Source organism: Lagenorhynchus albirostris, chromosome 19, assembly GCF_949774975.1.
Source record: "Lagenorhynchus albirostris chromosome 19, mLagAlb1.1, whole genome shotgun sequence".
Lineage (NCBI taxonomy): Eukaryota > Metazoa > Chordata > Mammalia > Artiodactyla > Delphinidae > Lagenorhynchus > Lagenorhynchus albirostris.
The window spans coordinates 33,834,334-33,951,805 of NC_083113.1; the positions used below are offsets into that span (position 1 = coordinate 33,834,334).

General features: G+C 42.8%; 2 protein-coding genes, 1 long non-coding RNA gene and 1 other non-coding gene across 8 annotated transcripts; 2 read left to right on the plus strand and 2 right to left on the minus strand.

Moving 5' to 3' along the window:
• Positions 1–37,474: 37,474 nt before the first annotated feature.
• CCDC113 (coiled-coil domain containing 113) lies at positions 37,475–72,614 on the plus strand. 3 transcript variants are annotated; one of them, XM_060131661.1, is made up of 12 exons: positions 37,520–37,659; positions 39,909–39,965; positions 40,042–40,168; positions 41,151–41,312; positions 43,907–44,062; positions 45,035–45,115; positions 47,493–47,648; positions 52,093–52,200; positions 66,310–66,465; positions 67,791–67,907; positions 70,644–70,794; positions 72,300–72,614. In XM_060131661.1, the coding sequence occupies exons 3-11, from the start codon at positions 40,076–40,078 to the stop codon at positions 70,770–70,772; spliced, it is 1,158 nt and encodes a 385-aa protein (XP_059987644.1). In that variant the 5' UTR covers positions 37,520–37,659; positions 39,909–39,965; positions 40,042–40,075; the 3' UTR covers positions 70,773–70,794; positions 72,300–72,614. The 3 variants fall into 3 exon arrangements, with proteins under 3 accessions (XP_059987641.1, XP_059987644.1, XP_059987643.1); XM_060131660.1 differs by having other exon boundaries at positions 37,567–37,659; positions 39,883–39,965; XM_060131658.1 differs by lacking the exon at positions 39,909–39,965 and having other exon boundaries at positions 37,475–37,659.
• PRSS54 (serine protease 54) lies at positions 68,120–80,449 on the minus strand. Its single transcript, XM_060131662.1, is given in 6 exon segments — positions 68,120–68,865; positions 72,233–72,364; positions 72,957–73,215; positions 77,829–78,000; positions 80,361–80,409; positions 80,411–80,449. Coding segments are annotated over 6 exon segments (1,194 nt in total). The 5' UTR covers positions 80,447–80,449; the 3' UTR covers positions 68,120–68,319.
• LOC132510003 (uncharacterized) lies at positions 76,169–97,841 on the plus strand. 3 transcript variants are annotated; one of them, XR_009537207.1, is made up of 7 exons: positions 76,169–76,278; positions 77,211–77,893; positions 79,280–79,344; positions 81,438–82,297; positions 82,393–82,660; positions 82,761–82,886; positions 97,453–97,841. It is a non-coding gene; the product is annotated as an uncharacterized LOC132510003 (long non-coding RNA). The 3 variants fall into 3 exon arrangements; XR_009537206.1 differs by having other exon boundaries at positions 81,438–81,824; positions 81,908–82,297; positions 82,393–82,886; XR_009537205.1 differs by having other exon boundaries at positions 82,393–82,886.
• An 18,991-nt stretch (positions 97,842–116,832) lies between these two features.
• On the minus strand, positions 116,833–116,934 carry LOC132510571 (U6 spliceosomal RNA). Its single transcript, XR_009537370.1, has one exon. It is a non-coding gene; the product is annotated as a U6 spliceosomal RNA (small nuclear RNA).
• Positions 116,935–117,472: the final 538 nt, after the last annotated feature.

Consider the following 117,472-nt stretch of genomic DNA (forward strand, 5'->3'; position numbering starts at 1 on the left):
CTCAGCCCAGGTTGCTCTGACTCCAATCCTTTTTCATATTCTGTTTTCCAGGTGAGACCCTGTTTCCTCCCTTTTGATATAGTTAAGGGCACAGACTGTGGAGTCAGATCCATCCCAGGTCTGAATCCCAGCCCTGCTACTTACAAGCTGTGTGACCTTGGGTCAATAACTTAATCTCTCTGTGTTGTAGATTTTACAGCATAAAAATAGTAGTGGCACCTACTTCACAGGGCTATGGGGAAAATTAGACAAGGTAAGCCATGTAATACACTTAGAACAGTGTCTAGCAGATACTACATGCTCAATATTATTATTATCAGGCCAGGGCCTTCCTCCTATCACTTTTCTGTCCTTGAGATCACCACATGCCCATCTTTCAGTTCTTTTCTACCCTCCAAGCTTGGCCAGGGCCACCTCCACCCCCTCCACTCCCATCTTCCTATGCCTGACTCCTTTTGCCTCTTCAAGTCTCACCTTTAAGTTCACTTTAAATGTTAGAGTTGATACCGCTCTATCCCAGCACCCATCCACATTCTTCAGAAAACTGCATATTTTCTAATTATTTGTTTCCTAGGTTTTTGTCTGTTTCCTCTACTGTAGAAACAGCGTGAGAACAAAAACTGAGTCTGGTTGCTCACCACTGTCTCACTCAGCATCTGCCACAGCTCAAGGCTTTCAGTGGATACAGTGTTACCCTACAGAGCATGTATTAATTACAAAGGGCAACCTGGAGGTCATCACGCTAATCATGAATCAAACTTAGTAAGGAACTAACTGACCCTCTGATGTGATGCATCAAGAAGGGACACAACATTTGCCCCCAGATTTTAACTTTAATCAGACAAATCCAAACTGGGGAGCATTCTGCAAAACAACTAGCCTGGACTCTTCAAAAAGATGTGTCACAAGAGAAAACAAAACAAAAAACCAAAACTCTGGAGTAGTGCTCTTGATTAAAGAGCCTGAGAGATATAACTAAATGAAGTGTATCATTCTGGATTCGATCCTGAATGAAAAAGGTAGGAAGGAAAGGAAAGAGAGACGGAGGGAGGAAGGGAAGGAGAAAGAATACAGCTAAAAGGACACTACGTATTGGGACTACTGAGGAAATTTGAATATAGGATGTATATTACATAAAAGTATTGTATCAATGTTAAATTTTATGAGTGTGAGGATTATGTTGTGGTTAGGCAGGAGACTCTCTTGATCTTAGGAGTTATATGCCAAGTATTTAGGGATGAAGTATCATAATATCTGCAACTTACTCTCAAATGGTTCCCCAGAAAAACAGGGGTTCCTGAAAGCACAAGCATGCAAGGAAGAGGGGAGAGATTAGAGAGAAATGTTGACAGTTGGAGAATGTGATTGGACTACATGAGCTCGCAATTTTTTGGTACTTTGAAAATTTTCAAAATAAAAACTGGAAAAAAAAAAATAAAGCATTTATGGAATAAGTGGGCTTTGGAATTTAATTCCCAAACCTGCAAACCTCCCTAAATCTCTGTTGCATGAGAAGACACAAACATTCTCAAATTATTAATGCAGCCTTAGGATTTCTTTCTGACAAGTCCCTGTGAACTAGTCTAGACTGGAGGTTTTCAATTCTGAGCCCTGGATGAGCTTCCTAGGTTCAAGGAAACCTTGACACTGTGCAAATTTGTGGGTCAGTGTGTGTGTGTGTGTGTGTGTGTGTGTGTGTGTGTGTGTGTGTGTGTGTGTGTGTGTGTGTGTGTGTGTGTATGCATATGGGTGTGTGTGCATTCTGTCCTTAGCATCCATCAGATTCTCAAAGGAGCCCATGGCCGAAAAAGGGTTCCAAACTACTGGTCTAACTACTAGGTCCAGTCCCAGCTGGGGTTCCACTCCTTACCTCCACCCTCACCCACCTCTGACCCCACCTACCCTCCCTGCACCTTTCTCTCATCCCTCACCACCTAACCCACACCCATCTCACGTAACCTGCTCCCACACCTGCCGGGATGCCTGAGGATTTGCCCACACACTCTGGTGAAAAATGCCGTTGGATTTGGCTGACACTTGGCTAACTCAGCCCTGAAACCTGCAGTCAGTCCTCCCACGGCCAAATGGAGTATGCTTTTGTGGTTTCTTGGTAGGTAGGTTAGGCACTCCATGGACTTGGTAGATACCCACCTCCTCTCCTTCTTGCCAGTTTGCCATTCAGTGTGCTTGGTGTGAATTAAGATGGGCGATTGGAGATGGTACCAATGCAGCTTTCACTGAAGGAGTAAGATTCACTTGGATATGGAGAAGGACAGGCCAGTGGCTCGGCAGGGATGGCAGACAGGGTAGGGACATTCAGTGAACCAGAATCAACCTCCTCTAATTACTCTGTGTGTGTGGGTTTCAGGATGAGCATAATTCAGGGTTACACAAGGGAGAATGAAAGAGGGCATCTTGAGCCAACTGGCTCAAGAATTTAATGCCAGCTCCTCCTATGCCCCCAAATTCTATCCAAATACTAAAAAATAACCCCCAACCCCCCTCCAAAATTAAAAAACCCTCACAAGAACACCTTCTATCTTTCCAAGGCCTATTTCCAAAACATTTGAGAGGTTTACAGGCTTTTATGCTATATTGCTGATTCTTAGAACCTAGCCCAAGAAAATGATGACAATTATGATCAAAGAATTATTAATGGTAGTGACAATTTGTGTGTTCAATATCATTGAATCCTGCAAAAACCCTGAGGCTAAAAACCATTGAATTTACCCCTTAACTGGGTGGATTGTATAGTATGTGAATTATATCTCAAGAAAGCTGTTTAAAACTCCAGTGAGGTTGGAGCTATTGTAAGGATCTCCTTTTTGCAGTTGTGGAAACCAAGACTCCAATGACGCGGATAACTGAAGCAGAGCCTGGATTTGAACTCTGGTCTTTCTGACCACCAAGTCCATTTCTGATTCAGTATATCCCCCCAAAGACCTAAAGATGTTCATCATGAAAATCACCGTCTTTAAAATCATGAAAATGTAAAACAACCTAAATATCCCCAATTGGGGGACCAGTTAAATAAATCGTGTATCCCTACAGTGAAATATTAGGCATCATTAGAAATTATGATTATCAGGAATTTTTAGTGATGAGAAAAATTTTATTATATGAGGTTTCTTAATAGGTTTTTAAAAAATTACACAAGTAATTGTGGTAAGCAGAATAATGCCGCAGTCTCCACCTCGTTCCCCAGAGATCTCTACTTTCTAACCTCTGTGACCTGTGAATATATCACTTTACATGGAAAAAGAGGCTTTGCAGATGCAATTAAGTTAAGGATTTTGAGTTGGGGAGATTATCCAGGATTAGCCAAGTGGGCTTAATGTAATCACAAGGGTCCTGATAAAGGAAAGAGAGGCAGGAGAGCCAATGAAGTAGATGTGAAGACGGAAGCAGAGGTCAGCGTGATGCAATTGCTGGCTCTACAGGTGGAAGGGGGCCGTGAGCCAAGAATTGTAGTCAGCCTCCAGAAACTGGAAAAGGCAAGGACACATTCTCACCTAGCAACTCCAGAAGGAATGCAGCCCTGCCCACACCTTGATTTTAGTCCAATGACACCCATTTCGAACTTCTGACCTCTTGAACTATAAGATAATAAACCTGTGTTGTTTTAAGCCACCAAGTTTGTGGTAATTTGTTATAACAGCAACAAGAAACTCATACAGTAGAATATAGTTACTAAACATTCTTCAAGAAACTCAGTCAGTGAGGTTAAAAGTGAAGAGTGTTCTTCTTTCCCTTCGACATTCCCACAGTTTGGTGTGTATCCTTCCAGGCCTTTTCCTCTGCAATAAGAACATATAATACAATAACATACAATACAATGTATGTTCTTTTGCTTTGCTTTGCTTTGTACCAAAGTGTATATACATACTTAGTAGATAAGTTCTCAGGCTTGTAACAAATGTATAGAAAAAGAACTGCAAGGAGATACAAGTGCCTTTGAGTCTGGGAATCACTTGATTTTTCTTTTGTAGCCAGAAAAAAAAACCAATGTTTACATGCTGTTTACTATCTTGGCCCTTCTCCCAACAACCTATGAGTTAGTGGGGGCTTTTCGCCAGTTGGGAGGTTGTAGAGGGTTGGGGAGTAAGGTCTTAAATCCTCTCTGTAATCAGAGGAATCCACAGGGAATGCTGGACTCTCATTTCTGTGTGTCTTTGAGGCTCCAGACAGGTGAATAAAGTGTGTTCATTAGGGCCGCACTGGCGGCACTCCACCTGGTTCCATTCCCACAACTTGCTTAGGGATAACACACTTTGATTCTTTTTTTCTTAATCATCCTTAAAGTGTGACCCACTCCACCCTCCACCCAGCAGGTGTCCCCACAGAGGGGCAGGAGCAGATGTGGCACAGCCTGCCCAGACTAGAAACAGAAATTTTCTGCTGGTGCTCCAGTGGGGTCCTTCTTTATTCAGCCTTTTTTTTTAAAATTATTTTATTTTATTTTATTTATTTTTTATTTTTGGCTGCGTTGGGTCTTCGTTGGTGCATGCAGGCTTTCTCTAGTTGCGGCGAGCAGGGGCTACTCTTCGTTGCAGCACACAGGCCTCTCACTGCGGTGGCTTCTCTTGTTGCGGAGCACGGGCTCTAGGCGCACGGGCCTCAGTAGTTGTGGCACACGGACTCAGTAGTTGTGGCTCGTGGGCTCCACAGCGCAGGCTCAGTAGTTGTGGCGCACAGGCTTAGTTGCTCCGCGGCATGTGGGATCTTCCTGGACCAAGGCTCGAACCTGTGTACCCTGCATTGGCAGGCGGACTCTTAACCACTGCACCACCGGGGAAGTCCTATTCAGCCTTGTTTGACTGCAAAAGGGGGCACACTTTTCACCCCTGTCCCCCATCACCCATCCTTTCTGAGAAGCTTAGTGAACTCAAACTCTCCTATTATTCACAGGGAAAGAGATAAACTCATTCAGACTAAAATGTCAATAACATCTCTCTAAAGGGGATTTGCATTTGAAGGAGGGTCTGGACTCAGAAGTCCTGCAGAGTGGATTCTTCATCACGCAGTTGTGAGTGGTAGGTGGAGGGGTTATTTTGAAGGGCAGGCAGTACCTCCCTGAGAGCTGCACCCACCCTGAGAGAATGAGGTGGGCATTTGGAGGGGCATGGGCTGAACTCTACAGTAACAGGCACCACAGCCCCTGGCAAGGCCACTGTACTTCGCAAACATTTATCCTCTTCCGGGCAGACCAATTGCTCTTCCAAATTGTCCACAATCACCATCAACTCCCACCTCCCATCCATCACCAAGTCCAGCTGGTTTTCTGTCCAGCTGGCAGCTCACTTCCACCTTCCTGTCTTGATGCCTATAGAGTTGGCCCTGACTTAAGCCTGAATCATTTCCTCCTTGGCTTTTCTGCAGGTTCTTTTCTGCAGCCATTTCTGGGCTGTCAGACTCACCACGTACTAACCCAGGGGTCCTTAACCTGGCTGGGTCAGTGGCTAGAACTCATTGGGTTCATAACCTTGGGTGAAAGAAAATTACATCTTTATTCATTAACCTCTAAATAAAATTGAGCATTTCCTTCCATTATGGATGTAGTAAATAAATAAATTTAAAAAATGAAAACAAACAAAGCCCACTAGTATTAGTGCCCCCTGCGAGTATGTCACTAGTAGAAATCCCAGATATTTGCTTGTCACTTTACAGTTGGTGTTATTATTTATTTTTTTAAGATTTTTTTGTTTTTTTGATATGGACCATTTTTTTTAAAGTCTTTACTGAATTTGTTACAATAGTGCTTCTGTTTTATGTTTTGGTTTTATGGCCCCGAGGCATGTGGGATCTTAGCTCCCTGACCAGGGATCGAACCTGCACTCCCTGCATTGGCAGGTGAAGTCTTAACCACTGGACCGCCAGGGAAGTCCCTGGTGTTTTGTTTTGTTTTGTTTTCAGATTCTCATGTTTTATTGCCATATCTTCATAAACATTTAAAAGGGAAAAATATCATCACTGCAGTCTTGACAAGTAAGATTTAATCCTTAACTAGATTGTAATGGATCCTCTCAGAATTGAAGAAAATGGTTGATAGAAGCATAAGGTGGCATTTGGTGCTGGTCATTCAGTTCATGAGGCTGTAGACTGGAGCATGTGGTCAAGTGTGAAAGCTTGGCAGCTGGATCTTTCTGCTTGGTCCATTTCCCAGCCAGGTTAAACCCTTGTTCAAACTTACTAGCTGTGTTTCTGATTATAAATTGCTTAATCTCACTTTACCTCAATATATTCCTGACATATGATAAATATTCAATTAATGTTAGTTCTTATTGTTAGTGATCCAGAAGAATTTCAGCACAAACCCAAATATTAAGATGTTGTTTTAGGGCTTCCCTGGTGGCGCAGTGGTTGGGAGTCCGCCTGCCGATGCAGGGGACGCGGGTTCGTGTCCCGGTCCGGGAGGATCCCACGTGCCGCGGAGCGGCTGGGCCCGTGAGCCATGGCCGCTGAGCCTGCGCGTCCGGAGCCTGTGCTCCACAACGGGAGAGGACACAACAGTGAGAGGCCCGCGTACCACAAAAAAAAAAAAAAAAAAAAAAAAGAGATGTTGTTTTAGATCTGCTTCTTTGGGTCACTTCTGATGAGCTTTCTAGTTAGTTAGGCTCGTGATAGATGATGGTTGACCAGCAAAGATCCAACTGATTCATAAGATAGTTCCAAACCTTGTCTGTAGATTTTCCTGGAGGTCTCAGTTTTCGTCAGAACTTTGGAGATCATCTCAATACATCAGAAGGATGCCAATGCGCAAAAGGAAAAATGTTCCGTACTATACTAAAAGCCATTGCTGTCCAGAAGGACCAGCTGCTCTGATTGCCGGAGGCAAAACGAAAACAGTGGGACTGTCCCTCCTCCGGAGGATACAGTGGGACTGTCCCTCCTCCGGACCCTAAGGCATCTGTTTAGAAGGCTGTGAGGCTGACATCTGATACTTTTTATTTCCCCCAACAGATACTAGGGGATATACCCTGAGGAATAACAAAAAAACCATACAAAATAACAACAAAGAACCAACTAAACTAAAAGATGTTGCACTTGCAAGCTCTTTTTGTTTTAGGAAGTGCATCATTTCTGGATGCTTGCAGAAGACTTCCTGTTTGACTGGAAGATGACATGGAAAGCCCAAGTGCCAGCGACGGGCCAGCCCTATGACTGCAGGGGCCTGCCAGCTCCACTGCTCACTAGAGCACAAAGTACAACAGAATTTCCTGTGGATGATCTGCCAGCCCCAGAAAGCACAATCTAAGCCCAAGAAGAAAATGAAAACTCCACAACCCTAAGTGGGGACCAATCCCTTTACTGCGAAAATGGAGGAGGAGACATAGACCACAGTGAGAGAGATGGTTGGGAGAAGATAGCCCTGGTGGCAAGCACAGTAGACACTGGTGGCATTGCTGGACTCCCCCTAATTAGTGCAAGAATCATGTCATTCTGTTGACCCCGTAATCCTTACACCCTTTTCTAATTTTGCCATTTGCCCAGTAATGCCCTTTAGAGCAAAAGGATCCCTTCCAGAACCACAAGTGGCATTTAGTTGTCATGTTTCATTTTTTTAAATTGAGATAGAATTGACATATATTAGTTTCAGGTGTACAACATAATGATTCCATACATGTATATGTTGTGAAGTGATCACCACACTGAGTCGTGGTAACATCCATCGCCACACAGAGTTAGCTGTGGCTCTTTACTCTCTGTTTAGAACAGTTCCTCAGTTTCTTCTAGAAAATTATAGGCCAGTACTTTTGTAGCCTGATCCTCAGTTTGAGGTTATCTCATATCTCTTCATGATTTGATTCAGATTATATATCCTTGGCAGAAATAATTCCATGTTCTCATAGCGTCCTGTCAGGTGACATACAATTTCTATCATCCTGTTACCCAAAGTTTTGATATTAACTTCAATCACTTGATTATCAAGGTAGTGTCTACCAGATTTCTCCACTGTAAAGTCACTCTTTTAACCTTTTTAAGGAATATATATTTTACGGAGAAGTGTTCTGAAAACTGTGTACTTATCCCGGTTTTCATCAAATTCTCTATTTATTTCTTTATGTTGGTATGAACTCATAGATTACTATTTTATTCAATGAGTTATAATCAATTCTTGTCATTAGTTATTTTGATGTTCAAACTGTCCCTTATGTGGCTAGCGGGAACTCCTTCAAGCTGGCTCCTGTATCCTCTCAATGTTCCATCATCCTTCGAGCACTTTCTTATTTTTTGGCACAAAAAAAATGTTCCTAGTTCGTCTTGTACTTTCGCTTCCCCAGTCCTGGAATCAACCATTTCTCCAAAGTGTCCTGATTCCTCTTAGTGGAGAAGAGTATTTAGAAACCAAGATCTGAACACAAGATATGCTCACTCTTTCTTATTTCTTATTGCTGTTCCCAAGCCTTCTCCAGTCGGCTGAGCTAGAGAATATGTATATATGTACGTACAGACACACACACACACACACACACACACACTTTATTTTCCTTCTATATTTATTTCTCTATCTGTGTTTATTGGAAACCGTGAGTTCACTGCATATCTCCAATTCCAATCTAACACCATAGAATTCATTCTAGTTTTCTCCCTCTCTGTATTTGGAACCCTCTAACACCATAGAATTCATTCTAGTTTTCTCCCTCTCTGTATTTGGAACCCTCTAACACCATAGAATTCATTCTAGGTTTCTCCCTCTCTGTATTTGGAACCCTCTAACACCATAGAATTCATTCTAGTTTTCTCCCTCTCTGTATTTGGAACCCTCTAACACCATAGAATTCATTCTAGTTTTCTCCCTCTCTGTATTTGGAACCCTCTAACACCATAGAATTCATTCTAGGTTTCTCCCTCTCTGTATTTGGAACCCTCTAACACCATAGAATTCATTCTAGTTTTCTCCCTCTCTGTATTTGGAACCCTCTAACACCATAGAATTCATTCTAGTTTTCTCCCTCTCTGTATTTGGAACCCTCTAACACCATAGAATTCATTCTAGTTTTCTCCCTCTCTGTATTTGGAACCCTCTAACACCATAGAATTCATTCTAGTTTTCTCCCTCTCTGTATTTGGAACCCTCTAACACCATAGAATTCATTCTAGTTTTCTCCCTCTCTGTATTTGGAACCCTCTAACACCATAGAATTCATTCTAGTTTTCTCCCTCTCTGTATTTGGAACCCTCTAACACCATAGAATTCATTCTAGGTTTCTCCCTCTCTGTATTTGGAACCCTCTTTTCTGACAGTGGAAATCTGGCACACGCAGGCTCTTTTAGGTGGTGGAGGGAGTGGTCAGAAAGGCCTCTCTGAGGAAGTGACCTTTTAAGCTGAGACTTGAAGCAAGTGAGGGCATAAGCCATGCAGATTCTGGGAGAAGAGTGTTCTAGACAGAACCTGCAGTCCTTGAATTGGCCCCAGCAGAGGCATGCAGGTGTGTCTGAGGAACAGCAGGAGTCCCGTGGCTGAGCCAGTAGGCAGATGGCGTCAGCCAGGTAAGAGGGGCTAGTTCAGATGGCACCTTGCATTGTAAAGACTTCGGTTTTTATAGTGACCGAGATAGGAAGCCACTGGAGCATTTCGAATACAGGAGGGTAATCGTTTTAAAAGGGTTGCTCTGACTGCAAGTATGGAAGCCGGGAGACCAGAGGGAGAGACTTACAGTAAACCAGTGGGTGAGCACCCCGGCTAGGAAGGTGGTGAGAAAGGGTCAGATTCCAAAATCATTTTTCAGGGAGAGCCGATGGAATCTGCAATAAATTAGATGTAGCGGGTGGAGTGTGAGAGATCCGTGGTGGCACACAGTGCTACATAAGTGTTTGTTAATAAATGAATAAATTAAAAAAATAGAATACTTATAAAAAAATAAAAATAAATAAAAAATAAAAAAGAATACTTATGTCGTGCACGACATGGGGCATATAATACACTAATCATGATCACTGTTTATCAGTTGATGAATGGAGGTGAAACCTTTCCCAGCAGCCTCCTTATCCCAACTCTGGCCCTGTCCTAGCCTCCTGCAATGTTACCCCTTGAGCAGAGCTACCCCTTTTCAATCCATCCCTCCCCCATCCTTCCCAGTGAGTCAAAGCTCCCACTTCCTCTGTCTCTGCCCTGTCTCTGCAGGATGTGGGTGACCATCTGATAAGCTAATTCACAATAAGGTATTGACTTCTTGCAAGATGCCTACTCGTCCCAGAAGCATTCACATTTTTGAAAAGGCAGCAACTTATTTACTTAGCTCTGGGAAAGTGGTGGAATCTCTGATGGTGTGGCAGTGTGTTGAAGGAGGTCATTTTGTTCTGGCCAGTAGTCAAAAGACAGCTTACAGAAGTCTGGGACCTCCTGGAAGCGGTCCAGCCGAGGGCCAGGCTGCATTCCTCCCCTCCCTTGCCTCACACAACCTGGGTATTTACATGATCCACACTTGGCCAGAAGAGCATGCATTCTAGATGCTTTCCCCAAGATGGGCAGGGCTTGGTTTAGCTGCCCTGCCCCTCTGGGGGCCCCCATCTGTGGGGTGGCTCAGCAGGGCAGTCTTCACTCATCCATCAGGCTCAACTCACCAAGAGAGACTTAAACCTTGAGGCCACTGGACTGAGGACCTTGACTGTGTGCAAAATTCATTTCTGTGCAAGACTGGTTTAAGACGCAAAGCCACAAAAGTACAATGAGATACCGTTTCACACCCACTGGTGAAACTGTGGGTAATCAGGAGTTAAATCCATTACACCTGTAACCTGCCTTCACTAATCAAGGTAGTTTTAACTGTTGCTACAAAATACCTTGCATGTCCTTCAAGTTGCACATAGCCTAAACAACAGGAATCTTGCCAGAGCTTGTTTCCCAGGAACTTGGAGTCAGCTATGTCTAATTAGAGCTGAGCAGGTTAAGACTGGATAGGACCACTGACCCTCCAACTGGGCATGCGCGAGTGTCCGCTTGGTGACCTTTTGATATGAGAGGGCCGAAAACTCCACCCTCAGGTCACGTTAAATGCCTCCATTTTTTCTTTTTCTTTTCCATTATGGTTTATTACAGGATATCGAATATAGTTCCCTGTGCTATACAATAGGATCTTGTTGTTTATCCATCCTATATATAATAGCTTGCATCTGCTAATCCCAAACTCCGGATCCAATCCTCTTCCACCCCCTCTAAGCGCCTCCATTTTTGAACATGCATCCCGTGAAGAGGCATGTAACTCAGATATGCCTGAGCAGCATACCGATTACCTCACTTTTTCCCTACCTCCTTTCCCCATTCCTAAGACCAACCTACTTCCTAATCCTATAAATATCCCAAGCCCCTCGCCTTCGAGGAGGCAGATTTGAGACTTGTTCTCCCATCTCCTCACTTGGCTGCCTCTTAAATAAACCCTTTCTTTGCTGCAAAACTCGGCGTCTCAGTGTTTTGCACGTCAGGCAAATGAACTTGGTTAGGTAATATTAGGATGGCTTTAAATGAACTTGGTTAGGTAATACTAGGATGGCTTTAATCAAAAAGACGGATAATAACAAGTGTTGACAAGGATATGGAGAAATCAGAACCTCCTACCCTGCTGATGGGAATGTAAAATGGTGCAGCCACTTTAGAAAACAGCTTGGCAGCTCCTAAAAAGTCAGATATAAAGTTACCATATGCTCCAGAAATTCCACTTCCAGGCATATACCCAAGAGAAACTGGAACATATGTCCACACAAAACTTGTAACTAATGTTTATAGCAGCATTTTTCATAAGATCCAAAAAGTGGAAACAACTCATATGTTCATCAACTGATTAAAATGTGATATGTCTACCCAAGGAAATGCAATTTGGCAATAAAAAGGAATGAAGTTCTGATACATGGTACAACATGGATGGACCTTGAAAATATTATGCTAAATGAAAGAAACCAGACACAAAAGATTCACATGTTGTATGATTCCATTTATAGAAAATGTCCAGAACAGGCAAATACATAGAGATAGAATGTAGGTTACTGTTTGCCAGGAGCTGGGAGGTAATAGAGAGTGACTGCTAATGGGAATAGGGTTTCCTTTTGGGGTGATGAAAATGTTTTAAAACTTAGTTCACAACTCTGTGAACAAACCAAAAAACATGGAATTGTACACTTTAAATGAGTGTATGGTAAGTGAGTTAGATCTCAGTAAAGCAGTTATATATTTTTTAAAAGTAAGTAAGAAAGGAAGAAGAGGGAATTCCTTGGTGGACCAGTGGTTAGGACTCCACGCTTTCACTGCTGGAGCCTGGGTTCGATGCCTGTTTGGGGAACTAAGATCCCACATGCCATGCAGAGCAGCCCAAAAAAAATAAAAGCAGCATATTAAATCAAAGTATAGGATGATACGTTTTAAAAAAAAGAAAGGAAGGGGAGAGAGAGAGAGAGAAAGGAAGGAGCAGGGCCATATTGAATAGGAGACCTTGCCAGGTATAGCAGCTCATTGGAAATACCCAGGTCCCTGGGGACTGATCTCACCTTCCTAGAATGTGGGTAGAGGGAAGGAAGATGAGAAGATGAGAGATTCCAAGGGGACCACAGAAACCATGGCCACTTTCCCTTAGGGAAATACTGTGCAGAATTTTCTTGGGGAACCAGAGTAAAGAATAGGGATATTAAGAAAAATTATCCCAAACTTGGAAATAAAGCAAAAGGAGGAATGCATCTCCTTTCAGCTTATGCTGGAGCGTTGTCTAACAGACCACCTCTGAATTATTATTTCATTATCTGGGGGATGTACCTTTGTTCGACTTAAACTTTCCTATTGCTTGGGTCCCAGATTCTGTAAAGTTGTGTGTTAGCTTGTAGAACTTTGCTTGGTATAGATGCAAATGATTTTTGTCTGGTAGAAAAGATAACCCCAAAGGTTACAGTTTTATTGCCCTGCAGAATAGTAATTAGTGTTGTCTCTAAAGAAGCAAACTCATTTAGGCATGTCTTTTCTGATGGACTATATAATCCCTTTTCCTCTAATTCTCCTTTGCACCATCTTTCACTGTCCTGCTGCTTCCCTCATTAACAAATTAAATATATCTTGGGTGCATTCTCATTTGTATGAGAGTCATGTTTTTTTTTAAATTTAATTTATTTTTTTTATACAGCAGGTTCTTATTAGTCATCAATTTTATACACATCAGTGTATACATGTCAGTCCGAATCACCCAATTCATCACACCACCATCTCCACCACCCCGTGGCTTTCCCCCTTTGGTGTCTATATGTTTGTTCTCTACATTTGTGTCTCAACTTCTGCCCTACATACTGGTTCATCTGTACCATTTTTCTAGGTTCCACGTACATGTGTTAATATATGATATTTGTTTTTCTCTTTCTGACTTACTTCACTCTGTATGACAGTCTCTAGATCCATCCACGTCTCAACAAATGACCCAATTTCGTTCCTTTTTATGGCTGAGTAATATTCCATTGTATATATGTACCACATCTTCTTTATCCATTCGTCTGTAGATGGGCATTTAGGATGCTTTCATGACCTGGCTATTGTAAATAGTGCTGCAATGAACATTGGGGTGCATGTGTTAAAAAAACACATCCTTATTGGAGTATAATTGCTTTACAATGGTGTGTTAGTTTCTGCTTTATAACAAAGGGAATCAGTTATATATATACATATGTTCCCATATCTCTTCCCTCGTGTCTCCCTCCCTCACACCCTCCCTATCCCACCCCTCTAGGTGGTCACAACGCACCGAGCTGATCTCCCTGTGCTATGCGGCCGCTTCCCACTAGCTATCTGTTTTATGTTTGGTAGTGTATATATGTCCATGCCACTCTCTCACTTTGTCCCAGCTTACTCTTCCCCTTCCCCATATCCTCAAGTCCATGCTCTACTAGGTCTGTGTCTTTATTCTCATTGTACGCCTAGGTTCTTCATGACTTTTTTTTTTCCCCTAGATTCCATATATATGTGTTAGCATACGGTATTTGTTTTGTTTTTTTTTTTTGACTTACTTCACTCTGTATGATAGACTCTAGGTCCATCCACCTCACTACAAATAACTCAATTTCATTTCTTTTAATGGCTGAGTAATATTCCATCGTATATATGTGCCACATCTTCTTTATCCATTCATCTGCTGATGGACACTTAGGTTGCTTCCATGTCCTGGCTATTGTAAATAGAGCTGCAATAAACATTTTGGTACATGACTCTTTTTGAATTATGGTTTTCTCAGGGTATATGCCCAGTAGTGGGATTGCTGGATCGTATGGTAGGCCTATTTGTAGTTTTTAAGGAACCTCCATACTGTTCTCCATAGTGGCTGTATCAATTTACATTCCCACCAACAGTGCAAGAGTGTTCCCTTTTCTCCACACCCTCTCCAGCATTTATTGTTTCTAGATTTTTTGATGATGGACATTCTGACCGGTGTGAGATGATATCTCATTGTAGTTTTGATTTGCATTTCTCTAATGATTAATGATGTTGAGCATTCTTTCATGTGTTTGTTGGCAGTCTGTATATCTTCTTTGGAGAAATGTCTATTTCGGTCTTCTGCCCATTTTTGGATTGGGTTGTTTGTTTTTTTGTTATTGAGCTGCATGAGCTGCTTGTAAATTTTGGAGATTAATCCTTTGTCAGTTGCTTCATTTGCAAATATTTTCTCCCATTCTGAGGGCTGTCTTTTCATCTTGTTTATGGTTTCCTTTGCTGTGCAAAAGCTTTTAAGTTTCATTAGGTCCCATTTGTTTATTTATGTTTTTAATTCCATTTCTCTATGAGGTGGGTCAAAAAGGATCTTGCTGTGATTTATGTCAGAGTGTTCTGCCTATGTCTAAGAGTTTGATAGTGTGTGGCCTTACATTTAGGTCTTTAATCCATTTTGAGTTTATTTTTGTGTATGGTGTTAGGGAGTGTTCTAATTTCATACTTTTACATGTACCTGTCCAGTTTTCCCAGCACCACTTATTGAAGAGGCTGTCTTTTCTCCCCTGTATATTCTTGCCTTCTTTATCAAAGATAAGGTGACCATATGTGCGTGGGTTTATCTCTGGGCTTTCTATCCTGTTCCATTGATCTATATTTCTGTTTTTGTGCCAGTACCATACTGTCTTGATTACTGTAGCTTTGTAGTATAGTCTGAAGTCAGGGAGTCTGATTCCTCCAGCTCCATTATTCGTTCTCAAGATGCCTTTGGTATTTGGGGTCTTTTGTGTTTCCATACAAATTGTGAAATTTTTTGTTCTAGTTCTGTCAAAAATGCCAGTGGTAGTTTGATAGGGATTGCATTGAATCTGTAGATTGCTTTGGGTAGTAGAGTCATTTTCACAATGTTGATTCTTCCAATCCTAGAACATGGTATATCTCTCCATCTATTTGTATAATCTTTAATTTCTTTCATCAGTGTCTTATAATTTTCTGCATACAGGTCTTTTGTCTCCTTAGGTAGGTTTATTCCTAGATATTTTATGCTTTTTGTTCCAATGGTAAATGGGAGTGTTTTCTTAATTTCACTTTCAGATTTTTCATCACTAGTGTATAAGAATGCCAGAGATTTCTGTGCATTAATTTTGCATCCTGCTACTTTACCAAATTCATTGATTAGCTCTAGTAGTTTTCTGGTAGCATCTTTAGGATTCTCTATGTATAGTATCATGTCATCTGCAAACAGTGACAGCTTTACTTCTTTTTATCCGATTTGGATTCCTTTTATTTCTTTTTCTTCTCTGATTGCTGTGGCTAAAACTTCCAAAACTATGTTGAATAAGAGTGGTGAGAGTGGGCAACCTTGTCTTGTTCCTGATCTTAGTGGGAATGGTTTCAGTTTTTCACCATTGAGGATGATGTTGGCTGTGGGTTTGTCATATATGGCCTTTATTATGTTGAGGAAAGTTCCCTCTATGCCTACTTTCTGCAGAGTTTTTATCATAAATGGGTGTTGAATTTTGTCAAAAGCTTTCTCTTCATCTATTGAGATGATCATATGGTTTTTCTCCTTCAGTTTTTTAATATGGTGTATCACGTTGATTGATTTGCGTATATTGAAGAATCCTTGCATTCCTGGAATAAACCCCACTTGATCATGGTGTATGATCCTTTTAATGTGCTGTTGGATTCTGTTTGCTAGTATTTTGTTGAGGATTTTTGCATCTATGTTCATCAGTGATATTGGCCTGTAGTTTTCTTTCTTTGTGACATCTTTGTCTGGTTTTGGTATCACGGTGATGGTGGCCTCGTAGAATGAGGCCTCTGCTATATTTTGGAAGAGTTTAAGAAGGATAGGTGTTAGCTCTTCTCTAAATGTTTGTTAGAACAAACAATGTTTGATAGAATTCGCCTGTGAAGCCATCTCGTCCTGGACTTTTGTTTGTTGGAAGATTTTTAATCACCGTTTCAATTTCAGGGCTTGTGATTGGTCTGTTCATATTTTCTATTTCTTCCTGGTTCAGTCTCAGCAGGTTGTGCATTTCTAAGAATTTGTCCATTTCTTCCAGGTTGTCCATTTTATTGGCATAGAGTTGCTTGTAGTAATCTCTCATGATCCTTTGTATTTCTGTAGTGTCAGTTGTTACTTCTCCTTTTTCAATTCTAATTCTATTGATTTGAGTCTTCTCCCTTTTTTCTTGATGAGTGTGGCTAATGGTTTATCAATTTTGTTTATCGTCTCAAAGAACCAGCTTTTAGTTTTATTGATCTTTGCTATCATTTCCTTCATTTCTTTTTCATTTATTTCTGATCTGATCTTTATGATTTCTTTCCTTCTGCCAACTGGGTTTTGTTTGTTCTTCTTTCTCTAGTTCCTTTAGGTGTAGATTAGGTTAGATTGTTTATTTGAGATTTTTCTTGTTTCTTGAGGTAGGCTCGTATAGCTATAAACTTCCCTCTTAGAACTGCTTTTGCTGCATCCCATAGGTTTTGGATCATCGTGTTTTCATTGTCATTTGTGTCTAGGTATTTTTTGATTTCCTCTTTGATTTCTTCAGTGATCTCTTGGTTATTTAGTAACGTATTGTTTAGCCTCCATGTGTTTGTGTTTTTTAAGTTTTTTCCTCCGGTAAGTGACTTCTAATCTCATAGCATTGTGGTCAGAAAAGATGCTTGATATGATTTCAATTTTCTTAAATTTACTGAGGCTTGATTTGTGACCCAAGATGTGATCTATTCTGGAGAATGTTCTGTGCGCACTTGAGAAGAAAGTGTAATCTGTTGGTTTTGGATGGAATGTCCTATAAATATCGATTAAATCTATCTGGTCTAGTGTCATTTAAAGCTTCTGTTTCCTTATTTATTTTCATTATGGGTGATCTGTCCATTGGTGTAAGTGAGGTGTTAAAGTCCCCCACTATTATTGTGTTACTGTTGATTTCCTCTTTTAGAGCTGTTAGCAGTTGCCTTATGAATTGAGGTTCACCTATGTTGGGCGCATATATATTTATAATTGTTACATCTTCTTCTTGGATTGATCCCTTGATCATTATGTAGTGTCCTTCCTTGTCTCTTGTAACATTCTTTATTTTACAGTCCATTTTATCTGATATGAGTATTGTTACTCCAGCTTTCGTTTTTTTTTTTTTTTTTTTTTTTTGCGGTACGCGGGCCTCTCACTGCTGTGGCCTCTCCCGTTGCAGAGCACAGGCTCTGGACGTGCAGGCTCCATGGCCATGGCTCACGGGCCTAGCTGCTCCACGGCATGTGGGATCCTCCCAGACCGGGGCACGAACCCGTGTCCCCTGCATTGGCAGGCGGACTCTCAACCACTGCGCTACCAGGGAAGCCCTCTGTGCTTCCTGGACTTGGGTGGCTATTTCCTTTCCCAAGCTAGGGAAGTTTTCGACTATAATCTCTTCAAATATTTTCTTGGGTCCTTTCTCTCTCTCTTCTCCTTCTGGGACCTTAGGCTGTCTTCATTTCTTTTCATTCTTTTTTCTTTATTCTGTTCTGCAGCAGTGAATTCCACCCGTCTGTCTTCCAGGTCACTTATCCATTCTTCTGCCTCAGTTATTCTGCTATTTATTCCTTCTAGTGTAGTTTTCATTTCAGTTATTGTATTACTCATCTCTGTTTGTCTGTTCTTTAATTCTTCTAGGTCTTTGTTAAACATTTCTTGCATCTTCTCGATCTTTGCCTCCATTGTTTTTCCGAGGTCCTGGATCATCTTCTCTATCATTATTCTGAATTCTTTTTCTGGAAGGTTGCCTATCTATCTCCACTTCATTTAGTTGTTTTCCTGGGGTTTTATCTTGTTCCTTCATCTGGTACATAGCCCTCTGCCTTTTCATCTTGTCTATCTTTCTGTGAATGTGGTTTTTGTTCCACAGGCTGCAGGATTGTAGTTCTTCTTGCTTCTGCTGTCTGCCCTCTGGTGGATGAGGCTATCTCAGAGGCTTGTGTAAGTTTCCTGATGGGAGGGACGGGTGGTGGGTAGAGCTGACTGTTGCTCTGGTGGGCAGAACTCAGTAAAACTTTAATCTGCTTGACTGCTGATGGGTGGGGCTGGGTTCCCTCCCTGTTGGTTGTTTGGCCTGAGGCAACCCAACACTGGAGCCTACCTGGGCTCTTTGGTGGGGCTAATGACAGACTCTGGGAGGGCTCATGCCAAGGAGTACTTCCCAGAACTTCTGCTGCCAGTGTTCTTGTCCCCACGGTGAGCCACAGCCACCCCCTGCCTCTGCAGGAGACCCTCCAGCACTAGCAGGTAGGTCTGGTTCAGTCTCCCCTGGGGTCACTGCTCCTTCCCCTGGGTCCCGATGCGCACACTACTTTGTGTGTGCCCTCCAAGAGTGGAGTCTCTGTTTCCCCCAGTTCTGTCGAAGTCCTGTAATCAAATCCACTAGGCTTCAAAGTCTGATTCTCAGGAATTCCTCCTTCCGTTGCCAGAACCCCAGGTTGGGAAGCCTGACGTGGGGCTCAGAACCTTCACTCCAGTGGGTGACTTCTGTGGTATAAGTGTTCTCCAGTCTGTGAGTCACCCCCCCAGCAGTTATGGGATTTGATTTTACTGTGATTGCGCCCCTCGTACCGTCTCATTGTGGCTTCTCCTTTGTCTTTGGATGTGGGGTATCTTTTTTGGTGAGTTCCAGTGTCTTCCTGTTGATTGTCCAGCAGCTAGTTGAGATTCTGGTGTTCTCGCGAGAGGGAATGAGAGCACGTCCTTCTACTCTGCCATCTTGGTTCCCGTCCCAGTCATATTTTTAATGTTTTTAAAGTTGTACTTTAACAGGGAACAGAGGTCATTTGCTGTATTTCAAAAATGTTATGGACAAGTGATCACCTTAATCAGTATAAACAATCAGAACTTGAACAGTAAGGAGTAGCTCTCCAGATGCAAGAGAGTGATTGCAAAGGACTCTGGGGCTTAAAGCAAGAAGAGATATTACAATGTTATATGAAAAAGAGGGGTTTGCCCAAAATGTTATACATACATGTATATATACGTGTATGTGTGTATAGATATACACACATTCTACCCAGAGGTAGAGAGAGAAAAAAGACTGGAAGGCTATAAGAGTAATCACCAAAATTATATTATCATTGATTATCTGGAGGGAGCCTAAAGGGAAAATTTAAATTTTCTTTCCTGTGCTTTTTTGTATTTTTCAACTTTTAACCAGAAATATGCATTACATTTGAAAGTTCCTCAAAGTTATTTAAGAGAAAACCAGCAGATGCACTTGATAAAAAATCTGAGAGTAAATTAAGAGAAATTCACACCCTATTTGGCACACAGGGGAATGGCATGGGGGGAATATACGTCCTCTCCTAGAAAATCATAAATACCTAGTTTTACCAGAAGCAAAGGAAGCAAAAACAGCTACCTGGGTCACTTGTTGCTAACAGAACCTCAGATCAGTTTTCAACTGAGGGTGATTTTGCCACAGAGAACATTAGGCAAAGCCTGGAGACATTTTTATTTGTCACAACTGGGTTGGGGGGTGGTGGAGAAATGCTACTGGCATCTAGTGGGTGGAGGCCAAGGATGCTGTGACACATCCTCCAATGCACAGACCAGCCCACAACAAAGAATTCTCTGGTCACAATGTGAATTGTGCCGAAGTTGAGAAATCCTGGTTTTTAACAAAAAGCCAGGGGAGGAAAAAACAGGATCTCAAGTGTCCACACTATGGTTATGATTATGTACATAGAGTCAAGGATATAGTTAAAACTATGTACACCCCATCCCCCCTGACCAGACCCTCTGCCTGACCTGGGGGCACTCCTCTGGGGACTCGTCCCTCCACCTGGGGGATAAGGAGTGATGAAAAGGTGTTTTTCCTTCCTTTGCTCTCCTCTGAAATAAAGTTCCTGTCCCTACCATGGAACATTACACGGCTAACATAATGAAAAATGTTGAACTACATAAACTGACCTTGAAAGACGCCCAGAATATATTAAGTGAAAACAGCAAATTGCCCAACAACGTGTATAGCATGATCCATTTTTGTAAAAGTAAACTATACAAAGAGATATTAACATTTGCTATGTGCACAATGAGGTGTTATTGCAGCAATTTATATTAGGGAAAAGTTGGAAACGTTTCAGTTAAAATAATAGATTGAGGACATGTATTTGCCCACTCCCAAAACCCTACCAAAATCAGAGTATCTAACCGAAAGATATCAACCCAAAAAAGAACAGGTGAGAGGACAGTAGCAGATGAAAGGGGCTACATTTTGAGGAGGTGGAGAGCAGGTGAGTTAAAGCGGAAAGTACCTGCAGAAGGGGGTGCCAACAAGCAGCCAGGCTACCTGCTAGCCTTACAGCCTCTTTGTGTGAAGAGGAAGTAGCGCTAGATACTTGACTTCCATCTGGAGGGAAATTAACAGAATATGCTCTTTCCTACCCCCACCCCCCTTTACTGCCATCTCCTGGAAAATGATCTTAATAGACAAAGTGGCAATGTTTACAAGGTGAATGGCACCCCTAAGGTGTGGTTCCACTGTGTGCTGCCCAGCTTGCAAATCTGTACATGGGGGCCCCCCCATGAGAAGCAGGAAGATTTACGGACTAAATCCAAAAATGCCAGGAATTGAGTCAGAACAATGTGTCAGAGGTGGAGAGGGATTACCAACAGAAGCATGGCTCGGAACCGCGTATGAGAAGCAGTGAGACCACAGTGGCACATTGTATTTTCCAAAGATGGTCACAGCGGTATCTCTCATTCCACATGGATTCCGCAATGTGACCAAGGTCTGTCCCCTCGCCTTGAATTGGGACAGGCTTGTAACAGCAGAATGCGTGGAAGTGATGCTGTGTAATTTCCGAAGCTGGAACTCTGGTGCTGGAATCCTAAGCCCCCATGTAAGCACTGTGACTGTCCTGAGACCACCATGCTGTGAGGAAGCTCAAAGTAGCCTCCAAACCCCATGGAGTGGACCTGGGACTAAGGAGAGAGAGAAGGAAAAACAGACAGAGACAGAGACAGAGAGAGACAGAGAGAGAGAGATGCCTGGCCCCCTGCTATTCGAGCCTCAATCACCTTCTGGTTGTAACCTCGTGAGAGATCTCAAGCCAGAAGGCCTTTCCCAAATTCTTTAGTCACAGAAACTATGACAGAGGTTAAAATACCTATTGTTTTGATTAGTTTTGGGTGACTTTTTACTTAGCAATTGTAACTGGAATAATAACCACCTAGGGCCCCTTTCAGTTCTGATACAGCCAGGCATCCTACCCCTTCCCATCCTTGACAGAAGTTCGTTCTACAGAAAAATGGAACCAGGGAGGCTCCAGACCTACGGACACCAGACACAGCGGAAGGTAGGCAGAATCACTATACTACAAACAGGAATGTAATAGGAAAGTCCAGATGCTGACTAGGAAGAACCCTGGTCCCTCCTTCCACTTGGCTCTAATGATGCTGCTAGCAGGGCACATATCCTCATCACAGTGGGAAACTGGAGTGTTATCTCTGGAGAAACCCAAGAAAATCAACCTGCAGATATTACAGGCCAAGCTAAGTCTCTATGTAGCAGCAAGAGTGAAATTTTTTAAACAAATGTTGTATCTCACTTATAATTAATATCCTCAGAGAGACAATAAGGTATTGCATCCATGAAACATGAATAAGATTCTATTAAATTGAGAAGAAGGAGTGTCTTGGTTGGATTTCCCTAGAAGCAGAATCTGAGACAATGATTCCAATGCAAGTGATTTTTGGCAGGTAATCCCAGAAAAACTGGTTGAGGAGTTGGGAAGTGAGACAGGAGGAGAAAGGAAGACAATAAAAGGTGTGTTATTCCAGCCAGTTACTACTGTGGGCATCTATCTTGCTGGGGACCTATTGGAGATGGTGTAGAACATCCCTCAGAAATAACCCAACAAGTGCATAAGAACACACTGCTTCCGAGGGAAGCAATCTTCATTACTTCTAACTTGTCCTGCACTCAGGCTGAGGATGCTACTTGGAAGAAAAAACAGCCCTTGGGCAGGCGTCATAGATATTTGCAGCAAACAGCTTTGGGCAGCATATAGGGTTGAATGCCAAGGGCTATGGCAGCAGTGTCTGCTACAAGAAGCAATCAGAAAACAAGAAAGAGTTCTTGAAAATTAAAAGCATGAGAGCAGGACTTCCCTGGTGGTGCAGTGGTTAAGAATCCTCCTGCCAGTGCAGGGGACAGGGGTTCGAACCCTGGTCCGGGAAGATCCCACATGCCGGGGGGCAACTAAGCCCATGCGCTACAACTACTGAGCCTGCACTCTAGAGCCCGTGAGCCACAACTACTGAGCCGGTGTGCCACAACTACTGAAGCCTGTGTACCTAGAGCCTGTGCTCCAGGCTCAATGAGAAACCCCACGCACCGCAACGAAGAGTAGCCCCCGCTCGCTGCAACTAGAGAAAGCCCACGTGCAGCAACAAAGACACAATGCAGCCATAAATAAATAAATAAATTTTAAAAACGAAAACATAAGAGCAGAAATAAAACATTTGATGGAAGGTTGAGAAGGAAAAAGCTGAAGGTAGCCTGACTTAATCGATCTGGGGTACAGGTTGGGCTTCAGGATTATTTAAATCTCCCTGGGTGATTTTAAAGCTCCCTGAGTACAGTTAGCATTGAGAACCACAGCTCGGCAGGAAAAAAATACTTCCACAGTCACAATAATGTAAACAGAGAATATGATTTAACCAGAAAGTTGTCATGTAACTATATAAGAAGGAAAAAAGAGAGGAGGCAAGTAAGTGGGTGGCAAGAAATTTGCATCTACTACAAGAGGAAGGCAGCAGATCATGCCTCAGGTTGATAAATCAAGAAATAGCACATAAGCATCTTATTCAGAAATATGGAGGTAAATATCAGAAGAAACAGCTGAAAGAGTAGTAAGTCATTTTCTTGAAGGAGCAGGACTCTGGAGGGATGGGTGTGTGTATATATGCATGTGAGGGAGTGGGGTGGGGGAATGCATCACTGACTCTTGCTATAAACATCATAATATTATTTAATTTTTAATATCATGAATGTACATGAATTTGATCAAAATTTTAAAAAATAATTTTTATAAAGGGACGAAAGAAAAAATTGGGAGCAACCCAAGTATCCATCAACAAGAAAAGGCTAAATGAATTGTGATATACCATTTAACGGAGTACAATGCTATGCTTAGAACAAGATAGCTGTGTAGGTCCTGACATGGCTGGATCTTCAAGACACAGCATGGCTGTGACGGGCAAAGAATAAGTATGATATGCCAGCATTTATGTAAACCACATGCACACAAAATAGAGCTATATATTTCCCATAGGAATAGAAATATGTACATAAAAGCACAAAGAGAAAAGTGGGGAAGAATACACTTGGGAGAGGTAACAGGCATAACACATGGGTCATGGCGAGAGTGGACTCAGATGGGGGGTAAAAGTCAAGGCAGATTTTGTTCTGTGTCTTTTTTTTTCCCCCAAAGAAGGTAAGATTTTGTATTACTTTTAAAATTAAATTAAATCTTAAAAGTTGAATATACACCGAGAGACTGAGAAGACAAGCCACAGATTGGGAGAAAATATTTACAAACGACACATCTGATAAAGCACTGTTATCCAAAATCTGCAAAGAACTCTTAAAACTCAACAATAAGAAAACAAACAATGCAATGGAAAAATGGGCCAAAGACCTTAACAGGAATCTCACCAAAGGAGACATACAGATGACAAGCAAACATATGAAAAACTGCTCCACATCATATGTCATCAGGGAAATGCAAATTAAAACAACACTTAGATACCATTACACACCTATTGGAGTGGCCCAAATCGGGAACACTGACAACACCAAATGCTGGAGAAAATGTGGGGCAATAGGAAACTCTCATTCATTGCTGATGGGATTGCAGACTGATCCAGCCACTTTGGAATACAGTTTGGTGGTTTCTTACAAAACTGAACATACTCTTACCGTATGATCCAGCAATCACACACCAAAACCCGCACGCAGATGTTTCTAGCAGCTTTATCCATAATTAACAAAACTTGGAAGCAACCAAGATGTCCTTCAGTGGGTGAATGGAGAAATAAACTGTGGTACATCTAGACAATGGAATATCATTCAGTGTTAAAAAGAAGTGAGCGATCAAGCCATGAAAAGATACGTAGGAACTACAAATGTAGGTTACTAAGTGAAAGAAACCAATCTGAAAAAGCTGCATACGATAGGATTCCACCTATAAGACATTCTGGAAGAGGCAAAACTATGGAGACAGGAAAAGGAGTGGTTGCCGGGGGTTGGAGGTGGAGAGATGGGTGAATAAGCAGAGCACAGAGGACTTTTAGGGCTGTGAAAATGCTCTGTATGATACTATCATGATGGATACATGTCATTGTACATTTTGTCCAAACTCATAGAACGTACAACACCAAAAGTAAACCAAACGTAAACTACAGACTTTGAGTGATTATGATGCGTCAGTGTAGGTTCGTCCATTGTAACAAATGTACCATCAGGTAGGGGATGTTGGTAGGGGGTGAGGATATGCACATGTAAGGGCCGGGGGCGTGTGGGAAATCTCTATACCTTCCCCTCAATTTTGCTGTGAACCTAAAACTGCTCCAAAAAATAAAGTCCTAATGATATAAAATAGATAAACAATAAGGTCCTACTATCTAGCACACGGAACTATATTCAATATCTTGTAATAGACTATAATGGAAAAGAATATGAAAAAGAATATATATGTATAACTGAATCATTTTGCTCTACAGCAGCAACTAACACAGCATTGTAAAATTTTTAAAAAATCCTAATGAATAAAATTGAATATGCCTTATATAGCATCTTGGATGTTCTATACCAAGCTATTAATAGTGGTTTCCTTTGGGGTGTGGATGAAGGTGGAGGGCAGGGAGGGAGAGAAAACTTTCTCCTTTTCCTCCATGTTATTCAGCATTAATAGTTTGACTGTGATAGTCTGAAAGGCTTTTGAGTAGAACGGGGTTCTGGGGTCCTGGTAGTTCTGGCTGGCGTGTGTCTCTGGCTTTGGACCCAGGAGGAGGGTGAGGGTTCGGCTTGGCAAGGGCGGGGCCCAGCTCCTGGGATGTCTGGTAGAACCAGCTGTGACATCAGACGGGGATGTTGACAGAGTGACTCACTTTTCAGGAGGAGTGGAGATGACTCCCTCCTCTCCTTCCCTGTGAGCTTCCCCCAGGGCTAGAGCCTACAGAGCTCCCTGTTTCAGCCATCCTAAAGGAGGAGTCCTTTCCAAATCAATAGAAACAAGGGACCATTTCAATCTGGGCCTTTGCACAAAGCTCTTTTGGAGCCAGCCTGGGGAGGGTGGGTAGGGGTTGTCCAAGGTTCATTGATTAGAGCAAAGGATGAAGAGTCCAAGATTCATTGATTAGAGCAAAGGTTCATTGATTAGAGCAAAGGATGGGGGGGAGCTGGGAAAGAGCCTTAGAATGGGGATCTGGGGACACCTTGGGGCTGTGAGAGGTGAGTTTGGGATAGTGAAAGGTTTTTGTCATCCATTGAGCTTCATTAGTGACTTTTAATTTAAAAGAGCTTTTAAGTACGGTCATTTTCTTATTTGGCCTTCAGGACCACCTGTGAGGTAGAAGGAACTGACGGAAATATGCCCATTTTCCAGATGAGGAGACTGAGGCCTGGAGAGATTAGACCACTTATCTGAGGGGCAGGTTAATAGCTGAGTGCAGTGTCCTCTCAGCCTGGCCCATAGCTTCTCTTTGCCTTTTTATCTGCCACTGTGTCCCTCCTTGAGAAGGAAACAGAAAGACATCTCTGTCCCCAAGACAATGGTCCACCTCCTTGGAATCCAATGATGCCAGGCTGGCAGGAGCAGAGGGACCATCAGACAATGCTGGTCTCTGAGCAGGTTGTTGCTCATGAATCCACCCAACGTTGACGGGGTACTTGCTCCTGGCCCAGCACTGTGCTGAGTGCTTCACATACATGATCTCATGTCAGTCTCACAACAAGCCTATAATGTAGGAGACATTATTATCACCAGGCTGGCCATGTGGGCAATCTGGGTAACGTTGTGTTACAATTCTTCATTTTGTTTTTAACACATCCTCGATTCCTGTTTGCCTCTGTTCATGGAACGCGTGTTTGTTGAGCACTTGGTCTGTGCTGGTCTCTCATAGACACGAGCATACAACAGTGGACCGAAGAGATGGTATCCCTGCCCTCAAGAAGCTTATGGTCTCCTGTGGTGGGAGTGGCACAGAGAGACCATAAAAGGATGTTATCACTTTGATGCTCATAGCATCCTGGCCACAAGGTAGGGGAGGGGACGAATGGTACAGGAGGTTACCTCTGAGGTCATGCAGAGAGTAGCTGGCAGAGGACTAAGATCCTCTGTGGCCAAAATGGAAACAAATAGAACCACAAGCGAGAAGGAAGGAGGCTGCTGTGGGTACCCCAGAAGTCCTGAGGTGTCACAACACACAGAGTGGAGAACTCCAGACGTCAGCCATCCCTTCCCATCCCTTCCCATCCCATCCCACAGCCAACAGTTCTACTAGCAACGCTTGGGGGAGGCAGGCAATGTCTCTTCACTTCAAGTGAGGCTCAGAGAAACTGAGTAAATGGTTCAGGTCACACAGCTAGTGGGAGATATAAGAGGGAGGGGGGTGGTTGGCTTTGGACTCCAAATTCAGTTCCCCTCCTCATCCCATTGCTCAGTGGAACTCAGAAGATGGAGGGTGAAACCAAGACTAAGAGGGTCCTGACTTACAGATTGACACCCTCAACGTGGCCTGAGGCTGTGAGGTTTACAAAGCATTATGACACACATCTTTGTTACACTGTCTGTCCCTTCTTTTATGGTTGATTAGGACAGACTTCATGTGTGCATCAGCAGAACACAGGTGACACTTTCAACTGGGTCACTGAGGAGAGTGTAATCAAACTTCTTTATAAAGGTGAAGTGAGGATGTAAGGAAACCAACAAGACCTAGTGCCGGACCTGCATCGGCAGGGAGCCATCATCTCCCCTAGCTTGAGGGGCAAGGAGAGGGAGTGATTACTGGACCCAGGAGGAATGGTGCTCCTGGTGGTCCTATGAAGAAGGCACCCCGGCAGGAGCTGGGACCTTCAGTGGAGACACACAGACAGCCCATGCTGATCTGGAAGGGAAGGAGCTGGAAAATACACACCCCGACTGTACCCTCTCCATGCCCTCCAGTCTCCTGCCTGTGCTTTCAATTTGCTGAGCCCAACCCAAACCCAGAAGGCAGGGGAGCCTGATTCTACAGGCTACATGGGTCAGCCCCCCGAGGCACAGAGCGGGATGGAAAGGGTGGGGAGTAGCTATGGAGGGGCAAATAGAAAAGATCTAGCACAGCATGTGATGCAAACGGATCAATAGCCATCAGCCTGACTACCTTAGATGGAGCTACTGGGTAAAGGCTCTCTCTCTCTCTGCTGGGATGGCTCAGCTGGTAGGAACCTGATGCCACTGATCATCTTGCTGCACATAAGAAGAGTGAAGCTTCAGAGTAAAGCCAACATAGAGAAAAAGTGAGGCCAGAAGAGATGGAGGGGGTTGGTATCCTGATGGCATAATTGTGTCCCTGGATCCAGCCATGGCTGAAGGTTGAGGAAACACCGTCAGAGCCAATGGATTTTGTTTAGTGTAACCTGGTAGGAGCTGGGATTCTGTCACTTGCATCAGAAAGGGTCCAGACTGATGCACAGCTGCCTGCAGGTGTCCAGGGATGAAGACAGGTCAGAGTGGAGATCTTCCAGTCCTGGGCCATGAGGGATAGTTTGTGAGCACCAATCCTTGAGGGCAGGGAGTATAAAAATGGGAAGGTGTCTCTAAAGGCAGAAGCCTCTGTGTGAAGTCATGACAACCACCAACATCATGTGTAATAATACTCTCATCTGCCAGCTGCATCTCCCTGTGCTTGACATACATCAAATGGTGCTACCCTCTCCAAAATCTTCTGGGGGTGGTACATGCCCATTTTACAGATGAGGAAACCGAGGCATAGAGCTATCAAGTGACTTGCAGAGCCAGCATTTGAAATCAGGTAGTCTGGCTCTTTTTTCTTTTTTCTTTTTTTTTTGGCTGTGCTGGTGCGGCATCTGGGATCTTAGTTCCCTGATCAGATCTCGAACCCATGCCCCCTGCATTGGGAGCACAGAGTCCTAACCACTGGTCCAGTCTGGCTCTTCTGGCTCTTCTTAACCACCTTCCCCCCTCCACTTTCCTAAAACTTCCTCAAATAAAACTGAGTAAAATCAAGATACAAACAGATATTAGCAGAGCTGCTCTGAGGGTGGGGGTCAAGGTCAGGGTTCAGAGAAGCCAGAGCTGAGCTCTCTGAGATTCATCATCGCACTGTGGAATTCCCTTTTCCTTCTCATTTGAGCACCACAGTAGAGGGCTATGAGGGAGTGCGCTGGGGAGCAGATTTGGACCCATATTCAGGAAGGACCTCAAATGTAGACTTTTGGTGTAACCGTCTTATGTGGAGTACAATTATATTTGTATCATATCTTTTTTTGAAAAACTATTGATTTGTTAAATGTAAACAAACACATACTACAATATGTGCAAGCCCCTATCCCCCACTTCTTGGGCATTTCCCCTCCTCCCCCTTTTCCTTGTTCTTCTCCTTCCTCCTTTTAAAAACTGAAGGATAAATTCTGTTCTAAAGGAAACTAGGGCTGTTTGGAGAAATGGCTAATTCTAGATTTGGGTAAGGGAAATGTAGATGAACATCTAGTTTGCCAGAAACTAGATGCACACACAGAAGCAAACACACACAGAAAATGGCGGGGACACGTCAAAAGGGTGAAGGAACCAGCTTGAAGGGGCTCCCACTGGCCAAATTTGGGATAATTTGAGCATTAAATTAAATAATGATAGTTAGGGATTACAAATCATAGAATAAACTAAGAATTCATGAGTCCGTACAGATATAAACAAAGTAGAATCTCGACTAATAAATGTAAAAGGAATCCTGAAATTAGAAAAATCACCTTTTGACAGCTGTCCCCATAATAATTTATTCAAGCAAGAATCACCAGTGATGGTGGGTGAGAGTATGATGAGAAACAGAATATTTACAGACTTAAAGTATCTCTCCACATGATACTTATAAAGGGCAAAGAGAAAACCAGTAACCTTACAGCAGAGAAACCTGGCAGGCACCACCTTAACCAAGTGATCAAAGTTAAAATCACATGATATCAAACGCCTCCGGACACGTTGCACTGAGAATGACATATCATTTCTGTGGTTTTCCTGCCCAAGATATAGAACCTGAATCTAATCATGGGGAAACAGCAGACAAGCCCAAATTGAGGAGCACAGTTCAAAACAACTGGCCTTGACTCTTTACAAATGTCAAGGTCCCAAACACAAACACGAAGGAACTGTTTCAGATCAAAGGAAACTGAAGGCACATGACCACTAAATGCAGTGCTGGACCAGAAGAATTCATGTATTTATTTTACTAAAAAAGACATTAGTGGGGCTTTCCTGGTGGCGCAGTGGTTAAGAATCTGCCTGCCAATGCAGGGGACACGGGTTCGAGCCCTGGTCCGGGAAGATCCCACATGCCGCAGAGCAACTAAGCCCGTGTGCCACAACTACTGAGGCTGCGCTCTAGGGCCCATGAGCCACAATTACTGAGCCTGAGTGCTACAACTACTGAAGCCCATGCAACGTAGAGCCCGTGCTCTGCAACAAGAGAAGCCACTGCAATGAGAAGCCCTCGCACTGCATCAAAGAGTAGCCCCTGCTCGCTGCAACTAAAGAAAGCCCAGGCACAGCAATGAAAGCCCACACACAGCAACACAGCCAAAAATAAATAAATAAATAAATAAATAAAACATTAGTGAGAAAATTGACAAGATTTAAATAAGATCTATATATTATATAACAATATGAAATCAATGTTAATGTCTTGATTAACATTATCTTATAAGATAATGTCCTTGCTTTTAGGAAACACACACTGAAATATTTAGGGATGAAGGGGCACATCAGGTCTGCAACCACTCTCAAATGTTTCAAGAAAAAGAAATGTTTGGGCAAGGAAAATATAGATGAACATCTACTTTGTCATATATATATATGTATATATATATATATATATGGAGAGAGAGAGGGAGAATGGTAAAGAAAATGTAGTAAAAAGTTAATATTTGGGTAATGTGGAAACTCTGGGTAAAAGTTGTATAATTTTTTATTATATATTGCAACTGAAATTATTTCAAAATTAAAAATTAAAAATAGTGCAGTGTTAAAAATATACCTCATAGAGTGGGATTCTTAATGTGATCCCCAAATGGGTAACATGATTTGAGGCTAGTGTCTGGGATAACATAGGCAAATTCATCAAAAATTTTATTAAATAAAATAATTGTTGGTTTGTTAAATCTGAAGGTTATAATTTATTTTCAGGCCATTAATAATCATAAATAAAGAAGTACATGATCAAAAAAATTGAGATGTAGTATACATGCAGTTAAGTACAATTTTACGTTTTATATATACATGTAAATTTTGCACGTTCTACTACCACCGATGCTCACCCATTATTTAATCCTCTCAGGACCCTGGCCAGGTGGGCATCATTACCTTCAGTTTACAGAGAAGGAAACTGAGGAAGGTCACACACTAGCAAGGGGCAGGATCCAGATTCAAAGCACTGTCTTTTGAATTCCAAAGCCAGTGTTTTTAAGCACTCTGATACAGAAATTATTGATGCTATTGTCATCAACAAACATCAATTGAGTACCAGCTACTTTAGCTCCCCACGCCTCAGTTTCCTCATCTGTAAAATGGGATCATAGTAACACGTTTATCGAGTTAAGACACGTCAAGTGCTCAGAACAATTCCTACACACAGTAAATGCTCATGTGTGAATTGTTATTATTACCTACTGTGCATTAAGGCACTGAGATCACCATGAGATCTAAGATGTTATTCTCCACTCCGGGCTACTCTCCACAAAGATAAACAGCCACTGCAGGCAACTCACGTTGAGGACCAACCTGTGGATCTCTGGTCCAGAGAACCAGACAGACGGATGCCTTGGAGGGAGCAGGCCCGGCCAGCAGGACACTGAGATAGGCCTCCCAACATCGCTACTTGGTCTGGGAGAAGCAACTGCCTTTATTTGGCAGTAGTCCTCGTGGTGACTCCCCAGGCAAGTTAGCATATGTCTAACAGAACCCCCCAACCCACAAGAGGTCTCATCTGTCACCATCAGTACAAGGTCTGGGTGAATGAGACTTGTCCTTTTGCCTGGAGATCTCCCCACTGGCCCTGGAGGTCCCTGTCAGGATCAGTCAGGATCCAATCAGAAAAAGAGAAACCTCTCCAAGCATCTGAAGAGGGCCTGATTGCAGAGAATTAGATACACATGTGGTAGAAGAGTGGGGAAGCCAAAGAGCCACTGAGAAAGTTACTGCCACCCCTCAGCTGGAGGGGCAAGGGGGCAGATGATGTCACTGGAGCCCGGGGCCAGGGTCACCTGCAGAAGCTGTAACCATGACTGGCCTGTCCTCTGGGAGCTGTGGAAAAGATGCGGCCACAACCAGAGGTGTTGCCCAAGGCAGAGAGAGAGGAGAACCCCATCCTCCCACCCCCATGCCCTCCTCCGATGCCACAAGCTTCTTCCTTTCACCTGCCCCCTGGGCTCCAGCCAGTGCCCTCCAGCTGACCCAGGAGCCTGGGGGGTGCAGCCTGAAAGGCTCATTGCCACCCCCTACCCCCCACACACACACATGGATGAAGAAGGGGAAGGAATAGATCTCAGGGCACAGGGGCTAAGAGTAGCCTGTGGCCTTTCCACCTTGGCATTCCAATAGCTCATCCAGTGCCTGGCACAGACCCAGGCTTCATAAACGTGTGTGAACAAATGACTGACCGCTGGGGCAGGAAGGCACAGTGCCCTATGTCACTGATTGTTTTAAAAAGTGAACACCTGGTATAATCACTCTGGAAAACTGGTAATATTCACTAATGTTGAACACACGACGACCTAGCAATTGCACTCCTAAGCGTGTACCTAACGTAAAGATGTACATATGTTCACCAGAAGACATTTACTAGAATGTTTGTAGTGGTGCTTATTACAATAGCCTCAGACTGGAAACTCCCCAAAAGCTCATCAACAGTGAAATGGATAAACACAATGGAATACTGTACAGCCACAGTAACGAGTGATCTATAACTACCCACATCAACGTGGATGACTCTTGTCAACAGGATGGCAAGGGAAGGAAGCCAGACACAAAGGAGTATGTGCTGCATGATTCCATTTGTATAAATAGAAAAACAAGCAATACTAATGTCTGCTTCAGAAGTCAGAGTCGTGGTCGCCCTTGGTGGTGATGGTGACAGTAAAGGAGTATTTGGGAGGGGGCTTCTGGGTAATGTTCTGTTTCTTCAGCCACGTGCTGGTTACATGAGTGTGCTCAGTCTTTGAAATTTTGTTAAGCTATACATTTATGATTTGTACACATTTTTCTATGTTATTCTTTAATTATGTTTACCTTAAAAAAAAAGAATACCCTAAGAGAGGGCCTGTTTACTTATCCCACTTCCTGCATCCCTCATCTCAGTCCAGAGAGCTTCCCTGGCAACTGGATGCAGGAGGATGCTGGGCCTGGGTTCACAGCCAAAGATGAGAAAGAAATAAGCCCCAAGGCCTGGGGTCTTTTTGGGTGCCAAGCCATGAGCTAAGCTCTTACAGGAGTGGTCTCACGGCCACCTCAGTTGCGCACGTGCGTGCACACACACACCTCTAGGGGGTAGCACTATGGTTATGAGGAACAAGGCTCAGTGAGCTGACCGGCTCCAAGCCATACAACTAGTAACTGGTTGGGGCAAGATTGGAACTCAGGTTGTGTTGGCCCCAGAGCCCAGGATCTTAACCCCTTTGCTCCTCTATGATCCAGAGGAAGCAGGACACACAAGTGATGTTGACTATGGCTCCTAGCCCTTAACTACACCTCTGATTCTGATTTTCTGGAGGAAAACCAGAAGGTGGATGTTAGTAATAATCTTCCCTGCTTTCTTCTAAAGGGCTGAAGCATAGATGACCATCTTTCAATTCCCCAAATGTGCTCGCTCTCCTCTTTGGGCCTTTGCACAAGCTTTCGATTCTCCCAAAACTACTCTGCTTTTGGTCTTCACTTAGGGGCTAAAGTTGTGCTTGAGTTTGGACTTACGAGTCTGACTCACCTGGATTTGAATCCTACTCAGTCTTCAAATCTCAGATTAAGCCTCCCTTGTTCCAGGAAGCCTTCCATGACCCCTTGCAACCTGGGCACCTTGTACTTCCCTGTTATAGCACTCCCCCACTGGACTGTAATTGTTTACATCAGACTGGCAGCTCCACACGAGCAGACACACCAGCCTTGCTGCTTGCTGCTGCATCCCCAGGGCCAAGCTCACAGTCAGCGCTTGACAAATACTTGTTGAAAGAATGGAGAAAGTGCTCTGGCAGTCATCGGATGATGGTCCACCTTGAAGGGCTGGTCCCTTTCCCATAATGTGCAAATATCACTTGCCTGTGAGCCTGAGTTCCTTTGTTTGCTTTTTGAGCCGCTTTCTTTTTGGGGAAGAAGAGGCCAGACACTTTTCATTTATGGTTGAAGCTTATACTTTGGGTGGATCTGATCATGTGATTCTTAAGTCAAAATGCAGAGTGCTACAAAAATGCCAGGCAGGGGGCAGCATCCACATGGAGATACTGGAGGCTGTCAGAAGAAGTGGTCCCAGAAAAATGGAGGGTGAGGGTGGCCTCTGGACTTTAAGCTGCTCTGAGACCCTTTTTGTTTGTAGCTGTCTGGATTAGCAGAGACACATTCTCCTTGCTTCCCAGAGAAGAAATGCCTCCCTCTGAAGCAGGGTTTCCCAACCTCACCACTATTGATATTTTGATATAAATATTTGTTGTGGGAAATTGTCCTGTGCCTTGAAGGGTGTTTAACAGTGTAGTGGGTTGAAAAGCATCCCTGAAAATTCAGGTCCATCTGGAACCTCAGAACGTGACCTTGTTTGAAATAAGGATCTTTGTAGATGTAAATAGTTAACTATCTTGAGATGAAACTATCTTCGATTTAGGGTTGACCCTGAATCTAATGACTAGTGTCCTTATAGAAAGAGGAGAGGTCACACAAAACCCAGGGAAGAAGGCCATGTGAAGATGGAGAAGGAGATTGGCGTGATAGAGCTACATGGCAAGGAATGCCAAGGATTGCTGGGAGCCATCAGAAGTTGGAAGGATTCTTCCCTAGAGCCTTTGGAGGGAGTGTAGCCTTGCCAACACCTTGATTTTTGACTTCTAGCTTCCAAAATTGTGAGACAACAAATTTCTGTTGTCTTAAGCCATTTGTTTGTGGTGTTTTGTTATGGCAGCCTTGGGAAACTAATATTGCATACAAGCACTGTCTCTGGCTTCTATCCTCTAGAAGTCAAGAGTACCCTGCTCAGTTATAACAAACAAAAATGTCTCCAGACATTGCAGAATGTCGCCTGGTTGAGGGAACAAAATAGTCCCCTCTCTACCCCTTGTTGAGAACCACTGTTCTAATGGGGCAAAAATGATGAGAGGACCGAGCAAAGTGGGATGAACCTGGGTTTAAATTTCAGCCCCACCCAGAAGAGCTACGTGACCTTGGGAAAGTTGCTAAACATGTCTGAACCTCAGTCTCCGCATGAGTAAAATGGCGGTTAGAAAGGTACTTGGGGGACTTCCTTGGCGGTCCAGTGGCTAGTTTTCATTTTTTTCATTTTTCAAAGCATTCTCTTGTTGCTTTATAATTGTGATAGCTGCTTTATTTAATTTCCCTTCTCTCAGGAATTCCCTGGTGGTCCAGTGTTTAGGGCTCCTTGCTTCCACTGCAGGGGGCACGGGGTCACGCTGAGGCAATGAGGGAATATGTCGAACGTGCTTAGCACAGCGTCCAGCCCTTAGCGAACGCTCAATAAACAGTGACTGAAAGAGTAATTGTTGTGTTTTTATTAAGCAATACTAATATTACCTAATGGGTAATAAATATATTAAGAAATAACAATGGCAATGATCATTATCATTATTATTTACCATTTGCAAGCTGAGTCAGTTTTTCTCATCAAAATCTACTATGGACTGATGAGAAACCCAGGCAGTGGCTCTTAAAGATGGAGGAGGTGCTGGGTTTCCCAACTTGGCATCCTAGTTTCCAAACTCCTTCTTTCTCTTGCTCTACCCCACTTGAGCCCGAGAGGAAGCTTGCAAGATGCACAGGGCAGTCACTTAAGATGTGTCATCCTCATTTCACAGAGGTAGAAATTGAGGGGCAAAAGCATTGAGTGACTTATCCAAGTCAAGAGGCCAGTAGCCAAGTCAGGGCTGGAACTCTGGGCCACTAAAACACTCTGCTCCTTGCTCTCCCACCTCTAAGGCACCCTTTCCCCCACTTCTTTTAGATACCTGGCACTACCTCCCTGGGCCTATCCAATTTTATGACTTGGTAGTTCCAACAGAACCCAGCTCATGGTGGGTAGGACTGGATACATAGTCAAGTATTCTGTCTCTACCAGGGTCTAGTAACAGGCCAGAAGCTGTTTCTTAGAAGGTGTGAAAATTCCTGCCGTGGATTGCATGGTCGGTCTTGTTCCAAAATCTCAGGTCCTGCACAGTTATTCTCCCACTGGATCTTGCTTTAAGCTTCACGCTTTTCCCACCACTAATAGCTCCAACACCGTAAGGCCTGCTGTATCACATAGCCCAACTGACAGGGCTGTTGGCCCCATAGCCAGACCTGCTGCAGAGCCCTTTCTTGCTCTGAGCCCTCTTGGGGCCAGCACCCATTTGTACCACGTGGTATATGAGCATATTAAGCATTGCTCCCTAAGCCCATCCCAAGAGGCCTACCAGCAGAGAGAAGGTGGTGGCAGGACTCAGTCTCTCTGCTATCCTCCCTAGTAAGTCCACTCTGGCCCTAAAACTGTGCGTCCTAAGCAGCAAAATGAAAGTCCTTCTTTGGACTTCAGTGACTATGTGTTGATGCTAACACATATCTCTTGTGGGGTGGTGGGGGTCAGGGAGTGGCTGACCCTCATTCTAAGCATTTTAACACAGCTTGCTTTCTAATCACATCCAGGCCCACCCTCCCTCAAAGAAGTCTGCCCATCCTGCCCTCTGTCCTCTTCCATCCTGTTGGGAGCAGACAGACTGCAACCCTGCTGCCTGGCAGATCCTTGTCTGGAGGCACATGGGTGTAGGAGTCAACAACATGGACTTGAGTTCAGCTGGAGGGTGACTCCATTCCTGGGTGGCCACTCATCTAAGCTACTATATTCCTCAGTTTCCTGATCTGTAAGAGGAAGACAACGGTACCGATTTCATAAGACTGTTTTGAGAATTAAATGAGTTAATGACTATAAAACGGTGTGAGGCACAACGCTTGCCACCATCATTACTCCAGGTTGCAACAGCTGGTTTAGGGGCTATCTCCTCATTTAACTAGAAGCCCCTTGAGGGTCAGAATGGTCTGCTCCATACATTACCCCAGGATACTCAGGACATAATACATTATCACTACTTAGAAATGTCTCTTGAATTTATACCCATTTAATAATCAGCCAAGTTTTTTCCTTCCAGGAATGCAGGTTATTAGTATCCGAGAGAAACTACAGTGAATATGTATGAGGTGCCAGGTGGCGAACAGAGTAGAGGCCTCACAGTGAGGTGCAAGAAGCAGGACACTCCGACAAATCAAATGAACTTTCTGGGTCTTAGTTTCCCAGTTTGGAAAAAGAGAAGAATAGATACTATTACAAGGTTGCTGCAAGGATTTTCATAAACCATGCTTAACACGGTGCCAAGGGCATAGTAAGTGCTGAGCAAACAGTAGCTGTTATTATCATCATTTTAAGAATTATTGTTGAAAAAGTGAACAGTGAATGCACTTACGTGTCTAGCCAAGGCCGGTAACCTCGCGCTGGTCAGCGCGGCGCTGGGCGGGAGCGCTGGGCGGGGCCTCCGAAGCCCCGCCCCTCCACGCACGCGTCGGGTCGCCGTGGCAACGCACTGCTAGGTCGCAGCCAGAGTGACGCGTAGCCGCTCGCTCCACGGCGCTCTCGGCCACACTCGGCATTAACAAGGGGCTTTGACGAGGGTGGCTTCGGCAGTGATGACGGACGAGGACTCTCAGACTACTGCCAGCGAGGCGCAAGCCCAGGATGAGAGCGAGCTGCCTGTTACCCAGCTGTGTGGGCTGGTGGAAGAGCTCAGGTACCAGCCTGTCGGCTTCTGGGGGCGGTCCCTCCTCAGCGTGTGGGCCCGGAGCGTGGTCCAGCACCGAATGCTCCTAGCCCGCATTGAACATTGAGGAAACTGAGACCCCCAAAGTGGGGAAGGCGCTTACCTTTGCTCTTTATTCCCGTGTTTCCACTGCCATGGCGCTAACAAGCCACTGATGGAGCCAAAAAAAGAAGGTGGTGCGAAGCCCAGAGGGTAATTGGTGAAGCCAGAGCTTCAGCCTGGTGGGTCTGTCTGGTGCCACACTGTGTGCTTAGCCGCTCCTCTACTGTGCGGCGGCAGCTTGGACCAGGTGACCTCTAAGCCCCTTTCCAATGCTAAGATTCTATGTTAAAATTAATGTGGCAGCAGATAGAAAGGAGGCTATTGAGATGTTTTTAGTATGAAACAACTTATATCTGAACCTGAGTATAAGCATGGAGGTGGACAGCAAAGAAGGACTAGCTCAATATTCTGTATTTTTAGCAGTCTGTTTTAGTATCTACTATAGCAAGTAAATTGGATGTCAAGATTCCATGATGTAGTTGAGGTTAATTGTACAACTTACTGGTCTCACACAGAATATCCTGGCCTGGCAGCTGAATAGGTGTTACTTCAATATATTTATAAATAGTTTAGGTCAGAATTGAGGTCTTATTGCTAAAATAGCTACAATCTTTTGAGTGCTTATTATGTGCCAAGTATTTTGCATATATTACCTTATAGAATGGCCCATAACCCTAGAAAGTTGGTGAGGAAACAGACACAAAAGTTAAGTCACTTTCCTGCAGTCACACAACTAGTCAGTGGTAGTGCTAAGATTAAGACTCGGGTGTAACTCCCCAGCCTACATTGGGAACATGACATATGCTGAAAAAGAAAGATGCTTTGATATATTGGGCTTTTCTGTTGATCCTTTCCCACTAATCTTAAAATTCAGCCAAACAGAGTTTTCAGCTCAATAAACAGATATTCAGCTCAATAATGTATGCAAATATCAGAGCTGTTCTCTCTCATATATACATTTACATACATATGTGTGTATTATACACACTCATATTAGAGCATACATGTTTGTTACATAAATTAAAAGGGTCATAATCTTGGCATATACAGAATAAGCTAGGTTTATTATCTCTAGTTGTTTAAAAACCATCTATTCAAAGCTTTTCCACCATTTATAATAGACTTCTAGTGGATGCTTCATCCATTGCGTGCTGGAAATGAAAGAGGCAAGAAATATAAACTAAAGGAAAAACCTCTGAAGATTGTGGATGTGTGTAATTTCAAGAATTCAGTAGTAATTCAGAAGGAAACTCACAAATGGGTTAGAAGATACTTGAAGAAGAAACTTGTAGCAATTTAAAATATATAGGCATGTCTCACTTTATTGCATTTTGCTTTACTGCACTTTGCAGATATTGTGTTTTTTACAAAATGAAGGTTTGTGGCATCCCTGCATTGAGCAAGTCTATTGATGCCGCTTTTTCCAACAGCATTTGCTCACTTCGTGTCTCTGTCACATTTTGGTAATTCTTGCAATATTTCAAACTTTTCCATTATTATTATATTTGCTATGGTGATTTGTGATCAGTGATTTTTGATGTTACTATTGCAAAACGATTATGACTCACTGAAGGCTCAGATGATGGTTAGCATTTTTTTAGCAATAAAGTTCTCAAAGTAAGGTATATATATATTTTTAGACATAATGCTATTGCACACTTAGTAGACTACAGTATAATATAAACATAACTTTATATGCACTGGAAAGCCAAAAAATTTATATGACTCACTTTATTGCAATATGTGCTTTGTTGAGGTGGTCTGGAACTGAACCTGGAATATCCCTAAAGTATGCCTGTAATCCCAGTGCTCTGAATTTTGTGGCTCATTAGATGTATTTTAAAAATATATAGAGGGCTTCCCTGGTGGCGCAGTGGTTGAGAGTCCGCCTGCCGATGCAGGGGACACGGGTTCGTGCCCCTGTCCGGGAGGATCCCGCGTGCCGCGGAGCGGCTGGGCCCGTGAGCCATGGCCGCTGGGCCTGCGCGTCCGGAGCCTGTGCTCTGCGGCGGGAGAGGCCACAACGGTGAGAGGACCGCGTACCGGGAAAAAAAAAAAAAAAAAAATATATAGAATACTTAAATTGCATTTACTGTGTGCCAGACACTGACCCAAAGTCTTTGCATTTCTTATCACAACCCTCGATGATAGGTGCTGTTATTATTCCCATTTTACAGATGAGGAAAGTGAGGCACCAAGAGGTTAAATATCTTGCAAAAGGTCATACAAAGCTAGTAAGTGTTAAATACTAGTTATCTGGGGTTTAAACTCCTATTGGTGGAACTTACTTAGGCACCTTCTGTCTTGCAGCCACGGAAACTCTGCTCTCAAAACTGAGACAGAGATGTTTGAAAAATATTACAATAAATTGGAGCCCAGGGACCAGCGACCTTCACAATTATCAGAAATTAGAATGTCAGGAGCAGAAATTGCACAGGTACACAAGAGAGATCTAAGAATTCTTTTATTCTGTTTGTCCCTTTAGATGCAAGTGGTGTTTGTTGTCCATTTTTGGTGTTCCCTCTTGGCCAAGTGGCATATGACTTTCTCACTGTTCTACTTTTGATTCTTCCTTCCCCTTCAAGGTTTCTCTTTCAAATGAGTATGAAGGGAATCAGGTTCAACTCACAGTGGATTGACCCTCACAGAATATCTTAGTTAATTTGAAATAACTCCCTTCATTCTGGGGACCCAAACGTGTACAAGGCCTGGCCAGCCACATACAGGAGTGAAGATGGGCCTGGTGTGGGCACTGGAGAGTTCCTCCCTCATCTAAAAGGGCCAGCCAGACAACCTGGTATTGCCAGAGCCGCTGATTTTTCAAGAGAAGCTGGAAATCTGGATTATTTTGGTAGAAACCTCTGATTTTCAAATGTGGGTAATTAATTTCTTTTTAATTTAAAACTGTGTATAGGTCTATTTTTTTGAGGGCCAAACAATGTCATCTTCAGGTCCACACATTCCCTGGGCCACCTGCTTTTGCGCTTTGGCTTCAATGCCTAGGAAATCCAAAATTCTTGTCTTTTTGGTTTTTGCTGAACACCGTGGCCCCCGATGCAGTTTCTCTTCTGTGTTCAGTTTGGGCAGCACTGAGCTCCAGGTTTTCTCTGACACTGACTTGAGTGCTAGTCTATAGCAGGTTCATGGTTTTCCCACCCTCAAGACACTTTCCCTTATTTATTTTCAGTTCATTGTCAAGCATAGGCCTTTGAAGTATTTGGCACGGTGCCTTAGGTTGACTTGTGAAATGAACATCACCTCAGGCCTAATATCCAGAATCCTTTCACATTGAATTGGTTCTCTCTGGATGTCATTCAGAGCGATTTCTAGCAGGCCTGAGTGGTCGTTTCGATGCCCACCTTAGGCTGCTTTATTGCCAATTCCTATTTGACAATGGCTTTGTTTTTCTTGTGTTACAGTTACGAGGCAGGCGTAGATCCAAATCCCGCGTAAGTCTGGAACGTGTAACAGGCCTCAGCGTGGACCAAAAATTGAAGCTTGTGCAAAAAGAGCTGGACGACACAAAGAGTGAAATAAGGCACATAAGGGCAAATGCCGAGAGGGACCTGCAGCATCACGAGGTATACCTTCCTATAGGCTGTCCTCCCTGGGCTCCCCGTTTCCGCCTCAGCAAGAAGTACCTATAGTATGTTCATACAACTGTTGGTGCTTTGAGAGAAACACAAGTAGGGTAAGATAAATTGAGGACCTACCTTTAAGGAACTTACCACCTGCTTGAGGAGATATCAAATTTTAAACTCTTTAAGATGAAAAATTTCAAAATACACAAATGTAGAGAAGCTAGCACAGCGAACCCTTATGTATTCAACACCCACACGTAACAGTCATAAATGCATGGCCACTCTTGTTCCCTCCGTATCCCTACCAACTTCCCCCTCGTAATAGGCCACTGGGCTATTATGAAGTGAATCTTAAACATATATTTATCTGTAAATATTTCAATATATGTCTCTAAGATATGGATTCTTTTTAAAAAAAACCCATAACCATAATTACCATAAATGCCCTTAAAATTTATAATAATTTCTTAATAATAAAATGGGCTGGAGGTTTAAGTCAGTGAGTTGGGTGAAAAATCCCTTGTCACCCTCCATATGCAGCATCCATGACCATGGTTCATGTCTTGTTGGAGGCCACTGCAATCAGTTTTCCTCCAGAGAAGAAACATCGCTGTTAACTTCATTGCCCATGGGATGAAGTTGTTGGCTTACATTTGGTAGCCATGTTGTATGAAAAATAGATATTTCTGTTCTATTTCTAACTTTTTCCATTTCTAAATGGAGGCACGCACAGAATCACACTCATTTCCTTGAAAGAGATGGATCAGTGGACTCATGTCTCCATTGATAGAATCATCTGTACTGCATAAACCTATCCTTCTTTCCCTCTCTCCCTCTCTCCCTCCCTCCTGCCCTTTCCCCTCTCTTCTTCTTTCTCTTTCCAAACATGCATCGTTGAATTCTAACATGTTAAAGGAGGTCAGGATGTGGTAGCTTTGTCTTGCCATGCTAGACTGTGTGATTAAACATCACGATGTGGGCTAGAGTGGTCAAAGAAGACTGTGTTGAGGAGGTGGGGCTGGACATAGGACTTGGCATGGCCTTGAAGAATGGTGGCATTTGTTTAAGGAATAGGAAGACAAGGGCACCCTAGGTAAGGTGAATGACATGAACAAGGAAGTGGAGGTAGGAATGAACATGGCAAGTTAGGACCTTGAGGAGGCTGGTGTGATTAGAGAAGAGGGTGCTTTGGGGGCTATGGTAGGAAATCAGGTCGAGTAGGGCTGTGAGACCTTGAAAGCCAAGCAGAGGGGCTTCTCTCTGATGTCTTAGAAATCAGGACCCCAGTGAGGATAACTGAGCAGAAGAGCGATGCATAGGAAGTAGCATTTAATGTGGATGGATGTTCTGGCCTGTGAAGATGATGGGAAGGGAGGAGGCTGGGGCCAGACGCCAGCCGGAGAAGGAAGATGCTTTTGCTTCTTGGTGCCCAGTGAAAAAGCCTGAACAAAGATGATTTGCTCTGCAGCTACTCATTTCATTCTTTAAAATAATGTGTGTGTGTTTGTGTTTTCTTATTTAAAGACAATCTCTGTTGTAGCAAAATTTAAACATACAGGTAAGCTAAAAGAGGAACATTTGAAAACATCCACAGTCTTACCACCTAAGACTTGTATTTGGCTCTTGTATTTTCCTCCTAGAATTTATATTATTTTCTATGTGTGTATGAATTTCTTTATAAAAAGGTATCATATTATTTTATAAACCATACTTTTCACTTAATAATATCTTTCCATATCAATACATAGATTCATTTATAGCATCTTTTTTAAAATTACAGAGTGCTTCTTTGCCTCCCCACTAATCCATCTTTCCAGATATGACTGTGGTTAATGTTTTGGCATATAGCCTTCCAGATATTTTATATATATATGATATTATATTAACGTTATAATTTTTAATGGATAAATAATGTTTCAGATATGGAAATACATATTTCTGGAGATACTCAAGGCCCTGTTTTTTTTGTTTTTTGTTTTTTTAAATCTACCCTCATCACCTCTTTTTTTTTTTTTTTAATTTATTTATGTTTGGCTGCGTTGGGTCTTCGTTGCTGCTCGTGGGCTTTCTCTAGTTGCGGTGAGCGGGAGCTACTCTTCGTTGTGGTGCGCGGGCTTCTCATTGCGGTGGCTTCTCCTGTTGCGGAGCATGGGCTCTAGGTGTGCGGGCTTCAGTAGTTGTGGCACAAGGGCTCAGTAGTTGTTGCTCGCGGGCTCTAGAGCCCAGGCTCAGTAGTTGTGGCACATGGGCTCATTTGCTCCACGGCATGTGGGATCTTCCCGAGCCAGGGCTCGAACCCATGTCCCCTGCATTGTCAGGCAGATCCTTAACCACTGCACCAGCAGGGAAGTCCCAAGGCCCTGTTTTTGTTTGTTCTTCCCCTTTATATCGAGACTATAACTTTTTTGAGGCATGCTTTTAAATAATAATATTCGTATTGTCCAATTTGTATCTTAAGGATATATTTCTAAGACTAAGAAGAAACGTTATGCATTGGGACACAAATAGGTCACCCAATACGTGTAGGTTTCCTTAGACGGCTATATCCTTGAGAAATTTTGTAAACTGTTCTCTCTTTGTGCTGGCTCCCCCAGGCTATCGTTGAGGAAGCTGAAATTCGGTGGACCGAAGTTCAGAGAGAAGTGCATGAGTTTGAAAAAGATATTCTAAAGACCATATCCAAGAAGAAAGGGAGTATTTTGGCCACTCAGAAAGTGATGAAGTACATTGAGGACATGAACCGCCGGAGGGTGAGTGGGCAGGAGGTTAGAGCTTAGAAGGGGAAATAGATTCATAGAACGATGACACAGAAGTGGCCCACGTGAGGCAGCCCCACTCCATTTGGTCCACTGTAAACGCTGCCCACATATGCAGATTTTTTGTGTCCCTCACAGCATGTGTGTCTTAAAATGCAAGTTTATCAAGTCTAAAATCAGTCAGGCAGGATGAATATTCATAGTATCTCAGACCGTATGTAAGTCCCCTACATAGGAACCTTCAAGTTACGAACTGTCAAAGATGTGAACGTGCGTTATAAACCTACAGTACAGTACTATACAGCTGATTGTGTTGGTTGGGTACCTAGGCTAACTTTGTTGGACATACAAGCAGATTGGACTTACGACCACGCTCTCGGAATGGAACTCGTTCGTATGTAGGCGACTTACTGTATTTTGCTGTTTGTTTCAAGATCTGATGTTATCTTGAGAAAGGTGTGAGTCTATCTAGTCAGGTGACTACATGGCATGCGACAAGTAAATCTTAATTTCTTTGAGTTCCATTATTGTAAGAATGAGACATAAAATGCTCCTTCTTTTCCAAAGGTTTTGTAGCATATCAAACTTTGGATCCTGGAGATAGGTAGAGTCACTAACTGTAACATGCTATATGTAATAAAAATTATGTAAATTACCAAGAGAATAATAAACCAAAGAATCATAAATCATTTTGTCAGTAAAGGCCCCTATACCTAAAGATATACCCAAGTTATCTTGAATTTAAAATCAATAGAAAATTTGTATGGAGCAGACCCAGTTTCCTCTGCTTTTTGGTCATGAGTAAAATACCATAGCAACACCAGCTTGAGTAGCCATAAAAGACTTAAAAAAAGGTGACTGAATGTTAGGGCTCAAGGATTAGTTTTGCAGCCCCAGACCTGCCAACTTTTCAAGCCAACAGGGAAGAAGAAGAGCAATGGATTAAAATTTGCTTTTATTTTTCAGGATAATATGAAGGATAAATTATGTTTGAAAAATGCCTCTCTCAAAGTCCAGAGGAAAAAGATGCTTTTACAATTGAGGCAGGTATGTGGCTTTGTCTTTCTTTTTTTTAAGGTTACTGTGGTGGGTAGAACAACGTCTTCCCAAAGATGTCCACGTCCTAATTCCTGGAGTCTGTGAGTATGTTACCTTACGTGGCATAAAGATGGTGCAGGTGTGATTAAGTCAAGGATCTTGAGATGGGGAGTTTATTGTAGATTATCTGAGTGGGTCCAATGTAATCACAAGGGTCCTGATGAGAGGGAGGCAGGAGAATGAGAGTCAGAGAAGATTTGGTAATGGAAGCAGAGGTCAGAGTGATGCACTTTTAAGACAGAGGAAGGGATTGTGAACAAAGGATGCAGGCTACCTGCAGAAGCTGGAAAGGGCAAGGAAACAGATTCTCCTCTTGAGCCTCCAGAAGAAATGCAGCCCTGCCAACACCTTGATTTTAGTCCAAAGAACCATTTCAGACTTCTGACCTCATGAGCTATAAGATAATACATTTATGTTGTTTTAAACCCTTGAATTTGTGGTCATTTGTTACAGCAGCAACAGGAAACTAATACAGTTTCTGTGCTGGCAAATCTGTAGATGGAGTTGGCTTGAATTTAAAAGACCCTCATGACATACTTATTGACCCTTTTGGGGAATGTGGCCGGGTGGCACAGTTAGTAGTATGCCTTGGTAAGTCTTTGAACAGCTGACCTTAAAGACTCCTGATTAAAGGCGGTAAGGCAGACATGGCACAGGGCCTCTAGAAAGTGGTTACATAGCTCCATCCTCTTTTAGCTCAATATTTTTGTTATTAATTCATTATATGGGTGCTGATGGCATGTGCATCAGAGGTGGCCACTGTCAGTGACACAGAGTTGGGCAGGAGAATTAAGATGTCTGGGAGTTACTGCTTGATTGACTTGGGATCCCAAAGGCTCAACAGGCTGGGACAACTTTAACACACGAGGTGACTAAGGACAAACGTAAGGTCCTCCACTTTGATCCTCCCAAATATCTGCACAGGTGCTGGGTGGCTTAGTCATGGAGAAGCTGATAAAGTCCGCTCAGCTGGGGGCGGTGTGCAGCCTAGGCTGCACTCCACAGTGCCCTCCAGAAAAGAGTGGTCTCACTGCACTCTGTTCTGAGTAGCCCACCTGGAGCACTGTGTCTCAGGGAGAGTGCCACACGTGAAAGAATCTGTAAACTAGAGTCCACGTAGGAGAGGGAATGGAGAGCAAGGGGAGAGAAAACACGTCAAAGGACCTGCAACTGATGGGGCCAAGGAGGAGGAGCCCACAAGAGCCATGGCTGCTGTCTCTGAGTGCTCTGGCCGCTGCGGGGGAAGAGAACATACTGCTTGGGAGGGCCCCCAGGGTGGAGCTGGGTTGGGGTGAAAGTGTCAGCCAAGGAGAGTTGAGTTCAGCGTAAGAAAGAACGTGGCCCCAGCTGAGCTGCCTCCTGATACTGAGTTCCTAGTTCTCTGGACTTCATGCAAGCTCAGGCATCCTGAAGCATGAGAGGGGAAGCAGATGGATGACCTTTAACCTGAAAGCCATTGCTACACAGAGATGACACTGATGTGGTCCTGCCCTCGCAGGCTCGCAGGCTAGCAGGGAGTGGTGATGGTGAGAAAAGGCATGGATGCATAACTGCCATACAGGGGAAGCAGTGGCAGGGACCAGGAGCCGCAGCCTCAGGAGGCTGCGTGGAGGGAGGGGTTGTCCTCTGGTGTGGAAGATGGGCTGCGAGCATTTGAGCTAGAGGGTGGGTCAGTTGGGGCTTAAGGAAATTGTTCTGTTGTTTCGGGGGAAAGGGAAGAAGATGCCTTCTAGGAGGTAGTACAGCATGAGTAGCACATGAGGATGGGGAACAGACCTGAGTTTGGCTCTTGTGTACCACAAATGTAAGATGGCACAGACCTGGTGGGGCAGGTAAGGTGGAACCAGGGCTGGGGAGTGAACCCAGTGCACTGATACACCCCCCATGCAGAAATGTCATGGGATCAAAGGAAGGACGTTTATGGGCTGCTTGTCCTGGGTTTTCCAGGTTAAAAACAACTTTTAAATGGCCTTTCTTCCTACACAGCCCTGTTTAGGCACCACTTCCTGGGGAAAGCCTCCCTGACCCAGCCTTCCATTCTCTTCTGGGCTGGCTGAGGGGCTTCTGTTTGCCCTCTGCCCCTGTGTGTCCCACTACACCACGCTATGACCTGTCTGTGAACTGTCATTGAGTATGGGAGTATCATATTTACTCAGATCTCTATCCCTGGACCTAACACCATGCCTGGCACCAAGCAGATCCCCAATCCAAGTTTGTTGAATGACTGAATGATGACTGACTTCCAAAAGCTCACTAGGAATTGCAAGGTGTGAGCCATACATTCAGAAGTCACAACCTCACATCGTTTCCTCTCTCTGAGCTGTAGAAGGAAGAGGTGGGAGAGGCCCTCCACGATGTTGACTTTCAGCAGCTGAAGATCGAGAATGCTCAGTTTTTAAAGACAATTGAAGCAAGGAATCAAGAACTGATCCAGCTGAAGCTGGTATCCAGAAACACCCTGCGGATCCTTAACGCGTACAAAGTAAGGTCCGCGCTGGTCCTCGGGGCTTCCTGTGCCTACCTTTCCAGCCACAGAGAGGTACTAGGGCACCACTGTGGTTTCACTGAGAGCCTAGGCGTCCTTCATTCCCCTGTTGCTCTCTGATTTCTCCCGACGAAGCCATGTCTCCTAAAATACTCCGGATGTCCCCACAATCCTGGCTGCGCATTAGAACCATCCAAGGAGCCTTTTGTTTATTTAAAGGTTAGACAGACTCTCTAGTCCAACCCTGACCAATTGAATTAGGGGGTGAGGGCCATGCATCTTTTTTTTTTTCCTTAACTCCCAGATGATTTTTATGCACAGTGAGTTTTGATAACCACCCATATTTAGGGCCCTGTTTAATTTAGTGTGTGAAAGCACTTCCTTGCTTAAAACCCTGCAAAGGAAATCATCTTAGCTATAAAGCAGAAATCTACTAAATAATTCCTCATCCACACAGAACCCTTTTTGTAGAGAAAGAGGCACTATTGATAATTAAGCAGAAACTGTGGGTATGAGCATGGCCTGTCCTCGGCAGACCAGGCTGCCTGGGGACCGTGCTGGCAGCTGTCTGATGCAATAGCTAACTGTGGGCCCGTGTATCCTGCCCACTGGTCTGGGAGCTAAGGATGGTTTTTACAGAAGAACATTTGCAACTGATTTGATAGAGGACACTCCCTTTGAAACCCAATTAAGCAAAATTGATTTCTCCCTGAGAAATTTCATTCTCCTCAATAGTAGACCTGCATTCCAAAATATTATACTTGATTATTTTATTTTGAATTTTATCAATAAAACATTTGTGGAAATTTGTTTTCTCTCTTGTTAGTGTAGGTAATTACACAACATGCTCAATTTTGCCCCTTGGCCTGCAAAGCCTAAAATATTTACTATCTGGCCTTTTACAGAGCAAGGTTGCTGACCCCTGGCCTAGTGTCTAGGTGGCAAGAGCGGCCACGGGCTTAGGTAGCTCATAGGTAAGCTTCATTTGGCCCACACAGTGTCATTTAAAAATGTGAATTCGAATGTGTTTAGACTAGGTTTATGTTTGTCCAGCATTTTCCTTTTACAAATGAAAAACCGAAGGCCGAAAGAGGCAGAGTAGTTGCTGGATTCAAGCAACATGTTTGTGACAGAGCTTGGACTCCTAGTCCAGTGCGTGTCCCACCTCACCCAACTGCCTTCCCCTGGCATAACGTGTGTACACAAGGCCGTGCTCACATTCTGAAATTCATGTGTCCAACTGGAGAGCCTCGAGGTACGTGGTATGTACCTCGAGGTACATTGGACCTTGATCTTATTCTGAGAAATCAACTGAGTGGCACAGGGCCAGTCTGGTCTTGTGGGGGAAAGCTAGGGCTTTGGAGTGGAGCTACTGGTTTATAAAATGCAACAGCTAGGTCCAGGGCTCGCGCTGCTTAGGACATCTAAATGCACAGTGCCTGTTGATTGTGACACCCAAGCAGCGGCAACACAGGCCACGGTGGGCAGAATGGGAGCCATTCCGGTCAGAATCCCAGGGGCCAGCATGCCTGTAGGCCTGTTTAGAATAATAGCAAGCAGATGGTGGAGCTGGGACGAGATGCCTGCTGGAGTCCTAAGGTGACACAGCGAGGGGCTGAGAGAGAAGCAGGCTCACTTTTCCGTGTCTCAGTTCTCAGGCCTCCTGGGGGAAACGGGGCCCAACAACTGTGGGTTGTAGAGTCCGGCCTCACCTGGGTTTGAATGGGGACTCTACTGGGGACTATGGGCCGATGCGTCGCCTCTCAGAAGCAAGTTTTTGTGACTTACCACCAGGACAGACCTCTGGCTGGTCTGTGATGTGTCCCTGGCGCTGAGGACAGGGCCTGGCCAAAGCAGGTGCTCAGCATGTATTGTCAAAAACTGCTAAAAATTCAGGTGTATGTTTAGGGGATGGAAGGGTGGCAGGAGGGATCACTTTCATATAAATGTCAAACGCCCAAGTATAAGACCTCATTAAAAATATATAGAATAATTTTCCTCTATTGCCAAATGTACTGAGTACTTACGGTATGCCAGGCACACGGCTAAGTGCTGAGGGTACAGCTGTGAAGGAGACAGACATGGTCTCTTCTCTTCTATGAGTTTTATGAGTGGGTCTCAGTCAACCCTTTTTCTCTGCTATGCCTTCAAGCCCTGCCTGATGGAGGCTGATAGAATATAAGCACGTGACTACAGCCTTGAGGTGTCGCTCTTAACTGACTGTAAACTAGTGATCCGTGTATAAACTAGTGATGCCTTGTGTTAGATAGAATTCCAAGATGTCCCCCAAGACTCCCCGCCCCCTGGTGTATTCACCCTGCGCAATGCCCAGGGCTCTGGATACGACGGATTCTGTTATTAGGTTACATTGTGCTCTATGATTAGGTTAGATTAGAGGGCACCCTTGACCTTGAGATGAGGATATTATCCCAGTGGGTCTGACCTAATCACATGAGCCCTTTGAAAGTAGAGAGTTTTCTCTGGATGAGGAAGGCAGAGATTTGAAGCATGAAGGGGATTCTCTGGATGAAAACTTCTCCATTGCCGGCTCGAAGATAGAGGGACCACATGGAAGGGGTCTGAGGGCGGCCTCCAGGAGCCGAGGGCCACCTCCTGCTGACAGCCAGAAAGAAAATGGAGAGCTCGGTCTTACAACTTCAAGGAAATGCTTCCCACCAACAACCTGTGAGCTTGGCAAGGACCCCAGGTCCAGATAAGACCCAGCCCTGGCCCGCACGGTGGGTCGCTCCCTGGGCAGAGAATCCAGCCACACTGTGCTTGGACTTCTGATCTATAGAAACTGTGAGATAATAAATGTGTGTTACCTTAAGCCACAAAATTTGTGATAATTCGTTCCACAGCAACAGAAAGCTAACATGCCTTTTCAGAAGTAGCTGCCTCAATGACCATCATCCGGCTCAGGATCCCAAATTACTCCATTACACCTCCTTGAAGGCCCCGCCCCAGCAGAGCCAGGGGCTGCCTCGAGCTTCCGTTCTTTCCTGCCCTGTGTCTCTAACTGTCTCTCTAAGTTGTTGGGTGAATGACTGTTTTCCCTCTGCTCTCCTTTTCTCCCACCTGACTGGCTGGTGTGCAATGAAGACCTGTCCTGCCTTCCCTTCCCCACAGCTGACCCCCTCTGCCTGGCCTCTTATCCACTTTTGCTTTCCTCAGAAGAGCAACTTCATGCGAGATGTGGAACAGGAAATGAGCCTTAAAGAAGGGATTGGAGAGGAGAGGAATGGGGAGGGAGGTGGCCCCAGGTGCTCTAAGTTCCCCCAGGCAGGTGGCTCCAGGCTTTTCTGCCAGGTCTAAGATTTGATACCTTCAGGCATTGCCCCAGTACCCTCCTTTCCCCGGCTCCTTTTGGACCCTCCTCTCCCAAGGCTCTTTCCTTAGCTTGAAACGTTCTTCCCACCCCTCTTACCTAGACATACTTGACTTCACCTCTCTTTTTCCAGCATCCCTTCCCACAGGGAAACCTTCGGGACCAGTGCCCATGCACTCTTGGTGCTTGGCACAGTTGCAGTTTGGCATTTCTTCTTGTACCTCCGTCAGGGCTGTGAGCCGGCCTCTTGGTGGCCGGGCCTAGGTTGTTTTGCCGACCCGTGCCTGGGTAGGTTCTCAGGGTTTGTTGGCCAGCCCCCTGGAGTCACTGGCTTCTGTCCCTCGGCCCCCTCCTCCTCAGCCAAGCAGAGCACATCCCAACTCCCCCAGGTTGACTCTTCACCATTAGTAGATGGAGGTCCAAAGGGGGCAAACCTAAGAAGCAGGGGCCAGGGAGGAGCTGGTGAGGGGTGGCAGCAAAAGATGCAACAGGAAGCTGTGGAGCAGCTCCTGCAGAAACTCTCCAGCACCAGCATGCCCAGTCCTCATAGGCTTTGGAGACAGTGGTGGAGTCCATAGGCTGTGAAGTCACGCTGCCTGGGATCAAACCTGGCTCCCCCTCGTCTCTGTGACCCTGGGGAAGTTGTTTCACCTCCCTAAAAGTCAGCTCCCTCACCTGTACAGTGGGCTCGCAGTAGCATCCACCTCTTCATTCAAGTGAGGTAGTGATGGCGGCCGTCTGCCGTGGGTTCTCCATGTGTTAGGCACTGTGCTCAACACTTTACCAGGTTTGTCTCCCTTAAGCCTTTCTACAACCGTACAAGGCAACTAGCCCTAGTTAAGAGAGGTTCTCTTAGTAAGTGGTGGGGTGGGATTTGGGCCCAGATGTATCTGGCTACCTTGCAGGTGAGGACAAGCCTCCCGAGGTCCTCTCCTCCCCTGCCACATAGACACCAGGATTCTGAAAATCTGGGCAGCCATGAGAAGGGCAGGCCCAAGTTCCTGGTTGGTCCTTCTAGTCTCCTGCTTAATAAAGAGCTGTTTGTCTGTCTATCCTTCCTATAGTTCTAAGCAATCATCTTTGCTCAAGACTTGCTGTGTTGTTATATTTCAGAGCAAGCTACACCGAGCCATGGAAATGTCCGTCGATCTGGACAAAGAGTTCTTGTTGAGAAAAGAGTTACTCGAAAAAGTTGAAAAAGAAACCCTGCAAGTAGAGGAGGTAGGAGAGGGTAAAACATACTGTTTCTGGTGTTTTTCTCCTTCTGTCTGCAAGGGCTCGGGTCAGCGTTCACCACGATCTAGGCCACCTTGGTTTTGTAGAAAAGCCTAGATAATAAAAACCAAAATAGCTCTGGGCCATCAAATGAGAAAGTGGCCCCTGGAGGCTCCAGTCCATGGTGTTGCATTTTACTGCCGGGTTAGAATCTAGTGTCAGAAATCATGAAATCATCTAGAAACTACAGAGTCCAGATGACTCTCAAGAATTCCTTAAGTGACCCATAAGGTACCACATTCAAAGTGTAGTGTATTCAATCTGGCAAAAAAAATGTATGATGCATGTAATAATGTAACTGATATGAGAAAAAGAACACATGGCAAAATATAACTTTCTGTGTAAAGGAGAGAAAGCTCTTTAAACATGGAGCTCTCACTCGGTACAGCAGATGCTCAGATGGCAGACCTGTGACCTCTGTCCCAGGCCCACTCCAGGGCCTGTGGTCACCATGTGAAAATGTGTGGTGTCATCTGAGCTCCCGATATCTGCATTGGGATTGAGTGCTCTCATTATTTTGTTGAACACATAGAGTTGAATTTCCACCAGTTACACGCACCTAGGATATGACTTAAAGGAGACTTTGGGGGCAAGGTGACGGAAAATGAACCCTGGACTTGTATTCAGAAGGCCTGGTATCAGGTTTGTGTTGCCAGTCTCTAGCCTTGAGCAAGCCTTTGAATTAGACAGAACTGTTTCCACGTCTGTGAAAAAGACGTCACAGCCCTTGTGGCAGTAATCAGATAGGACGATGCTTTGTCAACCTCTTAAAGCCATTATTTCAGTTATTACTATCATTGCCTTGAATGAGCCTGAAGTGTCCCCAGCAGCATGTGTGGCCCCAAACCTGCCTACAATGGCCAAAAAGCTGCAGGATTACTACATCTGACTCAGTTTTGCCATGGCATCCGCATCATATCTTTGAAGGAGAACCAGTACCCTTTGCAAAAAAGTCGGTCTCGCTGCAGAGTGGCTGGTAACAAAGGTGAAGCAAAAGTCTGTGTGCTCTCTCCATGCAGAATTCCTGTGGTATTTCTTTGTTTGGGATGATATTTATTAGATTACAAGTAAAACATGAAATCAATTTTTAAAAGCCCAGCATTCACTACTTAGTATATTTTCATTTTCTTAACTTTTTAAAAAACAGCTCTATTGGGATATAATTCATATATGAAATAATTTACCAATTTAAAGTGTACATTTGAGTGGTTTATAGTATATTCAGAGTTGTGTAACAATCAGCATAATTATTTTAGAACATTTTCGTCACCTCAGAAAGAAACCCCGGACCAATTAGAAATCCTCCATTTCACCTCACCTCATTCCCACCCTCCAGCCATAGGTGACTACTAATCAGCTTTCTGTCTCTGTGAATTTGCTATTTGTCAACCTTTCATATAAAAGGAATCATACAGTGTGACCCTTTAACTTTAATAATATTTTCAAGATTCATGTTATAGCATGTATCAATACTTGTTTCTTTTTATGGCTGAATAATGTTTCCTTGCATGTACCACATTTTGTTTAATCCATTCATCAGTTTGATCGATAGTTGTGTTGTTTTTGTTTTTTGGCTATTTTGAATAATGCTGCTGTGAACATTCATGTACAAGTTTTTGTGTGATTATATGTTTTCTTTTCTCTTGGACATATAGCTAACAGTGGAACTGTGGGTTATATATATGGTACCTCTAGGTTTAACATTTACAGAACTGCCAAACTCTTTTGCAAAGTGGCCACACCATTTTACATTCCCATCAAAAATGTACATGTGTCACAAAGTTATTTATTTTATTTAATCCTTATAATAAACTTGAGGCAAGTAACATTTTTATCCCCATTTCATTGTATATATAACTTCAGACACAGAAATCTTAAGTTTACTTGGTCCAAGTCTCACCTCTATTACGTGCAGATCAGCAATTCAAACCCAGGCTCAGACTCTTAGATCTTAATCACTTGATTTATTCACAGCCATGAATCTGCTATCCTGTAGTCATACATGAATCCCTTCAACAATACTTATGTGCCAAGAATTGCTATGAATAAAATGATTAAGATTAAAAAAATGTATGCATGTGACATTCACAGAAAGATAGACAAGATGAAAAGGCAGAAGGTTACATACCAGATGAAGGAACAAGATAGAACCCCAGAAAAACAACTAAATGAAATGGAGATAGGCAATCTTCCAGAAAAAGAACTCAGAATAATGATAGTGAAGATGATCCAGGACCTTGGAAAAAGAACAGAGGCAAAGAAAGAGAAGATGCAAGAAATGTTTAACAAAGATCTAGAAGAATTAAAGAACAAACAAACAGAGATGAACAATACAATAACTGAAATGAAAAATACACTAGAAGGAATCAGTAGCAGAATAACTGAGGCAGAAGAATGGATAAGTGACCTGGAAGACAGAGTGGTGGAATTCACTGCTGCAGAACAGAATAAAGAAAAAAGAATGAAAAGAAATGAAGACAGCCTAAGAGACCTCTGGGACAACATTAAACGCAACAACATTCGCATTATAGGGGTCCCAGAAGGAGAAGAGAGAGAGAAAGGACCCAAGAAAATATTTGAAGAGATTATAGTTGAAAACTTCCCTAACATCAGAAAGGAAATAGCCACCCAAGTCCAGGAAGAAGAGAGTCCCATACAGGATAAACCCAAGGAGAAACATGCCGAGACAAATAGAAATCAAATTGGCAAAAATTAAAGACAAAGAAAAATTATTGAAAGCAGTAAGGGAAAAATGACAAATAACATACAAGGGACCTCCCATAAGGTTAACAGCTGATTTCTCAGCAGAAACTCTACAAGCCAGAAGGGAGTGGCATGATATACTTAAAGAGAGGAAAGGGAAGAACGTACAAACCAGATTACTCTACCTGGCAAGGATCTCATTCAGATTCGATGGAGAAATCAAAAGCTTTACAGACAAGCAAAAGCTAAGAGAATTCATCCCCACCAAACCAGCTCTACAACAAATACTAAAGGAACTTCTCTAAGTGGGAAACACAAGAGAAGAAAAGGACCTACAAAAACAAACCCAAAACAATTAAGACAACGGTCATAGGAACATACATATTGATAATTACCCTAAATGTGAATGGATTAAATGCTCCAACCAAAAGACACAGGCTTGCTGAATGGATACAAAAACAAGACCTATATATATGCTGTCTACAAGAGACCCACTTCAGACCTAGGGACACATACAGACTGAAAGTGAGGGGATGGAAAAAGATATTCTATGCAAATGAAATCAAAAGAAAGCTGGAGTAGCAATACTCATATCAGATAAAATAGACTTTAAAATAAAGAATGTTACAAGAGAAAAGGAAAGACACTACATAATGATCAAGGGATCAATCCAAGAAGAAGATATAACAATTATAAATATATATGAACCCAACATAGGAGAACCTCAATACATAAGGCAACTGCAAACAGCTCTAAAAGAGGAAATCGACAGTAACACAATAATAGTGGGGGACTTTAACACCTCACTTACACCAATGGACAGATCATCCAAACAGAAAATTAATAAGAAAACAGAAGCTTTAAATGACACAATAGACCAGATAGATTTAATTGGTATTTATAGGACATTCCATCCAAAACCAGATAGATTACACTTTCTTATCAAGTGTGCACGGAACTTTCTCCAGGATAGATCACATCTTGGGTCACAAATCAAGCCTCAGTAAATTTAAGAAAATTGAAATCATATCAAGCATCTTTTCTGACCAAAACGCTCTGAGATTAGAAATCAATTACAGGGAAAAAAACTTAAAAAACACAAACGCATGGAGGCTAAACAATACATTACTAAATAACCAAGATATCACAAAGAAATCAAAGAGGAAATCAAAAAATACCTAGACACAAATGACAATGAAACATGATGATCCAAAACCTATGGGATGCAGCAAAAGCAGTTCTAAGAGGGAAGTTTATAGCTATACGAGCCTACCTCAAGAAACAAAAAAAATCTCAAATAAACAATCTAACTTTACACCTAAAGGAACTAGAGAAAGAAGAACAAACAAAACCCAAAGTTAGCAGAAGGAAAGAAATCATAAAGATCAGAGCAGAAATAAATGAAATAGAAACAAAGAAAACAATAGCAAAGATCAATAAAACTAAAAGCTGGTTCTTTGAGAAGATAAACAAAATTGATAAACCATTAGCCAGACTCATCAAGAAAAAGAGGGAGAGGACTCAAATCAATAAAATTAGTAATGAAAAAGGAGAAGTTACAACAGACACTGCAGAAATACAAAGCATCCTAAGAGACTACTACAAGCAACTCTGTGCCAATAAAATGGACAACCTGGAAGAAATGGGCAAATTCTTAGAAAGGTATAACCTTCCAAGACTGAACCAGGAAGAAATAGAAAATATGAACAGATGAATCAGAAGTAATGAAATTGAAACTGTGATTAAAAATCTTCCACCAAACAAAAGTCCAGGGCCAGATGGCTTCACGGGTGAATTCTATCAAACATTTAAAGAGCTAACACCCATCCTTCTCAAACTCCTCCAAAAAATTGCAGAGGAAGGAAAACTCCCAAACTCATTCTATGAGGCCACCATCACCCTGTTACCAAAACCAGACAAAGATACTACAGAAAAAGAAAATTAGAGACCAATATCACTGATGAATATAGATGCAAAAATCCTCAACAAAATACTAGCAAACAGAAACCAACAACACATTAAAAGGATCATACACCATGATCAAGTGGGATTTATCCTAGGGATGCAAGAATTCTTCAATATATGCAAATCAATCAATGTGATACACCTTATTAACAGATTGAAAAAGAAAAACTATATGGTCATCTCAATGGGTGCAGAAAAAGCATTTGACAAAATTCAACACCCATTTATGATAAAAACTCTCCAGAAAGTGGGCATAGAGGGAACCTACCTCAACATAATAAAGTCCATATACAACAAACCCACAGCAAACATCATTCTCAATGGTGAAAAACTGAAAGTATTTCCTCTAAGATCACGAACAAGACAAGGATGTCCACTCTCACCACTATTATTCAACATAGATTTGGAAGTCCTAGCCACGGCAATCAGAGAAGAAAAAGAAATAAAAGGAAACCAAATTGGAAAAGAAGAAGTAAAACTCTCCCTGTTTGCAGATGACATGGCACTATACATAGAGAATCCTAAAAATGCCACCAGAAAACTACTAGAGCTGATCAATGAATTTGGTAAAGTTGCAGGATACAAAATTAATGCCCAGAAATCTCTTGCATTCCTATACACTAATGATGAAAAATCTGAAAGAGAAATTAACGAAACACTCCCATTTACCATTGCAACAAAAAGAATAAAATACCTAGGAATAAACCTACCTAGGGAGACAAAAGACCTGTATGCAGACAACTATAAGACACTGATGAAAGAAATTAAAGATGATACCAACAGATGGAGAGATATACCATATTCTTGGATTGGAAGAAGCAATATTGTGCAAATGACTGTACTACCCAAAGCAATCTACAAATTCAATGCAATCCCTATCAAATTACCAAGGGCATTTTTTACAGAGCTAGAACAAGAAATCTTAAAATTTATATGGAGACAAAAAAGACCCTGAATAGCCAAAGCAGTCTTGAGGGAAAAAAACGGAGCTGGAGGAATCAGGCTCCCTGACTTCAGACTATACTACAAAGCTACAGTAATCAAGACAATATGGTACTGGCACAAAAACAAAAATATAGATCAATGGAACACGATAGAAAGCCCAGAGATAAACCCACGCATCTATGGTCAACTAATCTATGTCAAAGGAGGCAAGGATATACAATGGAGAAAAGACAGTCTCTTCAATAAGTGGTGCTGGGAAAACTGGTTAGCTCCATGTAAAAGATTGAAATTAGAACACTCCCTAACACCATACACAGAAATAAACTCAAAATGGATTAGAGACGTAAATGTAAGACCGGGCACTATAAAACTCTTAGAGGAAAACATAGGAAGAACAGTCTTTGACATAAATCACAGCAAGATATTTTTGATCCACCTCCTTGAGTAATGGAAATAAAACCAAAAATAAACAAATGGGACCTAATGAAACTTAAAAGCTTTTGTACAGCAAAGGAAACCATAAACTAGATGAAAAGACAACCCTCAGAATGGGAGAAAATATTTGCAAATGAGGCAACTGACAAAGGATTAATCTCCAAAATATACAAGCAGCTCATGCAGCTCAATATCAAAAAATCAAACAACCCAATCCAAAAATGGGCAGAAGACCTAAATAGACATTTCTCTAAAGAAGATATACAGATTGCCAGCAAACACATGAAAGGATGCTCAACATCACTAATCATTAGAGAAATGCAAATCAAAACTACAGTAAGGTATCACCTCACACCAGTCAGAATGGGCATTAGAAAATCTACAAACAACAAATGCTGGAGAGGGTGTGGAAAAAAGGGAAGTGTCTTGCACTGTTGGTGGGAATGTAAATTAATACAGCCACTATGGAGAACAGTATGGTGGTTCCTTAAAGAACTAAACATAGAATTACCATATGACCCAGCAATCCCACTATTGGGCATATACCCAGAGAAAACCATAATTCAAAAAGACACATGCACCCCAATGTTCATTGCAGCACTATTTACAATAGCCAGGTCATGGAATCAACCTAAATCCCATTGACAGACGAATGGATAAAGAAGATGTGGTACATATATACAATGGAATATTACTCAGCCATAAAAAGGAACAAAATTGGGTCATTTGTTGAGACGTGGTTGGATCTAGCGACTGTCATACAGAGTGAAGTAAGTCAGAAAGGGAAAAACAAATATCGTATATTTATGCATATATGTGGAGCATAGAAAATGGTACAGATGAACTGGTTTGCAGAGCAGAAATTGAGACACAGAAGTAGAGAAAAAAATGTATGGACACCAAGGGGGGAAAGTGGCAGGGGTTGGGGGTTGTGGTGTGATGAATTGGGCAATTGGGATTGACATGTATACACTGATGTGTAGAAAATAGATGACTAATAAGAAAAAGAAATACATGAAAGCTGAGTGGAAATATAAAGAAAATTCCTAGAACTTAAAAAAAGAAAATGGGGCTTCCCTGGTAGCGCAGTGGTTTAGAGTCCGCCTGCCGATGCAGGGAACACGGGTTCGTGCCCTGGTCCGGGAAGATACCACATGCCGCGGAGCGGCTGGGCCCGTGAGCCATGGCCGCTGAGCCTGCACGTCCGGAGCCTGTGCTCCGCAACGGGAGAGTCCAGAACAATGAGAGGCCTGCGTACTGCAAAAAAAAAAAAAGAAAAAAGAAAATGTACGTGTGAGTGTTCCAATTTCTGTTCATGTTCACCAACACTTGTTATTTTCAGGTGTTTTTTTTAATGCTGTCCTAGTGGGTGTGAAGTGGTATTTCATTGTGGTTTTGATTTGAATTTCCTTAATTACTGATGACATGAAGCATCTTTTCATATGCTTTTTGGCCACATGTCTATCTTTTTTGCAGAAATGTCTATTCAAGGCCTTTGCCCAGTTTTTTTTTAAAATAAATTTATTTATTTTATTTATTTATTTTTGGCTGAGTTGGGTTTTTGTTGCTGCATGAGGGTTTTCTCTAGTTGTGGCGAGCGGGGGATACTGTTCGTTGTGGTGTGCGGGCTTCTTGTTGCAGTGGCTTCCCTTGTTGAGGAGCACAGGCTCTTGGTACACAGGCTTCAGTATTGTGGCGCACAGGCTCAGTAGTTGTGGCTCACAGGCTGTAGAGCACAGGCTCAGTAGCTGTGGCACACGGGCTTAGTTGCTCCACAGCATGTGGGATCTTCCCAGCCCAGGGCTCAAACCCGTGTCCCCTCCATTGGCAGGTGGATTCTTAACCACTGTGCCACCAGGGAAGTCCCTCCTATGTCTTTTCTTAAGACTTTTATAGGTCTTAAATTTAGGTTACGATCCATTGTGAGTTACTTTGTAAATGGTGTGAGGAAGGGATCCAAAAGCTGAAAGAAGAAAGGAGATGCAGTATGTTCATACAATTTGTTACATTAACCTTCCTTTACCACTTGTGTGGTTCTCTTCACTTCTTCCTGTAGATTTGAGTTACCATCTGGTGTTATTTTCCTACTCAAATACAGATTCATTTCAGCCTGCTTTTGTGCTATTATTGTCAAATATATTACATTTTATATGTTATAGGTCCAATATAAAATTATATACATATTGTTTTATGAAAATGCTTTTTAAATCAGTTAAAAGAAGGAAAGTATGCAATTATGCTGTTTTTTTTATAATTATCTACATAATTACCTGTGTTTGTGCTATTTGTTTTCTTGGATGTAGCCTTGTTCTACAGAAGTAAAGTGCTATTTTCATCACATCATATCAAGGGAGCATCCTGTCCACAAGACTTTTCATAGCTGATGTTAACTTTGATCACCTGGCTGAGATGGTGTTCCACAGGTTTCTCCACTGCAAAGCTACTCTTTCCCACTTTTCAGACTTTACTCTTTAGAAGGAAGGTCCTGTGTGCAGGCCACGCTTAAGAAGTCGGGGTTATAAATTTTTTGGAATTCTTCTCTGTGAGAGATTTGTCAATTCTACCCCATTTGTTTATTTTAAAAAATATTTATTTATATCAGCATCAATTCATGAATATTAATTTTATATATTGGTTTATAATCTAACGTTATTTATTTTGTTGCTCCCATTGTTCCAGTTGGATGTTGAGAGCTCTTTCAGTCAGGTTCTGTGTTTCTCTGGTATATCCCCATTTTTGTGGGTGGTTATTGTTGTTGTATGTGTTTTGTTTTGAGCACCTCTTTCCTTTCTGGAACTAGAAGATGCTCCAGGCTCTTCTTGTATATTTCCTGCCCCAGTCCTAGAATTAGCCATTTCTCCAAGGAGTCTTGGGTCTTTTTATTTGATTAATATTGGAAACCAAGATCTGGGTGTGCTTGCTCATTGCTTTCTTGCATTTTTGAAAGATAGTTTTGCTGGGTGTAAGATTCTTTGTTGACAGTTTTTTTTTTTTCCTTTTCAGCACTTAGAATATGTCATCCCACTGCCTTTGGGCCTCCATTTTGTTTCTGATGAGAAGTCAGCTATTAATCTTATTGGGCTTCCCTTGTATGTGATGAATTATTTTCTCTTGCTGCTTTCAATATATTCTCTTTGCCTTGTCAGTCAACATTTTGGGTACAAAGTATCTGGGCATGGATTTCTTTGCACTAATCCTACTTGGAGTTCGTTGAAGTTTGTGGATGTGGGAAGTTTTCATGTGTGTTGGTGCACTTAGGGGTGTTCCACATTTCTCCAAGACTTCTTTCTTCTTTTTTCTCTGTGTTCTTCATATTGCATAATCTCTATCAACTTACCTTAAGTTAACTAATTATTTCTTCTCTTGGCTTTAATGTACTGTTGATCCCCTCTAGTGAATTTTTCATTCCATTTGGAAAGACTCCAGATTTTCTATTTGGTTCTTCTTTTTATTTTTTAAATAATTTAAATAATTTCTACCTCTTTATTGATATTCTCTGATAAGACACTATCATCATATATTCTTTTAATTCTTTAAACATGGTTCCTTTCGTTTTTTGAACATCTTTATAATAGTTGCTTCGAAGACTTTGCTAAGTCCGCCATCTGGATTCTCCGAAAGGTAGTTTATGTTGCCTGCTTTTTTCCCTGTGTGGGTCACACTTCCTTGTTTCTTTCCTATTTCATAATTTTTGTTGAATACTGGACTTTTTAGATAATATACTTTAGCATCACCAGATACTGATCTTGGTCTTGTCATTGTTTTTGCTTGTTGTGTACTAATTTGGCTGGACTAATTCAGTAAAGTCTATTTCTCCTGCTGTTAGTAGCCTCTGATGTGGCGCCCCAGAGGGTACAGCCTTGATCATGGATACAATCTCCCTGACAACCAGGGTGATTTCAGCTTAGTTCTCTTTGACTCCTCCATCTTCCAGCTAAACTTCTTGCCAGTCTACCTCTATTGGTGTCACACCTAGCTGTTAGCCTCTATTAATTACTAGCTAATTGCTCTATTGCTTTAACACCCTGAGACGTGAATTGTTCCACATTCTGATCTAATTACAGTCAGACCCTGTCACAGGGGCGAAGTGTTGCCAGTCATTGAGGCTTGCTCTAACCACATAAGGCTCTTAATTGTCTCTTTCTCTGGTTAAGTTAAACATCTAGCTAATCTGCTTTTTGCTTGTTGCTACTAATATGGAACTATCAGATTGATCTTAATTGCTCACCCCAGAGATCTCCATTGTTTTCCACAAAGTCTTTAGCATGAACTCCCCACACTCTGATCCAAATAAAGTTCACCTTCTTAGGCAGCATTCCAGAGCTTTATATTTTACAGCCTCTCTCCTTGGGCAAAATTTCTGCACCATTGCACTGGAGCTGGGTGTGGGAACAGTGGCCTGTCTTTCCTGTAGTTTCACCCCTGCTCTACAAGTGGGGTGCTGCATAGGAACTGCAGTCCTGGGTCTTCTCAGCATATCCCTCATAGCTAGTACCTATTTTTTAATGCTTTAATTCTTACTACTTCATTATATTTTATCTTAGGTATTCTGTAATCATCATTCTCACAAGAGTGTCCACTGATGGTTCTGGGTACATTTTTAGGTCTCCCCACTGTTGTATGTCATGCTAGACCAATAATAGATATGCACTGAACACTTCCTGACAAATTTTTGTTGCATTCTGAAAACAAGTTGATAAAAAAATAATTTTATTGGGTTAAAACAGCATTTCTCAAACCAGAAGGTGACAACCAGTCACCTGGGGATCTTGTTAAAAGCAGATTCTGATTGGATAGGTATGGGTGGCCTGAGGCTTTGCATGTTCACCCAATTCCCAGGTGATGCCAGTGTCACAGCAAGGAATCAAAATACAATACTAGATGAGGAAGATTCAACATCATAAAAAAGTTAGTTCTGTTTAAGTTGATCTGTGAAATAATAGTATTCCAATTAAAATAACAAGGAGATTTTTTTTAATTTTTATTTATTTATTTTGGCTGCACTGGGTCTTAATTGCAGCATTCGAGATCCTCAGTCATGGCATGCGGGATCTTTTTAAGTCATGGCACATGGGCTTCTTAGCTGCGGCATGCAGACTTCTTGGTTGCGGCACGTGGACTCTCAGTTGCGGCACGCAAACACCTAGTTGCAGAATGCACGCAGGATCTAGTTCCCTGACCAGGGATTGAACCCAGGCCTCCTGCATTGGGAGCGTGGAGTCCTACCCACTGGACCAACAGGGAAGTCCCACAAGGAGATTTTTTTAAAGGCTTAAGTAAACTGACTCAAAAATTCTTTTGGAAGAATAAATAAGAATATCCACAAAATTGTTAATGAGGAGACTAGCCTTACTAGATACTGAAACGTGTTATGAAGTTACAGTATTTAAAACAAGTCCATGAATAGATGGGAAGATAAAAGAAAAAAACGTAAGCCATATGATGAACTCTAATACAGACCATATATGATATGTATATGATCAAGTTTCTGATAGTTTTGATATTGATACATTTAGTTTGTGATAAAGGTGGCATTGCAATGAGAGACAACAGATTATTCAATAAATGATTTGCAATGACTGGGTAGCCATTTAGGAAAAAATTAATTTGGAACTATATGTAATAGCAGAATTAATCCAGGCATATCAGAGATTTAAATGTTAACAATAAAACCATTAAAGTCCTGAACTTATATAGTGGGAACATTTTTATTGTAATCTTGGAATATGGAAGACTTTTAAAATGTGAAAGCTATAAACCATGAAATCAATAAAGTCAGCTATATAAAAATAAAAAATTTTCTGCATGGCAAAAACCATCATAAGCGAAGCCCAAAGATAAGTAACTGGAAAAATATTGTATTTAATATCAGAAGGAGCTAATTTTCTTAAAAGATAAATGTCTTATAAATTAACAAGAAAAATCTAACAAAAAATAGGAAAAAACTGGGCCGAAGATTTAAACAGAAAAGCTAAAAAATCTCAAACATATGAAAAATGTTCCTCTTTGCTCATAAGGAACAGAAAATAAAAGCTATAATGAGGTACCATTTTCCCTCTGTTAGATTGACAAAGATGAAAAAGTAAGATTGTGTTGCGAGAATGGAGAAAACAGGCAGTCTCAAACATTGCTGCAGAAGTATAATGGGCTTCATCATTATAATAGAAGGCAAGTTAGCACCATTTACCGTACATACACATATGCTTAGGGCATGGTTTCTCAACCTAGACCCTACTGACGTTTCGGGTCAGATAATTCTTCGTTGTGGGGGCCATCCTGTGCTTTGCAGGGTGTTTAGCAGCATCCCTGGCCTCCACCTACCCTATGCCAGTAGCACTCCCCTAATTGTGACACACAAAAATGTCTCCAGACATTGCCAGATGTCTCCTGGGGGCAAAATAGCTTCTGGTTGAGAACCACTGCCTTAGAATAAGCAATTTCACTTTCAGTAGCTTATCCTACTGATATACTGTACTTGCATTTTTACAAAATGATGTATACCCAGAAAATTTGTAAGCACAGCACTGCTTGTTGTAATAGCAAGAGATGGAGAAGCTCAGTGACTGTTGGTGGGGACCTGTTAAAGTATAGTACATCCATACAATGGAAAATTATGAAGCTGTTAAAAAGAATGAATAAATTCTTTATGTGTTGATACAGAAGAATCTTCAATATGTATTGAGTGGAAAGAAAAAGTTGGATGAATGAAAGTGAATAGAATTGGCTACTCTTTGGGTCAGAAAGGTAAACATATATGTTTGTATGGATATAGATTTCTAGAAGGATGCATGAAACCTAAAAATAGTGTATGCTTCTTGGAAGGGGACCTGTGTGGCTGGGGACAGGGGTGGGTTGGGAGCTTGTCACTGTGTACTTCTATACCATTTGAATTGAATGTATTGCCTATTCAAAACAATTGTTAAAAGGACAATGCTAATTCAAAAAGCCACTCAGAAGAAAAAGACTAGTTAATTTTACTGTATAATGATTTTTGAAAATGAAATGTAAAAAGACAGAGTCCTCAAAAAATTGAATAATCATATGATCCAGCAAGTTGTCTTCCAGGTATATACCCAAAATAATTGAAAGCATGAACTTGAACAACAGGTATTTGTATACCCATGTTTGTAGCAGCATTATTTACAATAGCCAAAATGTAGAAGCAACTCAAGTGTCCATCGCCAGATGAGTGAATAACCAAAGTGAGTTGTATATGCATATAATAGAATATATTATTTTATTTATATTATTTTAAGGATGAATATTATTCATCCTTAAAAAGGAAAGAAATTTTGACATGCTACAACATGGATGAACCCTGAAGACATTTATGCTAAGTGAAATTAGCCAGTCACAAAAGGACAAATATTGTATGATTCCACTTATATGAGGTACCTAGAGTAGTCACATTCATGGAGACAGAAAATAGAATGGTAGTTGCCAGGGCCTATGGGGAGGGGGTTTGGGGAGTTAGTGTTTAATGGGTACAGAGGTTCAGTTGGGGCAGATGAAAAAATTCTGGAGATGGCTGGTGATAAAGGTTGCAAAACAATGTGAATTGTTCTGTGAATGCCACAGAACTGTACACTTAAAAACGGTTAAAATGGGAAAATTTATGTTATGTGTATTCTGCCAAAAAAAAAAGGCAGGAAAATGAAATTGATCTAATCAAAGTATACTTAAATATATAATTTTTCCAAAGCAAAAAAAGCCCCTAAACAATCAAAAGTAAAGCATATTCCTTAATAGAGGAAGGAAGGGAGGAAGGAAGAAAGGAAGGAAGGGAGGGTAAAAGACTGTTTTAGACTTTACTTAATGTTTCTAAACTGGACGAAAATGTCACGATCTGTAAAGAAAAAGAATCTTGTGATTTCACCCACTCCTTTGAAAATGTAAACATTATTTTTAGAACTACATTGAAACTGGGGAGAGATGCCAGGGCCAGTAAGTCCCAGGAGGCTAGAACTGCCAGGGAGCCCCACGTTTAATTGGTCCTTCCCAACCCAGGACCAGGCCAAGGCCATGGCTCTGAACAAACAGCTCCGGAAGCAGCTGTCTGAGTTCCGAGTGCCACAGGTGATGATGTACGTCCGGGAGAAGATCCGAAACAGTGACCTGGAGAAGGCCATCGGGATGTGGGAGAGGAAAGTGGAGATTGCAGAGGTGAGTTACAGGAAGTCCCAAGACCCACGATATCTTATGGCCCTCACATTTTTGTTTAGGATTTTGTTTGCTGAGGTAAGAATACAGGATTTTAGACACGTAATACCTGTGAGAAATCTCAGCCGTTGCTTCGACTCTTACACCAAAATAAAGACGGCTTCTTTTTTTTTTTCTTCCTTAAAGTTCCTTTTTCTTGTTAGGGACAGTCTTTTCAGGTTATCAGGAATCTAGTAATGGTGTGTTTTTAGTTGCTTGTTTTCTTATTGATCTCTGGAAGCTTCTGAATCCCTCTCCCAACCATTGATAATTTAGTGATTGCTATTTTATACACGGAGAAGCCAGTTTTTAAAAATTGAGATAATAATGGATTTTTTTTAAGATGTTGGGGGTAGGAGTTTATTAATTAATTAATTTATTTTTGCTGTGTTGGGTCTTGGTTTCTGTGCGAGGGCTTTCTCTAGTTGTGGCAAGCAGGGGCCACTCTTCATCGCAGTGCACGGGCCTCTCACTATCGCGGCCTCTCTTGTTGCGGAGCACAGGCTCCGGACGCGCAGGCTCAGTAGTTGTGGCTCATGGGCCTTAGTTGCTCCATGGCATGTGGGATCCTCCCAGACCAGGGCTCGAACCCGTGTACCCTGCATTAGCAGGCAGATTCTCAACCACTGCGCCACCAGGGAAGCCCAATAATGGATTTTAATATCACTCAGAACCCGATTCCATGCATTTACATATTTGCCATGGGTTTTTGATGTTGACTAACCCCATAGCCTTTTCATATGGTACAGTGTGCACAGAAGCACCCTTGCCCCTTGTAAGCCATGGAAGAGAAAAAGGAAAAGTGCAAATGATATGCTGGCATCAAAAAAAAAGGAAAGCATCAAGACTGCCACAGACCAGGTTGCACACTGAGGGCACTTAAGACATCCTTAGGGTAGCTTAAAAACCCAGTCAGGTCACTTGGGAAACTTGGCATTCTCACATCTAGACCCCAGCTCCATTTTCCACAGTGCGTTTACCTGCCCTTCCAGTGGTCACTTGGCAGCAGGAAAGTAAATTAGGATCCATACTTGGGCCCATCACATCTGGGGCTAAGAAGTGGCAAAGAAGTACAGAAGGAACCTGCAACTTCTCACTTTATGGAACAGAGACAAGCTCTAGAAGAGTCTTCTGGATGCCCCAAGGTGGCCTGCGTCCGCCGCACGCATGCAGACACTGCCCCATATACGAGGTCATCCATACCATCACAGGGCTAGATGCGGTAGAATAGGCACAATCCGTTTGTCCCAAATGACCTTCTTCCTCCTCCCCCTTTCTCCCTTTTGCAGATGTCCTTAAAAGGCTACCGCAAGGCTTGGAATAAAATGAAAATCACCAATGAGCAGTTGCAGGCAATTTGCCCCCTGGGAAATAGCCAGAGGGAGGCGACGGCTGCCGACCAAAAAGTGATCCATTAAAGTAATCAGCTCCTCTCTAGTCATGGGGTCCTCTCACTGTTCCCTGTGCTGGCTGGTGTCCCCAGTTCTCCAGCCAGGCTGCTGGTCACCTCCCAGGCCACATCGGTCCCCGGGGAGTGTTTTCACAGCCTGACTCCGGGAACCATAAACACTGAAAGAACCACAGGGCACTCTAATGGTTTGACACTTGTTAGCCCACGTTTAGTTCACAAGCACACATGAAAATGACCTTCCTGCATGTGAGAGTGGGACAGAGGAGGGAGACTCCCCCCCAGTCTGTACTGTGGGCCTGTCCGTGGCAGCCCAGCTGTGCAACTCTCAAAAAGAGACACCAAAGCAGCGTGGTGAATGCCTGGCACTCAGCATTCTGAGCTTACTCTTACATTTGGAAGGTTAGCTCCTAGACTAAGATACCATTACCCAAGAAAACAAGCACAAAGAAAAATAAGATAATTTCTTGGGGCTGATGTAACCTGTTCTGGCCCAATAGAGACCTGCCCTCCCCAACCTCCCCACCGTTGTCATCATAGTACGTGGGTTGGATGACCACCTCAGACTTGTCTGACTCCCTCAGACCCTTTTCCCTAAAGTCTAGACTCACTGGAGTGCCATTTGCCATTTGTGACCATGAATGCATGGTGGCCCTTTTTTGTCCTTGGAAGTGTGGTTGGGACTGTCCAACCTGGCTCAGCCCAGCATGTTTTTTCTGTGTCACAGCATCACATGATGAGTGGCTGGGGAAAGGAATCAGGTTTTTCCAGTGGTGGAAGGAAGACAGGGGAGGGCTGGTCTTCTTGGTCTTGGATGTGATCCAGTTGCTGTAGTCTTCCACCTTGATGTACAGGAACAGGCCAGGGCATTTCTCACCACCTTGAGACAGGATTCCTCTCAGCACCCACAGATTCAATTCCTTCAGCTCACACATCATTGGGTTTCCTGGGTCCCCCTGTGACAAAGGACAGAAAGCTTCAGGTCTTAGAAAAACTTGTTTTCTTTTTTAATATGTCCCTGTGCAATTTACTATCTTCTAGAAAAGTTTTACACTGGTTCTCACTGGAAATGGGGTAAGTTATAGGATAATATTTCCAATCTAGGCCACCTCCACCACAAATTCCAACAAGATGACCTTTCCTTTCATTATACAAATTATCTGTAGGCTCCTGCAGTTTGCCTGTAGCTTCCTGGATCTCATTTCATTTTCTTGCCCCTTTCCAGTACTTTGAATAAATCCTCCCTCTCTTTTGGTTTCTCACTCCTCAAATGTTATTTTGTTCCTTTCTGGCCTGGAATGCTCCCGTTTTTCCTTCTCTTCCCTATTTTGTTTCCATCCTTCGTTTAAGCTGCTTGCACCTACCCACAGTCCTGCTAGGGTCAGTCAGACTTGCAGGAAGCACACGCTGCCGGGCTGGGTTCACAGCTTTTCCAACCTGGCAGCTGCCTGCCAGTGCACCTCTCAGGAGCAGTCCTCTGGGCCCCGGGAGTTCTGCCACACAGACCTTATCTCCCTTCAGGTGAGTGGGTAGAAGCCCAGCACACTTGGCTGGACATGTGACCCTAACAGGTTAGCTAATTCTCTGAGCTAAAGTGGGGACACGGTTAGTGTCTGTAACACCGGCAGAGCTCCTGGCACAGTGCCTGACATACGGGATGCACTCAGTTAACAATTAGCTGCTATTACCCTGCTGTGCAGAAAAGGCCATCATTTTTAATGTGAAAAACTGAGAAATGTGGGAAAAGCAACAGGACAGCTACTAGGTATAATTTACCTTACCTGTCCTCCACCCTACCCCCCGCCCCCAGGCCTCCTCTTAAAGGAATACCTGCCCCCCAGCACCAGCCTGTGGTCCATCTTGATCCAAGAGGGAGTTTATCATCAAAGGCTGGCCAGCCACCTTTGACCTATGTGACCTGCCAGGCGAGACAGGCTGGGTGATCACAGTTTGCTCTCACTGTGTGGACTGAGGCACGGAGGGAGGGGGCTTGCAGCTGACAATGGGAAACAATCTGAACAGACTCAACAGTGAGAATTCAACAGGCAAAACAGTGGTCACCTCAGCCCCTGCCCATTCCCAGGCCTGGATGTTGGAGCTTTCTTGGGTTCCTACACACATGCAGCCTCTTTCACTAAACCCTCCTTTTTCTGAGGAGGCCACACCAGAACAGAAATGCAGGCAAATGGGAGAAGCAAAGAACACTTCTGCAAGCAGGGCCATGGGAGGCATGCTCTGCAAGGCTGCCATAATGCCCTGGTTGTCCCACAGCTGCACACACACGAGGATGACATTCCAGACTTCGCTCTGTGCTTCTCATTAGATGGAAGGGGGTGCTTGAGTGTGGAACTCTTTGATTTTTTCAGTTTCTCACATTCTACTGTTTGCATCCCATGCTGCCAAACAGCAGAGGGCGGAGATTTCATCCCTGAGCTCTGGCTGGTCCTCCTAGGACTGGTGAACTGGCTCTCATCTGCCCCTCATTGTGTCTTCCTGGGGCCCAGAGGCTCTCTGGCCAAGGATGGAGTGGTCTCCCCGCCGTTCACCAGTCCCACTCCCAATTTGCTTTAACTGTGCTTTTACAGCTTGAGGAAGAAAAAGAATGCCATTCAGGACAAATAGTTTTGACAAATGACTGTGCGGTCAACATCCCTGGCTATTGTGTGGTTTTGCAAGTTGCTGTTCCACTCGGGTGTAGAATAAGCTGCTGTTTCTATTCCCCGTGACGTGTAAGGCCGAGACTTCTGAAGCTCAAGCAACGGAGACAAAAAGCACCAGGTGCTCCAGCCCCACCTCATCTCCCAGGGGAGCGACCCCCTTTCATTGCGTGATCCTCAACCTTGACATCCAGCAAAAGCCCTAACAGTTGTGGGAACAAAGGAGGGGTGAGTTCAGAGCTATTCTACTTTTGCTGGATTTCTGAGGACCCGTTAGGGCAGACACTGAACCTGGGTAACTTATTCTACATGTGAGAAGTGTGGCTTTGAGGACCTCTGGACACTAGAACACATTTCCTAGGAAGGATCCTAGGTAGACAAGGCAACTTTTTTTTTTTTTTTGCAAGCACAATTCTCTTAAAAAACAAAGGACTGTCTACAGGTGTGCTACAGTTAAAAACCAATCTGACCTTTGTGGGTGGTTTAAAGAGGTGATCATTTAGAGGGTAAGCAGCTTACCATATTCCAGTGAATTTAAGATGCTCTTAAAAGTTAGCATCTTTGAAATGGGATGTGTCTTTTAATCAGTAGATTCCAGAGTTTCAGTGGCAGCGTTTTTACTTTCTCAGTGTTACATAAAATAATGGTGCATTCTGCACCTGACAGCATCCTGGATTTGATGAAGTGTGGTACTAGGTTGATGGAGTGGCTGATGGCAGGATTTTGTTAAGTAGCTACGTCTTCTACTGTATTTTAACACATTCTCTAATTTAAGAAGCTTCTACAATCCTCCGCCTGGAAGAGAGCCCAGGACAATGTAGGCACTTGATAAATGTTGAGCCAACTTTAGAAGGGCAAACTTATTTCCTGATGAAAGGCAGTCCCTCATGCTTTTGCAATAAAATGACTTTGAGAAAGAATTGTCCGCACATATGTATTTTTTCCTTTTTCTCTAAAAAACTTTCCCTAGATCCTCTGGAAAAAAAAATTCCCCATCAGGGAATCCTGAAGGTTACTTCGAGAAAAGTGGTTGATCAGTGTCTTGGACAATTTTAGAGTAGAGGAGGGAAACTCTGCCTGGAAATCTGGCAGACCTGAGTTCTCGCCTTTAAGATTTATTAACTCTGTGGCCCTGGTAAGCCACACTTTTTCCAGATACAGATATGAGGGGGCCTGGACAAGTGTTTGTGAATTCTGCACAGTTTCCTGAGGCAGTAGGACAGCCACACCTGGACAGCCCACATTCAGCTAGAGGGCAGGGCTTCTTACAGGGAAAAAGAAACCCAGTAATTGATGAACAATAGCATCAGGCTGGGTTCCAAAGAAGCCGAATACAGCGAGCCCGCGCTGTAGGCGTGCTCAGCGTATATCTGCACGTGTGGTTTGGACTCACTCTTTCAAACTTTTAGCTAATGAAAAAACATGTGACTTAGCCATGCTTTGTCATGTCACACTGAAAACAGTGACTGGTTAATCCATTTGGCAGATTGTTATTGAGCACTTGCTACCTGCCAAGTGCTGTTCGCCCTGGAGACGTCCATGAATCCCAGGTGACAGTCCCTGCCCTCACGGAGCTCACAATCCAGCGAGGGGGAGTCCTGAGGCTCCCCATGAAGTGACCACTGCTTACTCTCAGCCTGTAGCTTCTGTTCCACCACGTTCTTACCAAGCAGACGGCATCAGTTTCCATCTCTATGTGATTGCCACATCCTGTTTTCTCGATTTTGTTTAAGGGACACAAGTCGATGTCCTTCACGGAGATTTTCCTCAGGATACTCATTGTCATGTGATTTCCTGTCTGGACAACAGAGAGCCCGAGAATTATTCACAAGAAGACGTCCCCCGAGTCAACGCAACTACAACTCACATATCCAGATGGGAGTGAGTAGGAAATGTTCTGATAAACCCCCTTTTCCTCACAGAAATCCGAACCTGTGTCTCAGTTTTTACTGAAAACTACCTTTGCTTTGAACTTGAATGTGAAAATAGGCAGAGAAAATGTTCACATCTACATCTACAGAGAATGAATGCATTTCCTTGTTTGTTTCCCAAAAATAAAAGAAAACAAGGATGGCTCATACAAGAGGACTGTCAGCTCTGGTTCAGGGAATAATGTCCCCTGGCCCTTCGGTAACCTTGCACTCATTTCAGGCTGCTTGCTGCCCAAGTACTTCCAATTTTGGTGTAGGAATAGAAGAAAAAGGACCAGACGTAAGAATGGCCTCAAGAGGGCAAGCGCTGGCAATCTTGACGGATTAACTGAGGGTTCCAGCCCAACTCTAGAACCTCAGGCCACCTGAGTTATTGAGCTAAGCCCTAGAATGGTTCATCCCAGTCACCCCCACTGCTAGCACACACACAGCCTCCTCTAGGAGAAGAAAGGCATTAACTGCAGATGTGGGATTCCATCCTGCCACCCAGCAGTTCTGCAAGGCTGGTAGCATATGCAACTTTCTGCCGAGGAAGCAGATGGGCTGGACCAGGTTGTTGAACTGCATCGCCGTGTCTGTCTTCAGGAGGGCTATGTTATTTTTCATTGTTTTATTATCAAAGTCCTCATGGACGATGATGGTGTTCACTGGATATTCTTTGTGAGCGATCAGTTTTGCATCCATCTTAGCTATACCAACTATAGCAACAGCGTCCTTCCTGGAGAGAGAGCAAGGTAATCTTGAGAAGCCAAGAAAGTTTTCCAGAAATAAGACTTGTGTCTACAGTGTGGAAGCGTACTCCATATCCTAGGGAAAACTCAATACAGAATGCTCAACACTGAGACATACCCTTGTCAGCTCCCAGCCGGAAACAGATGGCACACTCAAATAAGGTAAACTGAGGAAAGTTTAATAAAGGGACTCTTTACAAAGGTCTCGCAGGACGTAGGGAAATCACAGAGACTAGTGCAGTATGCTGGGTTCCGGGTGGCATATGCAGCCTTCTGCTGAGGTAACAACAGGGTGTTGGTGGGAGGGAGTGGTCAGACAGAGCCATGGGGAGTGGGTCCCTTGGCTGGAGGAGGCATCCAGTCTGCAGTACCTGTCAGGGGAATACCTGACCTCACTTCCTTCCTCCCTCTGATCTCTTCCCAGTGCTCCCTTTGGCCAAACCCAACTGGAGCCCAGAAGGCAAGAGCGCCCATTGGTGTAACCCACACAGGTCAGCCTCCTGGCACCCAGCAGAATGGAAAAGAGTAGAGAGTGGGTCTGGAGGGGCAAATGGGAGAGATCCAGCATGGCTAGTAAAGTTGCTGGACTTCAGTGACAAAGAAGGAATCCTTGGGCATCCACACAAAACAGATTAAGTCATCTTAAGTTTGTCCTCTGATTTATTGTCTAAGCTGGGGGACTTGTGGGAGTGAAAGGGGATGCTAACAATAGGATAACAGGTGTAAACCAGGCCTCTCCCGGGGAATACTGGGATGTGTGATCTCCCACCTACAGAGGAAAAAATCAGAATGGCTTCAGACTTCTCCACAGCAAGATTTAATACCAGAAGCTGAGGTGCGGTGGGGGTGAGAATGCCTGTTAAGTCTTCAAACGGAAGCAGGGCAGCACAACATTTCTGAATATGTAAAACTCGAGGAAATATGGTTCTTGGGAGCCCTTTAAGAAACTACTTGGAGGGACTTCCCTGGCAGTCCAGTAGTTAGGACTCTGCACTTCCACTGCAGGGGGCACACGTTCAATTCCTGGTCAGGGAACTAAGATCCCACATGCTGTGCAACGTGGCCAAAAAAAAAAAAAACTACTTGAAGACAAATTTTAACCAATTCTAGTGTTGAATGGAAAAAATCCAGCAAAGTGATGGTCAGTAAGTGTGGAATTCGTTATAATATGGGTCTAAAATTAAAACAAAAGAGAAACTTTTAAAGTTATAGATAGGAGTAGTGATGTAAACCAGCAGAGGTAGGTATATACACCAATTTTCTTGGAAGTCTAAACTATTATTTATGGAAGTCTAAACTATTATTTATTTATATAATATATGAAATAACAGGGGTGTACAAATATATATATATATATGAATCAAGGTAAACATTAAAGTACATAAATAAGCTATTAAAATTGTGTGGTCATGAAGAATGAGGGAAGAAGTGAAAAGACAGGAATTCTGGCATCAGCCACAGTAGAATCTATAGAGGACTATCCAGAGAGAAACAAGATTTGTGTGTCTTCCATGAAATTATAATTCTAAGATGACCAGGAGAACACAACTTCAAACTTTCCAAATTTGTCAGAAGAGACATACAAAACAAAGCCATATAATGAAGAGAAAAACAGCAAGCAATAAAAACAGAAGAGTCCAAAATAAAAACAAAAAGCAGGAGCTTCATTCTGAACACCAGAGCAGAAGAGCCAAGACAAAGAAAGGCCATTCATGATGATAAGGAATTCAGTCTGCAGTGAAGAGTTCACTTATAAATATCTGCAGCAAGTGATACAATGTTCATGAATTAAATTCCAGGAAATAGGAGGAGGAAAAGCCAGAAATTTGTAATTCACCTCAGTCAGCCTAGGATAGATCAAGTAGACTCCCTGCCCTAATTTTATATATTAAATTGTACTCCAAGGACAGAAAATGAGCTCTTTAATTTACCTGTGGAAAATATTCATACGGACCACATAGTAGACCCCAAAGATAACATCAACAAATTCCTTAATAGATCACCATGCAGTCTAACTCAAACTTAAATCATGTTAAAATACAAAACAAAACACCCTATTACCTGGATATTTTTAAATGGTCTTTAATAAAACCCAGAGTCAGAGAGGAAATCAAAACCAAAACAGCAGGGCTTCCCTGGTGGCGCAGTGGTTGAGAGTCTGCCTGCCGATGCAGGGGACACGGGTTCGTGCCCCGGTCCGGGAGGATCCCACGTGCCGCGGAGCGGCTGGGCCCGTGAGCCATGGCCACTGAGCCTGCATGTCCGGAGCCTGTGCTCCTCAACAGGTGAGGCCACAACAGTGAGAGGCCCACATACAGCAAAAAAAAAAAAAAAAAAAACCAAAACACCAGACCAGATAGAAAATAGCAGTAATGAAAACACTACATAGAAAACAGAACCTCTCTGGAGGGCTGGTTGGCAACAGCTATCAAGATTTAGTCCAGTTTTTCCACTCTTAGGTTATTCGTGCAACAGTATACTTCCATGTATGTGAAATAATGTGTGTACAAGTATATCTACTGCAGCATTTTTTGCTACTAGTGAAAGATTGGAAACAACCCAAATTTCCATTATTAGAGGACTGTGTAGTTATGGTACATCCATATGGGATACTGGGCAGCTAACTGATGCATATAATGAGGTAACTTTCTATGTATCGATAAGAAAGGATCACCCAACATTCATGACAGAGTGAAAAAAGCTAAGAGTGGAATAATGTATATGGTGTGTTACTAATTGTGTTGGTGGGTGTTATGGACTGAATTGTGTCCCCCCATATTCATAGGTGAAGCCCTAACCCCCAGTGTGAATGTGTTGGGAGATAGGGCCTTTAAGGAGGTAATTAAGGTTAAATGAGTCCATAGGGTGGGGCCCTAATCCAACAGGACTGGTGTCCTTATAAGAAGAAGAGACAGCAAGAATGTGTGCACACAGAGGAAAGGCCATAGGAGAACACAAGGAGAAGGTGGCCGTCCACACGCCAAGGAGTGTCCTTGGGAGAAACCAACCCTGCTGACACCTTGATCTTGGACTTCCAGGCCTCTGGAACGGTAAGAAATAAATTTCTATTGTCTAAGCCACCCTGTCTGTAGTATTTCATTGTGGCAGCCCCAGCAGATTAATACAGGGGAGAAAGAAAATTCTCTCTCTGTCAATAGATATGAGTCAATATAGATATACCTATAGGTATGTAGATATCCATGAGTGCATGGAGTGTTTCAGGAAGAACACCCAAGAAACTGGTGACAGAAATGGCTCAAGGGAGGGAAATGATGACTAAAGGGCAGGGAAGGGGAGGAGCTGATTTTCATTATACACCCTTTGATTCCTCATGAACATCACAGTATTACATGTATTTTCATTTAAATACATGTATTTTTAATTAAAAAATACAAATCATATGTTAAAAAATTCAGCAATTGTACAATATCTCATCAAGGGTTTACACTATAATGTATTTGGCCAGTTATAGTAATTATATTCTCTCTCCCCACACTCTATATGTGTATATATAATATATAATGTATAAATAGTATATAATATATAGTATATATACTATAAATTATATACTATATATTTATAAATTATAGTATGTATACTATATTATGTACTGTATAATATATACTATATATAGTATATATCACATATAATATATATCTATATAATATATTGAATAGATGGATCTATATGTAATTATATATAGAAGTTATATACTATGTATCATATATAATATAAACTATAAAATAGTAACTATATCATAATTTACTTATCCATGATAATCAGACATTACACTTCCAGTGTTTTGTGTGTAATTAATCATCCTATGAACAACTTGTGCATAAAACTTTTCCAGTGGTTGAAATTATTTCCTTAATGTTGATACCCAAAAGTGAAATCATTGGGTCAGAAAGTGAGACGTTTTATCAAAAAAAGTTATTCCTTTAATAGCATGTATAGGCTTTTTTTCTTTTTCTGGTTTAAGAGAATGCCCATTTACTGTAAACAATTTGGAGAATACAGAGAAGTTCAAAGAAGAAAACAAATCACATGCATTCTGAGCACCCAGAGATGGGCACTCTTCAAGTGTTTGCGTATTTCCTTCAAGTCTTTTCTCTATGTGCATGTGTTTGTGGCAGTCACATTGTTAAGGCCTGAGGTAAGTGTGTTAAGGTAAGGGCTCCTATCAATTCAGTTAAACAAGATAAGCAATAGGAACCTCTAGTAGCAAGAGTCAGTGCCTCTCCAATAAAGATGTTTAAAAAAATTTTTTTTAAAGTGTCTAAAAATAAAAGAGTCAGTGCCTTTGTGATTGTAATAAAATGGGAACAAATATCCTTCCTGTAGAATATGGAGAAACAATCGTTTCACTTTGCAGTTGTGCAGCTGGCAGTCCTCACAGCAGAGGAGACACAGACTGCGCCAACCTTGGCAACTGGTGACTTCAGGAGCCCCAAACTCACAGTGAGCACTGCGCTGGTAAAAAGCCCTGTTGCCCTGTCACTGGGCATCCACCTTCCAGGCCTCCCCAAGCTGAGCAGGAAACAGAGCCCCCCCACTCCGCCTCGGTGGGCTGTGTAGACTCCAAAGGAGGGGTACTGGCCTGTTTTGAAAGGCGGATGCGATGCTGAGGATCCAGAACTCACTGAGGATGCTGCCGAAAGCCAGGTGGGTGTACTGGACATCCTGCAGCGACACCACCCATGGGAACTCCTCGTCTTCGACCAAACCCTCCTCGGAAGTTTCCACAGTGTTGCTTTTCTGGATGCCGCAAGCTGCAGGGGGTTGTGCAGGGGCCTCACTGCTGGGGCAAAGAACTGGAGGCCTGGGGCTGCCGCCACCGCACCAGACCCCAGGACCCGCTCGCACTTCCGCTGGTTCCCCACTTTTTCTGGCTCTCTGTCCTGGTCACCACTAACTCTACCACCCACATTTATTTTCCTAGTGGGTCTTCTTCCCCATAAAAGGCCCTTGGCGGGTCTCCCTCCCTAGTCCATGTGCCCTGTCCCGATGAGTCCCCGTGCCTGGCCTCCTTAGTGGACCAGGGGTGCCCATCTCATCCTCGCCTATGCAGAGTGGAGTATAGGGATTCTCAAGCTGACTGAACATTTCATCCGCCTGCTGCCCGGCCCCTCCCGGACCCCTGGAGATGAGGCCTGGGCATTAATGTTTTCCAAAATCTCCCCAGGGTATATTCGAATGTGTACTTGGGGTTGAGAACCACTAGTGTTTCAGCAAGTCCCTGGACACAGTGTCCCAAGTGCAGTTGGCCCCTATGTGTTGAGACCTGGGGAGAGCCACTCCTCTGTCTGGGCCTCAGTTTCCTTTTATGAGAGGTGGGGTAACACACACCTCTCACAAGAGGAGAGTTGTGTCCCCATGACTGATAATGCTAACCCCAGGGGACAATTCCATCTTTTCCCCATGTAAACCACTGCTCTGGTAGCCACTGCATGAGTACCCAGTGCTTTTTTTCTAAATCGGTGGCCCTGGGTTCTGTGTGTCACATGGTGGGTAGCACCAGCTGAAAAAGTCAGGTCATTGGTGGCTTCTTTTTCAGCCATTCATCCAACCGCACACGCAGCCCTGCTGAGTTAGGGGCTGGGCTGGCAGGGAAGGATTTCGGGATCCTGTCCCCGCCCCAGGGGAGGTCACAGTGCACAAGGGAGACAGACACATTGGAGAGTGGCAGCATTCAGAGAGACTTGTGACACAAGGGACAGTGCCCGGAGTATACAGAGGAGGGGGCATGGATTCTGCCCAGAACATGAAGTCTGGGAGGGCTTCCCCCAGGAGGTGACCTCTGAGGTGAACATCAATGACAGAGAGTTTCCAAACCATGACGCTGAAGTTGACTGAACATTCAGTATAGTCATTAAAAGACCACAGCAGACCTCCATTCTAGGGCGTCATGTGATCAAACATCTCTATGAGTTGACACTTGGAGTCTTTGCTGAAACAGTGACAAGAGCTGGTTGTTAGCAAGATGATGTCTGTAAGGCCACCAAGTGCTTCAGGATCACCAGAGACAAGAATTCCGTTTTTTTTCCACAGGACATTGGCAATCTGTAGTGAACGAGGCACTAACCAACTCTTCCTAACGCACGAAGAACCTACAGGTTTGTGATGACTTTTGCTTTTTCAAAGCTCTAGCTGGCTGATTCATTTGTCCTTATAAAACTCTTGAACAGCCAGGATATAATGAGGAAATCTGCCTCAGAGATGAAATGTTTGCCCCAGGTCCCTTGCCTGAGGCTTTTTAAGAGAGGAGAGAGGCCCTGTCTGTGTTTTGTCTCCTTGGGCTGCAAGGAGACGGAGGAGGCCTGGAAGGTGGGACGGTCCTCTTGGCGTGTGTATGCGTGTGTGTGCGTGCACGGGAAGCCTCTCCTGTCCCCCATCTAACTCCAGGAAGACAGGAGAGAGCCAGCTGGGGTGGCAGAGGTGGGGCAGAGCCTGCTTTAGTCAGGTGCCCCACTCCGTCTCCCCTTTCCAGGCCGGAATTTTAGTCCTGGACAACCTGGGGGTCAGGGAGGGGACTGCAGCTGCCACTTCTGCCAACTAAGGCCAGGCAGCCTCTCAGGCACCTCCCTATTCCCGGGCCGGGCCCTGCAGTTGGGGGTCAGTTTAGAGGTAACAATAAGGTTTAAGGATGAAGGGTTTCATCGGAACAATACTGAAGTAGAAACACAGGGAAGGCCCGGTTGCCAAGTGCATAAGACGCACCTCGGGCCCCCACCCCGGCTCAGGAAGGATGTCTGCCACCTGACGGAGCGCAGGGAACGTGCCTCCGGAAGAGCAGGGCAGGGCTGTGAGTGGGGAGGCAGGCCTCACGCCAACCCCCTCTGCGCAGGGGGCCTCTCCATAGCCTAAGGCTTGTCCCCCTAACCGTACTCTCACCAAGGACTAGGCCTGACATCAGGCTGCTGAAGCCACAGTTTCCTACATCCACGCCACACGCCCCACTCTGTCCCTGGTTCCCACCACCAATGCAAGCTGCCCAGAGCAAAATGCCATGAATCACCTACCCCCTGAGTCCCTCTCTGGACATTAAGGACCATTTTCTCTTCCGGGATGATTCCCCCTGCCATGTCACACAATCAGCTAAAGTTGGGAAGGAAGAGAGGAGCACACTCACTGGCAGAAGCATGGGAGACGTAGAACAGCACCAAGAGCGTCCGTCTCATCACTTCCATCCCCAGAGAGAGCCGCAGCAGACACCATGGGCAGCTGTGAACACAGAACAGCCAAACGCATGGGCTTTTCCTCTCCTCCCCAAGGTGGTGATTTTCCCCCAGCGTCAGAGTCCCTGCCTCTACTCCTTTCCACTGACAAAACTTCCAAGACATGGGAAACATCCTATTTTTTGGGTCCGTGCCGTAAAGAGGCAGGAACCAGCTGCCCAGCCCCGCTCTTCAGCTGGCGACGCGTAAGACAGCCCAGCAAGAGAAGGTGGCCATGCCGGTCAGTTTTCTCCACAATCCAGGGCCTCCGGCTTTCCCGCAGAGCTGGGTCTCAGAAAAGGGTCATCTTTCTTTTTTCTTTTTTTTTTTTGTTTTGCGGTACGCGGGCCTCTCACTGCCGCGGCCTCTCCCGTTGCAGAGCACAGGCTCCGGACGCGCAGGCTCAGCGGCCATGGCTCACGGGCCCAGCCGCTCCGCGGCAGGTGGGATCCTCCCAGACCAGGGCACGAACCCGTGTCCCCTGCATTGGCAGGCAGACTCTCAACCACTGCGCCACCAGGGAAGCCCAGGGTCATCTTTTGACGCGTGGAATTCAACCCTAGCCTTAACTCTGTAGCTGTAAAATGCTGCTGACAGCAAAAAGCAGGTGTTCCGTGAAAGCCTACCCTGATTTTGCCCCTCCTACTAAACTCTACTGAAATTTCTTCTAGTTGGTGACAGCTCATCCTTTTACATAGTAACTGCCCCAGCATGTCACTCAGTTCATTCACACAATCACCCTGTGAGGTGGACACTATCATCATTCCCATTTTACAGATTCAGAAACTGATACTCAGAGACATTGAGAATCCCACCCAAGGTCACACAGCTGCCAAGTGGTAGAGCTGGAATTCAAAGCCCAGGCGTGCTCCTCCATCAGCCCCACCACCAGGCCTACCCTCACCTCAGACAATGCACAAAAGCCCAAGGAACCCGTGCATGCCGTCCTCAGTCACCATGTTCTGCTCATACCAAGTGTTTCTTGTCGTCAGAATGGTTCTCAGAGTTCTTCCGTGAACTGCTCCTGCTAAAGGAGAAATGAACTCACCCTGACCTTACACCGCAGAGCTCAACAGAGGGATTCCTGCTACCACATTGGGAAGAATGTTCCATTGTGGCATCATAGTTACCATGGTGTCACCAAGCAAACATCTGGACATGGGGACGCAGGAGGAGCCGGGATGAAAAGCCTGCCTGTTTCCTAAACTTGGCAGGGCTATTCTGGAAGCCTGCCTCTCCCCAAGTCTGGCTGAGATGGCATCCCTTTCGCTGGATCACAGAGTCCGGTCCAGTCGTGGCCGTGGTCTGTCTGCCTCCTCAGAACCTGCCCTGTGTCTACATGAGTCTGTCTGACTGGATGGAGGAAGCCCACGACTTGGGTGGGTTTGGTTTTTCCAATCCCTGACAACATTTCTTACACTCTCTCTGTGGTTTCCTGGAGGCTCAGCCCAGTTTTCTTTAGCTCCCACAGCTTGTGGGTCCACGTGGAGCTACCAGAAGGGCCCTGCCAGACCACCAGGCCAGATGGATCTGCACTCTGGCCGCTACGAACAGCTCTGGCTTCAGCACAAATGCCAGGACTTTAGGAAAGTGTCGAGAACGTTGTGGTGAGATGTAACTCCACGGAACCAGAGGGCTCGCAGGCTGCTGGCGCAGGTGCGTAAATGGCACTCATTGGACAGACAGATGAATGGGGAAAGGATGGCTGGATAGAGAGCAAAGCCTGACTAGAGAGGAGCCACTATCTCCTTCCCCTCACGGTTTCCCTGACACCCATCCCATGTGTGCCTCGCCAGCCTCTATCACCTCCAGCACCGAGCAGGGCTTGGCTTCTGCTGGGAGAATGGAATCGGTAAGATTTTTGGCAGTGGGAGAGATGGGAGCTGTTGATACTTCAGTATGCTCCACATTGCAGGTCTCAGAGAGCTTTCACATTTTCTCATTCAGGATTCACAATCACTGTGCCAGGATGAGGGAATTACCCAAGTTTCCAGATGGAAACAGAGTGCCTCAGGGTGGGAAAGTCACTTCCCTAAAGCCGAACACCCGGAAACCGTGGGCAGGATTCCAACCCAGATCCTTCCAACTCCAGGGTCAACGATCTCCAAGTCTGCATTTCTCAGCCTGGACCACGTGCTACCTTTATAGGGGACGGAAGTAGCAACAGTGATTGGGGCAAAGTCAAAGTCTGCTCTGTAAGAATGGAGATGCTGAGGTTAGTGCCCAAGACCCTGACTCTCTCCAGATTCCTCTTTAAATTTCTTCATGAAAAGAGGTCATGCGCAAACCACCAGAAACACTCTCTCTCCTCACAGGAAGGATCTAGCATAACCCACGATAAGAAAGGCTCAGAATCCTGCAGGGGCCCAGCAGACCTTATAGACAGTGGGCCTCAAATCTTCATCCTCTCTGGGCCACTTATTACAGACTGCCAACTTTAGGTAAATTAAAAAAAAATTCATCACAACGTTTTAAATAATTCTTTAAGGTTAATAATAATAAAATTTTTATTTTATATATTTGAGAGGAAATTCATTTTCCATCTTACACCAAGGGCTCCATATCCAGGACAGTGACAGCATGAAACATATGTCGTTTTTCAACCTGTCACTTTCTATTTTTACTCTTTATTTACATTAAGTTAGAAAATCCTAACTCTCAGAGGACGTTTGAAATCGCAGCATGTTCTGGGGGCTCCATCAGATATTCAGTTCAGTGTATTCAGATTGAACGTGGACTCTAAAATCACGGAGAGAGTTTTTTCACTGATGACTGTTCTCTGGTGCTCAGGGACCTGCCCACCATGCTCAAAACCTGGGGAGTTGAAATTGTCTTCTAGAAAGTTGAAAGTTTGATTCTGAGAGATAGTGATGGTCGGATTTCTAGTCCGCTTGGTTTCTTTTCCCTCTGGAAAATATTTCTTCATGTCCCATTGCAGCTTTGGAAAATGTTTTTTCAACATGCCAATAAGAGCTTTACCACACTTCAGAAATCTCTTGTGAAATTAACAGGACAAAAAATATCAAGCATTTCTTCATTTATGTACCACCTATTTTCCAAGCATTGCTTCCTACTCATCCCTGGTTTGTTGAATCGTTAAGCAAAATATCTACTCACCCAAATATGTCATAGTCATTGCTCACCTGCTTGGGGTGACTTTTCTACTATACCGAGACAACATCCTACAAAGTCTCTTGAACAGGAATTGTGTCACTAGCTCATGCTGCCTTCTTTTTGAGTTATTTTTCATTAATGTCGCTCACTGAAGGCTTCCCAATCATGGTATGATGTCTGCTATGAAGAGCATAACTTTGAATCAGGCTTTTGCCATTTAGATATCTTTTCTGCTTAGGAAAAAAAAAAAAGCAAGAATTTTAAATTCAAGAAGCATTATAATGCCCTCATTCCAGAAAAAAAAAAATCTAGAACTTATATACCAAGAGGTCATTGTGCTTGTTTGAAAATGACAAAAATATTTTAATGGTGTCATGCCATGATTTGGAAATTTTATTTTCAGATATCTGTATTGGATTTGCAAGTTTTTCATGAAAGAGATCATCCATAGAATGTTTCAAATCTTCCTAGAAAGGTTTAAAATAGAATATCAGGTTTACCATGTCCTTAACCCCTAAATAAAGAACTTGTATGCAAGACTTTTTCAATTCTTATCAAAATGAAACGCATTTCATTAGCCACTGGCCCCTGAAAATCAAATTACCCAATCAACAATCTTTGAAACAGGCTGATAATGAACATTTGTACCACGTGTAGCTGTGTCAGTGTAAATTTCCCTAATGAAAACCTCCAATTTTAAGTCATTTAATTTAAAAGGAACATTTAACAGATATATTTCTTTAAGTCAAACTTACCACACAACACAAGAGCTAGGACATTACCATTATCTTGTATTTGCCCTCTCTCTCATTCTCTTGCTCTTTGTTTTATAATAAGTTTATCCATGTGTATATATGCTTAAACTATATATTGAGTACATGGGCAAGAGTTTCTCTAGGCTGTGTATACTGGACATAGGGTTGCTAGGTCAAAGGATATGTTAGGATATACCTGTTTTTAGAAGACAATGCTAGACTGTTTTCCAGGGTGGTTGTACCAATTTATACTCATACAAGCAGCGTATATGGGTCCCTGCTGATCCATGTCCTTTCCAACAGTTGCCACCGTCAGCCTTAATTTTTGGCCAATCCAATAGGTATGAATGATATCTCATTCCTAATTTGCACTTCCCTAATTATAATGTTGAGGATACTTTCCCACATGTTTATTACCTCTACAAGTTAATGCTCGTGTCTTCTGCCCCTTTTTTTCTGTTGGGTTCTTATTGCTATGTAAGAATTCTTAATACATTCTGAATATTGTTCACTGTAGGTATGGTGAATATCTTCTACCAGTTGTGGCCTTTGTTTTCACTTTTGATTTCTTTATGGTGTTTTGAAAAAACAGAGGTCTCAATTTTAGGTTTAATAAAGTCAAATGTATGAACATTTACAGCTAGGGCTCTTTTGTCTTGTTTAAGAAACCCTTCCGTAGGTCAACGTCAGAGATCTGTTCTACTATATCATCTTCTCAAATCTTTCGAGTTTTGTCCTTCACACGTAAGTCCTCAGTCTGTCTGGGATTTTTTTGTGCATGGTGTAGATTCACTTTTTCTCACGTGGGTACTCAGTTGTGCTAGCATTATTTCTCCACAGGTCTCCAATGTGACCTCAGACATGTATCAGCGTTTCATTTGTGCCTGGGTCTGTTTCTGAGCTCTCTCTTTTGTTACACTGGTCATTTTGTCTATATCCCTGTGTCAATTCCACACAATTTTATTATAGTATTATAGTATTGAAATATGATAGGAAACTCCCTGACGGTTCCGTGGTTGGGACTCTGAGCTCTCACTGCCGAGGACCTGGGTTCGATCACTGGTCAGGGAACTAAGATCCTGCAAGCCTCGCGGCGTGGCCAAAAAATATATAATATATATTTTTGTACAAAGCTATACAAGCCCTATATCTAGTAAGGCAAGTGCTCTCACCTAATTCTTTTCCTTTAGGAATGCCCTGACTATTCTTGGCTTTTTTTTTCTTGACTCTAATGCTGGCACAACTGAGTACCCACGTGAGAAAAAGTGAATCTACACCATGCACAAAAAAATCCCAGACAGACTGAGGACTTACGTGTGAAGGACAAAACTTGTAAGATTTGAGAAGATGATATAGTAGAACAGATCTCTGATGCTGACCTACAGAAGGGTTTCTTAAACAAGACAAAGAGCCCTAACTGTAAATATTCAAATGTACTTTTTAGAATCAACTTGGCAACTTCCACACACACAAAAAAGCAAAAACGAAAACAAAAAACACCTTCTAAGATTTGGATTAGAATTGCATTCCATCAGTAGATCAATCTGTGGCTAATATAACATCTTTACAATATTGAGTCTTCTTATCCATGAGCACAATGTATCACTCAAGCTAATTAGATCTCCTTTAAGATTTTTAGGCACAGTTTTATGATTTTCTGCAAAAAGGTCTTGCACATCTTTTGATAGAATTTATTCCTAGGTATCTTACACTTTTTGGTTGCAATTAAATGATGTCTTCTTTTATTATTCTTTTTAACCATTTCCCTCTAAACCATCACTATTTCTAATAATTTACCTTTAGATTCTTTCGGATTTTCCATGTAAAGAATTATATCACCTGCAAATAATGACAGTTTTGTTTCTCCCTTTACAGTTGTTATGCCTTTCATTTCTTGTCTTACAGCCTAAGACCTCCAGTACAAAACTGAATAGAATCAGTAATAGCGGGCATCCTTGTCTTCGTCAAAGGGAAGGTTTCTAACACTTCCTCATTTAGAATAATATATGATAATAGATCGTTAAATAGATTTACTTAATTAGGTTAAGGAGCTCCCCTTTTATTTCTAGGTTTTGTTTTGTTTTAATCAAAATCTGGGATTGAATTTTGTCAAATAATTTTTTGGTGTCAGTTAAGATAATCATATGGTTTTTCTTCTTGAATTGGTTAGTGTGATTAATAAAGCATACAGAATTTCTCAAATTAAACCACTCTTGAATTTCAAGGATTAATGTTATCTTTTTATACACTACTATTTGCCAGTGTTTTATATAGGACTTTTGGCATCTGTGTTTGAGAGTTAGATTGGCTTATAATTTTCCTTTCTTGTTGTTGTATCAGTTTTAAGGCCCTGTGGAATTAGTTGGGAGATAGAAATGGTCTGTTCTCTGAAATTTTGCAGAACTCGTTTGAAAACTACCCCGGTCTGGTGTTTGCAGGGAAATTTTTAAAGCTGATTAATTTTTTTAGTGCTCCTAGGACTATACATCTTGACGTGCTTTGGTAAGTTATATTTTTCTAGGAACTTTTCCATTTTGTTAGTTTTCAAATTATTGGCATAAGGACTATAGTACTCACTGTCTTTTAAAATCTCTATTGTAAAAGTTAACATTCTTTTTTCATTCCTAATATTGTTTATTCATGCCTCTGTCTATTCTTTATCAGTCTCTCCAGAGTTCCAGTTTACCTGTGTTTTCAGACTAAATTTTTGTCTTTGTTGATCTCTTTGTCTTTTGTTTTTGGATTTTTTTTAGGTTTTTTTTTTGGTATCTTTGTGTTTTAGCTTATTGCTAACATCTTTTTTTAGTACTAGCACTGGTTTATTACTTTGTATCTTTGTTTTCTAGCTTATTATTCTCTACCCTTAGACTTATTATTTGTTTTCTTCTACCTTCTTTAGGTTTATTTTGTTTTCTTTTTCTACAATTTCAGGCTGGACATTCAGCTCATGAATTTTTTGCCCTCTTCTCTAAAATAAGCACTTAAGACTTCATGTTTCCCTTTAAGTTCTACTTTCTTAGCATTTCTTAAGTTTAAAGTTTTGATACCTTGTGCTTTCCTTATCATTCATCTCTAAGTATTTTTACATTTCCATTATGATTCTTTTTTGACTCTTGAACTACTTAGAAATGTGGGGTTTTTTAAAATGTATTTTATTTATATATTTTTGGCTGTGTTGGGTCTTCGTTGCCGCTGTGGGCTTTCTCTAGTTGCAGTGAGCGGGGGCTACTCCTTGTTGTGGTGCATGGACTTCTCATTGTGGTGGCTTCTCTTGTTGCTAGAGCATGGGCTCTAGGTGCGCGGGCTTCAGTAGTTGTGGCTCGCGGGCTCTAGAGCATGGGATCTAGAGCGCAGGCTCAGTAGCTGTGGCGCACAGGCTCAGTTGCTCCGCAGCATGTGGGATCTTCCCGGACCAGGGCTCGAACCTATGTCCCCTGCATTGGAAGGCAGATTCTTAACCACTGCACCACCAGGGAAACCCAAGTGTGTTTTTAAATTTCCAAATTTAAAAAATTTTTTAAAAATTAAAAATTTAAAACTTAAATTTTTAATAAAATTTATAAAAATATAATTTTATAAAAAATTAAAATTTTTATAATAATTTAAAAATTAAAAATTTCTAATTTTATTTAACTTTTACTATCTACTTCTAACCCAATTGGTTGGAGAATATCTGTGTAATAACAATTCTTCAAAATCTCTGAGGCTTGCTCTGTGGCCTAGTATATAGTAAGAAACTTTTTAACTGTTCCATGTTTGTTTGAGGAAAATGTAAACTATCTATACCCATCAATTCACCTTCAGCTTGTTGACTGTTCTCTTCAAATCCTTGTATCTCTGATTTTCTGTCTGCTTGACCTATCAATAATTAAGAAAGGTGCCTCCTGTTATGGTGACTTTATCAATTTCTTCCTATAGTTATAGCAGTTTTTGCTTTATACGTTTTGAGGCTATTTATTAGATATACACATTTAGAATTTTCATATTTTCCTGGTGAACTGAACTACAGTTCTCTATCATTATTCTCTGTAGCTATAGTCTGTAAAGTTGCGGTAAACACTGAATTAATGAATATTGAACTATTGCTCTTAGGGGAAATATAAGGCTAGGTTCCTGCGAACCTCTCCTTATAACATTTTCATCAACTAATCAATACGTAATCTTGTTTTATGTGTGCTTCTGTCTAAAGGCACCTTATTTAATATATATTGTTTATTTATTAACGTTGAACTTGTGGCCACATTGAACTTGTGGCCAACAGCACTATAACTCATGCCTGAATGAAGCTTATCTAATCCATGCATTTTCTCAATAAGGCACACCACAGCCTTCTTGCACAGAGGAACACTAGACACCAGCATATGCTTGGGGACCATTTTAAACAGCAAAATCACCAACAAAAAGCACAAAGATACAAAAACCATGGCACTAAATAGACAACTAAAAGGATACTTGTTTACAGTATGAGCTAAAACAGGAGGGCAGAGCATGACCTTGTTCAACCTCAGCTGGGAAGTGTGTGTTGAGTGACTCAAATTTTTTGTCACTCTGTGCCTGCCTGAAAATGACTGCAAAGCGCTGCAAGTATTTATTTTAGGGTTAAAATAAAGATCAATGAGTAGGTACATTTGCAAATATAGAATTCATGAATAATACGTTTGACTATATGTATGATCTCTATCGCTAATAATACCTTTAATCTTAAAGTTTATTTTATCTGACATGAGTATAACTGCCTGCTTTTTATCTGTTGATGTTTCTTTTTCCATGCTTTTACTTTTTTAGTTTCAAACTTTCTGTAACCTTATGCTTCAGATATATCCCTTATAAATAGTACATTGTTGGAATTTTTTAAAAAAGAATCCAATCTGGCAATCTCTATCTTTTTTTTTTTATGCGGTACGCAGGCCTCTCACTGCTGTGGCCTCTCCAGAGCACAGGCTCTGGACACGCAGGCCCAGCGGCCATGGCTCACAGGCCCAGCCGCTCTGTGGCATGTGGGATCCTCCCGGACCGGGGCACGAGCCTGTGTCCCCTGCATCGGCAGGCGGACTCTCAACCACTGCGCCACCAGGGAAGCCCTAATCTCTGTCTTTTTAACTGGCATGTATACTCCTTTTATATTGATTGGGATTATTGATATATTTGGATTTTTTTTACTATCTTCTATCTTCATTTTTTAAAAAATTTTTTTGTTCTGCTTTTTCTGTACTTTCCCCCCTTCTTTCTTGCCTTTTTGGCTTATGTTTTGTTTTGTCTATTCCACATTTCCTTGCTACTGGTTTGAAATTTTTACACTCTATTTCTATTCTTGTAGAGGGTACCACTCAAGTTACCTCACCATGCACATTTACCTTCATCACCTCTGACAATTTTTATATTAGCTCCCCCATGATAATACTACCACCTTAAAATGCTTCCATTTTAATCTCCCCCTTATGATTTACATGCTATTCTCATTCTATATTTTAGTTTTTGCTTTAACCCATACATTATACTTTTTAAATTATTATGATTATGATTGTGATTTTATTCAATGATTGTTTGCATTTAAGTAATATTTATTATATTATTTGCTCACTATTCCTTTTTCTATCTTAGACTTTATATCTACATCTTGTATCTCTTCCCCAAAGAACATCTTTTAGAAGTTTCTTTAGTACAGATTTCTTAATGACAAAAATTTACCAGGTTTTGCTGGTCTGTAAATGTCTCTTAATGCACATTTCAGGAAAACATCTGTTTTCTTGAAAAACAGTTTTGGTGGCACACAATTCTAGGCTGAGAGTTATTTCCCTCGATCCTCAGAAGGTGTTTTTTCCCTGTTTTCTAGATTCCATTGCTTTGAGAAGGGTCCCCTCAACCTAATTGTTGTTTCTTTATAAATTATCTGTCCTTTCTCTCTGGCCCTTTTTAAGACCTTCTTGTTTTGAGTGTACTACGCTTTCACTGAGGTGAGTTGAAGCATGAATTTCTTTTTATTTATGCTTTTTGACATATGTTGTACTTCCTGACTTTGTGTTTTTATGTTTTCTTATAGCTTCTGGAATGAGCTCAGCTATTATCTTTTCAAATATTGCCTCTTCTTCAGACTCTCTGTTCTTTACTTCTGGGACTCCAAACAGACATATGTTAGACTTTCTTATTCTGTGCTTCACATCTCTTATTATCACTTTGTTTATATTTGTATCTTTTGGTCACTGTGCTGCATTCTGGGTGACTACTGTGGATACACATCCTAGTTACTAATTCCCTCTTCACCTGTGTCTAATTTACTATTCAGCCATCCTCTTGAGGTTTTTGCAGTTCAACAAAGAAACATTTTTATTTTTTGAATACCCATTTTTTTAAACATCTTTATTGGAGTATAACTGCTTTACAATGGTGTGTTAGTCTCTGCTTTATAACAAAGGGAATCAGTTATACATATACATATGTTCCCATATCTCTTCCCTCTTACGTCTCCCTCCCTCCCACCCTCCCTATCCCACCCCCCTAGGTGGTCACAAAGCACTGAGCTGATCTCCCTGTGCTATGTGGCTGCTTCCCACTAGCTATCTATTTTACGTTTGGTAGTGTATATATGTCCATGCCACTCTCTCACTTTGTCACAGCTTACCCTTCCCCCTCCCCTTATCCTCAAGTTCATTCTCTAGTAGGTCTGTGTCTTTATTCCCATCTTACCCCTAGGTTCTTCATGACCTTTTTTTTTTTCTTAGATTCCATATATGTGTTAGCATATGGTATTTGTTTTTCTCTTTCTGACTTACTTCACTCTGTATGACAGACTCTAGGTCCATCCACCTCACTACAAATAACTCAGTTTCATTTCCTTTTATGGCTGAGTAATATTCCATTGTATATATGTGCCACGTCTTCTTTATCCGTTCATCAGTTGATGGACCCTTAGGCTGCTATGTCCTGGCTATTGTAAATAGAGCAACAATGAACATTTTGATACATGACTCTTTCTGAATTATGGTTTTCTTAGGGCATATGCCCAGCAGTGGGATTGCTGGGTCATATGGTAGCTCTATTTTTAGTTTTTTAAGGAACCTCCATACTGTTCTCCATAGTGGCTGTATCAATTTGCATTCCCACCAACAGTGCAAGACGCTTCCCTTTTCTCCACACCCTCTCCAGCATTTATTGTTTGTAGGTTTTTTGATGATGGCCATTCTGACTGCTGTGAGATGATATCTCATTGTAGTTTTGATTTGCATTTCTCTAATGATTAATGATGTTGAGCATTCTTTCATGTGTTTGTTGGCAATCTATATCTTCTTTGGAGAAATGTCTATTTAGGTCTTCTGCCCATTTTTGGATTGGGTTGTTTGATTTTTTGATATTGAGCTGCATGAGCTGCTTGTAAATTTTGAAGATTAATCCTTTGTCAGTTGCTTCATTTACAAATATTTTCTCCCATTCTGAGGGTTGTCTTTTGGTCTTGTTTATGGTTTCCTTTGCTGTGCAAAAGCTTTTAAGTTTCATTAGGTCCCATTTGTTTATTTTTATTTCCATTTCTCTAGGAGGTGGGTTAAAAAGGATCTTGCTGTGATTTATGTCATAGAGTGTTCTGCCTATGTTTTCCTCTAAGAGTTTGATAGTGTGTGGCCTTACATTTAGGTCTTTAATCCATTTTGAGTTTATTTTTGTGTATGGTGTTAGGGAGTGTTCTAATTTCATACTTTTACATGTACCTGTCCAGTTTCCCCAGCACCACTTATTGAAGAGGCTGTCTTTTCTCCATTGTATATTCTTGCCTCCTTTATCAAAGGTAAGGTGACCATATGTGCGTGGGTTTATCTCTGGGCTTTCCTGTTCCATTGATCTATATTTCTGTTTTTGTGCCAGTACCATACTGTCTTGATTACTGTAGCTTTGTAGTATATTCTGAAGTCAGGGAGCCTGATGCCTCCAGCTCTGTTTTTCTTTCTCAAGATTGCTTTGGCTATTCGGGGTCTTTTGTGTTTCCATACAAATTGTGAAATTTTTTGTTCTAGTTCTGTGCATACCCATTTTTAAGGTCTCTTTTTCTCATTGTACCTTGTTGGTCCTCATCTTTGTCATTTGCATCCTTTATTTCTTTAATCATTTCTTATATATCTGTTCTATATTTGGTATCTGAAAATTCCAGGATCTGCTATTTGAGAGGTGGAGAAACTCTAAATATGTTTTCTGTGTTATCTGCTAACTCTTGGACAAAGTGGCTTGCCTTCCCAGTGCCTTCCTAATGATGAGAGTTAGTTTCTTCATCATCTATGGGTGTCCTCTGTATCTAAACTGGAGACACTTTCTTCCAGAGAGTTTGTTTCTGCCTCTGGCCACCAGAGGGCGCCACTACCAGGGACTGTGGCTTGGCTTCCCACCCTCTCTGCCAGTTAAGTATTTTAACAGCTGTGCTGCTGAGAGCACCTGCCTCTAAAGCAACCGCGTTAACAGCTCAGGCCTCAGCTCACTTCTCTTGAAATCTTCTCCTAAAGCTCGTAGGAGCAAAGATCAGTCACAGGGTGTGTCCTCTGTGCTGTTTTGCAGTGAGAGGCTCCTCAGACCACCCAACCTGCAGTGATGCTCAAAACCAAAAAGGCCTGAGCTTTACCACAGACCACACGTTCAGAAACTGGACCCATGGACTGCTAGTAGAGCAAAATGTAACTTCCAGGTAGTCATCGTGGTACTTCCTATTTCGCGTCTGGATTTCTTCGTTGCTGTTGTTTGGTTTTCTTCACTTTGATTTTTGGCTGCTTTCTCAAACTCATCATGTTCTCAGATTCATTTATCCCAGCAGAAGTGAATCACACTTGGGTCCCAGCCACTCCTTTTCTGAATTACAGTATTTACACTTCTATTTTTCATCACTGTTTTTATACTTCGCAGAACCTCTTTTAGCCATCCCCTCATTTTTGTGAATTAGGGCTATAACACCACACAGGCCTGGTATCCTCACAGGCCCGGGGTGGATCTGTGGCCCCACGCAGCCCCATCAGATCCTCCCCTCCCTGGAACTCAAGTCTTGAGCCAAAGGGCAGGAAGACCAAAACAGCTGGAGCCACTGGGCCAGGCCAAAGGCAGGCCCTGCGGGCTCGGCTGCCACACTGAGGGTTCATCCCGGACATCCGGATCTTCTGTAAACTAACTCAGATCCCACCAGCAATCTTCTTTACTGAGTAAGAATCAGAGGCAGTTTCTGTTGCTTCTGACCAAAGAAAACTTGACTGATCCACTGGTCTTGTGCTTGGAGTATCTTTTATGCCTAAGAATTTTTATTACATGTCTGGTAAATGACTATTACCTAATAAGCTCTCTCTTTTTTTTTAAAATTAATTAATTAATTGGCTGCGTTGGGTCTTCGTTGCTGTGTGCGGGCTTTCTCTAGTTGTGGCGAGCGGGGGCTACTCTTCGTTGCGGTGTGCGGGCTTCTCACTGCGGTGGCTTCTCTTGTTGCGGAGCACGGGCTCTAGGCGTGTGGGATTCAGTAGTTGTGGCTCATGGGCTCTCTTAGAGCACAGGCTCAGTAGTTGTGGCGCACGAGCTTAGTTGCTCCACAGCATGTGGGATCTTCCCAGACCAGGGCTCGAACCCGTGTCCCCTGCATTGGCAGGTGGATTCTTAACCACTGCGCCACCAGGGAAGTCCTTTTTCTTTTTTTTATAAATTTATTTATTTGGCTTTGTTGGGTCTTTGTTGCTGTGTGCAGGCTTTCTCTAGTTGCGGTGAGCGAGGGCTACTCTTCGTTGCGGTGCATGGGCTTCTCCTTGCGGTGGCTTCTCTTGTTGCAGAGCACGGGCTCCAGGCACGCAGGCTCAGTAGTTGCTCCGCGGCATGTGGGATCTTCCCAGACCAGGGCTCGAACCCGTGTCCCCTGCAATGACAGGCAGATTCTTAACCACTGCACCACCAGGGACGCCCAAGGTCTCTTTAACAACAGAACAACAGAGGAGTTCCCTGGTGGTCCAGTGGTTAAGACTCTGTGCTTCCAATGCAGGGCGCAGGTTTGATCCCTGGTCGGGGAACTAGATCCCACATGCTGCATAGCGCAGCCAAAACAACAAACAAAAAACCCCAATAAGAACAACAGCAGTCACTGACAAGCAGTGATATTCTCCCACTGCAGTCCATAACTGGGTGACACACATCATAAAACAGTTGCACCGCAGCATCACTTCCCTTCCATTCAGTATCACATTCCATTCAACATCAAACCTTTTTGAAATTTTAGTCCCTTCTATTTTCATCAATTCTTCATCACTGATCTTCTATAGATGCCAATCGTAGTTCTTACTATGGCCTACTTTATAATGCAATCATAAGTTGCATTTTTCTGATACAAACACATTTTATTTGCATATTAAACAGAAAGGAATATTCACCACTTCCACAAAGAAATACACCCTCACACTTTTCATGAAACATGCAACCTTGTCCATTGATCTTGCATTTCCTAATTTTTGATAGAGACTTAGGTACAAAAACTATTTCATGTTCCTCCTTATACAACTGTGAGAAAACAACAAGACAGGTGTGATGCTAAAACACCACTGGTATTTGTCAGCGTTGTAGTTGTGGAATTGAATTGGGAGCAGTGGGAACTGTGGGGCTGGAGAACAGAGACCCTATTTTAAGGGGGTAGCCATGGCCAGATTCCATCAGCAGCCACCAGTTTGCAGTCTGTGTGAGAAAGAAAATCTTGCCTATTTAGAAGGACAGAAAAGTCCAAGGGAGGCATGAGTTTGTGTGCACACAGGCATTAAAGATTTGTAGGGCAGAGGGAACTAGGAGGTTTGGACTTCATCTTGGAATTTTGGGCCTAGAGACCTCCCAGACCAGGGTCTCCGATGCAGCTTTGAGCATCCAAAAGCAGAGGCAGTGACCCCATGTGACAGATCTTTAGTGGCCCAGATCCCATACAACCAATGCCTCAGCAGCCACTGAGGAGGAGAAGGATGAAAACCAAATGTTCCAGGGAACCCACTCTTCTCTCATTGCTTAGGACTGGAGACAACCGTAAAATGCACATGCACACACATACATGCAGGCCTGCACATCTGTACACACGTGAAGAGCTCCCATTCCTACCACCTCCCACCATGCACACGGCCCTTTTGTCACTCAGAGGTGACTGGCTGCCACTCTGCAGATTGGAACTGGCCCATCTGAGAATTCAGTTTGGACCCCGTAGTAGTGAATAAAACTGGAATTATTTCCAACAATTAAAAAAATCCAAAGATTTCCCTTAAAATATTGGATTTCTGACTTCCCTCAAAAGAAAAAAAACCAACCCAAAATATCTGGTAACATTGGGCCCACATTCCAGCATGGCAACTTAGAGCTCAGAGGTGGCTGCCCCCTCCATACCAGCTGTGCTCTCCGACTGCCACAGGCCCCACCACTCCCTATTACCTTACACCAGCCTGCCATGTGGTAGGCCCGTGGGAAGATCTTGGAGCAAAGGGGAACAGGAAGAGAAGATGGGGGCAGAGGCTGGAAGCAGAAGAGGAATAGGAGAAGAGAGGAAAAGAAGAGTAAGGTGGGATGGATGCTTCAGTCTTACAGGAGGGTAGCAAGTGACTTAAGAAGACTTCCTCTGTCTGCCAACCATCATCATGACTGATGAAATCATGATCACCATTTATTGGACAGCAGGGCTATACGTATTTTCTGGGGGTTACCTATATTATTTTAATTCTTGAAACACTCCTGCCAGGTGAGTTTTATTATCTCCATTTTATAAATGAGGAAACAGACTCAGGAGATAAGTACCTTGAGCCCAGACTTTAACCCAGACCTGTCTGACTTTCAAGCCTCCCACCATCTTTTTTTTTTTAAACAGTAAGCTTTATTTTTTTAAAGTATTTTTTAAATTTTATTTATTTATTTTTGGTTGCGTTGGGTCTTCGTTGCTGCGCACGGGCTTTCTTTAGTTGCGGTGAGCAGGGGCTACTCTTCGTTGCAGCGTGCAGGCTTCTCATTGCGGTGGCTTCTGTTGTTGCGGAGCACGGGCTGTAGGGGTGCGGGCTTCAGTAGTTGTGGCACGCAGGGTCAGTAGTTGTGGCGCACGGGCTTAGTTGCTCTGCGGCATGTGGGATCTTCCCGGACCAGGGCTTGAACCCGTGTCCCCTGCATTGGCAGGTGGATTCTTAACCACTGCACCACCAGGGAAGCCCCACACAATGGAATATTATTCAACCTTAAAAAGAAATCCATGGTACAATATGGATGAAACTTGAGTACATTATGTTAAGTGAAATAAGCCAGTCACAAAAAAATAATAATTACTGTGTGACTCCACTTGTATGAGGTGTCTAGAGTAGTCACATTCATCTAAGCAGAAAGTGGGTGGCTGCCAGGAGCTGGGGAGAGGGGATGAGGAGTTTCAGTTTTGCACAAGGAAAAAGTTCTGGAGGTCTATTTCACAACATTGTGAATATGTTAACACAACACTACTGAGCTGTACACTTAGAAGTGGTTAAGATGGTAAACTTTGTTATGTTTTTTACAATAAAAAAGAAAGAAATTAACATTACAGGGGCCAGGGAAGTCCCTGATGTGGCCCAACTGGGCAGTCTCTTCCCCTCCCTTCCAAGGTCATCACTACCATGTTACTACAAATCACACACATATCCATAAACAAAACACAGCATTTTGTGTGTTTTTAAAACAGTCTCACATATAATATTCTGCTGCTTGCTTTTTCACTCAACTTTAAGATCTACTCCATTCAGTTTAATTGCTGTCAAGTATTTCATCTATGAATGTCTCTATTTATTCATTCTCATGCTGATGGGCGTTTGAATTGTTTCCAATTTTTAAAATTATTAATAATCCTGCAGAAAGTGTTTTTGTACAGGTCTCCATATGGAAGCATAAAGGATTTTTTGTGTAACCCATTACACTAAAGAAACATCATTGCTTGACTGTGCTGAGTCAATGTAACAATTAGTTTTCCTGGGAGGAACTTTTCCTAGACATAGAACAGATCAACTTGTCATTGTATTTCTCAATGTCAGTGACCAAAGTCTTGAAGGAAATGGAAAATGTGACCTAAACATGTTTTGTTGGGGCTCCGGGATCCCTTAAAGCAAGAATCTGCTCTAGCAGCAAACCTGCATGTGCTGCCTCTGCCTTCTGCTCTCTGTAGGTCTGGCCGTTGCCCGGTTCCACCCAAGACCCTCTTGCTGTCTGGGAGGTTTGGAGTTTCTGAGGCCATGGCATCCAGCCACAGGCTGGCACCATTCAAGGACAAAAGCTGCCCTTTTTCCAAGGATCCCCTTGCAGATTGCATCGGAGGCTTCGAAGTCTGCTTTTTCTGGTAAAGAAGGCCGTGCTCAAGGCTACCGATGCCTTTAAGAACAACTCCTGCATGGACAGGACTCTTCAGCCTGTGCATAGAAGGGGGTGCCACTCAATGCCGGGACCTCCAAAAGGCCTTGGTGGTCTATTATTGAAGGAGAAAGCAAGCTATAAAACGGACTGTGAGTTCATCTCTGGCTTTGTTTTTTGTTTTTGTTTGAAGTACATTATGAAAAGATAGACATAGAAAGCATGTGACAGACCATATCCACACCCCGGAGGAATAGATTAAGAGTGTGAGGGGGGTGGGGAGTGGTGGGCATCTTTTGCTTTGGGCTTCTGTATGCCTCCTCTTGAATAAGCACCGGTCACTGTTACGTAGGAAGGAACATCTACCAGATGCAGGCTGCAGTCCTGGCGCTCCTGTGGAGCTCAAAGGTGCAGAGTTAATCTTTAAAACATTGTGTTATAAATAATTATTAACAAAGATTATTGTACTTCAAAAAATACATCGTATCTTTAACATTTATCGGCCAACAAGCACTTGCTGAGCAAGAGTTAAAATGAGTTCTTTTTTTAGAATAAAATGTGAATAAATAAGATCAGCCAGCTAATCATAGGGAAGGATTCCAGGTGTCCCTCGCTATAAAATAACAATTGAAGAGACTGGTGATCCGTCTGTCAGACTGGCAGTTAAGATATTCAGCCTCATTGCAGAAATAGACAGCCTAGATTCATCCACATGAGCTTACTGAGACAGAGAGGAGGGACAGGAAATTTGGGGCAAAAAATACCTCCACTGACAGTTGCGTGAGATGGGAAAAAAAGCGAGAAGAGTGTCATGACTGTAGCCCACGTCCTCAGCATGGCCCTTGATGTCCTCCCCAGGGCAGGCTTTTCCCCAGGCTCCTTCTCTGCTCCTCACCGCTGCTCCCCCCAGCCCCTGCCTCCTATGAGTCCTGCCCTCTTCCTGCCTCCTCTAGTCCACCACCCCATCCTGTTGCCAATCACCTTACTCCAGGCAGCTTTGCCTAGATCTCTTCTCCCACAGACAAGAAGCCCCAGCATGGCCACAAACCCCTTGCCATCTGGCTACTGCCAACCCCTGAGCCTCACCCCTTCACCCCCTCTTGTCGAGCACCCAGCTCACCAGACCTCACCACGTCAGCAGTGCCCCAGGCATGGTCCCATCTACCCTCCTCCTGGAAGGTCTCCCTCCCCCCTGCCCCCAACCCCTGTCCCTGACTCTGATAAATTCTGCATTTTATATACATATAGTCCTTAAGACTCAAGTCCACCTTCCCCACTTAAAACAGCTACTATTAATATGTGAGACATATTATCGTATTATTAGCTCATTTAATTCTCACAACAAACTTGAGGGTAGGTAATATTATTGCCATTTTACAGGTGAGGAAACTGAGGCTCAGAAAGCTTAAGACTGAGGCTCTGAACCCAGGTCTCTGTCACTCCAAGTCCTGGGCTCTTATCCACTGAGCCACATGAGAATTGTTTGTGGACATATGTGTCATCTGCATGGAAACGTGAGATTTCCAAAGGGAGAGAGTATGTGTCATTTGCCTTTACAGTCCTATCAATGAACTTGACTTGGTTCCTCACTATCAGACACTCATAGGGGGAAAAAAAGCATTTTCACTTAATAACATCCTTGATGAAGCCATTAAAATTAGTAATTATATTAAACCATGACCTTTGAGTACATACTTTGAAAATATTCTGCACAATGAAATAGGAAGTAAGCATGAAACATTTCTTCTGCAAACTGAAGGACAATGGTTATCTCAAGGAAAAGCACTTTGTGATTGAGTTGCCAGCCAAACTAGCCCCATTTATTGTGGAACATCGTTTTTACTTGAAAGTATGACTTACAAACTATGGTCATTCACACTTGAGTATTTGGCAGGCATTTTCTCGAAAATAAATGAAGTGAAACTGTCATTTCAATGAAAACAACTGAAATATTTGTTGGCAATAATGAAATTTGAGCTTTCAAGTGAAAATTAGCATTTGGAAAAATTGTATTGACCACTGTGAACTTGAGAGCTTTCCAACACTTACATATTTTTCTGATGGGATTGGTGGTGATATTAACAAACATGATTTTAAAATTTTACATAATGAAAACATGTGGAAAATCTACACAACTCAATGAACCAGTATTTTCCAAATGACCAAAACATGATGTTAAAAAATCTATGCATGGGTAAGAGATCCGTTCAAAGGCAGACCAATGAATTTCAATATAACAGAATACAAAAAATTTATTGCTATGGTTTCAGATTCCACACTGCAACTAACCTTTAAGGGAAAACTATCAATTGTCAAGTTTTGGCATGGTATCAAAGAAGGATACCTACAACTATCTAAAAAGGCCATTAAAATAGCCTAACTTTTTCAACTACCTATCTGTAGGAGGCCAAATTTTCTTCATATACTTCAACTAAAATAATATTGCAACAGACTGAATGCAGAAGCAGACATGAGAATTCAGCTGCCTTCTGTTAAGACAGAGAGGAAAGATATTTACAAATATGTACAATAATGCAACTCTTCTTCTAATTGTCTTTTGTCCTGAAAAATATAGTTATTTTTCACAAAAAGTGTATTGTGTCAACATGTAATCGGTTTATTATTTTTTTAAGAATTAAAAATTGAATAATAGTTTTAAATGTTTTTAATTTCTAATAATTTATTTTGGTAGCTATACTCTGCATAAACAAAAGCTCTTTGGACTCTCCAATAATTTTTATAGAGTAAAGGGTTTCTGAGACCAAAAAGTTGGAGAACCACTTGTTTACAATGACAATTTGTATTTAGATCTTTTACCTGATTATCCCATGAGGAGACTGACCTCAGGGCCTTTGCACTTTCTCCCTCTGACTCCCTCATTCATCATGTCCAGTATTGGTGATAAAGGGGTGTTTAGAGGAGACTTATCCATCACCTCCCCTTCTCTGACATGAGCAGTTGTCGTTTTCACTAAGCTGAATACTGTCCTGAATCATCCCCTATACAGAAAATCTGGAGTGCCGTTGTTTAGGTCTTAGTTTAAATGTCACTTCCTCAGGGACACTCTGCCTGAACCTCCCCTCTCCCACCCCACCCCATAGATCAGAAATAGGCACTCATAGCACCCTCCCAGCACCTGACACCAGGGGATTTTAGGGTGCCTTCTGAGAGTATTTGTTTCATTTCAGTCTTCCCCACCTACAGTAGCTCCATGAGGCTGTTTCTTTGTCTCTTTTGTTCACTGCTGGTTCCTCAATTTCTAGGACATTTGTTCAAAGAACGAACGAATGAAGATGTCTGTGTGTTCATCTGCACGGGACCAGCTGAAGCCGTGGGCTGTGGGCTTTGCAGCCATGCGCATGGGCATGCAGCGTGGGAGCACGGCTGATGCTTCACATGATTTGTGAGGATACTTTTCTTTAAATCAAATCACAGTGAGTTTCAATATAAAATTGATTTTCCAGAGCATTTATAAAACAAGATATCACTGTGTTGAGTGAGGGAGACGGGAAGAAGGGGGGTGTGCCTTGGATCATCACACTCTCCACCCCCACCCCATTCTTTTGCTCCTGAAGGGTGATCCCACTGAAGGAGAGAATGGAGGGACCAAGAGAAGGAATTAGGTCACCTTCTTCCTGGGATCTCCTTTCAGTCCTTCCTCTCCAGGGAGAAGGCAGGTGCACAGAAGCATTTTTACCTTAATGTGGATTTGGAAAATGTGCAAGTCAGAGAGGCCCCATGTGGATTCAGAGGCAGACCCAGAAAATCAGTTTTAATGATGAGGAAAGAAGGAAATGATTGTCAAAATATGAATTCATTAAGGCACATTCCCTACGGGCCTGTTCTGACAGTGAAGATAATTAAGCTTAAGTTTTAAAGGTCAGTTTTAACCTGCTCATGAGGCACATGGCAACAATGACATCATCCTGGCCCTCTGTATCTGTGGCAACGGAATTTCTGAGCTGTGATTAAACATCAAACTAGAACTACTGCATTAGTCCCAGCAACAGCCCCAAATAAATATTCAAGAAAGTAGGTGAATTTTACACATCCCCTTGGGATATTTCAGCCATTTACTGAGAAAACAAGCAATAGAACCTGCTGTTAAAACTGCCGGTTACTGAAGCCAGGTCACCTGCCCCAGCCTCCTCTGGGGCCTTGTGCAAGAAGAGGATCACCCCCAAATCAATTGCTTTTCATTCATGTATGGGTCTAAAGTTGGAGATCTAAGGTAGCATAAGAAGGCGATTACTTGGGCATTTGAATTATCTTTAAAAAAAAACACAATTGTTTTCTTCCTAATCATAAAAATAATGATTAAATAAGAAAACAATACAGTTGCCCCCCTTTATCTGCAGTTTTGCTTTCCACGGTTTCAGTTACCCTTGGTCAACCGTGGTTGGAAAGTGGAAAATTCCAGAAATAAATAATTCATAAGTTTTTAATTGGACGCCATTCTGAGCAGCATGATGAAATCTCGTCCCACCCGGGGCGTGAATCATCCCTTTGTCCAGTGTATCTACGCTGTATCCACTCCCCACCGTTAGCGTAAGAATAAACTTAGTACAGGTGACCCTTGAACAACACGAGTTTGAACTGCGCAGGTCCACTTATATGCAGATTTTTTTCAATAAATACTTACCACATGATCCGAGGTTGGTTGAATCCAAGGACAGAATCATGGATACAAAGGGCCGACCGTAAAGTTATACTTGGATTTGTGCATTTTCAATTGCAAGTGGGGAGTGGTGGGGCCGGGATCGGAGCCACTGACCCCCGAGTTGTTCAAGGGTCAAACCAACATGTTGAACACTTCAAACTTACACAACGTTATATGTCAATTGCATATCGCTAAAAAAGTTTTTTTAATTAAAAAAATTCTAAACAGTAACTATCACAACTCTGAGGCTTATTCTGAGCTCAGATATTAAGTGTTTTGTTGTTTATTTAAAAACATATATTGAGATATAATTCACATACCATACAACTCACCCACCTGAAGTTTAAAATTCAGTGGCTTTTAGTATACTCACAAATTCATGCACTCACCACTGTAATCAATTTTAGAACATTTTCATGACCACTAAAAAAAAAAAAATCCATACCCATTGACAATCACTCCCTATTTCTCCCCAACAACTCCTCTCTAGCCCCAGGCAACCAATAATCTGCTTTCTGTCTCTGTGGATATTACATTAAAATGGAATCATACAATAAATATATGGGGAGAGAGGGAACAGAGAATGACTGCTTAATGGATTTGGCAGTGATGAAGAAATTCTGGAACTAGATGGTTAACAGCCTTGTAAATCTACTGAATGCCAGTGTACACTTTAAAATGGTTAAAATGGTCATTTTTGTATTAGGTGTACTTTACCATAATAATTTTTAAAAATCCAAACTAAGGGAAGCCAGTATTTGTGAAGTCATTGGACAGGATCATATCTAACTTAAGAATTAGTCATGAACATTTAAGTGAATATTTTTGTCACATTGTATTAAGAAAAACAACAAACATTACCGGCGAGATATCACCCAACACAACCAATATTTAAGCTTATTTAATTAAAACAAGGGGTGTAGGCATTTTGCTTCTTCAACAGCAAGGTATAATAATTTTAACAAAACAAATATATGGACTTTCATTTTAACTGAAAATATGAAATGCTCTGTTGCTACATTTTAATAGATAATATGATGCATGTAAATGTGAAAGCCTTGGAGGGTCAGGGTGAGGCTGGCTTCACCTTGCTCTTTCTCTTTATTTACAGGAAAGAAAGATATAACCCTCCAGCTTTTTCAAGTCCCTAAAGATTTCTGTCTTGAACAGCATTAGGCTACATCCACAGAACTTTTTTTTCTTTTTGGGGGGCTGCGCCACACAGCATGCAGGATCTCAGTTCCCCAACCAGGGATCGAACCCGTGCCCCCTGCAGTGGAAGCGTGGAGTCTTAACCACTGGACCGCCAGGGATGGCCCCAGACTATTTCCTCATTGACTGCTGCGCAAGCCCTTCCCTCTCCCCTCGGGACTGCCTGGTTCGGCCTGTGGACAGGGGAGCAGATCATCTCCCCCAGAGGCCGTCTGATCCTCAAGCTGGTGATCACACTCAAAGAAGTGGCATCAAATTCTAGAGCATATTCAAAGCAGCTACCATGTTTGTGCTAAACGTACTTTTGCTTCCATGTGAGGGAAACTCAGGTCAGTTTCTGAATGGTTAGGGACTTTTAGAAACCAGATGAGTCAAGAATACTGCACCCGGTAGTTTGTGATATTGGCACATTAGAATCACCTGGGGCCTTTTAAAAACCTCTAGACCCTGCTCCCACCCCCACACCAATTGAATCAGATGCTGGGTGTGGGACTCCAGCCCGAGCAGTGCTTTAATGCTGTCCAGGTGATTACAGCCTGCAGAGGAGGCTGGATGTAATGGCCTCAGAAGCTTGACAGTTAAGAAGTTTGAAACGCCTTCCAGCTGCCAGCACTGAAGCTACTCAACTTTGCTGGAATAAGCCTGTAGGAGGAATGAAAGTCCCGCTCCCAAAGGAGCCTTCAGAGGTTCTCTGCTGAAAGCTCGGGGCAAACTGAGCGGACGGAAGACACACAAGGGACAGGTGAACCATGGTTCATTCACTCACCCACCCACCTCCCTTTGCTCACTCCCTCACTCATTCACTCAACATTTCTGAGGCTCCCCTCCATGCCAGACCCTGGGCTGGGCCCTGGGGAAAGTGCACAGGAAGGAAGGCCTGGTGCCCGCCCCCAGGAAGCTCGCGGTCAGCAGCTGAGAGCAGGAAGTGCTTGGGAAGAAGCGCATCCTGTGTGTCCTGGAGCATTCAGGGGAAGGGACAGGAGGAGGAAGCACCTTTGAAGACATCTTCCTAAGGCGAGGACACCTGCTTGAGATCTGGAGCAGGACCAGGTGTGAGGTAAGTGCTGCACTCTTGAAAAATCAGCAGTGAGTACCCTGTGGATGTGGTTCTCAGCCTGGGCAGCACCCTGGAATGGCCTGGGAGCGTCTAAACATGTCCGTGTCTGGTCACACGCCAGCGGCTCTGGTTTAATAAGTCTTCGATAGGACCTGGGCATTTACATAATATATATTTTAAAATATCATTATTTTTTATTGTGGTGAAATGCACATCACATAAAATTAACCATGTTAAGGTGAACAATTAAGTGGCACTTAGTACATTCACAGTGTCTTGCAGCCACCACCTCTTGTTCCAAAACATCGTCATCGCCCTAGAGTAAAAGCCGGTGTGCATTAAGCAGTCACTCCCAGTCTCCCCTTACCCCAGCCCCTGGCAACCACAAATCTACTTTCTATCTCTATAGATTTAACTAGATATTTCATTTAAAAGGATATTTCATATAAAAAGGAATCACACAAGATGAGACCTTTTGTGTCTGCCTTCTTTCACTTAGCATAATGTTTTCAAGGTCCATCTATGTTGGAGCCTGTATCAGTACTGCATTCCTTTTTAAGGCTGAATGATACTCCATGACATGGATATACCTCAATTTGTTTATTCATCATCCATCAATAGACATGTGGGTTGTTTCCACCTTTTGATTACTATGACTAGTACAATAGTCACAGTAGTACTAGTAGTCTGTTTAACATCTGCTTTCAATTATTTTGGGTATGTACTAGACATCTATATATATTTTTAAAAGCTCCCCCAGTGATTCTAACGTGCAGCCAAGGTTGCCAACCACTGAACTGGAACAGTGGTCCCCAAACTGTGGTTCTGGCTTAATAGATTTTTGGGCCTTGGTTCTGGACAATCTAATTTAGTGGCTCGAGGAATCTCTCTCTCCATGGCCTCCTCTCTGTCTCGGTGCCTGCTTCCTTTGTGTTGGCAGGTCAGCCTACTTGTCAGCCTCAGGAGCCTGTGACAGTGTACCCCTCATCAAGCCCAGGAACAGCCCCTTCCCCTTGAGAGAGGTCCCTTACTCCCCCAGCTCAGGGTCCCCCAGTGCCCTTGTAACCTGACGTTATGAGTGCCCCCTAGGGGAGGCCAACATGTTCCTGATATCTTCCTGCCTGGGCCGGCTTTTGCTCCCCATCTCCTGTGGGTGATTCTCGGGCTCTCATATCCCTCAAGAACAAATCATGTTGAGATGGTGCAGTGTGAATCGATCTTTAAGGCCCAACGCTCTCTAACTCTGTAAGCGCATAGTCGGGCTGTAGCTGCCTTCACCATTCACATGGCTCCACAGCACGTCCTAGTCTAAAGCATTGGTATTTCAGTTACAAACGACCACATGGTTGCCACCACGAACTTTTTATATTTGTGTGACTAAAAGGCCCATCCTGGTGATTTTCCCCCAGCGAAGGAAACTGTTCCAAAAGTGATCACTCAACCCCAGAGATAGAAAACCACGAACAATTTTCAAATGGCACTTCTTCAGTTTCAAAACAATTCAAGTTCATGAACACTAGTTATTTAGATAAACCAAAATTGTATAGATTCTGGTGCCAGTGTCAAATTCAAGGACACCGTGGTGTGACCTCTTTCAGGGGTGCAGCAGCCTCTTTCCTCACCTGAGAACTGGAAAACCAGGGAAGCATAAGGCTTGTTGGCCTCAGTACAAGGGGTCGAAGTGGCTCTAAAAAGCTGAATCAGTAAAAGGCAAAACTTTTGGAAATATTCTTGCCTCCAGAAGTCAGGGAGCAAAGCCAGTTTAATACATTTAATCTACATACAGAAATAACCGATAACATTTATTTTTGCTACAGGCCAAACTCTCTCCTCAAGGTGTTAGCACATATTATCTCATTTTATCTTTACAACAACGATATGAGGTATGATTTCTTAGCCACATTTTAAAGGTGAGGCCCAGAGAGGCTACACAACTTGCCCAAGGTCACACAGCCAGTATAAGTAGTGGAGCTGGGATGCAAACCCAGATCTGTTTGACTTCAACGTGTGTGCTCTAAATTACAAATGCTTGCTTGAAAAACGCATTTCAGAAAAGGAATGACCTACTGATCTGCACAGATGCTGCCTGCGCTCAGTGATAAGAGGGACCTAAAAAGTATATTCACTGGGCATGTTCGAAAAACAGAACATGATGCGAGCTGCGAGGCTGTGCAGTCTGAGGCAAGGGACCTGGTGAACATTCTTTTTCGGTACTGGGTGTCAGCAGTGCTGCGTAAAAACTGGTCACTGCTTACCCCCCACTTATAATGAGTGTTCTAGTTATTCCTATGGACCTCAAAGCAAACGTATTTTGTGAAGAACTTATGAGTTAGATCGATCTTGAAAATGTAATAATTCATAAATCAATAAAATTCCATATTTTTAGCTTCTCTTTGACAAAATGAGTTTGTAAAACATTATTCGTTTTGGGAAAAACAAATTGTTCCAGAGGCTTAGTGGATTCCAGGAGAGTTGCAACAAAAATGGGAACATTTTTTTTCCTCAACTGGGTAAGTTTTGAGCTCACATTTATTTTCACATAAACATTATATCCATCCGTTGTCCAAGAAAGGCCCGCCAGCGAACTCGTGTTCACTCCCCAAGTCGCGCTGCCAACCAATTGCCACACCCGTGCTTACGGGCGATGATCATTCCGGCCCACAGGGGGCGATCTTGCTCACAACATTATACATTCACGTTTCTCAAAAGGGCAGCCAGACGTGGCACGGAAGAAAATTAACGAGTAAAATTAACGAGTAAAAACGTTTCTATGCTGAGGATTCTTTGGCAGCGAAGCTGCTCTTTGCAAGCGTCAAGAGAAAAGTGCTCAAAAGCAAACCAGGAAACCTGGTGTCTAATCGCTCGTCTTAGAAGGATGCTTTAAAAAGAAAAATAAAAGGGAGGGAGGGAGGGAGGGAGGAAGGACGGAAGGAAGGAAGGAAGCAAGCTGCCTACTTTTGTCAACTTATTGAAAGTGTTAAAACTGTAATTAAATTTTGGTGTTTTCTTTTTCTTCATTGGTGTCAGGTGGCTTTTTCATTTGCCTCATTTTCCAAGGCTGCTTAGCACCTGGACTTTGTTTTAAACGAACTCAAAGCAGAGGCTGACCAGGCTGACTGGCGCTGCAGGAAAGTGTCTGCAGCCCTGGGTGGCAGCGGTTAGAGTGCTATTTCTGCAGCAAAAGAAACTTAGGGGGCTTCCCTGCTGGCGCAGTGGTTAAGAATCCGCCTGCCAATGCAGGAGACACGGGTTCGAGCCCTGGTCCGGGAAGATCCCATGTGCGGCAGAACAGCTAAGTCTGTGCACCACAACAACTGAGCCTGCACTCTAGAGCTCATGAACCATAGCTACTGAGCCCGTGTGCCACAACTACTGAAGCCTGCGTGCCTAGAGCCCGTGCTCCACAACAAGAGAAGCCACCGCAATGAGAAGACTGCACACCACAACGAAGAGTAGCTCCTGCTCACCGCAACCAGAGAAAAGCCCGTGTGCAGCAACAAAGACCCAACGCAGCCAAAAATAAAATAAATTTTAAAAAAAGAAACTTGGGGTTCCATTTGCTCCTCAGTTTTCCTTGCAGCATCTTAGGGACACGCCATGAACCAGGAAGCTGAGAAGAGACCTCTTCATGGGAGCGCCTGTTTTTGAGTTGGAGATAAAAGGTAAGACTCCATTTGATGAAATTCCCTGTTGCTGTCAAAACAAACCAACCAACAAAACACCCTCAAAACCCACCATTTCCCAAAGGCCCAGGGGTGTCAAGTGGCATGGGGAGACAGCTGGGGATTACATTCTGACTCTCTTGACTCAATAAATAAATGAGGTTGGCAAAGACAAAACCCCCTACAGAAATGATTTTTAAACTCTGTTATGGTCAGTTTGAACAGATTCTCAAAAATCAGTGTTTATATGCTTGAATTGTAAATGAAAGTTCAAGAAACTCAAGCTTCAGAAAGCTATAATCAAAATTATTTTTTTAAAGATGACTAATACATAATCCCTTTGGATTTGCACAAGTTAGAAGTATTCTAAACTCTTTTGTTTGGGAAGATGGAAATGGGCATCCCTGCATAGAGCACAGAGGAGATTTTCCAGGAGCACACCTGAAAATGGGATTGTATAACATCCATGAGGTTAGGGGCAAGAGGAAACTCGTGGATGGAGGGTCTGCTTGTCTCATTCAGACCTCTCTCCTGGGAGAGAGTCTGTTCTCACCTGGCTGGCAGGATGGGGCAACTCCCCACTGCTGGGGGCCTCCTCCTCTCCTGCCCTGTCTTCCTCAGTCATTGATTGAGCTCCATGTTGTTGCCTCAAGGAAATCCACAGTCAAACTCTTCGTTCTATCCCTGATGATAGACAAATAGACAAATGGTAAAGGACCATGATGGGTAATGCTGGAGTTGGAAAGGACAGAACTCAGATTGCCAGCTCCCTCAATTTACAGAAGCGGGAGTTGGCGACTTGCCTGAGTCACCTTGGGTAGCACAGCTGGTCTAGAGGCAGCAGATCTGATGTTCGGTTAGGAGTTTTTTCCATTGCATCCCAAATGACTCAGACCAACTCCGTGGGACTGTGCACATTGGAAATTGCCTTGGAATGTCTCATGACCAAGTCCCTAGAGAGTTCTCTTTTGGCCACGGATAGAACTTAGTTCCTATGATGTGAAAACCAAAGGAATGGTGAGTTTTCAGAAGATTCTGTTTTTTTTTTATTATTATTAAAAGAGCTTTTAAAAAAATAAATTCTGGACTTCCATGGTGGCGCAGTGGTTAACAATCTGCCTGCCAATGCAGGGGACACGGGTTGGATCCCTGGTCTGGAAAGATCCCACATGCCGCGGAGCAACTAAGCCTGTGCGCCACAGCTACTGAGCCCACATGCCGCAACTACTGAAGCCCACTCACCTAGAGCCTGTACTCCACAAGGAAAAGTAGCCCCCACTCACCACAACTAGAGAAAGCCCACACGCAGCAACGAAGACCCAACACAGCCATAACTAAATAAATAAATGAAATAAAAATAAATTCTGCAATCCCCTCTTTTATTCAAAGTTGGTGTTTAATAAGTATTTTTTGCTTGATTGAATAGAGATGGTTCCAAAGTGAAGATGTCAATTCATAAATTCACAGCAATGTCAAGATTTTCAAACTTCTCATTTTTAGGCCTTTTTTCCCCCTTAGACCAGGCTTCCTGAAATATTTTTCTTCTCTCTTAAATTTAATTTTATAAGCAATTGCCAAGCGTCTTTTAAAATTACCATTTTACATTCCTACCAGCAATCCAGTTTCTTTGCATTTTCTCCAGCACCGGGTGTTGTCATTATTTTTTTCCTGCAAATAGAAAGAATTTTATTCCTTCCTTTCCATGCTGTATGTCTTGTATTTCCTTTTATTTATTTATTTGCCTGTTGCAGTGGGGTTTTTTTTTTCCACTTAAGAATGTAACTTTCTGAATTTGTATGGAAACACAAAAGACCTCGAATAGCCAAAGGAATACTGAGAAAGAAAAACGGAGCTGGAGGAATCAGGCTCCCTGACTTCAGACTATATTACCAAGCTACAGTAATCAAGACAGTATGGTACTGGCACAAAAACAGAAATATAGATCAATGGAACAGGATAGAAAGCCCAGAGATAAACCCACGTACATATGGTCACCTTATCTTTGATAAAGGAGGCAAGAATATACAATGGAGAAAAGACAGTGTCTTCAATAAGTGGTGCTGGGAAAACTGGACAACTACATGTAAAAGAATGAAATTAGAACACTTCCTAACACCATACACAAAAATAAACTCAAAATGGATTAAAGACCTAAATGTAAGCCCAGACACTATAAAACCCTTAGAGGAAAACATAGGCAAAACACTCTATGACATAAATCACAGCAAGATCTTTTCTGACCCACCTCCTAGAGAAATGGAGATAAAAACAAAAATAAACAAATGGGACCTAATGAAATTTAAAAGCTTTTGCACAGCAAAGGAAACCATAAACAAGACCAAAAGACAACCCTCAGAATGGGAGAAAATATTTGCAAATGAAGCAACTGACAAAGGATTAATCTCTAAAATTTACAAGCAGTTCATGCAGCTCAATATCAAAAAATCAAACAACCGAATCCAAAAATGGCCAGAAGACCTAAACAGACATTTCTCCAAAGAAGATATACAGACTGCCAACAAACCCATGAAAGGATGCTTAACATCACTAATCATTAGAGAAATGCAAATCAAAACTACAGTGAGGTATCACCTCACACCAGTCAGAATGGCCATCATCAAAAAATCTACAAACAATAAATGCTGGAGACGGTGTGGAGAAAAGGGAACCCTCTCGCACTGTTGGTGGGAATGTAAATTGATACAACCACTATGGAAAACAGTATGGAGGTTCCTTAAAAAGCTAAAATTAGAACTACCATATGACTCAGCAATCCCACTACTGGGGGGGTGTATACCCTGAGAAAACCATAATTCAGAAAGAGTCATGTACCACAATGTTCATTGCAGCTCTATTTACAATAGCCAGAACATGGAAGCAACCTAAGTGTCCATCAGCAGATGAATGGATAAAGAAGATGTGGTACATATATGCAATGGAATATCACTCAGCCATAAAAAGGAACGAAATTGAGTTATTTGTAGAGAGATAGATGGACCTAGAGTCTGTCATACAGAGTGAAGTAAGTCAGAAAGAGAAAAACAACTACTGTATGCTAACCCATATATATGGAATCTAAAAAAAAAAAAAAGGTTCTGAAGAACGTAGGGGCAGGACAGGAATAAAGACGCAGATGTAGAGAATGGACTTGAGGACACGGGGAGGGGAAAGGGTAAGCTGGGACGAAGTGAGAGAGTGGCATGGACATATATACACTACCAAATGTAAAACTGATAGCTAGTGGGAAGCAGCCGCATAGCACAGGGAGATCAACTCGGTGCTTTGTGACCACCTAGAGAGGTGGGATGGGGAGGGTGGGAGGGAGATACAAGAGGGAGGGGCTATGGGGATATATGTATATGTATAGCTGATTCACTTTGTTATACAGCAGAAGCTAACACACCATTGTAGAGCAATTATACTCCAATAAAGATGTTGAAAAAAAAAGAATGTAAGCTTCTGATCATAAGATTTTCAAATGAAGATCTTTTCCTCTTTTTCATGTTTCTTTTTAAGGGTGAAAAAATTGGTGTCAAAATCACGAGATTCTGCAATCTGTTTAGCATCAGTGACAGATGTTTGATAAACATAATCACTGGTTTTCCTCAAACAATTTAATTCCTTTGATGCTGTCAAGAGCATTATGCACACTGAATTTGATGCAGGCATCATTTGGCTTGTATCATTAATTTTACTTAATCTATCACCTAAAATTAATACTGAGTAAATCAGAGTTTAAAGTTGATGTTTTCAGATGTGTACCTTTGACTTGAATTCTTTATCAATTATCTTTATCAATAAAATCAACAGTTTTTTTAAAAAAGAATATAACTCGGATATCAGATCAGATCAGTAATATGAATCAGCCTCTTTTCTTTTTTTAAAAAAATATATTTATCTATTTATTTTTGGCTGTGTTGGGTCTCCGTTGCTGCATGCAGGCTTTCTCTAGTTGCAGCAAGCAGGGGCTAGTCTTCTTTGCTGTGCGCGGACTTCTCATTGCGGTGGCTTCTCTTGTTGCAGAGCACAGGCTCTGCGTGCATGGGCTTCAGTAGTTGCAGCATGCAGGCTCAGTAGTTGTGGCTCATGGGCTTTAGATCGCACGCTCAGTAGTTGTGGTGCACTGCCTTAGTTGCTCTGCAGCATGTGGGATCTTCCCAGATTAGGGCTGGAACTGGTGTTCCCTGCATTGGCAGGCAGATTCTCAACCACTGTGCCTCCAGGGAAGTCCAGCCTCCTTCGTTTTAATGGGTTTGTAGTGTTCCATAGTAAAATGGCCTTGTTTTACCAGCATCCTATTGATAGGCCTTTAGTTGATTCTAATCTTTTGCTCTGAGGAACAATGCTTCAGTGAATGTCCTTGTATGTATCTTTTCACACATGTGTAGGATATTATAGAAAAATTCTAGAAATAGAATTACTACATAAAAAATATGTTCACTTTATATTTTGATAGTAGCTGAATTGCCCTCCAAAGAGGTCAAACCAATATATAGTCCTGTCTAACACAGTGTCTTCTCAATTTTTTAAAATCTTTGCCAATCTGATAAGTGAAAAAAAGGGTATCTTTTTGTTACAGTTGCTGGTTTTAAGATGAGGAGTTTAAACTTTGCTTAAAATGAAATCAAATTTATAAAACTAAAAAGTGACTCTCTAAAAATTAGAAAAGTATTGCATTATCTTTTCATATATCAAAGTTAGATAATATCACTATTTTTTATTCAATCTGGGTCTCCAGGCTGTATTTTGAAAACAATACAGGGGGACTTCTCTGGTGGCTCAGTGGTTAAGAATCCGCCTGCCAGTGCAGGGGACATGGGTTCAAGCCCTGGTCCGGGAAGATCCCACATGACGCGGAGCAACTAAGCCCATGCACTGCAACTACTGAGCCTGCACTCCAGAGCCCGTGAGCCACAACTACGGAGCCCACGTGCCACAACTACTGAAGCCCGCACACCTAGAGCCTGTGCTCCGCAACAAGAGAAGCCACCACAGTGAGAAACCCACGCACCGCGACGAAGACTAGCCCCTGCTCGCAGGAACTAGAGAAAGCCCGTGTGCAGTGACGAAGACCCAATGCGGCCAAAAATAAATAAATTTATTATAAATAAATAAGAACAATATAGGGCTCATGACACATTTCGTTCACGTATATTGAGGGAGATTTAGTTGAGGCACTTTAGCAAACTCACCAAATACTGGTTTATGTCAGTGAATGAAACTATTGCCTTCAAAGAGCTTGTGGTCTAGCAGAGGAGTCCAAAGAATTTCAGTGTAATACAGTATTAGTATAACTGTCTAGAGTGGATGCTACTGTATAGGACAGATGGAAAAAAGGAATTTAGCTGAATCTGGAGGTTAGAGAAGGCTTTGTGGAGGAGAGAACTTCTGATCTGAGAAGTAAAGGAGGAGTAGAGACTAGCCAGGCGAAGACAGGTGGAAAAGGCAGTGCAAAGCAGAGGGAACAGCATGGCAAAGACATTGAGGCATGAGTGAACTTGAAGAGTGAGGAGCATACCAGAAACCCAGCATTTCTAGAGAGACAGGCAGAGGACACAGGAAATTGCTCAAAGTTAGCACACCCTTATAATCAGCACCCAGATCAAGAAAGAGAACGTTACCAACATCCTGGACCCTTGTGTCCCCTTCCAGTCACTACACCTCCAAGGGTAACTATCCTGACTTCTACTGCTGTAGATTTGTGTTATCTTTATTAAAATGTTCGAATCAATCTTTATGAAAGCAATGGAATCATATAGTGTGTACTCTTTGGTGTCTGTCTTCTTTTACTTAGCACGTTTGTGTGATTTGTCCACAGTATCATGTGTGGTTGTGGTTTCTTCATTCTTGTGGGTGTATAGCATTCCAGTTTATGAATGTATATTTATCTACTCATTCTCCTGTTGATGTATATTTGGGTAGTTTTCAGTTTGAGACCTCTATCAATAGTGTTTGTACATATCTCTTGATGAACATGAATATGGATTTCTTTTGGGAGAGGCGTTGCTGAATCATAGGGTAGATATACGTGGGCTTTAGTAGATACTGCCAACAGTGTTCCAAAATGGTTGTACCATTTATGCTTCCACCAGTGGTCTATGAAGGAATTCCACTTGCTTCACAGTCTTGCCAACACTTTCTGTCCTTTTCATTTTAGCCGTTCTGGTGGGTGGTATCGCATTTTGGTTTTAATTTGCATTTCCTTGATGACTAATGAAGTTGGGAACGTTTTCATAATTTTCCCTGATCTTTTTTTCCCCTCAACTCTTTATTACAAAAATGTTCACATTCAGAAAAGTTAAAAGAATTGTATAATGGACACTCATATACCTAGTACCCAGATTCAAACAATTGTAACCTTTTGCTATATTTACTTTGTGTGCACATGTGTGTGTGAGATCGTTTTGCTGATCCATTGTAAAGTAAGTTGTGATCACAATGACACTTGCTCTATAATTACTTCAGGAAGCATCTCCTAGAAATAGACATTTTTCTGTACAACCATAATACTATGTTCATATCTAACAAAATTTACAATAATTTCCTGAAAATTATCCACTAGTCTGTGTTCAAGTCTCTCTACTTGTCCCCAAAGTATTTGTCATCTAGTTTTTTGAACCAGGAGCCAATCAAGGCTGACTTACTGTATTTGGTTGCCATAGCCCTTTAAACTGACACACCATCTTCCCCCACCCCCATGACACTGACTTTCTGAAGAGCCAAATTATGCCCTGGTTGTCTATATAAAGAACATTTTAACTTCAGTGGCTTAAAACAACTATCTTATATCTCACAATTTTGTGGACCACAAATTCAAGTGATTCTTTGTTTCACATGACGTTGAAAAAAGTCAGTGGTGATATTCAGTTGGCAGATGGACTGGCTGAAGCATCCAAGATGCCTTTGCTCTCATGTCTGACACCTTGGTTGTGATGGCTGAAAGGCTGGCTCAGCTAGGAATGCCCACCAGGGCATATCCATGTAGCTTCTCTAGCATGGTGGCCTCAGAGTAGTCAGTTTTCTTATATAATGGCTCATGGCCCTGAGAATGAATGTTTTGGTAAATAGGACTTGCATTCCTTTTGTGACCTAGCCTCAGAAGTCACACTGCATCCCTTCCATCATACACTATTGTTTGAAGTAGTCACAAAGCCCACCCAGTTTCAGAGAATTTGAAGCTATGTTTTAAAAACTGCCGTGGTCTGCATTCTGGCCACAAATTACAGATCTTCCTCAATTGATGATGAGGGTACATCCTGATAAACCATCATAAAGTGAAAATATCACAAGTTTAAGATGCATTAAATACACCGAACCTACCCAACATCATAGTTTACCCTTGCCTGCCTTAAACGTGCTCAGGACACTTACGTTAGCCTACAGTTGGACACAATGATCTAACACAAAGCCTATTTTATAACAAAGTGTTGAATGTCTCATGTAATTTATTGAATACTGTGCTGAAAGTGAAAAACAGAGTGGTTGTCTGGGTACAGGGTGTTTGTACGTGTACTGATGGTTTACCCTCATGACCACCTGGCTGATCAGGAGCCGCGGGCTTGCTGCCACTGGCCAGCATCACGAGAGAGTATTGTACCGCATACCACCAGCCCAGGAGAAGGTCAAAATTCGAAATTTGAAGTGTGGTTTCTGTTGAATGCTTATCACTTTTGCACCATTGTAAAGCTGAAAAGTTGTAAGTAGAACCATCACAAGTTGAAGACCGTCTGCATTCGCCTTTCTCTTACATGCAAAATACACACACCATTTTCAAGAGTCCTCCAAAGTCTCATGATATCAGGATCAGGCTGATGTCTTTTTTTTTTTTTTTTTTTTTTTTTGTGGTACGCGGGCCTCTCGCTGTTGTGGCCTCTCCCATTGCGGAGCACAGGCTCCGGACACGCAGGCTCGGCGGCCATGGCTCACGGGCCCAGCCGCTCCGCGGCACGTGGGATCTTCCCGGACCGGGGCACGAACCCGTGTCCCCTGCATCGGCAGGCGGACTCTCAACCACTGCGCCACCAGGGAAGCCCTGATGTCTTTTTTTTATCTTGAGTTCCCTGTGATGCTGCTATCAGACCACTCCCTTAGAAGTCTTAGAAGCATTACTGTCTAGCTGAGAGGAGCAGTGAGGCAGGCCCTTGATTCTTAGAGAGATTTTTGTATACCCAAGAGGGTTGTGATGCATCATGTTAAGCCATTCTGAGGTCAGAAACTTCTGTCTTACAGTCAACACACCAGATTCCCTGAGACAGTATTTTACTAGGTGCCCTCTTAGGAGGCTCCACGTTCTGATTTCTTCTACTTGTTTCTTCTTGGTGTCGTTTAACGTTTTCTTAAACCCCCCTCACTCATTCCCACATTTCTTATAGAGTTGAGTCAAGAGGCTTGATTGGAATCAGGTTAACTATTTTGGCAAGAATTCTTCATAGGTGATTCAGCATACATTATACTGCCTGACATCTATAGACACATAATATCAAGTTTTCCCGTCATTGATATGTTAGGTTGGATCACTTCTTTTGGGTGGTGACCATCAGATCCTTGCATTATAAAAGTACACTTTCTTCTTTGTGATTAGCATGTAATCTGTGGGGCGATACTATCAAAAATACGGAATGCTTTACAAGTTCACATCATCCTTGAGCCAGGGGCCATGCTAATTTTTCTGACATTCTTCCAGTTTTACTCTGTGCTATGGAAGCAAGCCCTGACCTGGCTCTCATGTGTACAGATAACCCGTCTCTTGCCCCAGCACCTCTTCCTGCTCTAGGTGTCTGTTGGCTGAGCTTAGAATATCCCTGAACTGTTCTAGTTTCCTAGGTAGTAGTTTTGTTTTTGGGTTTTTTTCTATCCATGTTTAAGCTGTGTTTTTCTTTGCTCCAGTTTTTCTGTCAATCTGATCCCACCTGCTTTCTATCTTACAGGAATTTGTGAATAATCTGCTCTTCTGGTGGCACTCTTTATTGCTTTCCTGTGTTTTTATGGGTTTCACGTATAGACAGAAATACCTACAGAGAGACAGAAGGTGTCGTTTCAGGACATGTGAGGCAGGAAGTAGGAAGGGCGGTGTGTGTGGTTGTGTTCAATCAGATATCTCTAGCTAATCTTTGCTCTTGGGAAACCGTATTGTTGGGTAACAATGAGTAACTATCAGAGGCTGAAGATAGAAACCAGATTATTACAGACTGGATTGTGCCCCCCCCCCCGCTAATTCATATATTGAAACCCTAACCTCCAATGTGAC

What these genes read in the sequence shown, in the direction of transcription:
- CCDC113 (XM_060131658.1), top strand. Translation starts at nt 37,559, where the DNA reads ATGACGGACGAGGACTCTCAGACTACTGCCAGCGAGGCGCAAGCCCAG. An exon ending in GGGCTGGTGGAAGAGCTCAG is followed by an intron (nt 37,660 to 40,041) that starts GTACCAGCCTGT and finishes TCTGTCTTGCAG; the next exon opens with CCACGGAAACTCTGCTCTCA. An exon ending in GGAAAGTGGAGATTGCAGAG is followed by an intron (nt 66,466 to 67,790) that starts GTGAGTTACAGG and finishes TCCCTTTTGCAG; the next exon opens with ATGTCCTTAAAAGGCTACCG.